The sequence below is a fragment of the Alosa sapidissima genome, chromosome 5 (genome assembly GCF_018492685.1).
Source record: "Alosa sapidissima isolate fAloSap1 chromosome 5, fAloSap1.pri, whole genome shotgun sequence".
NCBI lineage: Eukaryota > Metazoa > Chordata > Actinopteri > Clupeiformes > Clupeidae > Alosa > Alosa sapidissima.
This window is the reverse complement of record NC_055961.1, coordinates 12,096,641-12,238,271: the sequence shown is the minus strand read 5'-3', so window position 1 is coordinate 12,238,271 and position 141,631 is coordinate 12,096,641. Positions and strand designations below refer to the sequence as shown.

General features: G+C 43.0%; 5 protein-coding genes and 1 pseudogene across 12 annotated transcripts in view; 3 read left to right on the top strand and 3 right to left on the bottom strand.

The window, feature by feature from the left end:
• The window catches only part of LOC121709094 (dachshund homolog 2-like), a 59,364-nt gene extending 55,048 nt beyond the window's left edge, over positions 1 to 4,316 (bottom strand). Inside the window, exon 1 of the mRNA XM_042092166.1 lies at positions 3,648 to 4,316. Coding sequence (XP_041948100.1) covers positions 3,648 to 4,126 — 479 coding nt within the window. The 5' untranslated portion in view covers positions 4,127 to 4,316. The remainder of the gene's footprint in view (positions 1 to 3,647) is intronic.
• A 17,034-nt stretch (positions 4,317 to 21,350) lies between these two features.
• LOC121709093 lies at positions 21,351 to 57,995 on the top strand (annotated as a pseudogene).
• Positions 47,966 to 80,125, bottom strand: stk26 (serine/threonine protein kinase 26). Of its 5 annotated transcripts, none has more exons than XR_006031664.1 (11): positions 79,654 to 80,124; positions 76,515 to 76,745; positions 74,212 to 74,268; positions 73,193 to 73,301; positions 71,671 to 71,828; positions 69,143 to 69,328; positions 68,687 to 68,832; positions 68,100 to 68,217; positions 67,679 to 67,800; positions 67,387 to 67,453; positions 47,966 to 47,983 (listed from the first exon to the last, which is right to left on the bottom strand). XR_006031664.1 is itself a non-coding variant. In XM_042091186.1 (11 exons), exons 1-10 carry the CDS (start codon positions 79,693 to 79,695, stop codon positions 67,438 to 67,440), a joined length of 1,185 nt encoding a protein of 394 aa, XP_041947120.1. In that variant the 5' UTR covers positions 79,696 to 80,124; the 3' UTR covers positions 55,071 to 55,101; positions 67,405 to 67,437. The 5 variants fall into 5 exon arrangements, 2 of the variants coding, with proteins under 2 accessions (XP_041947120.1, XP_041947119.1); XM_042091186.1 differs by lacking the exon at positions 47,966 to 47,983 and adding an exon at positions 55,071 to 55,101 and having other exon boundaries at positions 67,405 to 67,453; XR_006031663.1 differs by lacking the exon at positions 47,966 to 47,983 and adding an exon at positions 55,176 to 55,203.
• A 474-nt stretch (positions 80,126 to 80,599) lies between these two features.
• On the bottom strand, positions 80,600 to 102,674 carry map4k6 (mitogen-activated protein kinase kinase kinase kinase 6). Its single transcript, XM_042091184.1, has 32 exons — positions 101,938 to 102,674; positions 99,679 to 99,736; positions 99,234 to 99,324; positions 99,063 to 99,127; positions 98,443 to 98,498; positions 98,220 to 98,267; positions 97,820 to 97,862; positions 97,538 to 97,610; positions 96,716 to 96,847; positions 95,811 to 95,873; positions 95,304 to 95,385; positions 93,952 to 94,062; positions 93,425 to 93,503; positions 92,066 to 92,124; positions 91,911 to 91,957; positions 91,598 to 91,633; positions 91,281 to 91,326; positions 90,665 to 90,986; positions 89,967 to 90,079; positions 89,693 to 89,734; positions 89,215 to 89,299; positions 88,610 to 88,689; positions 87,440 to 87,500; positions 87,088 to 87,211; positions 85,487 to 85,545; positions 84,972 to 85,075; positions 84,667 to 84,844; positions 84,245 to 84,313; positions 82,933 to 83,019; positions 82,437 to 82,507; positions 82,143 to 82,198; positions 80,600 to 82,029 (listed from the first exon to the last, which is right to left on the bottom strand). The coding sequence occupies exons 1-32, from the start codon at positions 102,073 to 102,075 to the stop codon at positions 81,942 to 81,944; spliced, it is 2,766 nt and encodes a 921-aa protein (XP_041947118.1). The 5' UTR covers positions 102,076 to 102,674; the 3' UTR covers positions 80,600 to 81,941.
• A 7,227-nt stretch (positions 102,675 to 109,901) lies between these two features.
• LOC121709273 (RING finger protein 145-like) lies at positions 109,902 to 132,608 on the top strand. Of its 4 annotated transcripts, none has more exons than XM_042092513.1 (11): positions 109,902 to 110,078; positions 112,360 to 112,586; positions 119,598 to 119,706; positions 119,884 to 119,975; positions 120,914 to 121,149; positions 122,337 to 122,512; positions 125,161 to 125,301; positions 125,971 to 126,153; positions 126,832 to 126,979; positions 127,369 to 127,725; positions 130,286 to 132,608. In XM_042092513.1, exons 2-11 carry the CDS (start codon positions 112,403 to 112,405, stop codon positions 130,742 to 130,744), a joined length of 2,085 nt encoding a protein of 694 aa, XP_041948447.1. In that variant the 5' UTR covers positions 109,902 to 110,078; positions 112,360 to 112,402; the 3' UTR covers positions 130,745 to 132,608. The 4 variants fall into 4 exon arrangements, with proteins under 4 accessions (XP_041948447.1, XP_041948449.1, XP_041948448.1 ...); XM_042092515.1 differs by lacking the exon at positions 109,902 to 110,078 and adding an exon at positions 110,689 to 110,705; XM_042092514.1 differs by lacking the exon at positions 109,902 to 110,078 and adding an exon at positions 110,937 to 111,143.
• A 5,083-nt stretch (positions 132,609 to 137,691) lies between these two features.
• LOC121709441 (transcription factor COE1-A-like) overlaps positions 137,692 to 141,631 on the top strand; it is a 140,233-nt gene continuing 136,293 nt past the window's right edge. The window contains 3 exon segments of the mRNA XM_042092845.1: positions 137,692 to 138,401; positions 139,001 to 139,157; positions 140,148 to 140,211. Of these exon segments, the coding sequence (XP_041948779.1) occupies positions 138,268 to 138,401; positions 139,001 to 139,157; positions 140,148 to 140,211 (355 nt within the window). The 5' untranslated portion in view covers positions 137,692 to 138,267.

The window sequence follows — 141,631 nt, the reverse complement described above, 5'->3', positions numbered from 1 at the left end:
AAGAAATACAGGTGGGTTAAATGACTTCTGTTAATCTTTCAGAAGAATCAAATATTTACATGAAATGATCATTGATCATTGCCTGTTCTGGGTCCTGTGTGGATTTGGATGTGACTGCCTGAACTGAAGCAGCGGGCCCTGACCGAGATACAGCAGTTATTCTAGATCTGACACCTGCTGTCCTTTTAGTCTCAAAATTGGTCTCTCTCCATCTTGGTAGGAAAATACTTAAATTACTAATTCAATACACCTTTGAGAGAAAAAACACTCCCCCATAAACACAAGATTGGAAAAATAGCACAGATGTTCGTCTCTAATGCAATTCCCATTCAATTTCCTAAGTGCAGTCCCCAAGTGTAAACTAGTTTAGCGTTATGTTTAGCTTGCAAATTCTTTTTAATAAATAATGAATGCAATAAAACGCCGGAGATCAATTGCACGCTGAGAAATCATAAAAGCGTCCCTAAGTGCCGCCAATGTTTGCTGATTTGGACATTTTCCCCAGTATTCAAATTGGTCGTGTCAGTTTAAAGATCCCGTCGAAATGTTTTGATTACTTTTCAAGTGTCTCCCGGTGACGCCGTATCCCGCTCACGCCGACCCTCCGCTCAGAGGTCTCGGTAATGAGTGCACGCTCTCACTCTGCCGTATCTCTCCATCTCTTTGCCCAGTGGAGGGGAGTCGAGCCGAGAGAGGGGGTGGGGAGGGGGACGGCTGATGTTCGCAAACACATTAGTTACAACCATCTGGTGGTGGGACAGTGGATGATGTTTAAATCTGACTATAAAACCAGGGTGGTGGTGATGCGCTGCTAGGTTAAAAAAAAAACGATGGCGATGAGCAAATTCAATTCGGGAGCGGCCCATTGCTACGGCAATTTCATTAGCTGCCAGTAGCTCCAATCTGTCTGAGGTGAACTGTTCACTATAGTGTTACCGTTTAAACATACATGCACATACCCTCGAAGTATATTATTAACAACAGCTGACATCAGTTTTATGCATATTTTTGGAATATGTAAACAATAATTTGAAACTTGTCACTCTCTCTGTTCCTCTGTGCACACCCGCACGCATATCTGCAGATTGGATGTGCACAACAGATTGATTCAGCACAATACAAACCCCAATAACGCAACTAGGGGATTCTGAAGGTTGTGAGGGCGTTGCTAAAAGGTTAATTACCGAACCCTGCCCAAACTGGCCATCTGGACATGTACACGAGTGCGCTCTCTGCCCTCCATCTCAAAGCGCAAAAGAGTGAAAAATTGGTAGAGTGACACGTCTCACCCTCTGTTCTGTCGATATACAAAAGCGCATGTTAAGACGAAAGACAGGACCCTTGCATTTTCTGCAAACACACACACACACGCACACCATGACCTGTGCACACTGGTAAAATTCGGATATCAAATTAATGCATTGGTGTTGGCCACGCACCATTGCTCCAAATAAAACTTAAAATTCTACATACGTTTAAAGTGTTTAAATTTAGACATTAAAATAAAAGTAAAATAAAAGTATTTTTATTTTGTCATCGTGAATACATTTACCTTTTTTGCACTGCACGTAAGTAGTTAATAACACAATCCAGGATATGGCTACCATAGCCTTAAAACTCATTTTTAATTTCAGACCACATTTCATTTGATATGAATGTTAATCAAATGTCACATAATGTTTTAGTCATTGTTTGATTTGACACAAATTTGACAATCCAAAATAGGTGTAGCCAATTTCGAAATGTAATGCTGGCTGCAGCTCCTGCTCTCTCTCTCTCTCTCTCTCTCTGTCTGTAAGCCATTTATGTTTTTGTGTATTGACATCCTGGTCTTTTGTGGCACATTATCAGCGTGGCTTATTGTCAAAAGTGGCCTGAGGTGATGTGCTGAAAAAAGTTGCAATTATGTACGAACAGACAATAAAAGCAAAGCCCCGAGGTCCAGGGATGATAAAGGTCTCGAGGAAAGGGGTCATTGGTCCCTTTAGAGTTGCTTCCCCCATAACACACACACACTCGCACAAGCACACGCGCACACACACACACACACACACACACACATATCCTACACCCTCTCACTCGCTGACATTGCTGGGAGAGCATGGGAACACTAATGCATCTGTCATGATAACAAGCTAAGAATAACACCAAGACACCAAACTGAGCCTAGAAGCCATTGGCGACGATTCATTCAAACCTGCACCATTGATTTATTTATCACGGTCAAGGGGTGTAGCCAAGCCAGGGGCTTCATTTGGGGTTCTTCCCATAAGTAACATCTTTGTAAAGTGCGATAGTAAGTCAACGCCAACGGCTCTCCTTTCCCAGCGAGTTTAAATGAGACTTTGAACCATAATAAAGCGCTAACGCTATTCTCCATTACTGTGGATTAACCTATTGATTTCATAGGGTGGGAAAAGAGGAATAAATAAAACAATAATTACGCATTGCAATTATCCTTTAAGCATACTTAATATGAATAAACATACTGGGAAATTTAAGACAAGTGTATCTACCCAAAGTTTCACTGATTAAATGAAGCTTGAATATTTTCTGTAGAAGCACTGTACTGCAGAATACTGTACTATAGAAAATTACCAGCAGAAATAACACTTAGACATGCTATATAATGAGGTCCATTCATTTGTCGCGTGCACTTCGGTGAAAGGTTTAAAACCATTTCGACGGGAAAAAGTTGACGACTTCCAACAGTTAACAGACCCCATAAATTCCTCAATCAGTGAAATAAAATACTACATATAACTAGTATTTAAATACGGTGGTAATACACTTTAAATAATCTTTATATTTGTTTTGTTGTATTCGTCTTTCATGTAGTTCCAATTTCATTTACCCGTCTTCGCCAACATTTTATTATCCTGCGTTGTGCTATATGTTGTCATTAGGGCGATGCGCTGCGCCACAATGAAGGTTAATGCTGGGTCAACACCACATTTGAAGGGGCAAAAGCGCGAACAGTGGTGGATGATCAACTGATCAATTTAGTGCGAGCCACTATTTGGCTTAGCAATCACAGTTCTGGTTCATCCACAACATACTTGGACTGTATTCGGAGGAACAAAGAATAGGAAAATAAAACCCTCATGAATTCATCTCAAGCTGTCAGTTACCCTTTCTGCCCTGAAATAGGATATTTTCACAGGAGAGCCAGAGAAGGAAACTGAAGACTCTCTTGATCCTGCACCTACATATGACCAGTGTTCATCAGTTACACTGCCTATTGTGATATTTACCAGTTCATTTAAAGGAGAGCATATGGATGCACATATACAATATAAATAACATTTTAGGGCAGGGGGAGGGGCCAGAGGTGCAGGTGCTGTTAGCCTACTTTGCAAGGTGACTTGCAGGTGTTGGATTTAAAGTTTGAAAGTTACAGACAAAAGTCGTGATTTAATTTATCTTTAAAACATAAAACAGCACACGAATGAATCAAAATGATATATACGAATGCGGGTATTATGTAGACTGCATCACCACGGAGCCAGAGGGAAGGGTTGAAAAGTAACTTTGGAAACTTTTCCGTTACGCGGTATTCCAAGCCTACTTGACTGATTAAGTTTATGCAGTTAGTGAACAGGGAAAAGTGAGCTGGTCTAAAAAAAAATTGTATTTACTTAGCCTACCTGGCATTTGTGCAGTCGTTGTACAAAGCCTCGAAGTCTTTGCGGGAGATGAGTTTGCAACGATTCACGCCCGGCTGAATAGCCCCGAGACCGCGAAGGATACGGACCTGTTCCACGGTGCAGACGACGGGACATATATCCAGGCGCTTCAGCTTGGTGTACACGGTGTGCAACCCTCCGACCAGATGTTTCAAGAAGAGGTCGAAAACCTGCGGCAGGCATATTAGCTCCTGACCGTCCACGGTGAAAGAGGCTACTTTGACCCCATGGACCTCCACCATTTTGCACTCGTTATTGCCGCTGGAGCTGTTCCCGTTTCCACCACCGCCGCCTCCGCTGTTGATGAAAGAGTTGATCATGCTGCTTGTCAGCCTGGGAGACTCGTCGGGACTAGAGTACAGGGGATCTGGGCGGAATAAGCCGCCGGACCCCGGAGTGGAGGTCGGCGAAAGCACCGGGGGAGTTGCTGACAGGGCCATAGTTACTAAAGTTTTTTTCCTTTCTGTACGCTTTCTCTCTCTCTCGCTCGTACGTACACCCTCTTGCGCTTTTCTCTCTCCTTGCGCTGGTTCTCTTCGTTCTTGATGGTTCACATGCAACCGTGGTCGGGTCTAGTTGTCGGCAGTAGCAAATAGGCTACCTACCTCGCAAGTGGGAAGTCGGTGTACAATGAGCACTCCTGCGTTCAGGGCTTCAATTAGCCAGCCCACTGCAAGGCGGAGTGACATCGCTGTCTCCCAACAAGGAAGGCAATAACATACGCCCGAGAATTCCATTGGTGTTCAGTCTGTAAAGGGCGGGTCACAAAGAGTCATTAGTTGCTGCAACAGTATCGGCGCATAGACCTGAACTTATCGCGAACTATTAAATCAGTGATGGTCATGGAAATAAATTGTCATGCTTTCTATCAACACATACAGTTACAGTATCACCTGAGTCCTGACTATGCCGTATGAAAGCCTATAGAATAACCTACTGTGTGTCTCATCCGGTCAAAGGCTATATAAAACAGTAATTTAAGTTAACAACAGAGAGATACTGAGTTTTAATTTATAGGTACACTTCATTGCTAGTTATGTGTCAGCATCCTTGGAATGATTTCGATATTGAAGCTCCGATTTGTATCATTATGAATCTAAAAATATGATTTTCGCAATTGCATGCTTTGCTGTTTAGATCCGGCGTCCCTAAACACTATATAGGCTACATTTATTATTTGAGTTCGTTAAAAATAAGTCACAAACTACAACTGCCCCTCAGACTCTACGTAAGCATAGGCCTACATTTAAGTCAGGCTGATTTTGTAAACGTAGGCTACCACCATTGCGTTCATTCTGTAACTACGTCCTCTACATTTGACCTGAGGTCTGCTTTAAAAAGACAACACTCCTGTGCGCAACCAGAAGTAAAAATACCATGTTTACTCTACGCAGTGGAAACCAGTGGAAAACAACACTGCGGATAAATGCGTTCACTTTCCCTTGTCCCGCAAAAGTTGCTAGCCTACTACTGTTACTTTCATACATGTTGCCTGTTTCATAAATGAGCATAAAATACTGTCTAGGGCATGAAACAGCACGTAAGACCACCAATGGCTTTTACCGTATAAGATAAGATGACCAGTGAATCATGCTCTGATATTGTCCATTTCATTCAGTCCAACATGAACGCTGTCTGTTAGCCATTGTAAACTGAAGTAGTTGTTTAAGCCCATGATTCACGCCTTTTGTCTTAAAAGAATGTAGTCTGTTATTTAACTGTCTGTTGAAATTTCACAGATCTTTTTGTCTTTGCTGTGCAGAACGGTTGCCTCTTACAGGCAATGGGTGACACATAACTCTTCCATTGTGTGGGTAGGGTTTGTAAGGCTCTCAGACTGTTTTGGTAAATATTTCTCAGAGTGCTCATGAGAGGCTCATGAGAACTGAATCAAAAAGCTTACCCCCATATAATGCATTTAATGTTGCATTAAGCTATAATGTAGGCATGTTTTATGTATCATACATCATGTAGACCTAGCCTACAGTAGGTGAAACCTATAGCCTTTTTTGGGGGGGGGGGCATCAACTGTGGGAAGCAAATCTTTCTTAAGTCAAAAAAGTTTGAAAAAAATTAATATAAGAATAATGTTTAACCTTTGGTCTTTTGTAGGTTCCATGGGAAGATTAATACTGTAATGGGGATTTAAATGCCATGCAAATTTCTGTAAGTACCTAGTTAAATTAAAAAGCTGGATGGCAATCGGGAAATTAGATACATATTTTACCTGGGTTTCAATTGCACCTTGCCCCTTAGTCTTACATTTAATCTTAATGAAGGCCTGATTATCATACCAGGCTGATCAAATGTAGGTGCCACCCAACACCCACCTACTCAAGACCGCCCACTTTCTGCCCTCTCCATATCCAACTCGACAAGTCATTCTTCACCCCTTAAGCACATGTAATGGTGCCCACCTATTCTCGCTGTACTCAAATGGGGGGCCAATCACGCAGTATAGGTCAATGAGAAAGTGCCTGGTGCTACACTTAACCATCTGAGCTTGATCAAATCATATCTTGTTAACCAGGGCCCAATGGCCTGTGAAATCACTTGAATTGTTAGAGGCATGTGAGGGGTGAGAATAGCATCACATGAATAGAAATGTCTTCATGTTGCAGTGAAGTGCAGAATATGTTTAAACCATGTTTCATGGAGTGTGTAGCAACTGGGAGATTACATAGTATCATTAGCGCCGAAGGATGGCGCTTCAAGGGTTAAGGCGTTTAACTGTAAAACTGAAAGTCTACGCAATTTTTTATGATATGGTTGTTTTTTGTTGCTTAATGATATTCCTATTCCTACAAGGAAGTCATCTCTCAAAGAATTGAGGTTTATATTTGTAAAGAAGAGTTCACATAAGTGGCTGAGTGCAAATAGATTAAACATAACAGCAAGTACTATCTGTGAAAGGGAGTGAAAAAAACATAGCCTCTTTTGAAAGCCTCTGAACATTCTCCAAAGAATATCTGGTACGGATAAAATTGCATTATGATTGTGCATTTTTTGATGTGAATAGTTCAATGACTAATTGTTGTCGTGGAATGAAGCCAAGTGCATACAGAGTTAACAGGGTACAGTAAGGGCAGCCGAGTGTGTGCTTGTTTGGTTCCCCAAACTGTCTGTCTGTGTGTGTCCATCTGTGTGTTCTGTGTTTGTGTACGTGTCTGTATATTTGTGGATTACAAAGAGGGGATTTATTATTGTAACAAAATATGACAACATGACCTCAAATCTGGGCTCTGTAGCTATTATCAAATCTGTAATAAGATTATGGAAAATGAATGACAAATAAAGAATGGAGGGGAAATGTTAAACCGTGATAAGTTAGAAACTACACAGAAAGGAAGACTACACATTGAGGAATACTTTTCTCAGTTGAAACAGGGCTTCTATACTCTTTGGTTGAAATCCGTTTGCAGATGGGAAAAAGGGAAAAGCCATCCCACAAAAAACTCCAAATTGATATGGGTATTGTTAAGACCTCTATTATCCAAATTAGAAATGCATACCAGAAATACACACACTTTAGAAATACATACATTTAACTCTTGAGTGAGTTCTGACGAAAGCAGAAAAGATGGGCTGTTTTGAGAGAATGAATTCAATTACTGTGGGCCAATGCAATGTTGACAGGGGTATGAGAAACTGGCCCAGAAAGATTTTGGAAACATTTGAAGCACCCAATGTGAATGTAACCTACAAAGCCGGATCGGGTAATTTGAGAAGTGGTGACCTGGATGTAACCTCTGCACAAGTTGTAGGGTCAAAGGTGATAGCCACAGATGTGTCATGACCAGGAACATGCAGAGATGTCCCAAGTGGATAATTATGCATGGTAGGCCATTCCAAATCTAGCCCAAGTTGTTTTAATAGTTTAATCTTGGTTATGGAAAGGAGGATTGATGATTTTTACAAGGTGGGATTCTGCCCTATACTCTCCTGAGGTAGTGGATCAACTGCCAGGAACATGCACACTACACCTGAATAACATTATAATAACTATAATAACTTTAATATTATATAATTATAATGAATAGTATCAGGCACTTTTATAAATCCTTTGATTGATCAGCACATGGGCCAAAAACTAAATACAAATCATGATGAAACATCAGATTGCAGATTTTTAAAAACAAGATGAGTCTTAATTCCATGATGCCATGTATTGTACAAAATTGCAGTAAGACACTGTTATAGGTCAACTATCGTCTCAGAAGTGGTCATCAGAGGTTGCATGGGGCAGCATGGGCTGTAGCACCTGTTCTTATATAAGGCCAAGGAAGAAGATTCCAGCAGATAGTTTCAGCAGGTGGGATGCAGGGCATGAGTCAGCTTTGGAAAAAAGGCTTTTGTTTTGACAAGTCTAATATGCAAATAATGCAACGAGGTTTTTTTCATTGTTTACATGACATAGTGGCTATCATTTATACATTTTAGCAAGGTGCATTTGTTTATCCACACCAAAGCATATTTAAAAGAGTTCAAAGTATGATAAGAAGCTAAAGTTGTTGACTGGCTCACCAAGTGCATAAGTTCTTAGCTTTGCAAAAAAGCCTAAATTATGCACCATCCTGTGGTGTGTTTGCAAACAGTGTTTTAGTGGCATAAAGTCTTCCTTATTTCACAATGGCCGTTGCTGATACCATGGTGATAAGCAGAACCTGGACCAGGAGACGTGCTTTATATTTACATTACATTACATTACATTTATGGCTTTGCTGAATAATCATAACTCACAGTTCTGGAAGGGGTAGAGAGGTGTGTGTGTGTGTGTGGCTAACCCTACCCCTAACCCAAACCCCTATCCCTCCAAAACAGGAGCATTGGTCACCCAGGGGCCTACATGTTTGTTGCCAGAGGCACATGGGCTGCATTAGATGATATGGTCAGCTAATGAACTCCATGTAGTGGCACGTGGGTAAGAGATGGCTCAGACAAGACTAGTGTAGTTTCACTGTTTGCCCATATCATGAGATGTATACATACAGATGATGAAAACAGTCAAATAGATTTTTAAGAGAAAAATTTTCTAAAATAACATAGGTAAATTACAATTACCTTTATTTGTTAATCTGTCTGTATATCTATCTGCCATGCAGTGCCCATCTCTGATTACAGGCCTTTATTGAAATATAAACATGAAAACAAACTGGAATTATCAAGTGCCCAGACCCGAGGGATACTAATGAGAGGGAGAGAAGTGGACGACTGGAAGTGGACTGAGGAATGCAGGGAACGTTGTAATTTAGTGTTATTGGTCCGTGCCTTTTCCCTGTTTGATGTAAAATATTGCAGGGGGGGGCGGGGGGCAGATGTGGAACACAGTCCTCTCTTGATGTAATGAAACATTTTTTTATTAATGCGAGCATAACACAAATCAATAGCAACAATAAATTACTGGTGATTGTAATTGAATGTTTTTCTAATTTTACTGTCACTTGCGATAAATATGCATGCCCATTACAGCGTTTTAAATTCATTACACTTTCACGTCTTTTGCCTGATGAAATGTATATACATCAGCAGTTGAGCAATTCATTTCGGCTGTGACGTGCGCCAAAAAGCTGGTGGACACTCAATTTAGGTAAAATATCACCCTTTAATACTGCTTAAGAGTGGACAAGCTTGTTAGTTGAGTATGCTCACCGTACTTAATTCTTTGGAGAAAGCGCATGCTGGTGATTTAATGACACTTTCTCCACAGCAGCTGCCAAGTAAAAGGGTGACAGGTCCAGCCAGTGAGAACGGCTCGCTCTCCTCTCACTTTCTGGGGCTGCACGGCAGGCGAGCGAAGCCACCGTCTGGAGCCAGGAGAGTCTCTGCTGAGCTTGTTATGATGAAAAGGCTCCTATATGACATGATCACCCAGGCCCAGTCCTTCTTATGTTCAAAAAGTGAAAAAAAATAATGTATGGAGGTTGGCACTTTTGCTCTCTACAACATCTGATGTGACCTGGCTACATAAAGGCAGCAGCTATGTATAGGATGAAAGACACAACAAAATGAAAGGAAATAAAATTTAAATAGTGTAAGTAAAATGTTTTCAAACAAAGACAACTGTGCTAAGGAGATTAAGGGCACAGTCAACACAGAAAGAAAATAGCATACATATAATGTATGTAATGGACCATATACTAATAGGCCATATCCCATGTATGATGACATGCCTCTTGTGTGCATCGTGTGTTGGTGGCTTTATGAGCCAATTCTTGAGCAGATGTTACTAAGGCAGTGCAGGCACTGGAACTGAGTGGCTGGAGATCTGGGCAGAGGGGAGTCTGCCAGCTTTGGCTGTGTCCCTGTCTCCTTGGCGGCTGGATGCCTGGTGTTGTTGAACTTCATGCTTTCTTCCCTGGCACTGGAGGACAAGTTACTTTCAGTCACCTCCAAACTAACAGGTTGTGTGATGTCAGTATTTCCAACAGGGAGTTCACATTTGTTTTTACCCAAGCACTGTGTTTACCTGTATTGGGCTCTGGAAGTCTGAGATATGCACAGAGCAATTACCATTATTACATTAGGAGTCCAATAATATTTCTGCATTTCTTATATTCAGATTAAATCAATATCAACATAATTTATAGAAGCTATGTGTAGGCTATTGTTTAGACTAGCCAAACTCACATTCTTTTTCAAATTAAAATGAGTCGATAACAAAAACACATCTTCATTTTACTTTTACAGAACTACATTTCAAAGTGATTGAAAGGTTAAGAGCCAAGAAGTTTGGATATTTGGTTTTAAAAATAGTTGGTAAGGGTTTGTGTGATAATAACAGCATTAATGCTTTGTCAGAATGACCTTGCTAGTATGGTTTACTCTCCAATGTGCATAATCTCAGTTCTATTTGCCCTTACCTTTTCCATCCCAACTTTAATACATAAATAATGAACACACACGCACACACACACACACACAAAACACTTCAAGTCTTGCAACGCATTCTCTTTGAATTCTATTTCAAAGTAGCAGAAGCAGAAATTTCAACCAAGACATTTTCACAACCGATGATTGAATTCGGGCCAGTGCTTTGAGCGGGACGCAAAACATTGGCTGCAATTATTTCTGTTTAATCTTAGCCTTGAGTAGCACTTGTCTCTCCAGCACTCAAAGGCCCACTATTTCTGATTCAATACCCTTTAAACTGAGGCGCAAGGCCTGGGATGCAGCTACTCATAATGGTAGCAGTAGCGCTCACTTGATAGAATGATAGGCAGTGGTCTACGGGGACGTCGCCATAGCTGTATAGCAGCCCCCGGCAAAAAGCTGCAGGGTTGGGTATTAAAAAAGTAGAAGCCACGAGTTGAGGTCTCCATCTCCAACAATCCTCAGAAGCCCGGATCAAAGAAAGCGCTACGCACAGAAGTGCGCAGCGAAAGGTGTGGGCACTTCGAAGATAAAGAGTGCTTGATTTTGTACAGAGCAACGTTGTGCTCGCAGCATTGATTATCCTTTATGGCGCAGCCAGAAAAAACGCCTCTGAACGTATCCGTCGGTGGCACACGATGAAACGTACCACTGATTTTTCGATCCACACAGGTTTTCCTTTTCATTTCGCTCCGATTAAAAAAAGGGAGCTGCATCCTCTTGAGAACGCGCGCCTGACACCAAGACACCCCTTCACACAAAACCCGCGACAAACTCTTGTTTAAAGCATTTCTGTTGTGTTGTAGATATATTTGAGGGAAAGAAGAGAGGAGGAGGAAGAAAAAGAGCTCTTGTTTGCCATCTGCCTTGGCCAGAGTGGTTTTAGCGTAAACAAGACGGTTGTTAAAAGCAGATTGGAGACGATGCGGTGACACCAGTCGGTTTCTTGAACCTGTGAACACCTGTCCGCATTTCCCACCGGTCGTTTCATCAGCTATCGTATAAAAAAGGAACAGATTTTGTCAGTAGAAGTGTGTGCGCTGAATGAGCGGGACACAGAGAAAGAATAAATCCTGTCTGCTTAATTGCTATATGCAATCAACATCATAAATAGGCCTGTGGAGAGAGTAGCCTAAAGCTCGTCATCTGATATGATCAGACAATTTGATAGCTTAGCCTATAGTAGGTTGCCGCCTGTAGGCAAAGGATCATAGGCTATGTAAATTTAGACGTTTGGCTTGTTTTCCTCAGCAACAGATTTATTGAGGCTCATTTGCAAAGATGGCTCAATATAAATGAAAACAGATATAGTTATAGGTCTATGTGAAGGCTTGTAAACTAAGATCTGCCATTAATTGTTGTCTAGATTGCCTAATCTTTTTAAAAAAAGATCTATCTATCTATCTATCTATCTATCTATCTATCTATCTATCTATATCTGATCATTTTAGATTAGTGTCATTTGAAATAGGCTATTTATTCTGCACAAGTGATAGGCTACTAGATCAGTGGCAATAACTGATCACATGACAGAATTCTAAATCAAGATGACTTCCGACATCCTCATCCGAATTTGATGATTGTCATACTTGGTACAGGTAATGTGAAATAATATTCGTCTATGAAAGAAAATGTTTACACCATTAGTTCTGAAGTTTGCTTTTGTTGAAATAATAGGTGGGCATGTGTTTTTACAAAGTATTCGGGCAGGTTATTCATAGAATATGGTGTCAGGTGATGGGAGTTGTAGGCAGCAGCACAGTGTTGCATAAGCTACACCTGTAGTGAAACACAGCAGTGTAGGCTACAACTTTGGCAGATACTTTCTCTACTTTGTATTTTACAGTAGCCTATGGCATTTGTATTTTGTTAAGATGACTAGATACTTGCTTTTTAGTCATAGAATAGAACACAGCTGATCACTGTTGTTACATGTCACGTTTTGTATGTTACATTGTTATCAAGGAAGGTATAGGTTAACCTGACTCTCGCCAGATGAATTTCGTTCCGCTGAGCTCCGCCTAGCTTCACTCACATCCATCTGGGACCTCTTCCGTTGAGAGTGATTTCTGCACCAGATTTTATGGTAGAGCCAATCAGGATGCAGGGCGGGAGTTTCATAGATGTGACATAGCGTAGAAGTGACTGTGAGACTGTTATCAGCGTCACGGGTTGGCAGGGCTGTAGTACTCGAGTCCGGTCTTGGACTCGAGTCCGGACTCGAGACCGTTTTTCTATGGTCTCGGACTTGTCTCGGACTCGCTAGTATTTGGACTTGGTCTTGTCTCGGTCTCGGCCACTGGTCTTGCCAAATATGGCTTTTGGTCTCGACCGAGTCCAGGTGTCTTTAGGGCCATCAAAATTAACGTGTTAATCGCCGCGATTCATTTTGAAATACATAATGCGTTACAAAATATTAACTCAATAGTGTTTACCTTTGTGGGGGGCTGATGTCACGTAACGGAAGCCGCAAAACCTAAAACCGCAAGCCTGAGAGTTTATTTTACTGTCTGTGGAGTTAGCTGAAGATAAAGAGGAACCAACATTTAGCCAAATAGTAGCTTTACTGCAAACTGCTTTTCACTCTTGTTAGATAACGTTTACAATGTCAAAATGCACCAACTGCAACAGTTACATAAAGATGATACTTTTCGGCTCCTCTCCATTAAGATCCAACTTGAACGTATGCTACTCCATTTAATTAAGAGCGCGTCTGAACGCACACGAGAAGGAGAGAAAACGATTGGCAGGCTCCAGCTGGCTTGTCGTTGTTGATGATAATTGATATCTCCTTTTTAATATAAGAAACTTATAAAAGGAAGGCAACAAAGACGAGGTTAGAGGAGATTGCGGATTTATCCGATTTCCACTACTGACCAGTTATAAACATGTATGTAGGCTGCACTCACTGTGATTTGAAAAATGGACAAAAATATGAAGAGTTGTCTTTGCCTTTGTGTAATGGAACTGGTGAGTCTTGAAGTCTTCAATAATTTGTTTACATGAAGCACATATTATGCCGATTGAAACACATTCCATTCAGATAGCTAGGTGACTGGCTCAGGCTCATCATTCACTTTTAATTGCAAACAGAAAATGTCTAGCTAGCATCATGTCATTACATGCTTCTATTTCCAAAGGAATGAAAACTGTTTATACCAACTTAATATCATGCTTATCATTGTTAATATTGTACAATACATGTGGTACAAACAATATTAGAGCTTGTGGACTAGCTATAGGCTATATTTCAATGGAGCTGGTAAAAAAAAGATCATTATGAGAACGTGGCCACAATGGGCTTAAAGTAACAGTGCACCATTTACAAATGAGTTAAACAGCATCATATGTGTAGTATTTCTTAAGAAATTAATACTTTAAAACACAATTACTGTGTCAGTATTATCATTTAAATAATATAAAAGTGTTTTACTTTTACCTTTGTGGTTACTCATTAATTTTGTGATTTATGTTGAAGCTTTAGTCTTTAGGAACTTTTTAATTGCGGTTAATCGAGATGAATTCATTTCAAAATATATATTTTGAATCGTTTGACAGCCCTATAATAATATTGGAGAAGGGGAATGGCTACACTTACAAATCCTGGGTGTGTTCACACTGTTTTTGCTTTTAGATAATAATAATAATAACCCAAAATGATTGTCTTGATACTGTCATGCACAAGACTTTTTTTCCTATCCTGGACTCGGTCTTGACTCGGACTCGAACCTTTTTGGACTCGGTCTTGTCTTGGACTCGAACCTCTTTGGACTCGGTCTTGACTTGGTCTCGACTAGTCCTGGTCTTGGACTTGTCTTGGACTCGACAAAGGTGGTCTTGACTACAGCCCTGCGGGTTGGCTTCAATGTGAGTGGTTGAAGTAGCACGTCAATGTAGATGACGGACAAGTGGCTTATCCAATCATATGCAAGCATTTTTTGATTAGGCCCAGCCTTCTGAAGCAACACTTCAATGGATTGATCCCAGATGGATGAGTGGAGCTAGGTGGAACGAAATTCATCTGGCGAGAGTCAGGTTAGGTATAGATTGCAGTGACAGTAAAACATTCAAAAGACTAGACTAGGCTACTGTCCAGATTTGTCGAATACATAGGCTATAGGCTGATTATCTGCAGATGACCAAAGCAGAAACCTCAGTATGAATTCTGGGTTATCTGACCATCTAGGCTACCGTAGTGGTTAACAAGAAGTTCTTTTGGCACAAGTTTGACATTAGAGCTGCATAAATCGACTTCTTCATGGTTTTATCATTTATGTATTTAGCTTATAAATATGTAATGATTGTTTGATTACTCTATGAACTCTAACCTCCTCAAATATAGTTTGTGAAGGTTGATAGTAGGTGTCTTGTGTTCCCTTTGTTTTGGTTTTGCTCTAATCAAAAAACATCTCTGTTCAGCTCATCAAGTCAGAAAAGTTGTGGGTACAATTGCCGGCTGCCACCACTGTACCCTTGAGCAAGTCAAGGCACTAAGTTAATCTGGGAAGACAGAATAACTTAGTGTGATTTAAGTCTGTAAGTCACTTTGATTAAAAGCGTCAGCCAAATTAATAAAGAAATAAAATAAAGAAATAATAAGTTATCATTGCCTTGTTCTTTAGTTGTTAACTTTAACTGAAAAAGTGATGGTTCTTAACATGAACTCTCACATTTGCTCACATTTAATGGCTTCGAGTTGTCCACTCTGATGGTCTAATAAACATTGACACCTGTACCTGTGGACAAATATGCGGCACCTAATTTGGGGATGGTGTCTGTAGTTGCCATTCCTCATTCATGTTTCTCTGGCTAGGTTCCCAGCACATGCTTAGAAATAGTTACAGGTTCCCAGACCTTAAAGAAGCCAGGTAGCACTCCTCCCTGGTGGAAGGACCTGTTCTCCAGCCCAATAGCACAATATGAGAAGAGGAGGGGATGGAAAAAAATGTCTTTGCTGTTGCTAAGAGGGACATTTTCTCATGGTGATTGATGGCACACAAATGAATATCTCTGGCCCACTTCTGGTTCTGCTCATGCAAAACCACCCGAGCCAGCTGGTCCCCAGGCTGCCGGTGACACACGCAGCCCGGTAACCCAGTCTATTTCTGCTCAGACGGTGTTCCGTGTCAAGGTTGCTCAGACAAGCGTGTTTGTTTCCAGGTCCCCACACCACCTCCACTGCCGCCACCACCACCACCACCACCCCACCCAGCTTCCTGTGTGTGTTTGAGGAATGTGCACGGGTGCAAACAAGGACCGGGGACAGGGAACAGTTGTGTATGAATATGGTGACCATTTAATGACACCGTTTGTCCATCTGCCAGAGCGCAGTGCGAGTCGGAACGGGCGTGTTACCGTTGGTTGCACCCCATCAGTCTGCAGACTTGGCTGACACTTGCCGGGGGGGGGGGGGGGGGGGGGGGGGTTAAGGTTAAGGCCCACGGAGGCCCGGTGACAGAGTGACCAGGGGCAACGCTCTGATTACACGCTTATGGACACCTGGGTGGGTTGACGGTCCCTGCCGGAAGACGAGTCGAAGGAAGAACCAGCATAGTCGCACACACTCACTCTCATGCTCACTTTCTCCGTATGCTTTGCATCTGCATTTTGCCCCTGTTGTCCTGTGATCACCTGGCCTTTGTATCTCTGCTTACACATCTTAAGTTCACTTCTGACTGAAGGTGGCTCTTAGCGGCTCGCCGTGCCTCAGAGTGGTGTGCTCGGGAGTCAAGGTTTCCATGACGATCAATGGAGATGGATCCTCCCCCTGGGTCTGCCTCTGAGCTCTGCTGTCAGGGACAAACGGATGTGAGGGCTGTGATTGAGTGACGCGGGACGCGACAAATCAGGCAGGTCATATGCAGAGTGGCCCTCGCTCTGCATCAGAAGGGAGATGGAGTTGAGTGGGGGGTCACCCTGTGGCCATGCGGAGCTGGTGACTGAGGGTGCCACGCTTGGGGATGAGTGACTATGGGAACTGCAGACATGGTGCTCTAGGCCTCCTCTGGTGTGGAACTTTGCTGATATTGTGTTAAGGAGGTAGAGGGGCCATGTTACTAGTATACCTTATAAGGCACCTGTGACGAAGATGGTTAAATAGACGGATACATTTTTTTTTACATAGAATTTGATAAAGCTGGTCTCAAATGGCATGGTTTGTGTACCCATGCATTTGTCCATAGTTTTGTTTTAATCCTGTAATGCTGTCATATATGTATAATCCACTGAAAAAGTGTGTTGAGTGTTTATAACATTTTTGGGACAGTTTTGGAAACCGTTGACCAGCACCTAAATTCTCTCAGGCCATGTCCAGTGACACCTCGGAAGTAATAGCAACTTAGCTCCTGTCTGTTGAAGGATTTAAAGAGTGTGTTAGTCACCACACATCCCAAGTCGCCACTGTTTGCTTGTTGAGTGATAGTTTACATTTAGCAGGCAGTGACTGAGATGTGCAATTAGTCCTTCTCATGGAGGACTCGTACTTACACAGGCTTTTAACGGCGAGGCAATAAAGAAAACCACCCAGGCATCATGCTTTGGCCTGGGCATCTTGCTGTTGGGTTAATGTAACTATTCATCTTGGGGGAGGGGGTTACTTTCAGTGCCACCGGCACTGCATTGAATTGTCCCCATTAGCGATAGTGTGATTATGGGATGGCGTTGCCACTATTTCCAACCACTCTGCCACGTGTGACTGATTTCCTTTAGGCTGTCACTTCACTGGGCTGGAACAAACAGCTGTGGGACAGCACTAATACTTTTGGTATTTAATTATTTACTGCAGCATAATCGTGTGTCCCCACAAAAGCCAAAGTTGATAAGTGAAGTTTATCACTTATCTGCAGTCAGTGAAATGTACTGTGTAGGTAGTTTCATACCGTTCGGGTGGATGCACCAAAGCCTGTAGGCCACATGTTTGTGGTTTGAGTAGGCTAATTATTAGACTGATGTAGGCTAATACAGTATGATGTAAAAGTTGTTAATGGAGATTGCCCAAATTGGCTTTTTTCATTTGTCCGTTTTACATTCAAAAGCAACTGAACTCTGACTCTGACCCAGAGGCTTAGATAAAGGAAAAGGCTGTGGAGGTGGGGGGGGGGGGGGGGTGCAGTGGAGAAAGGGAGTGACAGAAAAGGGAGGAGGATGAGTGAAGTGCCCTCCCATGCTGTTCCCTATAGAGAGTATTCTCTCTCTTTCTCTCGGTCTCTCTCTCTCTCTCCCTCCTCTCTCCCTCTCTCTGCTGGCGTTCTCAGCTCCTGACTATAAATAACGTGCAAAATGACTTTCAAGGTGGAGAGATAGAATCCATTTTGGAATGCTCCCTGAAATGAAGAGTGATTTATGATTTCATACAATTCCTGCTGAAAGCATTTCGGGCTTTGCTCGGTCATCAAAGTCCTGCCGGCCCCAATCTATTATTTATCGCCAAGCATGTCTGTGTGGCACCACCGCTTTATGGCAGGTAATGTTTGTCTTTAGCAAACATGATGTGGAAAAATCAATACCGGATACGACAAATGGTATTAAAAGATGGCGGTGGGTGGTTATTTACACTTTTTAGAAACATCTTCAGCATTGTGTGGACAGATATATAGAACCATCCCCTGCGTTTGTTCCCACTGGGTAGTTTATTGAGACAAAGCTTATTTGCTGTGGAGGTCTGTTTTTTTTTTTTTTTTTTAATACTTTTGTTGGTTTGTTTTGATGGATACCCCAAAAGAATATTGAAGTTTGTTTTTCACTAACCGACTCCAACACCATTGCTTCTACTATTAAAATAAATTGAATTGAAATGTAACGAAATTTGACTATAAACAGAATTTTTATGTCATAAATCACCAATTTGACGTGTAAATTACCTTCATGCTAACCGGTACTGGTGTGTAGCATGATAGTGGCATGACATTACTGCATGAGAGGCTCTGCTCTGGTGCAGTGGACGACGTCCACCTGCCCGTCCGTCGTTCCGCTTGCCTCCCTGCCTGCTTGCCTGCCTGAACCCAAGGAGAGGCATAGAGGGTGGCGTGGCGACAGGCCACTCGCGGGAATAAATCACTTTCCCATTGTGAGCTGGAGATGGGGCTGTGGCAAGGCCAGATGAGCTCATAGAAGAATGGGGAAGAGGGGACGCACTGGCGGCTTAATGGAGTTGTTTTCCGCCCCGGCTCCGCGGCCTCACCACTCAATCTCACCTTGCCCGCTCCCTCGTTCACTCACTCCTTCCATTCCTTCGCTCCCTCCCTTGCTCTCTTCTTCTTTCGCCCCACTATCAGACGAGCAGCCCTGAAGTATGCCGCCATTTTAACCTGGGCCCTTTTGTTTTAAGCACCGTAGGCCTGAGGGGTTGGCATAAATTTAGTAGCTTAAGCAGACAGCATCTGAAGATTGTTAAGGTGGTGGGACATAAACCTCTGAGCAGAAGTTAGGATGCTCGCCTATATTGTGCTTTCCTAGGGTTTAACGATGCAGGCAATGCATGATTTGGTTCGATACACAAGTCAAGGTTTACGGTTCGATAAACATTATATATTTAACAAAGTCGATGAAAAGACGATGTTCCTGAGAAGAATGCAGCCTTGATGAGAGATTTAAAGGACAAATCCGGCGCAAAATTAACCTATAGGTTAATAACACATGTGTACCGAGTTCGACCGTTCGCTGGGATTTGTTTTCATGCTAGTCGAAAGTGACCAGTTTTATTGCAAACCGCTAATTAGCGTTTAACGCATGCTTTCGGGGCACACGTACAGTAAAAAGAAATCCCTATTTCTATACCACTAACAAGGCTCAAAATAGCACCACACTTACACAGTAGCTAGGGCTGGGACAACGCGTCGACGTAATCGATGACGACGCAAAAAATACGTCGACGCAAAATATGCGCGTCGATTCGTCAAGCATAAAGTGTGCTGCTAAATATTTTTAATTTTACACCTTCAGTGTTTCCCATACGTTGACTAATCTGTGGCTGGGCGCCACGAAATCGAAACCACCCACCACACATTGATGTTCTATGTTGTACTATTTAAATAGATAAGATAAGATCAAATAATTTCATTGAGCTGCACTTTTTTACTCACGCAGCCTTTCCTCGCCCCGCCCGCTCTCTCTCGTAACGAGCCCGCTGCTCCTCCTCTGTATGTGCATTTAACAAAATATTCACGATTGTTGAAGGATTGTTGTTGCCACATAGAAGCACGGCATAGAACACAGCGGGCTAAATTGCTATTAAATCCGCTTAGCATCGTGACCATGCCGCACAAATTTGTTCAAAACTGCTGCATTAAAGTTAAAGTAAACTCTGCTAATGTCTTATCACAACATAGTACATTGAGGAGACTAAACTAAGTTAAGTTATGCAATCAAGCAGTATCTCAAAGCTAACGTTAGAATACTGTTTGGATATCAAGTTTAGCATGCTTACTTACAGCTGCTTGTATTTCGTTACACATGCAGGGCTCATTTTATTGACTCTGAATGTTTGCAAAATCCCGATGTGAATGGAAAAGTGTTTTCCAAGACTCAAAAGTGCTTGTCCCAAGGAGAAGTACGAACCGTTATTTGAACTAACTATGTTATGAATTGCATCCACACATCTGCAGCCTTTTAACTGTGTTAATGTTAATTGACCTCTCCAGAATAAGTCTCGCCTCCGTAACTTCCGTATCCATCCAGCTTCCGACGTCGATTGTCTATGGGAAATAACATTGCGTTTCGAAATATCATACCGGTAAAACATCTGTAGGTAGCGAAGTAGAAAAAAATGGTGGGCAGATTGGCCTACACACTTCTGCCATCTAGTTTCCACTGTATTTTTTGATTGTCGGTGCCGTTTTGCACCGACAATCAAAAAATACAGTGGAAACTAGATGGCAGAAGTGTGTAGGCCAATCTGCCCACCAGCTTTTTCTACTTTGTCAAACAGAGTTTGACAGGTATGATCTTTCAAAACGCCATGTTATTTCCCATAGACATTTGACGACCGAAGGTTGGATGGATATGGAAGTTAGGAGGCGGGACTTATTCTGGAGAGGTCTATTGCAAGGATTCCCTCACAAACTCTTAAAGTGACGTAAAGCACTCAATTAGACCTATACACTACTGAACTTTATTGAATGCTACCTCTGACTAAGAATGCATTACTTTGCACTTGTATAGTCCTTTATTTTGGAATCTTAAGAGCAATAAACATATGTTGTAATGTTAAAGAATTCATGTTTTTTCATTCAGATATGTAACTCAACATGTATAAGTTGCTATTGGTCAATTAATGGGGAGATAATCGATAATCGAATCGAAATCGAATCGGACTGAAAAAATGAATTGTTAGATTAATCGATGCATCGAAAAAATAATCGCTAGATTAATCGTTTAAAAAATAATCATTTATCCCAGCCCTAACAGTAGCATAATGAGGGTCTCTACATGTAAATCGAAGCATTGACAACTTTGTAAGTGTACAGGCAGTTTATTAAAAAGAACCGTTCACGTCTGGTTCACATGCAGGCGATGTGAACTAAAATCAAACGTAATTTGCTCAATATAGGCCTATCAGAAATAATAGCTCCGATGTAACATTAACTTGTCTAGTGTACTTACTTAGTGGATGTCCATCTGGTCCCTCTAGTAGGCTATGGATCGCAGCCTCCAATTTCTTTTCGGGACATGGAAAAAAGTACAGCCCTTTACCCAGGGGAAATCTTCAGACTGTCACTGCATCTCTTGGGTGTCGCGACGCAACAGGTCCCACTCCATGCAACACAGGCACTCCTCTTCGGTGGCCATAGCTTGACAATGTCCGCAGGTACACCAGTTTCCAGAAGTGCGAGGATGTGTTGCGGCATTGACTACAGGTAGCTCTCTCTCTCGTAGCCCTTTTATGGAGCTCCCGCAGCTCTTCGTCGGTATATTCCAGCTCGAAAAGATAAGGACGTCCATCAAACCGAAAGGGTTCATCCTCGATGTCTTCAAATTCGTTCAAATAACCTGCCATCTCTTATGTCTCCTGTTGCGTTCAGTGCTTCTCCTATGCTCGGTGCTTTCTTTCGGCAACAACGTTTCACGCGAGATTCACATCCCTGAGTGTTTTCTCAAGGCGCCTGCCTGTATGTGAACCAGACGTGAACGATAATGTGTTTCTTTTTAATAAACTGCCTGTACACTTACAAAGTTCTCAATGCTTCGGTTTACATGTAGAGACCCTCATTATGCTACTGTGTAAGTGTGGTGCTATTTTGAGCCTTGTTAGTGGTATAGAAATAGCGATTACTTTTTACTGTACGTCTCCCCCGAAGGCTAGCGTTAAACGCTAATTAGCGGTTTGCAATAAAACTGGTCATATTCGACTAGCATGAAAACAAATCCCAGCGAACGGTCAAACTCGGTACACATGTGTTATTAACCCCTAGCTAGGTTCATTTTGCGCTGGAATTGTCCTTTAAGTAAGTGGGAGCTGACCCAGCAAGCTAGCCTGACGTTGTCATACTCAAATTCTAGTCAGAATATGAGTCTGATACTGCTCCATTGGGACGTAATTATGGGGTGTGTTTCAACCGATACAGGGGGGAATGCCTCTGCACTCAAATGGATAGACCTAACCAATCAGAGCAACAAAATAGCTTACCGTGAGGTGTAGGAAGAAAACACATGAACCATCCTATCCCCTCCGTTTTTAAAAATAATTCTGTTGAACAGTGATATGCTACAAACATGTTAAACAGCTGGGAAAGGCTGTCGCAAATCCCTCGGTGGTCAGGTGGTCAATCAGAGATTTCAAACGAACAAGGAAACATGTCGCAATGCAACAGCGCTGTTTTCCCTTGATGAAAGTGAAACCACCAGTTTTCCCACATCTCAACTTTGGCCAAAGTTTTAAATTGTTTTCAGTGATACAAACTCATTAAATAATATGAATTTTCCATATGGGGTCTTAAAAGCCATGTATCCTTCTAGCCACAGCGTTTTTGTTTCAAATATAAGCCTAATCTAAGCGTGCTCAGATGATGTGATAGACCAGGCGCTGTTGCTCACCTGTCCATCATCGTAAAGCCTGATTTGATTGGTCCGCCCGATTTAGGGCGAGCATACTTGCCCCACAATGGAGCAATGCCAGACCGAACTTCCCGTGGGGCGGGACTAAGTTCGGAATGGCACCCAGGCTACCAGCAAGCATGAGTGACTTGAATTTAATGCAACCTTAAAGGTCCAGTCTGTAGGAAATAATGGAAAATAAACTGTAACCATTCCAAAAATGATCACCATATGTTGTCAGAGAGTAAGAAAACACGATGAATTGAAGTAATGGCTTATTTGACAACATTACTCTAACCCGTAAAACCCATGAAAAAAAATGAGTTACGGGGCGGAATCTCTTGGAATTTTCGTTTATGTTTTGAATGATTAATTCTAGCCGTGATTTTTGTGTACCGTTACACCTTTAGGTAACGAATTAGCTAGTTTTATTAGAATTAGCCTAAATGAGAACAAGCCTGTCAATGAAAATGAGTTAAGCATCTAAATTAATGAACAAATGTGGATTGGGCCTATATATAGTCTTGATAATACTATTTTGAATATCAGAAACATTCAGCCTAATTGTCACCCCTCTGGTGAGGTCATTGGTACACCCCAAGATGGGTGTAATATACAGTATATTTCCAAAGATTTGAAATTAGTTTTATTATAGGACATAAAAATACTACTACTTCTACTACTACTAATAATAAGGATGATAATATATTAGAAATAATAATTAATATATAGCATAATATATTAGAAATAATAATTAATATATAGCAATAATTAACACTAATATATATATATTAGATTAGATTCAACTTTATTGTCATTGTGCAGAATACAAGTACAGAGACAACGTGTGTGTGTGTGTGTGTGTGTGTTGTATATTAATGCATAATAATAGTGTATAATAATAACAACAACAATTATTATTATTATTATTATACAGGTTAAAGGAGTTGGTAAACAAACAGTCTTTTTACACAGGAGCAGGGCCACTTAGAGTAGACCCATTCTCTGCTCTGATATTTAAAGCTTTCTGTCTTCACCTTTGTGTCTGTCACCACTCTGTCCCTAAGTGCTTTTAGCTGAACAGAAAAAACACACACACACACAAGCAGCTACAGCAAATATAGAATCACTTGAATCAAACAAATGGCAATGGCCATCCAATTGTGCAAATGGAATGATAATGCCGTACAAGGTTCAAGAGGAGAGCTCGACAATGGAGCAGGATAGGGTTGAAACGGGCGGCAGTTTTGCAAATTGAATAATGCGTCTCCGCCGGGTAAAAGGTCGGGGAGTGGGATGGTTGATGGTTGTGCTCTATGGCAAGCAGTGATGGTCACAATGCAACCCTGTCTGCCATGATTTTTTAGGCCTCACCGAGTCGGTCATTGCGTCTGCCCATTCCAGGGTGGGACAGGGGGTTCTTCATCTGGACTGGTAAGTTATAAATGTCACGAGTCGTTTCACTGTCTACTTCAGAGCTTCTAGAGCTTCATTCTAGTTCTCTTTACTCTTCCCTGGTGTTGCTCTTAAAGCATTAGGCTACTAAGGGTTAACTTTACCTTATTCTGGTTTAGTAAATTGTGTTACAAAAGCTGTTTCGTCTCTGGTTTAGCTTGATTCGTCTTCAACTCCTGCGTGGGCAACGATGACTGTAGCTAAGCAGTAACTGCAAGCGCAAAGCCTCTACCATTCTTTATCGACCATCTGTGAAATCAAAAAAGCTTTATTGTGTGTTTGATGCCATGTGTTCAACGGATTTGTTAATGGTCGAATTAATCACAGTTGTGATGTTTTCAGGAGGAAGTACTATGTTGGTAACTGGGCCAGTTTCAACTTCAACGGCCTGCTGTCCTGGATTGAGGAATATAAAGTGAGTGTGCAGGGTCTCTATTTAAAAACCCAGAGATTTATAAGGGCCTGGCATGTTTGTCAGAAATAAATTAGGAGCTATATGTACCAACTTTTTGGGTGCTGTTAGCTGTATCCTTGAAAACAACCAAAAGGAAAATCATGTTGTGGTGTGGAGAATGGTGTGGAGATTAATGGTGTGTTTCTGAGCACATCACCACTGTACCTCTCCCCCAAACTAATTGTCAGGGGAATGCCTGTTTTCATGTTTGTGTGTGTGTATATTTGTGTGTGTGTGTGTGTGTATGTGTGTGCGTGTGTAGGGATGGAGGGAGAGTCAGAGAGAAGAGAAAAGAGGCGGAGTGCTATACCAGGTGGAGGCGGAGTGCTATAACCAGGCCACACAGGTAGTTAAAATCAATTCCAAGAATGTTTTGATATAATATGTTAACATGTGGTGTACAGAACTGCATGGATTAATTACATTTGAGCTAAAGGCTGATTTCCTTCTTAGCACGTCAAGAAACAGAGTGAAAGTATAGGTACGGATACGACACCCCAGAGACAGAGCAGATTAAACAGACACAGTACAGAGGAACTGAAGAATGTGAAAAGGCCACTGACTGTCCAGCTGAATGTTTGGAGTATGTGATGAATGGGACCTACTACTTACAACATGGTGTCATACTTGACAAGATTATCAAAAAGTGCACCAGGTGGTCTATAACGATGGCAGGTATTTGAGTAAATGTACATCTGACTTCCTTGTCAAGCTGTTTATAACATGTTACTTTTAGATAGCTGCATGTCTATTTTGTATTCTATTGTAAACCTCCTGAATGTCTTGACCATCAAGGTTACAAGTTGGCATCATGCCGTGTTCATGCTCCATGACTGTTGTGTTGTGCTAAAGCTAACCTACAGAGACTGAGGAGGAGATGACAGAGGAGCAGGAGGGAGCAGGAGGAGGCAGCAGCACCACCGTCACCCACACATCCCCTCACCCCAGAGCACCTGACGCAGACACGGGGGGAGGGGGACACTAGTCTGGAGATCACCGAGGAAGCCATGACCACCACTCCCCCCCCGCCCCCTTTTAAGTGGCAGGGCCAGCAGGGGTATACAGAGGGAGGAGCATCCCAGGAGGGTTAGCAGGCAGGAGTCTCTCAGAGGACACACAAGCTCAGCCTATGTGTATACTGACGGCTCATCTAATCCTGTGGAGGTGAAGAAGATGACCTGCACTGACCTGATGAAGGAGAGACAGAGGTCCAATATTGACCTGCTGTATGAGGTTGGTGCAGGTGTTCAGGCTGTCTGTTTTAAGTGATTTTTAGTACAAACTCTGTCAGGGACAAACCTTTTAGCAAGCAGATGTGCAACCCATGATCAGTAATGACGAGTTGTCAAGGAGGAAGAAAATTATATATGTGAAGGTGCAGTAGCCAGCATTGCCTTCTTAGGAAGAAATGGACAAGCTTCAATTGTAAGTAGTGGTTATCACCAGAAATGAATCAGCTGGTCTCAACCATCTCTTTAGATTGAAGCGACATCTGTGAAGTCCACAAATTCTTTTCTGGATATTTCTGGGCGTACACTTTTCCCTGTTTTTCTCTCCCTGTCTATCTTACTGCCAACAAATGCTGCCCACACTACATGGTGATTATGTATTTAAAAATAGATTCTGGTGATTATGTATTTTAAAAAGTTAATTCATTTATTTCAATTATTGCATTGATGTCCACTGACTTTCATTCTCAAGTCTTTTGAATGCTAAGCTGCAAGGGCCGTGCACTAGCATTGCTAGAATCCTCCAGCCCAGGGAGCACAAACAAATACATATATTCTTTCCCTGTGCTATTAGTTAACATTCATTTTAATAAATGTAGAAATATTCATTTGATTCATCTTTACAAATTCTGACCAACATCAGTTTTTTTTTTTTTCGACCATGGAGAAAAGCTTACGTCTTTTGTTGAACTTGGATTGATCCAGTCCAGTGTGCTGACAGAGACCAGAGACTGCATAGTGACCCTAATGACCCCTGTGTCATGTGCTTCCCACCACAGCTGATGATCCAGGGGCAGCCTGATCAAACTCCTGTTGTAATGCCATTAACTGGGTAAGACCTGAATCCCTGTGTTGGGATTTGGAGGTGCTGGACTGGAATAAAATGATTACGGTATTGCCATGGCAGTGTCTCACCCTCATGGTGCGTTAAGAGTTCTTCAGACTTCCTGTTGCATCTGATTATTACAGAATCTTTTTCTTTCCTTAATTAAATAACACAAAGAGTAGTGTAATGAAAATCAAAATGAACGTCTAAATGAAAATCTATTTGTTTTCAAATATAAATTCATTTATAATTTCAGTTAATCCCTTCACTGAAAGCTGGCGGGTGAGTGTGTGACTCATGTAATGGATAGCATTTTCCTCTGCGTCAGATACATGTGCAAACACACTCACTTACTTCCACTCTCCCTACACCCTCCTCTCCTTTTTGCAGATCATCTGCTCTGCAATCTGCTTCGGTCTCGTAACTCTCTCTATCCATCTCACTTAATCTCTCTTTCCATTCACATTCTCATTTTCCATTCCCTCTCTCTCTCTTTCTCCTTCTTTGTCCATTTTCCCACTATTTATTTTTTCCTCTCCCCCCCCCCCACACACACACTCTTTCCTCCCTCCAGGTGGCGTGTTCTCGGGCCGACGTGTGTGTTTGGCAGTAAGCTGCTGCCGGTGATGGAGAAGCGTGCGCTGGTGAAGTCCCTCACCCTTTGCCTGGACTTTGAGCAGCACCCAGAGGAGTTCCAGGGTATGACCCGGCCGTGAGCTCCAGCACCACACTGGCCCCTCCCTGCAGCCACAGCAGCCACAGCAGCAGCAGCAGCAGCTCAGCTCCCAGGGCTCAGCTTCTCTGCCTGGAAGCCACACACACCCCTGGGCTTCTCTCTCACCTCTCCCCTTACACACTGGTTAACTCATACTATTGTACATGTAGTTGGTGATAGTAGAAGATTTGTGTGGCCCGCCCAACAAATTTTGATTTTGAAGGATTGTTCTCTTCATCACGTTCCAGAAAGGAAGTTGTGTACTGATTTTAAGGACTTGTAGTGCTGGACTTGCAGATCATAAAATATTATGCATTGTCTTTTTTTTTTAGCAATCTGATAAGCCATCTCACCGTAATGTGCCAAATAGAAATGTCACAGTTGAGAGGCACTCCATGCTATTCTGTTGGGACCCCTTCTCATGTCCAGTACCGGTCACATCCGTCTGTCTTCCCTCAGACTTCTCCCAGAAGCCCTAAGGGGAATTTCTCCGGGCCAAGAAAGCTCACCGAGAACCTCCAGCACATCCTGCTTCACAATATCGCCATGGTGACACTGAAGACCTCACCGAGGACTGCCTCTGGGCCACGCAGCACTTCCCGGGTCGCTGCGCTGCCTGGGTAGCTATGGCAACATGCCCTTCCTGTTCCCTTGCATGCCCAGGGGGAGATCCCACAGTGCTTCTGCAGGTGAGACAGCTTGACATTTGCTCTGGGAGATATCTCCCGCCGTTGTAAATTGCCTGTAAGAAGTCTCCTGAGCCTGTAAGTGGCTCGACGCTTAACTGCTTTATCATTTCCAAATGCCTGGCAAAACGACTACGAGAGGAGGTGTTATTCGCAGAGAGAAAAATTGAGGCGTTCCCCAGGGGGAGGTTGATTGTAGACATTTCAATTGATTGTAGGTATTTCACTGTCAATGCTGCTGTATGTGCCTCTTAGCAAAGCTCTATTTGGACTTGCCTCTCTTTCACATGTTTTCTTTTTTCATGTTTGTATGGTTTTATGAATGTACACAAACAAGAACATTTTGCTGATGTTCAGTTCATTACTAGTTCAGCTTAGCCGCAGTGAATTTTTTGACAGCTTGGTAATGTGGATTGTAAACCACTCAAGGGAGTTTTCTCTCGGCAAAGACTATATGAAATTGTACCAATGGTGACGTGTGCGAGACACGCACCATTTGAAGTGGACAACCAATTTACGATGGCGGCAACACTAAAAATGACATTTGGTTGTGCTTGTATGTATGTGTGTGATACATACTGGACAAGCAGCCTGTGGAGCTTGTAGAGCTTTTTTCAGGCTGGTGGTGGGAGCAGGCGACAGGGGAGACGGGGGAGGTGGGGCTAGTGGGGGCCTCGGGATGATTGCAGCGCTCAGTTGGGTTCTGAATGGCTGCTTTTAGCACTTGCAGGCCCTGTGGGATGAGGGACTGTGAAACTGAAGCACTTAGAGGCAAGCGGGGTGGCGGGACAGCGCAGCAGAGGCCCAGCACCCCCCCACCCCCCCCCCCACCCTCTCTCACAGAATGCCTGCCTGCCTGCCTGCCTGTCGAGCTGCCGGGATGCCTGAGGCTGTGGATGGGGCTTTAGAGAGAGAGGCCAGGGATGGCTCGGAGCCAGTGAAACAGAGAACATCTCCCCCAAGGGTTGAGGACCACGGCTGCACAGATGACTGAACACCCCCCGCCCCCCCCATCCCCAGCTTGTGTCCCAGCTTCCCCCACTGCTGCTGCTGCTGGTGGTGCTGACGCTGACCGCTGCCCGTCCCCAGAGCAGGCCGCTGGTGCTCCAAGTGAGAGGAGCAGTGCTGCGCGTCCTCCAGGCTCTCCAGAAGCACAGGAGCGCACAGGGTTGCACAGATGGCCAAACAGATCCCGCACATTTCGGAGGAACCTTGTGTGGCATAGGTTTGGCATCGCCTGGCCTGCCTTGTTGTGGGGATTTGTAGACGCAGGCTTTTAAGGAATCATTCACACCACTGAATTGCTCATCGGTCGACTGTCATCCTGCTGTTTTGTGTGAGTGTGTATGTGTGTTATGATGGCATAAATGTGTTTATAAAGGGCTACTGTTGATGGTCTAAAAGATGACTTGATAGTGGCCTTTCATTTTACAATGACTAAGGTTAAGAACATCTCAATCCATCTCAATCTCAACATCTCAATCCTAGATGATCCCTGATGGAACGGCTTAGGTTTGTTATGTTTATGTTCAGACTCAGCCCTATAAGAGAGCTCTTATTAGATTGAATTGGTTTCTGGTTCTCGAATGCTAATAGAGCCCCTCCTTGTGGAGATGTGTTCATTAGCATTTTTGATTTGCACCCGTTTTCCTCTAATCACCCTCGCTGACAGGCAGATAAGCAAGGTAAGCCACCGATGCCTGGTCCCATCTGCAAGCTGTCCGTCAACTGCAGGGTTAACGCAAAAGAAAAAACAAAACAAAACAAAAACAAACCAGGCTCTGAGCCTCTAATTGATATTCTTTTATTTTCTGAGACTGGGAGAACAGCATATTCTTTGGGGCAAAGAACACAGAAGCTTTGTGCCTATGTAATGCTTCCACACTAGTAGGTCCACAGAGTCCGGTTTAAACAGTAGGCTGTTTTGATTGATTGAGGCAAATGTTAAGTTAGTTAATGCTAATGGAGGAATGGAAAAAAATTGTGGTAGACTAACCCAACATAGAAACGAATGGAGAGACACAAAGGGAGATGGAGAAAGAGTATAAATGAGCCGATGAAATAAACAAGGGGGAAGGTGCAAAATGCACGCAAGGGAAGTGTGAAGATTGCGGAGAGCTCCGAATGAAACACCTGGGAGGTGCAGATGACAACACGCTGGGACGACGTTGGATGAAGAGGACAAAAGTCCAGAGCGAGAGGGAGGGTGCGCGGGCGTGCAAGCGGGAGTGTCGAGGGTTGGAAGGTGGCGCAGAGGCGGGCCCATCATCACGCTGATACCTGCTCGCAGCTGATGGATGGATAGATGGCGGCGCAAACTCAATAATGCCGCCACCGCCACTCTCTCCCGGGTTATTCACAGATCACCGAGCAGCGCTGCTAATAAAGTGATGAAATGCTTTGCTGTCCTCGCCCCGCGTTATTCCTCAAGTTTTTTTGATGGGAAGGCTCGTTTTAATTTCTAAATAACCTTTGGGCGCTCCTGGCTCTGTGGCTTTCGTCTTCTCTGACACCCCCAGCCACCCAACAGCTCTTTGGTATGCTTCTGTAAGGCTTGAGATGGATGATGAGGTTTGGTTTGAGTTGATTACTGCCCCCCCCCCCCCCCCCCCCCCCAAACCCCCAAACCCCCCATGCGCTCCTGGAGTAAAAATAGTGTAGCATCTCCGGCCATTACAAGCCTTTGATTTGCATGCTGTATCGCAGCGCTCAATCAGGCGGCAGTCAAACTGAAGCAGATTGAGAGGACGAGGAAATGCATTAATTAGTGAGGATGATTGTCTTTTTTTGCAGCACTCGTTCAGATCATATTTCCTCTATATCGTCTCTCTCTCCCTCTCTATTTCTCTCTCTCTCTCTCTCTCTCTCTCTCTCTCTCTCTCTCTCCCCTCCAACACTTCATGGGAGCAATAAACATCTAATTTATTCGGATCCAACAGGATTTAATTTTCTGCAGTGGAGCTCGCCAGGCGGCGTGGACGCTTTGTTTTCTTTTAATTATTGGCCAACCATTAGCCCCCCACTCTGCCACCCAGCTTCTGGAGATTACAGGCAAATTTGCCGGCAATGAACTTGACAGGTAAGTGGTCGGCCGAACGCGGCGTGGTAATTTTGTTTGTTTAGCACCTCCCGGACGGTCGATGAATTTATCCCGGACGCCCTGCCGACAGTGGGCGGCCATTTTCTTTGAAGCTTGCCCTGGATGTGCCTGTAGGCCCCTCTACTGCACCACCACAGTTACATTAACATCAAACACAGAAGTCTTCAGGTTACTGTGTCGCGCCACACCTGGGTTTGTTTTAGCCATGTTGATGCTGTTTTTATAAGAGGAGTTAATCAGAAGTTTGCTAAATGTCATTAGAAATTACTGTCTATGGTTTGATCGGGTTATTTAATGGAATGGAATTAATGGAGTTATACATCTCATGTAATGTGATACTGTTTCAGAACTCAAACATCTCAAGTGACCATAAATTGGTAATTGTTTAGAACCATCTGGAGTATCTGTATTTGATGGTGGTATTAGTGAACCATTGTATCCTTGTAATCTTTGATCACAGGAGCTTCTCCTGAACAGGTAAATGGACTCACCCTTCGTCTAGGGCCAGTGATGTGGTGTAATGATTTGAAACCATGGAGGCAATACCACAAATGGAATTCCACAAGACATTGTGGCAGATCAGAGCTCTATCTGTTCCAGGCTGCGATGCTATCTGTGGTCCTGAATTAAGTGTGTCTTCAGTATGAAAGGAACGCCTTTGAGGACATCAAGCCCTGTGATCCAGTCAAGGCATTTTGCCCCCTCCGCTCAGTTATTAGATTGTTGATGAGATGATGAAAGGAGTAGGCCGTGAAAAAAAAACATTACATCTACTGCCATCCTTATAAGGATTTTTCTATTTATTTTAGCCCGGTCAGAGATTGAGCTGGCAGTGCCTGCAGCTTATTTTTGCTTCTTTCTTACAGTAGCTTTTAATTACAGAGGTAACTAGTTGGAGGCAGTTGTTTTGTGGAGCAGAGAGAGTGGGGAGGGGGGCATATAGAATGGTGTTTAGGGGGGGGGGGGGGGGTGGGTATGGGGGTGGAGTTGTGTCGGAGATTTATTTTGGATGTGACCTTCTCCACACTAGCTGCCGCTGTAATCAGTGGAATTAATAGCATAATCAAATTATACACAAACTCATAAATCATTGCTGAGCGCCTGCTGTCACGGAGTTGGGCTATTAATGGCCCCCATTGTTTTGCCACCGTATTAAAAAATCACGTCCCCTGATTCTTGCCTTGATAGGAGCTGAAATGCCATTTAGGGCCCATAAGGAACACTGGGGCCCGGCGCGCGGGGGTAGCGCATTTTCACAACTGTTAATTTAGCCGGAACGCCAAGTGATGTCGCCGGGGCAAGGGAAGGTGGGGTAGGGTGGGCTGGGCGACAGCAGTGGCGAGGGTGTGGGCAGCTGGGGGTTAGAGCGAGGGGACGTCGGCGTGCCAACGGGGGCCCCCTGCTTCGACAGGGTGCGTTTTGCCGGCCACCGAAGGCATCATTGCCACAGACAGCCGTGAGTTAATTAGAGTAATATCAGCTTAAACGTCTGTCAGTTGGGGTTAATGACATCAAAGGACTCTCTCTCTCTTTCTCTGCCCCTCTCTCTCTCTCTCTCTCTCTCTGAGCACATCTCAATAGGGTTTTGTGGGGGCAGGATGGTGAGATGGGTCTGGATGACTGCCTCTAGACCCCCCCCCCCCCCCATCTTCTTCAGGGCTGTTTTTTGTTCCCTCTTGAGCTTTATTAAGATGCCATGTCTCAAAATTAATCTGTAAGGGGCATGTGCAGGTAGACCTCCTGTAAGAGAAAGAGAGCAGCAGCAGGAGGAGGAGGAGGAGGAGGAGGGAGTATAAAAGGAGCAGAGGAGGGAGCGCTCACCGGCTCTCTGTTCTTTCACTGGCTCTTATCTCACCATCGGCTCTCGCAAGGCCCGATCTCGCTGTAGCTCTCATGTATTCATCTCGGCTTGACAGCGACCCAACACTTCTTTATAAAGACCACATAAGAGATAATCTCTATACGCGTTGGGTGAACAAAGGCAAAAAAAAAAAATCTATGCACACACATACACACACACACTGTTTCATGGGCCGCCGAGAGACGATACGAGGCCCTCTCAGGAGTTGACTCTGGAGACCTTCAGCAGTGTCCCATGCAGCTGAAGGTGATAGCGGAGTGCCCTGTGCCAAAATGTCTCTCTCCCTGCAAAGTCCCCCCTGCAGCCTCAGTCAGCCGCTCACCTTACCCTCCAGAAGTCCCTCAGCCTACAGTCACCCCTTCACCCTCCCATAGACTGTGAAGTGAATCCTTTTCTGTATGGAGACGCGAAAGGAAGCAGGGGTTAAAAAACAACAACTGTGCTGTTCACAGCTGTGGTATTTTCACAGTGTCAGATGAGTCAACGTTTGTGTGTCCTTTTTTTGAGGGGAGATGGTGACAAGGTGTGATTGCACGCACCCCCCCCCCCCCCCCCCCCCCTACCCCTACCCTTAATGTCAAGCTATCAGATTTAATTAATACTGTTAGGGGTAGGGAGTTCAGTGCACAAACCAAATGTGAGAGTTTAGGGATTGAGTGTGTTAGTGTGTTTCTATGCAGGATGTGCGCCGGGTATGGAGGGACCTACTGCCTTCGCCACTCTGTTCAGTGTTTGGTCATGGACAAAGAAACTAGCAGGTGAATGACCGTAGGATCTATCTTAATTGTATCGTTCGCTAAAACTCATTACTTTCCAACAAGCAACAGAACAAAACATGGTCAGGACAGCAGAGCTCAAAACAAAGAACTCGCTTGTGTAGGAGTGGAGAGAAGTGGTCCTCTTCTCCCGTTAAGTACCCTTTAAGTCCATCTGTCCAATGAGAACACACACACAGGTGAGAGCGCTCTGTTGGAAAGTCATTTGTGTACGCCGGCCCCTCCGAAACAAGACAGCGTTAAAGAGAAGAAAAGACGAAAGAAGGGGGTGAAAAAAAAAGACGAGGGGGGGGGGGGGGGGGGTTGGTTCGGGCGCACAGATTTCTGTTGAGAAAATTAATTTTCTGGGAGACGGGCGCGAGTCTCAGCCCCCCTGAAGCAGCGGAGCTCGGAAGACAAATCACGGGCCCTTGCCACTCGGGCCGCCGATGAGTGATGCGGCTTTTTCCTCGTGGCCTTACCTCCACTAATTGATTTTCATCTGAAGACAAAAAAGCCCTCTGTTACAGCTCCTTAAAAAATGAGAGTTCATCTCCAGTCTCTGCTGATTAATCTGAGCTGATAATGCGCGTCAGGGCCCGAGCAGAAAGCCCTTTAATGAGTTTCAAAGGTGGATTGTTGTCATAAACTAGGTTAGATTAGATTTTTTTTTCTTCGCTCTTCCCATTTTTCCCCTCCTTCTCTTCCCTCCCTTCTTTTCTTTTTTCCGGGCGATACAGTGAGATTCTTTCATCTAGGTGGTGGGTGACCCTTGGGGTTGGTATCGCTTCAGTAGCAAGGTGGAACAGAGGCATGGAGGTAGCTGCTATTAGCGTGCTAGAGTGCCGACCAGACGCCCGCAGATTGTGGTTCCTAGCCCCTATGCGCAGGGTAACCCTCTGATGAGGGAGCTCTGCCTGGGGGAGATGCTGGTGCCTACTGGGACGCCTCTCCCGTCCTGGTAAGCCACGGTTCCCTTTGATAGCGCATCCCTCTAGAGGAAATTGGTTCCTTTCTTTCGCAAAAAAAAGGGAAGGCCAAAGACTCGTTAAGCGAGACTTTTTTCTTCTTTTTTTCCAGAATTGGGCAAGGTCACTGCTTTGTCTTTTGGTTTGTCTTCAGGGTGTCTGTAGAGAGATTAATTTTCCTTATTTTTCTGCTTTAGGTTTGTAAAGTAAAAAAATGTTTGGTTCAAATTCAAGAATGAACAGCCACAGCAAATCATCACCAGCTGACGAGCAGGGAAGGTGTGGAACAGCGGAACTGAGGCACTTCTGTCCAACTTTTTCAAAGCGGAAAAAAATAAAACTCCCTCAGAGTCCCAGGCCCTGGATGCGGCCCAAACTGTGGCTGGCTGGTACTGTGAGCCGAGCTGTGCAGCGCGTGGCATCGCAAGGGTCAGGTGGAGGCTGGCGAAGGGCCAGATGGCGATGTCAGTCGGCTTTGGCCCGCAGTCCATAAAGCACCTCGGGAGAGGAGCGCCGCAGTCCGTGCGCACGCCGTGCCGCCGTTCGAGGCTACCGTCATACATCATCCGCAGGAAAAAAAAGTTTTGCGAAGGTGAAAAGAAAAAAAAAATGAAAAAAGAAAAGGGGAAAAAATGGCTGGCAAGGTGTCTGGCAGGCTGAACAATGATTTTAATTTCCCCCGTGTCATAAATTACCTTCCTATGTCTCTTCTTATTACATACATAAAGCTGAAAAGGGTAGAGAGAGATGAATAATGCAGTGGTGGATTATGGGCCTGTGGAGCCCACCTGCCACTCTGTGTGGAGGGCTGTGTGGAGGTGGGTCTCTGCCACCCGACTCGTTGCCACGACGCCCGCCCCCAACGAGCGTCGGCAATCATTTGTCCCACCATTCAATCTGTCACCGTGTCAACAGGCTACGGCGATCCGTTTTGTCCGTGCCGATTTGTTTTTGCGCGATGCAATCTCCAATCTCTCCGACCCTTTTGTGCCTTGAACAAAACTGAGCTAATGCGAAAGTGAAAATGTGTTGATTCAAATGTTCCTGGGCACATGAATTTTCGTTTACACACAAGGTGCTATATCTGTCGAGGGCCCGAGGTTTATTTTTCCAGTCAGAGCCTTCAGGAGCGAATAAATCACCTGACTAAACTAAGGTCTCGAGTGGCGCTCGGGTGGCCCTGCGAAGCGGCTGTTTGCGCTGGCTTGGCGTCACGGTCGGCTTGCGCGGGGGAAACTTTGGACGCCGGCTCGGCAGAGCGTAAAAGTCAAGAGTGTTTGAAACGGCGCGTCGTTGGGGTGCAAGGTTGCGATGCTGATTGGCCCAGAGTCCGGCTGCCGGCCCAGTTTATGAACACTGTTTATGAACTGTTGTTATGGTCTGTGCAGTTCGCCTCTGGCCTTGAGTGTCAGGGAATGGCGTCCATTAGCACTATATCAGTGTTTGGGGAGCTTATGGATGTTGACAGGCAGAACTTTGCTTTCTGAAGAGGAAGTATAGGGAAATGGTGTCAATTTTGTTTTGCCAAGGAAAATATGCAGCAAATAACTTTTATTCTGTTAAAGTTCAGAAAAATACATTGTAATCAAGTTTATATAATATGAAATTGTTGGGGGATGTATTTGAAAGGTAACCATTACACCACAAAGTTCTTGACATAATTGGATTGTTAAATTAACATTAAAAAGCATGCAGAGAGAAGTAGTCTTTGAAAGAAGACAAAAAATAAACGTGTTATGCTGAAGAGCTCACTTTCAACAAAAAACGTATGTAGATGTATGCAAATGTAGCTACATGAATCTCATTTTGGATTCTGCAAATTAATTATAAAACAGTATTTGACAGAAATGGATGTATGTGTAATATTTAAGTAATTCAAATCTTGCCACCCAGCACATTTGAAACTGTCTAATTAAAATAAAGACATTCAATGAAAATCTTTTACAGTAGGTGCTCTCTTTACAGAATTACCATCTAGTAAGAGTTTATAATCTTTTATGTGTGAGTTTGTCTGGTTTTCACTTGACTCCAGCTGTGTGTGTGTGTGTGTGTGTGTGTGTGTGTGCGTGCATGTGTGTGTCCGTGTGTGTGTCTGCGTGTGTGTCTGTGTGTGTGTGTGTGTCACTCCATTGGCACGGGATTGATTGCGGACGTCAGCTCCCCTTGCCTGGCCCCCCTTGCAGTAAATAAATCTTCATTTACATAAACAGTCCGTTCCGCTGTCGATTGTGCTGAGGTTGAGGAGGACTCTGGAAGGCCCTCATGCCTGATCAGAGGGGCAAGGCAGAGTGTCGGCAGCCGCACCATTCGTGGTGGAGCCCCCACCACCCCCCTCTGCCCCATCACCACCCCACCCCTCCTCTCCTTTATTGTGTTGTGAAAGTCCATTTCAAGGATGTCACCCCAACTCCATTAGTTTGGATAATGAGCCCTATAAAGCACATTTATAACTCTTGACATAACAAGCAGACAGATTTTCTCCACCATTCGCTCTCTTTCATTTTTTTTCTTCCTCCTCCTCCTCTTCTTCTTCTCTTTTCTCCTCCTCTTCTTCATGGTACCTGAGGAGGTAGTCTGTGCGAAGGTCACCCTGGCGTGTCCAGGCGGGGAAGAGAGTGGCAGATGAACCCTTTTGCCAAACTCCCAGACTGTCACCTGCTCTCTCCCAGCTGACACAGCTGGACAGGGTTTGTGTTTGTGTATTTGTGTGCGTGTGTATGTGTGTGTGTTTGTGTGTGTGTGTGGCCATTGGGGGGTTGAGGATGAGGCTGAAGGAAATATGTGCTTGCCTCTTTTGTTGATTTAAGGGCCGCGTTTGGTGCTCTGTTGTCTTTGACCCACCCTGAGCGTGAGACAGCTGAGGACCGTTCACAAGGTCACCTCATGTGAGACCGCTCTGCCTCCCACTCCCTCTGCCTCACTCTCCTCCACTCTGTGCAGGTGCAAGGCTGTGATTGACACCGAAGGCCAGCGAATCAGCTTCAATCATTCTGTGTTGTAGGATGGATACATGAGGGAGAAGTGGAGGAGCCCAGATGACAGGTAAATGATTCAACTACTGCACGGCTGCAGGAATAAGCAATTGCTACAGAAATTGTCCATTTTAATTAATGTCTGTCCCAGGTAACTTACTTTATAAAAAAGCTACTTTTGTTTTAGTCAGCCATTGTAAACATTTTCAGGGTATGTTATAACATGAATTTGTTTTCAATAAGGCATACTAATGTCTTTAGATTTGGAGTTGTGGGAAGGCTACGATTACACTTGGTTCAGTTTTAGTGGAAAGGTAGCACTGAGGTGATTGTTCTGAATTTTGAATGTTTATTAGCTGGCGATGGTTAGTGTTTTGAAAACTAGATAACTGCCCATGATAAAGTAAGCAGTGAAGTTTCATTAAATTAAGATACCAAAAAACGAATACACCAAAGTCTTGTCAAATCACCCTACTCAGCTTAAAAGGTCTTTGGGAGAGTGGAGAGCTGATATTTAGCCATTGAGCTGCTGGTCCAGTGTCTGGACTCGGTGTCATCCGAGGGTGTGACAGAGGGCGTTGGTATGCCACACTGTGGTGACAAGCTGACGACTGGCACTGATGCATCAGCTGTGATGGCCTCTGTGGCTGTCGAGTGCTTTCGTTCTCTCCATCTCTCTCTCTCTCCCTCTCTGTTTCTCTCTCTCTGTTTCTCTCTCTCTCTCCTGCTCTTTCGTTCTTCCTCTCCGGTTCAGCCACCCTCGGCCCTGTCGATGCAGACCTTGACATTTGCGACGCTGACCCCAGTTAGAGCGTGACGGATGGGTTTACGACCAGACTGGGCAGAGAGTGACTGCCAGGCCGGACGGGTCAGAATACAGAAGAGGACCAGAGAAGGAGCGGAGGTGTTGAGGTCACTGTCAGGGTGGACACGCAACAGTTCCATAAACTCACAAGAATTTCAGCTGTTGATCCTCAGATGATTAGATTGCTGTTTGACAAAAGTAATAGCACTCATTAGAAAAATAACAATCAGTATAAATAGATGCATAGAGAGATTTTTTTTAAAAAGAAAGAAAGAAAGGAGGGAAAGAAGAAAAGAGAAACAACATTTCACTGGTTTGTGGCGATAGGAATTTTGAAAATACATTGTGTGTGGAGTTAACAGTAGCCATTTATTACTAGGACAGCAGTTTCTGGTGTGTAACACAAGCCTGTCAAGGGCATGGCTTATTTATTGGATTCTTGGCACAACCTTCAAATAAAGTTTGAATGAGTAGAGAACATCAATAACCCCTGATTATTAAACGTCTCGACTACCTCCCTGCTCAGCCCGAGGAACGTGGCCGCCTTAGCATCTGACTGGGCCTCCCATCATCCCTCTCTCTGTTGTCCCTCAGTGTCCCACCTTCCTGAATGTCCCCCGGTCTGTCTCATTTAGGTGCTGTCCACATTAGGCCGCGTCAGTCTAAATAATTATTCTCCATTTAGCCCTTCCGTCCACATTAAAATGACACACACTGACACTGAAAATGATACTTTTTGAAAACTCGATCTCTGAGGTGGGTACATTTGAAAACTCCGGGTTTTCACATTGTAGTCTGTACAAGGGAAACGAAGAGCTTCAGATACGATGATGTGCAGTTGCAGACACCGGCAACAATAAACACTTCTATGGCGTTTCAGTGTTCTAGTGTCGAGGCAAAACTTTTGAAAAACGATCACGTGGACCGTGATCGTTAATGTGGACATGACCTTACTGTCTCTTCTCCTCCTTGCTGTTGCTGTCCCTGTCACCGATGATTATATCTCTCTTTCTCTCTCCCTCGGTGACTCCTTCTCCTCCCTCGGTGACTCTGTCACCTCTTTATTATCCCATTCACTTCTATGATCTTTTTCTGCAGGTCCCCCTTCCTTTTTATTCTGACATTGAGTAGCTTGTGGTCAAGGATTCATATGTTGTATTTATTTAAATAGATGTAAGTGTCTGCTAAACTTCCCCCTCTTTCTTTTGTAATATTTCCCTCTCTCACTCCTACCCTGTCTCTCCCTCTCTCTTTCTGACTTTCTCTATCCCTCTCTCCCTGCACAGGCACATCTCCATAGCGGTACTCATCACAGACGCTTCGATGTAGTCCTCTGACACAAAGCAGCAGATACACTCCTCTGCTCTCAACCCACTCCACTTTACTGTGCTGTGCTGCGGCCTACGCATCCAGCAATCTCAAAGCCAGAGAGAAAGATCTAGTCAGAGCCTGTGGGGTCTCTCTCTCTCTCTCTCTCGGTCGGCCAATAAAAAGGCTGCACGCCACTCCTGCCGACCATGCACTTTTGTTGCCCAACTTGTTTTGCATTACGTCTCTCTCGCTCTCTCTCTTTTTTTCATTTTTATTTATGCCCCTGCTCTGTGTCGCCTGTCACATTTGTATGGATTCTTGGGACGTGTCCAAGGGGTTCGGCCGCCCCCGTATAACAACAAACCATCAGGGCTGATTTGAGATGTCGTTACAGTAATTTCAACGCAAGGGGCTCGCCAGTTTGTATGCTATAAAGTCAATTATTTGTGTGTATGTATGTGTGTGTGTGTGTGTATGTGTGTAAGTGCAAAGCAGAGGACAACAAGCTAACGTTACCAGTCGAATGAAAAGAGTAGGATGTTACTGATGCTGCGATTTCATTTGAAACTTGGTGGGTTCATTTTGAAGCAGCCCTAACGCCCCTGGTAACTGACACGCTATCTTCTTGTCGGCTGATTTAAGTGCAAGTTTTTCTCACTTAGTCAAAGAGGGCTGTCAGTCTGAAGTACACTGGATTGGGCCGATTTATCTCGTGGACTAATGTGTCAGAGAGGCTCATGTGGAAAAGGCTCTGGTCTGGGGAAACAAATCAGTCAGAGGCCCCTCACAAATTCACACGTGAATATTTCACACCTAGAGGAAGGGAAGAGAAGGAGGGGTGGGGTTGGAGAGATGGGTGATGTGGGGGGTCGTCGGATCTAGAGTAATTTATGCTCATTAGGCGCCGAGAGCCCGAATTAATATCTGCGTCTTGACACGGTGTGGAAATGGAATATTACATGACCGCGTGACAAAACGTCATTAAATATTCAGACTATTTTTAATTAGTCGCCCCTTTGTAGGAATGACAGTGTGCTTGCATATGTGTGTGTGTGTGTGCGTGTGTGTGTGTGTGTGTGTGTGTGTGTGTGTGTGTGTGTGGCCATGCACAGATGGAGGCGCAGGAGTTTTAATACCCCACCCCTCTTCATCTCCTCCTCCTCCTCTCTTTGGCAGAGAGCGTGCAGGACCCTGGTCCGTCTCGCTACTTTCTTCTTTCTGTGTTTTTCCACTGACTTTGGCCTGCTTAAGTCAATCCATCCGATTAGAGAGAGGAGTGGTTTCCCTTTTTTGCCTTTGCTTTTGAGGAGAAAGCTACGGCGCAGCTTAAAGGACATTATGAAAACACCCTCAGGCTTCATGTAACAGGATTAGAGTCATCCCATCGCCTACATCCAGACTTGGGCTAATAGGCTTTGGGATTGTGCAACATACTTCATTAGGAAAGTATGTGTGTGTTTGTGTGTGTGTGTGTGTGTGTGTGTGTGTGTGTGTGTGTGTACACTGAATGCATGCCTGGTCATGCTTTTTTCTACCTGTATCTGCATTAAATGTCACCCTTTTATGTCTCCATTTTTGACGTTGCAGGCAGAATACTGTATGTGTTATGTTTGTATGCGTACATGGGTGTGTGTGTGTGTGTGTGTGTGTGTGTGTGTGTGTGTGTGTGTGTGTGTGTGTGTGTGTGGTGCATCCCAAAAACTTTGAATGTCCTTTCTGTAACTCTCTCTGTTGACCATCTCTCCACAGGACTCGAGTGGCCGTGGCCGTGTGCAGGTGGTGCAGTTGGCCTCCTCGTCCATGACCTGCGTGCCTGGCACCTGTAAGTCCCCTCCTTCCGCCTCCCAACTGCCTGACTGTGGTTTGGGGAACCGGTCTGCTCAGCTATCCCCATGTTCTCTATGTTCTCACTCTAACACAAAATCAAGTGCGTCACTGATGGATCAGATCCATCGGATTGGATGTAGAGGATTGATTCTAATATAATCAATATACTTTCAAAAGACCCATTTTAGACCAATGCACAAATTAGTTTAGTCTTAAAACTATAACAGCAGTTACTGTTTGTGTCTCCTTGAGTCAGTTTGGTTTTCTATTTGAAACTAAAGAGCCAAACCTAGTTTGCTTTCTATTTGGTGTCTATTCCCCTTTTATTTCCAAAGAGCCAAACTTAGTTTGGTTTCTATTTGGTTTCTATTTCCCTATATTTCCTGGTGGTTCAAAAAATGCCTAAAATGACGTAGTGAGTCGATTAATTTGCACAAGGGTGTGTCTGCTGGTGGGGGTGTCTGCTGGTGCATAACTCGGCTGACTTTTGGCCGCATGACTCGGTAGACTTCTGGAGGACAGCTTCATCACAACGTTATACATTAATAATGTCCTGACATGGAGCTTGAGAAGGAGTTTGCACGCACAAATTATCACTGGTCCATTCAGCTTTCACAGGGCTTTTTCCCCTGACGTAGACCAAGTGTCATCTGTAAAGTATGGGTCCATTCACACTTTCACTATTAGCTTGTAGTTCACATATTCTCATTTCTTGCAAAATCACAGTAGCTTTTCCATCCCACCAGATATGCATTGTTCCCTTTATTACTGATGGTAAATCTTACTAGGAATGGACAAAATTGTAAGTCATATTTTCCTGAAATATTAAATTATATTTTTAAAAAATAGATGAATTTATATAAACAATTAACATATGCATGTTGATAAAATAACAGTAAATAATCAAAAATATAATCACTGTATGTTTTCAGCTTGGAAACACTTAATGCACATCTCAACTAAACAGGCTGGTCTTCCATATGAGACAATTTTGTCCCAAGACACGCTAGTCTGACTGCATGGTCATAGAAGGCCAGTAGGTCAGACAGGAGTGTCCCCAGACTTTGCCTTAGCTGTCCTTCAAAAAGACCCCCAAATCAATGCCCCACCCCCCAAATCAATGCCCCACCCCCCAATCAATGCCCCACCCCCAAATCAATGCCCCACCCCCCAATCGCTCCTGTCATGGCTTCACTTCGCTTTGCTCCTGCGACATAATGATTCCATCATTAACCTCCAGTGTTATTTATGACCGTCATTGTTTTTGGTAACAGTGGTATTATTTCCTGTCTTCAATCATCATGTGTTTCTATATAGACGATGAAAGCTAGTGAGAGGATGGATTACCGGCTGCTTTAGATGAGGGTCCCAGCCAGCCATTGGGATCTGAGGGGGTTGGTGGTGGTGTGGTGTGCAGGGTAGGGCGACGGGGGAGGGCGGGGGGCAGTGTGTGGTATGTGAAGGGTAATCAGCGGAACTCCTCTGCCTGGGAGTGGGGATTGAGTGGGGGATGATGGGGGCGCGGGGGCAGAGCAGGCAGCCCAGCCCAGCCCAGCCCAGCGCGCTTCCCAGAGGGAGATGGATAGTTGCCGCTCAGCCCCGGAGTAATGCAGTCTCTCCTCAGTGCATTACTCCATGCTGATGCACCTGACACACACACACACACACACACACACACACAGAGTGAGAGAGAGAGAGCTGAAATATACATACAAACACAGTCGATGACACATATCATTACACTATAAAGAACTCTCAAAAGGTGGACCCATACACACACACACAAACACACACACACACACACACACACACACACACACATACACATGCTACACACACTTGCACAAGGTCACTGCGTGAAGGAGGTGCAGAGACATATTGATAGTCTTATGCATATACATTCGTGGAGGCTCTTTCATTGAGGAAAGGGAGGAACACCCTCCCTAAAATTTTTGAGAAAAATCAAAAATATATAAAGTGAATTACTAATCTGATAAATTACTGTTAATGTTATTATTTGAAGACTTTGAATGAACAAAAATCGTTCCCCTAGGTCAAAATGCCAACAGCACCCCCTATCACAATTGCTGTATGGAGGAGCTTCCACCTCAAGCCCCTCATTGGAGTCAATTATAAACGCCTCAGACCCTGTGAGATAAAGAGTAAAATGAAATCAGAGGACATTGTCCATCTTCTATAGACCCTTTCAACAAGGTAAACAAAAACAATGCTTGAACGTTCTATTTGGGCCCCAATCTACTTCCTCTGCATTAAGATAACATATGGAATGTTAAAAAGGAAGCCTTGTGGGGCCAACTATGATGCTGATAATGGAACTCTCTTGAAAGGGTCCATACATTCAACTACAGTGCAAAGGTTAGGATCAAAGCAGCAGGAAGACCCGTTCCAAAAATTCATATTCCAAAAAAAGATGGTAAGGCAAGTGTAGGCTACTGAATGCTACATACTACATACATACTACATACTAACTGGTAGCACAGAAAACAATCGGCCTACTGCTGGCCTATCACAAACTTGGACAGTTAAGGGATTTGCTGATACAAAAAAAATGGATATTTATGCGTTGTTATAATCATCCAAGTTATGCCTTAACTAAACAAATGTTAATAATGTTCTTGTTGTTAATATGTTTTTGTTTTCACCATTCTTACTGTATGTTTGGATGGTGACATTGTTAATAAATGTTTCAGACGATGATGCATTCCTTTAATGACGTCTTCAATGACATTTGCCTTTCGAGTATAAATTCCCACTTAGCTATTAGGTCTACAACCTGTCTTTAAATTATAGCGATTTGGCTTTAAAACAATAGCATGTTACAAATAACCACATTTAAGGTGTATTTTTTAAATGGTAAACAGTTACATGGTTTTATAAAACAAGTGTCTATTTTAGTATAATACTTTTACTAATACTTTTTAGTATAATAATACTAAAAACTTTTTTTGCAAATGTATTACATTGAGCAAAACCTCCTTTCCATAATTTTGCACATCTGGAAAACAGAGTATTAGACCTACATATCTTTCCTGACTTCCCAGACCTAAATTTACATTTATTTACATTTACATGTATTAATTTAATAGACACTATTATCCAAAGTGACTTATATATTTCAATTATATACAAGTCCATTGTCCCTGGAGCAATTTGGGGTTAAGTGCCTTGCTCAAATGCACAATGGTGGAAGCCAAGAATTGAACCCACAACTTTTCTGGCTACTGCATGGTAGCCTAGCTCCTTAGCTCAGACCACCCCTAAGAATGTCAGAGCAGCTTTTATAGCACAACATTACCAGTTAAAATACTACATACATACTGCTGCTTTAAATGTGTCTGGGTAGGCGGCCTACATACTCTATTGTTCACATATGCCACCAACAACATCACAACCTCACATTTGCCACCAACACCAATCAAGCGCACCTTCCTTCCTCCGTTATTTTTATAACCACCAGCCGCCACTGGTGTGTATACACATTTAGACATAAAACAACATTAACAATCACATGCTGATCTGCATCTTTTAGATTTTCAGGCATTTTTTTAACCCATTCACCACACCTTCACTCCCTCCGGTTATCCCTGTTTGAAGTCGAATCCTTTTCACTCATGTGATTGTTGGATACTTCATGGAGATGTTTGAGTTATCTATTTGAATTCTGCACAGAAGCCTACAAGACTAAAGCATTTACATATTCTTGGCAACAAAAACAGCTGCAACCGGCACAAATGCCATTGATAATTGGTGTGCACCAAGCTAACTGATTTGGAATGGCTGAGCGTGTTCAACCTTACCTCCGTATTCCCATTGTGTGTCTCCCCACAGGCACCGAGTGGTATGCCACACACACACACACACACACACACACACACACACACACACACACACACACACACACACACACCACAAACACATGCACACACACGCACACACACATTTGCTCTCTCTCAAATACTTTCTTTCTCTTTTGCGCTCTCTAACACACACACACACACACACACACACACACACACACACACACACACACACACACACGTGGTTGATAATCTGTCTCTCTGGTGGTGGCAAATGGTGGCTGTGGTTGTTTGGGCCCTAAGCAGAGAAAGCAGAGCATCTCCTCCCTCTGCCCCTTCTCACCACATCCACATGGTTAGGAGAAAGACAATGATTTCCTGATTATTATTACTATTACTATTATTATTATTATTATTATTATTATTGTTATTATTGTTATTACTATTATTACTATTATTATTGCTATATTATTATTATTATTGTTGTTGTTGTTGTTCTGTGTTGTGATGGCAATGTCCCCTGTGTCCATGGTGCCTTGGGCTGCGACTCACCTCTCGTCCCGTTGGGGAAGACCCTCTTTTGTCTTCCTTTTCTTTCGTTCCTTGCACCTCTCCTCTCGTCTGTTTCTCCCCCCGTGTCTCGCTATGTGGCTCCCAAGGCTGCCATGGGTCTCTTTGAACCGGAGAAAGAGCAGAAAAACAACAGAGAGAGTGAGAGAGAGAGAGAGAGAGAGAGAGATGAGGGGCCTTAAAGAGGTGGCCAACCTCCAGAGGATTGCTTTGGGACGGCTCCACGGATCCCACCCCTGCGACTATTAAACAGGGCAGCCTAAATCCTTTCCTTAAGGCTTGTGACTCGCTGCTTTGATGGTAGTCTTCAGTGCTCACCAAACAAAATAAAAGACACATACTTTGTGTCTCATATGCATACACACATGTACACACACACACACACACACACACAGATATCTCAGCCCTTATCACAACGGAGAGCTTTTTGTCTTTGTCTCTAATCCTGGCTCCGTGTAACAGAGCACTCAACATCTAGACCCTGAGGAAGCTGACCTACAGCTCTCCAAATCTATAGCAGATTTCATCTCACTGCTCAAATCTGTGGGGTGGACCACAGGAGATTAGCACGGAAAGACCGACTAAAGTGGAGACAGACATCTTGCATGTATCGACCCAGTTTCAGCACGAATCACTGGGATAGAGTTAGTGCTGATTATGAATAGTGTCCTATCCAGCTGCTTTGTGTTTAGCTGATGGAGGTGATGAGATGAGAAATCAGGCTTTTTTCTCTTGCAGAGCCAAAATGTTAAATGGAGGGCATCATTGTCAATGTGTACTATCTGTGGCTCCATGTGACACCAGCTGACATATTTGACAAAAAAAAAGTCATGAAAACTTTATATTTTTTCTGAGTTCTGATTTCTGAGCAAAGGCATGCACTTTACCAGTATCCTCAACTAACAGTGCTCCCTGCCATTGAACCCATCATTGTGGTCTTGGTTTGACTTATTGCACCAGTGAGATGAGTGAAACGTCTATCATTGGTGTCCTGTTTTGTAATCTCCCGTCGTCTTAGATCTGGTGCACCTCCAGATCTTCTGGCCACAGTTTGAGACACCTCACACCCGTACTTTCCAGATTATACTATATCACCCCCAGCCCCAGAGAGGAACCATTCAAAGGTGAGAATGCCCCCCCCCCCCCCCCAAAAAAAAAAACACCCCAACATCATCCCACCGGCCCATTTCCTCTGAGCGTCACCTTCAAACCTTAGCGTTCCGTACCCAGGTCTCGCCTCACCCCTTCTCTTCCGTAAATCAATTCTCCCTTCCCATTGGGAGAAATCAAGAGCGTTGCCCATGGTTACCTCGCAGATGCTGAGACGTCATATATTTTCCCCGTCCCCGGAGGACTTAACCAAGCCTGTCGTCTCTGTCACCGTGCCATCGTTTACCTTTTTCCTCCCCTCCCTCCGTCTCTCCCTCCCTCCATCTCTCCATCTCTCCATCTCTCCCTCGCCTCTAAAGAAGAAAGATATAGTCGGCCCCAGAGTTGGTTGCAGTGGCGGTGACATTCATCGGGCAGGCCGCGCGGAGACATTATCGGCAATAACACTGGTTGATATTGATGGTGGCACGGCGGGCCTGGTGTTAGGCACTTGTGCCATTGATCCCCATTACGCGCTGTCAGGCGACGCTTGGCTAGCTGATAGTAATTTAGAGGCTGACCTCCAAGGTGACCCCACGCTCCGCACACGTATAAAAATAGCATCTCCAATTACCAGTGTGTGATAGGTGTTAGCGCTTCTTTGCATTGAGTTGTACTTGTAGAGATTGTAGATGGATGTGCTGTTTATGTGTGTAAAGCCTAGTAAACATGGCAAGCCCCTTGGCTTTATATTAAATTTAGTAAGCGTATATTAAAGTAAGCTTGAATTGGTATATTGAGATGAGTGGATCAGAGATCTACGCTAGTTTTCCCCTGATGTCCACACAGTGCAGGTGAGCATTTCTCCAGCATTCAAGAGAAACTGACTTGGCAGAGAGAGAGAGTGTGTGTGTGTGTGTGTGTGTGTGTGTGTGTGTGTGTGTGTGTGTGTGTGTGTTTGTGTTGGGGGGGGGGGGGGGGGGGTGCATGAAATATCTTCTCCCCACTGTCTGTCAAAGAGACAAAGTCATCAGACCTCAGATGACTCTGAGATGGAAGCCGATCTCTCTCTTTCTGTCAAACACACACACACACACAGTATTCCCTGGGTTACTGTTATTATTCTCCCATCATCCTCTTCATCTCTCATTCTCTCTGTTTCTTCTGGACTCTTTGTTCTCTCTCTCTGTCTGTCCCTTTCTCTCTCTCTCTCTCTCTCTCTCCCTCTCTCTGTACATCTGTGACTGTTTGAGCCTAGTGAGTCTAGCTCAGGTGGGCTGCGCTGGCTCGCCAGTGGACCATCCTTTCTATCACAGGAATGAGGTAGTACTATTTTAATTAAAATGTCAGGACAAGTACTGCGGGAGTTATCCAGGATGAATCGCCAGATAAGGGGAGCAGTCGGCCAGAACAGGTCAAAGAGACAAAGTCACCTGAACAACAGATCCACGGCCCCCCCCCCCCCCCCCCACACACACACACACACACACACACATACACACACACACACCTTGCTCCTGTCCCATCCATCCTCTGAGGTTGAGGACCGAGGGTGGGGGGACATTCAGAGTTGAGGAGGGGGGTTGAGTGGTGTGTGTGTGGGGGGCATGACAGGGGTGATTGGGTTTGGGTAGAGGTGTCACGGATGGGGTGGGGCGCCGGCGCGGCACGGTGATGGTTTGGGAAAGATGGACGACACGCTGAGGGAACTTATTATTCTTTTTCCAATTTTGAAAAGGGGGAAAAAGAAAGAAATGTGCCCAACGGGACCCAAAGAGGTGATGTGGGAAGAGGCCCTGTCTGTGCTTTTGAAGCTGTGCATGTGTGTCTGTGTTTATGTGATTGTCTGTTTATGTGTGTATGTGTGTGTGCATGAACTGGCGATGTGCCAGTTTGTGTTAGATGTGCTTGTTACTGGAGAGGTGTGAAGCTGTGGCACGGTGTTACGGTGTATAATGGGCCCGCCTGTATGATAATCTGACATTTCTCACGTGTGTTTTCTCTGTGTGTATATGTGTGTGTTTTGGGGGGGGGGGGGTGTGTGAGTGTGTGTGCACACCTTATTTGTTTGGCCCGGGTGTTTGAACAACTAGTCTACAGACACGCTTGTAAGCACACACACACACACACACATTTGTATTTGTGTTTGTTCACTCGTGAGCATTTGTTTTGGTGGAGTAAATGCCATGGGAGGACCCTTTGTACTGTCTCCACTCCAGATGCTCTATGATCGTTATTACCAAAGCATTTTATTTTTGTGTGAACTGTAAGTGCAGGAATCAGTATACCAAAAATCCTTCTGGACAGCATAAACATTTTGAAGCTGTGACCATGTGCTTATGTGAGCATTCGCCCTTAAATGCTGACCCCCTTCTACCACGAGTGAATTAATGTGTGTGTGTTTGAGTGTGTGTCCTGTGTGTGTGTGTGTGTGTGTTCGTTGGGGCGGCGAGGTGGCCAGTTGATCTTCTTTTTTTTGGCGTAAGTACCGTTAAACATTGATACCGCCACACCTCTGCTCCTCTCCAAATTAACCAAATCACTGTGCCACCCAAGCCTAGGGGAGGAACACGCGTTATAATTGTGTGACATTTTGGTAATGACCGCACTGACATTTCAGACTGACACCTTTTTTTCCTCCCCTCTCTTTCTTTGCCTTTCTTTTTTGGGGGCCCTTGTACTTAAAGGGTAACGATACAGAGTGACAGATTTACACTTTGTGGAGAAAAAAGAGGGAGAGAAAGAGCAAGGGAGGAGCGAAGGAGGGGGGGCGGGAGCAAAAGATGCGTCGGCGCCAAATTAAGCGTGCCTTTTGTTTGATGGCACTTCCGATGGAGGTTGCTAACACATCAAGGGGGTGTCAGACAGCGAGGGGAACAGGGCAAACAGTGCTTGAAAAGACAATGCTGCTCAATGTGTGTATGCGTGCGTGTGTGTGTGTGTGTGTGTGTGTGTGTGTGTGTACTGGTGTGCGTGCGTGTATACCACAAAAACTAAATGTCAGTCTATGAATACACACAAAGATATCTGTTGCATTGGTTCAAAATGTGTGCAATGATACGTAACGTAAACATACAGTATAGGGAAAAATAATATAAAAAAATAGTGCTTTGATCATTGTTTTGAGTCTATCAAGCAGTTTTGAAGATAGTGGACAATTAAGTTCCAATGAAATCAGTGAAACACAAAAGATAAACTTTGTATTTTAACATGTGCTGTGTAGACGCTGGGGTGGTAAGAGTGTACCAAGGAGATTGACAACAAGCATAATGGGTTATTCTGTGACCTCTAGCTTTTATGATCCACCTCTAACTCAGCTGACCCCTAGAACCTTTCTTCCTGCCCGGACTCTCCCCTTTTAGATTACAATCTTGACAATCCTCAAATTAAAAAAAGGAAAGAAATGATATGTCTGATTGAGACACTTGCGACACCTCTGATTGCTTCTGTGCCGGCAATGAAAAGAACCAGTGGGCGATGTGTACCATCATGCTGGACACCTCAAGGAAGGACGGCAGCTGCTTCGTACGTCTGCACTGGGCCCAACACAAGCCTAGGCTGGGATTCCTCTATGAAGCTGATGAGCAGCAGCCTTTTTCGCTCCTAAATTCAGAAGGAATTGGTGTGTGTGTGTGTGTGTGTGTCTGTCTTTTATATTTCATGGAATGTCATGTTAGTTCTTCAGTGCTTTTCCACTACTGTAACAGAGATTGTTGTTCTTTTCATGTTGAATCAACAGAATACCTAAAGGTGGCATAACGGTTACATTACATTTACATTGCGACCCTTACATTTGTGTGCGTGTGTCTGTGTGCATGTGTGTTTCTACAGGCCGAAACACATTTTCTCCGTCAGATCCTCCCTGATGTGAGTTCTGCCCACCCGCCCCCGGCCCTGATGACATCCTCTAAAAGGGAGAGGGGCCCTCGGGGGTGGCCGCTGGCTTCGAGGGGACCGCCCAGACCGAGTCGGGCTCGCCGAACAAGAGAGAAGACGAGGACTCCAAGAGCCAACCAGAGGCAACGGACAAGGTGGTGGCAGAGTTGGAGGAGGAGGGGGGGGGGGGGGGGGGGGGTGTTGCCACATTTAGGAAAGGGCCGAAGAGACAGAGCAGGAGGATAGCCCTCCATCTGAAGAGTGGACGTCAGACATGATCACCTCAAAGCTGCTCCTCCCAAGCCACCAGCAGCCACCTGCAGCATCATTCATACCCCTTCAGCGTGCAGAAATAATGCCGCCACTAGCTATGGTCAGAGACCAGCATTTGATTTGATTTGATTTGCATTACGCTTCGAAAAGAGAGAACATGAACACGTACCTGTGTCTCTTTCAGTACACATTATCACAGTAGTATTTGTGTGAAATGAAACCCGACACATTATCAGAAATGTTCCACTAATCCAGGGCCAGGACCTCATTTACTAAATGGTTGGTCTTTTACAATGATCTCCATTTTCATGGATGGTTTTGCTGCTGGTAGTTAAGTTGTTCCAGAGTTAAATCACATCTCTTCAGTCACGCCTGGCTAACAGAATAATTGTCATGATACTACATCTTTACTTGACATTGGTTTATTCCAGAAAATTCTTAACTATGAAGTTGCATATTTCATTGTTCATTTCTAAATATCTTCTAAACATTTCATAAAGGTATGAGTCCCTTTTCTTACATATTCTTTTTAAAATGTATAATTCATGTGTTTCCCATTTATGGTCTCATTTTTATTTAATATATTTTCTCAGTAGGCTACTTTCTTTAAACTATTATTATTATTATTTTATTTATTTTATTTTATTGAAAACAATGCACAGTTCCTCTGCCATGGTGCCTTGAGTTCACCAGAGTTCTGAAATTATTCTTCCTCACAAAGAAGAGATTATGATAGTTCACTCACACACAAATACTGTTATGAAATGTACAGTAACATTGTAATACTTGTGAAATGCCTTCAATAGACATCATGACAGTCTATTGCAACACTAAAAAAATCCATGTTGATTCAGTAAGGTGATTGCTATGGACTTGGACATTACAGACCTTATACTGTGATATTCCTTTTTCTCAGAAGATACTAGAGCAGCCTCACAACATGACATTGTGTTGAAACATCATTGTGACTAGTTATACTCTTGATGTTAGGCCAACCATTCCTCAAAAGCACAGACCAGTCAGTCCAAAATGTTCTGTTGGAGGATTTGATATAGGATAGGGAAGGAAGCTTAATGTCATCATGTGTAGACTACATACTGTGTGTTACCTTCAAAATATTTACTGAACACTGTGTACTTGGAACTCTCAAACAGAAGTATTATTTATTTACTTTATTTAATTTGAAATAATGTGCATCTTTGGTTTGTGTATTTCATATTGAGTATGAAAAGTTGTCTCAATTTTAACTGTTTATTGTGTCTAATTTGATTCCACTTTCCTTGCCTCGAATCGTCTTGTTAATCATGTAAAATACTGAATATGTGTCTCAGAAGTATTTTGAGAAAAGAATACACAATTAAAAAAAAAAAACTTCGGAAAAAAAACTTTAACTGAGAAAAAGGCAAGGTGACAAAGAGCTTGTAAGAAAAACTGTTGTGAAATGGCACGTTGCTCTTGCAGCCAGGTGCAAACGAATCTCCGCATAGAATCGAATATAAGTGTAACGGCGCGCTCTCTGTCGCAGCAGCTGTTCGCAGGTGTGCCGATGTGCCGTGAAAGTTTCCTGAGTTTCCAAACAAACACTTGCAGTTTAGCCCAAACGACAGCAAGGCTGCATGAGAGACTATCGGAGAGAAAGGGGGGAGAGGGGGGGGGGCGTGTGATGACATTTGGTTTACCGTGCCTTTGCAAGGACAGATGGCTAATTATGGTTGCGAACGCGTAAGTCCCATACTCCCGGCTGAGCTCTTTGTTTCTCTGGAATTTGATAGCAGTTCTGTTGAGGGTATTTACTGACTCTGGCGGGGATGAATCGCTTAGGCCCGCAGCAGACTCAGCCCAAGATAGGCAAAACATGGACTCAGCGAGTGCAAACAGTGCCCTTTCAGGTGCGAAGTAGCCCCGATCACATAACCGGCAGCTGTGAGAATAAGAATGACTCAAAGAATTTGAGAATGACTCCAAATAGCCTAGTTATAGCCTAAATTAGCCTATACTATGTCGTCCTCCAAGTTTCTACAGACCGAGGCCATAATCATACAATAGTCTATACAATACCTAGTTAGTTTTGACGCAGGAAAGGACTTACACACATAGGCCTACATAGTCTCATTTTAGATCCTGCTCTGCGCGCTGACAGGGTTTCAAATGACTGTTTCCATGGAGCTTTAAGACTGGTTATTACTGTAACTCGTTTGGCCATAGGGTAAATTACCTATGGGTTTCCTGAGATGGTGCTGACCACAGGCTACACAAGCGTAAACGTCACCCATGAGAGTCATTAATCATTAGAATATGTGAAGTTAGGTACTAGACCTAGCCTACTTCTGTATTTTCAATACTTCATAGATACAACATGCATTTGTGGATTAAGTGCGGGCTTAGGCCTACTCTTTCAACCAATTAGTATACAATTGTGACACATTTGCCATTTTCTTCATTTTTTTTTTTTTTGTTTTAAAAACCTGACTCATATGCCTACTGTTCATGTGTGGAAGAATCATCTCTCTAATAATTTGGTTATTGTAGGTATTTGGCTGTTTTGTTTGGGGGGTTTCTTCTCTCCTGAGTGACCGAGCCGCTCATTGGTATCATTGGGAATCAATTTTCTGCATGAAGAGTCTTGACATTAAAACGCAAAGGGTAAGAACAGCCACAGGCAAGACACCTAGCGGGGACCGCGCAGCCACAGCTCACAGCAGGGGGCACAACTGGGAGACTTGGGAGAATGCGTGCCAAGGAACGGAGAATTATGTGACAGAATTCCACACTCTTTTTCTAACAATCGGCCGTGACATGGCTTGTGTGCGTTTTCGCCATCTGATGAATCACGGAACCTCGGTTAATGGCGATTCATATGGTTTGTAATGGAATTGTATATTAATCCTATGCAAAGTTAAAGTCCAAGTCGCATCTTCAGAGGAAAAGTTGTTACTTTTTATAGGGCTGGATTATATATTATGGGTAGCCTAAGTTGTAAAGCAAATTTTGGCCAAAGTCGGACAAACATGAGAATGATGATGGTTCTTTTAAAATGACGTCCTTATTTTGGCCGAAAATATTGAGTTTCAATTAGGTTTTACTTTAAGAAAAGTCTTGATTTTATTATCATGTGCAAAATCTCTTACGAAAATGCGAGCACTGGCGAACGCTGATAATCAGTTTCACAATTGTATCTGTCCTTTCACACAGTAATGCCATTCTTTGGTGTGGACATTAGGCTGCTACATGATATGACCGCCATCTAGCGAATAATTAAATAACCTGCATCCCCAGATCCCAAATATGTTCGACGTATTTCTGTGTCTCAAACAGCCGTAACTATATTTGGAGTAGACTACTTGTCTCTTTTGACACTGTAAACGTATTTTTATGCAAATTAAATTATGTTATTATGTTGTTAGTTCGCTATGCCGTCAACCTACACACAGCCAATTGAAACTCCATAATCAACATTTCACTTGGCTACCTACCTGCTCCATTAAACTAAGCGGTGGACTGATACCCAACGACTGGCGATCACTGAAATCGACAGTAATTGGCCCATATATGTATTTCTTTGAATTCCCAAGACCACATCAGACGCTGTTGTTGCAGGCCTGTGGCATTTGCTTCGTTTAAAACAGTGGCTTAGTATTGCGTAAACCTGAACCCCTGGCTTGGTCTCTGCGCGTCAATGTCTCGATTGGTCTAACATAGCCACTAGAAATTATCAAAGTCTAAACGTTGGTAGTATGCAATAAGAGTAATATTATAATTTGACACGTAAAATGTATTATCACATACATGGTTTTTGCCTCAGATTTAATAGGTTAGCTGAAAATAGATTTCTGGTTGAGTTGCCAAAAGGCCTACTCGCGCGCGCACAGGACAGGGGAAGAAAGAGAGCGTGTGTGTGTGTGTGTGTGTGTGTGTGTGTTAGAGATAGAGTGGTGGAGAGAGACAGACAGAAAGAGTGTGTGTATGCGTATGTGTGTGTGTGTGTATATGGGTGTGTATGTGTGTGTGTGTGTGTGTGTGTGTGTGTGTACATGTCCACGAGCACGTATGCATCTGGTCATCACTTCTCTGGTAATGACAGAGCGGAAAGCTCGCGTGGTAGTGATGATGTCCTCCTTTCACCTGCAGAGTTCAGTAGAGTCGAGACATTCCAAATCACGTTTGATTTGGATTCTTCACACAGACGCTGAAGACTGTTGCGGAAGCTTTTGGGGAATATGACTGTTATCGACAGGGGAAAAGTAAGTAGGTTATTGCACAGTTTATATTTTTGTGTTGTAGTCTACACTTCTAGCAATTAGCCTATATGATTATGTGGTAGCATAGCTGATTTTGAAATGTGCTGGATGGATGACCTTTTATTATGGATAGAGTAAGTAGCCTACAATGCGGAATAATAATGGGTTAGTTTAATGACATTATTGCAACAATTTCCTAAATATAAAAATACATTTTCTGGCGCATATTTTTTGTCAGCACTGTCCTGTCCAACAATCTCCTCCATCTTACTTCAGGCGTTACAGTAAAGGCTATATGTGTGTCGCCCTTTCTTAAACTGATGTCCACAGGTGTTGTGTTTTCTGTGAAGTTAATTCAGGTTCCACGACAATTAGTTCAGAAGAATTCAGAAAATATTCAGTCAAGTTAATTTCCTCTTCAATACACCAACATCATTTATCATATGTGTAGCCGTCTTAAATGTTTGATTGATTTCTCACCGTAAATTCTAGGGTGTATTGTCGTGACGAACAGAAGAGGATGAGCATCAGGAGCAGGCTCGAGCCCTTCAAAATCACTGTCAGATCTGAAACCGCGCGCAAAGAGAGCCTTCTTCGCTTGCGTGTCATATTTCTCGATGACAGTGAGCATACTTTCGAAGTCGAGGTGAGACCAAAAGAGCAATTTAGAAAATTGAAACTGTGTCAGCCACTAATTACTGTTATAGTCATAAATAAACCAGTCAATTAATCTATACAGTCGAGATAAAGTTACTCATGATACAGTAGACCAACATTGCCAAAGCCTAGTCTGCTTGGGACAGATCTTAAATGGTGTGACAAGATGTACTTCTTGCCTCAGTTGCATGACAACAAAGGAGCTGCATTGTAAGGCCCCATTTTTTTATTGCAACTATTCTTCACCCCAAGCCATGGGGCTTTTTGTGCATCTTTGCATGAGTGGTGGGACAATAAGTGAATCAGATGGATAAAAGACTCAGCTCTCTCTTGAGTGGCTCAGAATTGAGTTGAAAGACTGACTGGAGGGTAAGAAGTCATTGGTCTGGATTTTAACTCAGTCTGACTGTCCTGGTTTCTGAATGGCCTTGGGGCGCTCAACATAAAGCTTAAACATTTCCCTGGCTACCTACATGTCCTCCTTTAAATCAGTCCATCTCTCAGACAGACGGCAAGGGATTGGTAAAAATTTTAATATAACAATTTCATTTGGAGACTAGTTATTTATAGGATATATTTCACAATGTAAAACACTGCATGCTTTTGTGTATGTAGCAAAAGGCCCTTGGAAATGATTTCTACAACAAAGTGTGTGGCCAGCTGAGACTTCTAGAGAAAGAATATTTTGGACTTGAGTTTCGTCACCAGTGCGGTACTTTTGTGAGTGACCATTCGCATTCAAATGACTTTATGACTTTATGAATATATTAATCATAAATGTTAGTATATCCAGTTTGTTTGATTACCATGACAATTAATGACTTTATTTGTGGCACTGCAGGTATGGCTGGAACTTCTAAAGCCTCTTGTAAAACAAGTTAAAAGTAAGTTTCAGGTAATCTCTACAATGTTTAAGTGTTATTTCTGAACGTATATGTCTGAAGGGCCTTGTCAGGTGGTCATCACAAATGTTATTGTCCACAATGTGCTTTGTCGCATACACTATGGCATCTGTGACAATCACCTTCAAGAATATCGTAATACAGTTAAAACGTATCCAATCATAATCAAAGATATTAAAGAAATCCTGAATGAAAATGTCCTATTGAGTATACTCATAATAATTCCACTGCTGATATGGCCTGTAAGTTGCCTGAACATGTGGAGACATTTCTTTTGTGCTGTTTGAACTTGTGAGAAGATGCCCATAGGCTCCATATGTAACTCTATATATATATATATGCCACATGTGCAGGGTCCGTCTACTGATAAAAATACTTTTTTTTTTCTTTTGTTGTAGACATCAGTGATCTCTCCTTTCGTTTCATTGTGAAGTTCTTTCCACCTGACCCTGGCCAACTTCAGAAGGAGCTCACCAGGTAAGCGGCCATCTTTTTTTTGCCCCATGCCATGTCATGAGCCAGAACGTGGCGTAGCTTCATGACATGCTGTGGGTTCCGTCAGCGTGCGCTCGTAGACAGGAATCTAAACCTGTTGCATAATGCAGATGCTCACCGTTACAAAATGACCAATCCTCTCTTAAAACAGGACTATAGTGCATAGTCTTGATGGCTAGTGGAAAAATAGGTGTATTTATCTGCTCTGTGTATCTGTTCTTATCTGTTCACTTGGCCATGTACCGTCAGAATGACTTAGATGATTATGCCAGTTTGCCAACTTGTTAGGTATAAAACATACCCCAAAAAGTGGCAACTTGTGGTATAGTGATACTTAAGGGAGTTTCCAGTTGAATGACAAAACCATAATCCATATGCGCTGTAGCTCACATTTCATACCAATGTGGTTCTTTTTTTGTAGGTACCTGTTTGCACTGCAGATCAAGCAGGATCTGTCCAATGGGAGTCTGACATGCAACGATAACAGCGCTGCTCTGCTTGTCTCCCATCTGCTACAAGGCGAGTAGAGGTATAGCATGCAGTGAGTAATAGTAATTCTGCAGCAAAATAACCAAAGCATAATAATAAAGTTGTGTTATATATTAGCAATTTTCCATAGTAATTTGTACCTTACATAAAGGTACATTTGGGCAGCCGTGGCCCACTGGTTAGCACTCTGGACTTATAACCGGAGGGTTGCCGGTTCGAGCCCCGACCAGTGGGCCGTGGCTGAAGTACCCTTGAGCAAGGCACCTAACCCCTCACTGCACCCCGAGTGCCGAGCTCACTGTGCCGGGATTAGTGTGTGCTCACCTCACTGTGTGCTGTTTGTGTTTCACCAATTCACTGATTGGGTTAAATGCAGAGACCAAATTTCCCTCACGGGATCAGAAAAGTATATATACTTAAAGCAGGAAAATTATATGCTTATGTTAATATGATACATAAAAACTTTTCTCCAAACATGTTCTAAACTAGCCCCTTTCTTTGGTCATTTGTGAACGTGCAGCTGAGATTGGAGATTTCGTGGAGGAGCTGGACATGCAGCACCTGGAGGCTAAGAAGTATGTCCCCAACCAGGAGTGCCTCCAGAAAAAGATCCTGCGCTTCCACAAGAGACACAGGTGCCCAGTGCCCCAGTTTGATCTGCTTTGACTGGGCACAATGCCCTAGAGAGAAACAGAGAAAAATATGTGAATAAGCGAAGCTAAATATATTAAGAAAAACATTTTGTAGGCACTTTTATTTAAAAAAAAAAAAAGAAACTACAGAGCTAAATCAAATATGTTTTTCACTACTTGAGTCCCATAAGGGAATAGGGTTGTCTCTTAGAATTGCTTATAGACCCTTTCAACAATAAAAACAAAAACAATGCTTGAACGTTCTATTTGGGCCCCAATCTACTTCCTCTGTATTAAGATAACATATGGAATGTTAAAAAGGAAGGGTCTATATCCTACTCCTGCACCTGCAGGAATTTGTTATTTAAAATAAAGAGCTGTTTATGAGCTCAAACCAATTGCTCTGCACTTATAAGGATGGCTGCTAGCTTTTACAATCAAAGTTACAATCTCTATCAAGCAATTCTCAACCTCTGCTTCAATGCAGTAGAGTTAAAGTCAGCCTGGTTTTATTTCCATAGTAGTGTCAGCACTAGGCCCCATTAAAAATGCTTTGGACAAGGACCTGGGCATGAGGAGTGAAGACAGTGCCCCCCGTCATAACTCAGGCTGATGTGCTCTGCCATCCTCACAGGGGTCAGACGCCAGCGGAGGCCGATGCCCAGCTGCTGGAGGTGGCACGCAAACTGGACATGTACGGCATTCGGCCCCACGCCGCCAGCGATGGAGAGGGCACCAAGATCAATCTGGCTGTCACGCACTCCGGAGTTCTAGTTTTCCAGGTGTCCGCCTCAGGTCACACCTACAGTAGGCCTATTTAAAGCAGCGTCAAGCAGAGGAAGAGAATGCAGCCTCTGTGCCTATGCACGCACTGTGGCAGGTTCATATGGGCAATCAGTAATTCATAAGGGCCAAATTAATTACTGATTGCACATATCTTTAAGGGGCGCACACCATAAAGGCCAACACCACCTGGTCTTTATATGGCAGCAAATGAACATGTCAACTTCTTAAATGACATGTCAGGTATTCATAGATTTCATTAGCAGGACCCCTGGGTGGGTGAGTGGGTAGGGGGGCTGTGTTATTCTCTACCATAAGTTTAGGCAGTGTACAAGTGCCTAGATAACTTTATGATGACTTTGGAAATTTGAACAATCACATTATTTGTAAAGAGGATCAGGCAGGGGATCTGTCAGGAAATCTTTCTGTGTTGCTTCTTCTTCTTCTTCTCCTTCGAGTGTGTCTAACCTCACTGTGAGTCTGAACGTAGAAATGGCTACAAATCCCATTACTGAATCCAGTTAGTGTTTGGCACGGACTCCATTCAAGCTGTATTTCTGGCACAGAGGTGTGAGTGTGACCTTTTTTTAACTGTCTCCAGGGAAACCGGAAAATAAACACCTTCAGCTGGGCCAAAATCCGCAAACTGAGCTTCAAAAGGAAGCACTTTCTGATCAAACTTCATGCTAAAATAGTGGTGAGTACATTAAAGCAAGTATATTTTTTGTGATGTTTGTACAGCCTCAATTGATAAAATGTTTCAACATGTTACAGTATTTAGATATTTTATAGGATTATTTAAACAGTAATGTGGATAGCATTTATCTGCTCCAGTTGAAACAATAACGGGAACAGCCTTGATCTGAATTAGTTTTTTTTATGTGCGTGTATGTGTGAGTGTGTGTGTATGTGTGTGCATGTGTGTGTATATGTGTGTGTGTGTGTGCGTGCATGCAATGCCCATGTGACCTGCAGCCTTCCCATAAGGACACCCTAGAGTTTGCGATGGCCAGTCGTGACGTGTGTAAGGCCTTCTGGAAGATGTGTGTGGAGTGCCATGCTTTCTTCCGTCTGTCTGAGGAGCCCAAGACAAGGCACAAGTCTCTCATCTACAGCAAGGGCTCCTGTTTCAGATACAGGTCAGGACTGCAGGCCATGTCTAATATAATAATAAAACTGTGTCATATTCAGATACGCATGTGCATGACCTGTCTAGAGTTTTTTTCCGTTGGTGTAAATGTCACTCCTTGACTTTTTCTCATCTATACATCTTCAGCGCTACTTTGAAGTAAACAATATGTTTTAAACATACCGGTACCTCTTAAAGTTTATGGTTTATGGGAAACAGTTTATGGTTCTCTTAAAAAAAACATGATAACTGTCTGCAATATTGAGGTATTTCAATGTCAGGTATGTCAGTTTAAGGGCAGTCTGTTAGCAAATGCATTGGAAGTGCACGACTAATGTAATGAAACAATATTTTAGAGTAAGCACTAAGCAGTTGTGCAGCCTGCAGTGCCCTCCGGTTATCAGTCAACTGTGATGCCAGTTGTGTCCAATCTGAAGTCCTGTTGTTGCTCCTCAGTGGTCGGACCCAGAGACAGCTGCTGGACTGTGTAAAGAGAGGGGAGAGGAAAAACCTTCCTTTTGAGAGGTGTGTGTGTGTGTGTGTGTGTGTGTGTGTGTGGGATGGGGAATCAAACAGTGATTTTTAAACCTTTTTTTAAACTGATGTGCTGATTTAACTGATGTGCATTGCTGTGCATTGTGCTTTGTGCTTCCTGAGCTGTGTTTTCACCATACAGGAAGTACTGTAAGGTGCACTATGACACCCGGCAATGCAGATCCTCCCCTGATCTCCTCACAGACGTCTCCAAACAGGTATCCTCTCCAACTTCAGTTTGGTATATCAGTGTGATGACACACAGTACTTCTTGGTATAGAAATCAACAGACCCCAGGCTGAGAAATGGACAAAATATGGTAAAAGGGGCTTTACCAGTAATTTCGCAGCCATATGATTTTTAATGAAATTTCGTCCATCTGCAGAATGTCAGGTAAACAAAAGCGAGGGGCTTTTTGCGAAGGCTGGTCATATTTTCAAACAGCTGGTGCCATCCTTCCCCGGATTTTTCCAGGAACTAATCCACAATATGACTACACAGCCACACCTTTGGCCAGGGGCCAGAAACTCGATTTGATGCTCCCTCCACCAATGCGACATGGCAAATTCAATCTGTGAAACAGCCTCTCTCTCTCTCTCTCTCTCTCTCTTTCTTTATCTCTCTCTCCCCTTCAGTCCGCTGTTCCTCCTCTATGTGCCTCTTTCGCTTGCCCAGCACAGCCCCGCCTGGTCCATCACTCTCTGCATCACCTCCATTCTCCTAATTGGCCTTCGCGCGTCGCACTCCACTGCCAACGGGGTTATTTATTGTCACAAGCTTTCGACACCAACACAAACATTTACCATGTACACGCCCCCCCCCTCTCCACACACACACACACACACATGCAGAAACACATAAACAAACACACACACACAAACACACACACACACACACACACACACACACACAGCCACTCCTCGACTGCACTGTGTCCACTCTGCTAACAGAGTCTACTCTTGTTAAAGACTTTAGTGAGGCGTTACGAGGCGCCGCTATCGCTCAGCCTGCGTTCGGCGGGCAGATTAGACCGAGGTTGTGCTTTTAATGATCACTCCCTCCCATAAACCCCTCTGCGGCCTGTCAAGCAGCAAGCCTTTTAAAACAGGAACCAGTTCTCCAGCGGTTTTAAATGGAATATGACTAAACGGCAAAGTCACTTAACATTGACACACGCTGTCATATGTGCTTGTGGTCTCCACAAGGCTGCATCACCAGGTCCATTTGCCCATGGATGCTCGTGAAATGGTGGCTTAAAAGCAGCGTTGGGTAACGCTTCCCAGAGTCCACTTCCTCTTTGAAGTCTTTGTAATGCATTAGGCAAGAGTGACGTGGGTAGACTGTGAATGTCATCATACAGTAGGTTACCAAGATACATGTGTTTTGAGTCACTGCAGTACACGTTATAGCATATGTAGTGGTTTACATTATGAGCCGCATAAATAATATTTCATATTTTTTGCTTTATACAGACAGATCATGGTTATTAAAATATAAAAAATGTAATTGAAAATACCTGGACAGAGCATATTTTCTCAGCACGATGAGGGGATTTGAAATATTTAAAAAAAAAAACTTTGGATGTCATAATGCATGATTCCAGATGTGTTCAACTAAAAAAACATTCTAACTAGAACATTACTCAGTGTGATGCCCTAGCTGTGCAGTCTCTGTTTTCCTGGCAGAATTGCATTGTGGGTGAATGAGTGTACCTCTCTCTGTCCTGCAGGTGTATGAGCAGTCCTGTGGCTTCCCCCACGCGGGCTGCGCCCAGAGCGCCATGCGGAGCCAGTCCGCCACGGAGGTCCTGCTCTCCGCAGACCTGGACCGTCCCCCGACCCGGACTGCTGACCCCTCCCTCTTCGCCCAGTCCCGCTCGTCCTCCTTCTCCGGCGTCGAGAGCACGTCTGCGTCCACGGCCGCGTCGGCATCTGCCGCCCTGCTCCCTGGCATGGGCATGCTCCCTGGCATGGCCACGTTCCCACTGCGCTGGCAGGGGCAGGAGTGCCTGGGCCGCCACCACCACCGAGGCTGGGGCCCTGATGGCGGGGTCCCTCAAAGGGGCCGTCTACTGGGCAACACGCAGCAGCTGGTGCTGCTCTACCCCAACCCCCACAGCCACCCCCACGCCTGCCTGGGGCTGCCCCCGATGCTGCCCGTCCTACCCCTGCCCCTGGCCGCCCAGGCGGCCTTCTGTCTGGAGCACGTGCCCTGCGTGCTGCCTCTGCCCCCTAGCTCCTGCCACCACGTCCACCATCACCACCATCACCACCACCATCATCTCCACCCGCCGGCACCTGCGCACTCCCTGATAGCCGCCACCGACGACGTCATCCGCTCCTCCAGTTTCTCCAACGCCGGCACGCTCTCCCCCGCCAGGCGACAGCTCGCCCCAGCTTTCGGCTTGCCATCGGGGCTGTTTGCGGTGACCGGCTGCGGCGGCAGTCCCGGCGGGGGACGTGAACGCGGACGTGGACGCGCCGGCAGCGGCAGCAGAAGCGGCGGAGGTGGCGGACGTCTTGAGTTCCCCCGCGAGGAGCTGGGCCACTTCAGCGATGACTCCAGCTACCAGTCGGGCCTGCCGCGGCGGTCCTGGAGCCAGTCTGACATGAAGCTCCTGCGCCAGCCCGCGCCGGCCGCCGAGTTCCGGCCCCTGGGCCACTACCCGCACCTGTCCCGCCGGCAGGGCCCCGTGCGGCCCACCCACCTGCCCCTGCGCTCGTCCTCAGGCCCTGAGCGTCCCGCTTCCGTGTGCTTGCTGGGAGCTGGAGGTAGAGGTGGCGGTGGCAGCCACGCTGAGCTTAGCCTCAGCGACTCGGACTCGGAGGTGATGTGCCCGTTCTACTGCCCGGCACTGGCGGCTCTGGCCCCGGCGGGACCGTTGGCACGCATGCGCATCTCCTCAGGCAGCCTGCAGCTGGACGAGGAGGAGGAGCATTCGGCCAGGGTGAGGGAAGCAGAGGGGGCAGGGGCAGGGGCCAAACAGAAAGCTTGACGGGCAGGTCTGAGATGTCTCCTGTTGGAGCAAGGCTCAAGAGTACTCGAGCACAGCCAGATCAGCGTGAAAATGAGTTTTTGTGATGAAAACCCTAAGACACTGGTTTTGTTCGACTGGATACTGGTCACCTCAGACAACTCTCGGGCCAGGTCATGGCCGGTGTTCCTGGGCTGTGATCTGTTAGATGCTCCTTTCTGAGAACACGGAGATGTTAAGTTCAGATGCTATTTGCATTGCACTGGGTTATCTTGATTTTGCTACTCAGAAACCTCAGTAAATATTGTATTTGTTCATTAATTGTACATGTCTGAATTGGTAAGTGTGTAGTTTGTCTGTAGGAATATGAACTCGTTGGGAATAACATTTGTCTGATTGAAGTCAAGGCTTCTGCAGGTTATCCAGCAGGGATAACAAGTGCTTGTGCAAATAGATATAAAAGATTAGTTTCAAAAAGACTAATTTAGAGAGCTGATTTTTGGTGCAGTGTACAAAAACTCGGACTAAATTATACAGTAGGAGAAAAATGTCTCACGTGTATATTACAATGTGCTCTTTATCTTGGGAGATGAATAATTTAAAAAGGTTATTCAGAACAGAACATTTCCACTAGATATCATTGTTTTATAACGGTTATGATTAAATTATCTTTATATAATGAAATAAAAATGTGTAAATTGTTCTTTGGAGAGAACAGTTTTTCCCCCAATAAAGGTCTTTTCCAGGGGCCAGTGCACCAAGAAGAAAACATAATGTAACTGTAGAAACCAGATTCAGAGTATCTCTCTGATCATTTATGCACAAAGTCATATGTGAACTATAATTTTTGCATTAAGCATATTGTGGCCAAATCCCAAATCAATGATTTCAGTGGACTGGTCATAGGAATGCTTTTCAAGTGTGTAATGATGTGAAAAACATGGAACATGGGAGACCTGCAGAGTACAAGAGAGGTAAGTGTGACAACTTCATAATTTACATTTTTATTTTCAAACCAAACTAAAAAGCTCTTTGTAACAGTTGAAGCAAAAACAACCAAACAAAAAAAGCCTATTGATACAGCTTTGCCAGATCCTTGTGCAGCAATTTCATTTAATATTTACTATATAAAAGCTCTGATAAAGAAAATGTACAAAACTTCAGCATCAATGAGTTGTACTAAAGAAATATAAAAATATTATACCAAACATCGGATTGCTCAAACCCTCCAGCCACTCTGGCAACGTTACGGATGCCTGTTAAAGCATTTTGAAGATACAATGACCATTACAAATATATCGAGTGGAACGATAAATATTTAGGCACTATGGGGTGTTAATGTCGGCATTTTTTTTCTCCTTGCCAACAAGTTCCTCATCACCATCACCACCCAACCACAGATGGCACCCTTTAGTTTTTGAGCTTGGCGGAACAGTCCCTTCTCGAAAGACTTCTGATGTTAAAAAAAAAATACATAAAATAAAAATAAAAACATTGCCCCAACACATCCAAACTATAACTACACAACTACAACCTGTGTACCAAACTTACTATATACCCCAAACTAGAGCTATATATGCACTTCTGCTTAAGCGTGTCCAATCTCCTTTTGGTTCCTTTACTGCAGTGTCTTGTACAACGTCGCACAACTGGCCAGACAAAGGACACTCCCCCCGAGATCTACTCGAAGAGCGGGGGAATGTCTGGAATCTGATTTTTTTTTAAGTATAAAATAACCCCACCCGCAAAAAGTGTACGCAGTGCATATTTCCTTCAGAAGTACAGTATATCCCCCATGACTCCCAGAGAGAAGAGACACTAAAGAGAGAGAGGGGGGGGAAGAGAAACAACTAAAGAGGGGGGGGGGACAATGGCGTGAGAGGAGGAGGCAACATAGTCATCATAGTTCCATCAATGCACTTCTGCACAATTACAAAGAACAGAAAACAAAAAAAGAATTTTAAGAATTAAAACAAACATTTACACTAGTCTCCCACTGTCCACATCCAGCTGATGTGTTTAAGTCTGCAAAGATCTGTCTTTCTGGTTGGTTTACTGTGGATACATGTGAGACTACCTTAGCTATTAAATACTTATCATAAATATTGTTGAATAAGTTATCACCTGCAACTTTGCACTCAATGTACTGTAATTAGTTTTGGATTGACCAGTAACCAAACCTATGATTATGTTCTACATTTCTATTTACCAAGGCATTAATTAAGCGTGCTCTATTACATGATAGATTCAGGCATCAAGGCCTGTGAATGACTTAAGATTTATGCATTTTCTAATACTCAATTCAGACATTAACCTAAACACTTTTTGCACAGCAAAATATCACCCTTCTATTAAGACATCTATTATCAATGATCTTGAGACAATATAAAGGAAAAATAAAAATAAAAGAAACAAAATAAAAGAAATACATCTGATGAAAAATCACTGATTATTTTGCCCCCTCTCAGTGTTGGATTGCTTGCCTTTGTGTGTCTGTGTGTGTGGTGTTGTTTGTGTGTGTGTGTGTCTGTGAGGTATGTCATCCATATTGTCTGACGATATGCATGTCTCCCATACAGCAGTTGTGTAATGCTACAAGTAACAGTGTGTAAAGGGGGGGGGCTGCTACAGTCAAACAGACAATAACTAATCTCTCTCAATTTACATATACACCTGTGGCCCTAAATATATATTAGGGCCAAAGAAAAAGAAAGATAAGCTATTTGTGGAATAAAAACCTACTGGATGCTCCTTATGCTATGCAAACCTTTTCCTGTGATGTGTACTGTACTGGAAAAGCATCCCATGAGTTCAGTTAAACTATAAAACAGGATATGTCTTCCGTATGATTTACAGGGAAAAAAATATATTATTGTAACACTACAATATAAAAAGTTATAGTAATTAGAGCATTATACATGCTGACATCTTGGAAAATAATTCCCTATTCTTGTTAAACCCTATTTTATGTAATTAAAACGGTCTTAAGAGCTGACTCTTAACTCCCAGTATCTTTTGTCAACAAGTGACTTAAACAACAGAGGAAAAAGAGAAAAGATAAATACACGTCCAAAAAAAGCATATCTTTGGGAGAGAAAAACTGAATTCCTTTTGGTAGTATGGTGGTGAGCCGTGTCCTTTCCTATGAGAGCTCGGAGGGAAGACGGGGTTTTGATATGACGGGGCGCAGGATCAGGAGGGAGACACTGCAGCATCCTCTTCCGGCCTCCTCACCGTGGGTGCAGCACGTGCACAAGTGGAGAGTGAGTGTTTGTGAGTGAGTGTGTTCTCCATGTGGCCTGTGTGTGATCAAAGTGTATTTGTGTGTGTGTGTGTCTGTGTGTGATCATGAGATCTAAGTGTGTGTATTTATTTATGTGTGTGTGTGAGCGAGTGTATCTGTATAGTAAAACCATCTGCACATTGCATTAACTCACAGAGAACCTACAGGGTAAGACAGACAGAAAGACAGATCAGGATATTTGCTGTCTAGCGAGCTACCTGTAGAGACATCAAGAGTAATATTTGGGTCAGCATGCTATTTGGGCTGGGGAACAGCAAAAAGATCACCCCCCCCACCCACCCACCCACACACCCCCCTTCTGGAATGGCCCCTTCACTCATGATCCACATTTTATAGTAGAGGCCACTGAGCGTCCAGCCCCTCACCTCTTCACCCTCTCCAGGATGTGGTTGACCATCTTGTCTGTGAGCCCTGGGCACATGTCCTCCGCAGCCTGCAGGCTCCTCTCCAGCTCCTCCAGCACGCCTGGCCTGTGCTGGAGCTTCAGCTGTAGCACCCACATGCGCAGACACACACGCACACACACACACACACACACACACACACACACACACACACACGCGCGCACACACACGCACACACACATGCGCACACACACACACACACACAGACCCAAACATACATGCAGACACAAACACACACACGCACACGCACACGCACACAGACCCAAACATACATGCAGACACAAACATTGTTACAATTAAATACACAATAACCCAACCTTACCGAGTAATGATGAACGCTGGTTAGTTACATCAAGTACATGTGTATAAGTAGTTGTTTTACCTCAGCTAAAACTCGGCTCACTGTCCCATTGGTCACTTTCTTGTCCGGTTTCTTCTTGCGGACGGTGGTGAATGACCATTCTGGCTGGGAGGAGTCATTCTCCTTGTTGCTGGACTCCCTGGTAACATGGACAGAGACCATGAGGTGAGTTCAGTGTGAAGCTTGATGGTTGGTGGTAAACACAGTCCCATGGTGTACGTGCCCCATAAATCACTTGGTAGCAACGTCAGGGCCATCGTAGTAATGGTCCATTGTAGTAATGCTTGTTACTGTATGACTAAGCTTTCTAAACCCACCCTAGATTTTAGAAAGTTCATAAATAAAAAAAAAAAAATAATAAATAAATAATATATATATATATTCTGTATGTATGTATGTATGTATGTATGCATGTATATACATACAGAAACTTCATAGAAGAAAAATGTGCAGTATGGGATATGATACAAAGACTACGGATTAAAATATTTATGTGCATCTGGATCTATAAAATGGCTTTTGCACAGGCAGTTGCTGGGATTAACCACCAGGTCAAACCCTGAGCTCCCATCTCACGTGTGTTAGGGCCCTGTGATGGAAGCACTCACGAGTCGGAATCCGAGCTGGAGTCTCCGTCGCTGTGTCCTTCTGCCTTCCAGCGCTTCAGCCGGTCAATCAGCTCCGTGAGGTAGGACGTCTTCTTGGCGTTCTTCACTACGAACTTGTGCTTCAGGAGCTCTTTGGCAGTGGGTCTCTGCAGACGAGAGAGAGAGAGAGAGAGAGAGAGAGAGAGAGAGACACAGACACTCAACCTACAAATCTGGTACACCACAGCATACTTAGCCCTACAGTATCCCACACATACAGTGACACACATATGGACACACCACTCTAGAGTCTTTTTACATCAATAGAAAAAAGCTCAGAAAAGACTGTGAGCTAAGCCAAGGGGTCTTGTGATTTGCATCAATCACAAGGCATCAACGCATACCAAAAAACATTACTGTAGGATTTGTGGCTAATCATCTACACCAGTAATGAAATCTTCATAGCTGCATACTTACAAATGCAGGGTCTTTGTTCAAACACAGGTCCACAAACTCCTTGAAGGTCTTGGAGAACTCGCCGTTGAGGGTGGGTGGGGTGTTCTTGGGAATGTGGAAGAGGACGCGCATGGGGTGCATGTCCGAGTTGGGGGGCTCGCCCTTGGCCAGCTCGATGGCTGTGATGCCCAGAGACCAGATGTCAGCCTGGGAGGAGGCGGCGGGGGGGGGGGGGGGTGACAAAGGGGTTACACTCAGAACAGTGCATTCACCTAACACAACACAACATAACATACAGTACCCTCCAGAAATATTGCCACCTTTGCTAAAGTTGACTTCAAACCAGTATAACACAATCTGTTGGTGATCTATTGTAATCTCACAATGTAAAAAAGTAGGAAAAATACAACTTTGAAGGGAAGCAAATTTATTTTGAGAAAAAGGAAAATCTCATAAAGAAATAAATATTTCACTTTGCTCACAATTATTGGCACACCTGCATGTAATACCTTCTTAAGCCTCCATTTGCCAATAAAACAGCTTGTAATATTCTCCTATGACACCCTATAAAGTTGGAGAATACAAAGCAAGGGATTTTACAAAATCTCCCCAGATCGTCCAGATTCCTAGGTCTACACTTGTGCATTCTCTTTGACTCACTCCACTGTTTTTCTATGGAGTTTAGATCAGGGGACTGAAATGGCAATGTCTGAAGCTTGGTTTTGTATTCAGCAAACCATGTGTTTTGATCTGGACATTTGTTTTGGTTCATTGAACTGATGAATGATCCAATCATAACCAACTTTTAGTGTCTTGGCAGAGATTGATAGATTCTTTGAAAATGTTCAGGTTTTTCTTGGTGTTCATGAAACCATGCACCTTAATTAGGTTCTCAAGGCCTTTAGGAATAAAAACAGCCCCACAATAGCACAGCCCCTCCACCATAATTCTCATTAGGTATGAGATTCTTTTCCGTATAGTCATTCTTCTATGTATGCCAAACACACCTAAAGTGTTTCTAGCCAAAGAGCGCAATTTTCATTTCATCTGACAATAGACCACACTTCCAGACAAAGTCACTGTACCATTCAGTAACTCCTGCCGTTTACATTGGTAATTAAATGACTGGACAGGCTTTTACCTGGCATGCTCTCTAAATAATCTATTAGCAGTGAGGTCACTTTTGAAGATTTTTTGGGGGACTTGGTGACCCCAAAATGATACCTTTGTCTGTAACTCTCCAACCGTGGTTCTTATGGACTTCTTTGCCCATCTTACCATCATCCATACTGTACGTGGGGGCAAGATAACCATGGATCCTTGTCCAAGCATAGTTGTCACATTTCCAGATGATTAGAACCTTTTAATAATTGTTTCAACTGTAAATATAGGCATTTTCAACAAAGTACCTAGTTGTCATAGACATTCTCTGACTTACCAATGTCAACACACTTTCTTTTAAAGTTTTTAAATTTAGTGTATTCTCTTGTCTTTCTGATGAAAAATGGCTAAAGGATTTAGTTTCTGTGTGACTTTATATTCATACCATAGTGGAAAAGAAATTCATGAACTACTTCTGAAAGTCCACAGACACACTCTGATTAACTTAAATAAATTGAAATTAGATAGGAAAATGCTTCTGTTAGGTTTTGTTTATAAGATTTTTCAGGGGTGCCAATAATTGTGAGCAACGTGTTTTAGTTAAAAATATTTATTTCTTTATGAGATTTTCCTTTTTCTCACAATAAATTCTCTTCCCTTCAAGGTTGTATTTTTCCTAATTTTTTTCATTGTGAGATTACAATAAATCACCAACAGATTATTTTTTATACCGGTTTTAGTCAACTTTAGCAGAGGCCAATAATTCTGGAGGGTACTGTTTAACATAACATAAAACATCACAACAAATAACAGGAGTCTGTTATTCATAATGCAGTCAATGACAATGCGTATAGGTGAAAGATCCTATCTAGAGTGTGAGCAGAATATATAAACTTGATGGAATACAGGACAATACACTATTGTAAGGTAGTATGTCAAAGAAGGCATCTAGACAATAAGGAAGGGCCACTGACTGCCACCCTGCATAACCAGGTGTGGTAGACAGGAGCTTAGCATCACCTGTAACAGGCGAGATACATGGCATCACACTAACTGCTTATTTAGTCACATTACACAAAGTCTGCTGCGTCATGTTTGCATTAAACAGGCTTTCACAGGAATCTGCTTTGCATAGCTTGAGGATACCACGGTATTTTAGGAGCAAAGCTTGGCCGTCTCCCTTAACCACACTTGGAATTTGCTACAGTCTGTCACAGTTTCCGTCAGCAGGCTTCACCTTAAGATCAGGGAGAACCCAAAAAGGGTTTGGTTCTTAACGTATTAAGCATCTGGTTTGCCAGTTTTTGCAAAGACCAAACCAAAACAAACAACAATAATCTAATCCCCGTCAATGTCTCAGTAGCAGACAGTCATATGAACACCTGACCTTAGGTGAACCAGTCACTCCTTGTTCACTGCCCCAGTAAGATTAAAAATGACATGCTTACCTTTGAATCATAGGCAGACTGCTGGATGACCTCAGGAGCCATCCAAAACGGGGTGCCCACAAACGTCTCGCGCTTGATCTGAGTGTCTGTCAGCTGCCCTGCCACCCCGAAATCAGCCAGTTTCACCTCGCCAGACTCGGACAGCAGGACATTGGCCGCTGGAACAAAATCACACACACACAAATCTTCATTTATGCTGCAGCCATGGTAAACATGAAAACCTACCCAAACATGGGCCTCTCTGGTGGCAGTGGTAACAGCCAAAACATCCTGGATACTGCAAATTACCGTTACTGATTACAATTACTGATGCTGTGAGTGTGACTTTCTGTGTGCAGGGCAGTTTTATTCCCATGATGTGAATGTATCCTGATTAATTTTATCCAGACAATCAGCCCGTAACAACCATGGCCATCCAGAAAAAAAAATTCAATGTAGGCAACCAAGTTAATTCTATTGCACAAAAAACAAGTCAGGCGAATAACAATGCTGAAAGAATGTCACGGCAATGTTATTGTACTAATTAAGGAGCTAGGTGAAAGAAGCTTTTTAAACAACCAAACAGCTTAGTGTAACAACATAGCCTATGCTATTAGACAGCTTAGAGTCAACTGCTGTATTTGGCCAAAAATACCCCAAGTATGAGCATTACTTTGTGCGCAAGTAATGAGGCACAATGTAAGGCTGTTTGCACAGCCAGTAGCCTAGTCTAACAAAAGACAGGGAGCATGCATTCAGTCATACAGAAACAGGAAGCTACAGGGTGCGACATACCAAGTAGGCTGTCAAACTGACCCCAGTAAATTGTTAAGTCTTAATTTCAACTAAATAGTTTAAATGACAAAATTATTGAAATTATTAAATAAATGCTAAATCATTTTAATTTGTTTGGGTTTTTTTTTTAACAAATATATGAATGCAGGCTATTCACTGTGATCGATTACACATGGTGACAAAAGGAAAGGGATAAATCCTTATAATGGATGAAATGAACAAAATGACTGCTCAATATGACAACAAGTCATTTCACACGTTGGAACAGACCAACTGCCTGGACTGCTCCTGCCTCACTACTCACTGAGTCATATGGACTCCATTGTGTTTTTATCTAGTAGGGTGGTGCCATGGGTGAGGACAATTATTAGACGAAACTACTGTAATGATGACAGACAAAAACATGCGCTGGCCCTACACCATCCGGTTTATTTACAGTGCCAGTGAGGGATAAGTCTCATACACTGCGAGGCACCATAAATACAACAGCACTCAAATTTGGGTGGCCCTGCAGTTTGTAGCTAAAGACGTGAAGATGAAATGTATATGACGGGAATCGTAAAAACAAGCACAGCTTAGTGAAGCACAAACGTCTGCCACACCAACCGCCACATGACAGCTCAAAAACACAAGGCTGCTCCAAAATTGCATCAAATACAAAACTCAGACTTACAAACGCAGACTATTACAGCATGAAGCGTACACACACGTACACACACCTGTCGTACACACACACGTACACACACACCTTTGATGTCTCTATGGATCTTCTTCTCTGAGTGTAGGTAGTCCAAGCCTTTGAGAACTTCCTTTAACATGGTGGCTATTTGGATCTCATCAAAAGGACCTGCTCGCAGCTGCAAACACAAACACAAACAAACACACACACACACACACACACACACACATACATACAGCATTTACCATGGGAAGAGGTTCCTGTAGAGGAGAGACTTATATCTGTATGTGCTTGCCTCCCCCAAAAAAGAGCATTTGCAGCAACACATCAACTATAGTGAAAGCACTATGGTGCAACAGGAAACCACAACAGTATCATGTATGATCTTCATGCCTTCCATATAACCTCTGGATGTAGCACACTGTAAACAGTAGTGGTTTTAGTTTTAGTTTGCCTTTCCTGATAGCTAACCCACTTAACCTGTTAACATATCATTGAGCAAACAACCTCAGACTCAAACACTGCAGAATTACACATTTTCTGTCCACATGAAGTGAAAATATATTAGTTGTGGTTTTACTGTATCTAAAGTATATTTCAGTGTGTGGTCGCATATTCCATTCTGTCAGATGCCAACACTTCACTAAGCACCTGACACATCAGATGTTAAACAGCTGTGCTTATGTCTGAGGAAGTCTTCCTTTATCTAACCTTTAGGATAAGGACGGATGTCCACCTAGGAACAACATGGCTTTGAAATTGGTGTAGTGTGGATCTTACATTTGACCTCAATTGCTACATTTAAAGAATGGCTGAGAATTGTGTTGAAAACTGGGTTCCTACAACCATTCCTCAAACAACTAATGGTTTAATTTTTCACCCAACAGTTTCTCCAATTGAGCTGACCACCAGAGACCTGGGCTGGTGTAATGTATGAGGCGATATCTAAGCGGTTCTATTAGCCTAATTATCTCTTTAGGCCTAAATGTTAAGACTGCCACAGATAGACTGATAAATGAAACATTAATGAGCTGAGCACACACTCTCTCTTACACACACACACAGATGGTTTTCACACCGGCTCTTACCAGGTCTAGCGCTGATCCACCACCCAGATACTCCATGATAATCCATAGTTTGCTACCCTGTGAAGGCAGATGGACAGAAGGTTACTCTTCAGAAAGCTGAAAATGATTCATTTAAAGGAACCGTATGTAAGAAATGTATTTCAATTAATCATAAAATGGCCCTGATATGTCACTAGACATTAAGAAATCATGTTCATTTAAAATACTTCACTATATATATCACTGTCACTGTCAAAATACTTCATAAATATATCACTGTCAACAGTAGTCCGGCCAGGATATTGTCATTTAAAAAGTGAAGTTGCAGCCCTCAACTGATGTTGAAGTTGTCACATTGTGTTTTGGCCTGATGCGCCACCCTCCACATATCTACTAATCACAAAGTCAATAGTGTTTCGGCATGCCAGCTCTGCCAGTCAGGGGGGAGGGGCAGGGGATACACCGCTCTACAGTAATTTGAAAGTGATTGTAGTATCAGTTTTGACCACAATCTTACATACGGTTCCTTTAAAAGAAACAAGTCTGCCTACTGATTTGCATCTAAGTGCAAAGAGACATTTCTATATAGACATTTGCTTTTAAAAAGGAACTTATTGTGGGGTCAGGAGGGGTGTGGGAATCGCACAGTGGACAAGGACGCTCGGTCTTTAAAATCAAACACTCCTATGAGATCCTCACACTAAAGGCTGGGAGGAATTAGCAGCAGCAGCAGCAACAGCCGCAGCAGGGGCTAGCAAAGGCCTTCACGGGCAGCACAGAAGTGGCTGAACCGGACTGCCAGTGCAAACAGCACACTTGTCAGGGCCCTGGCAGAATTCACCAGGGTTAGTCACATCCCTGCGCCCTTCTGGAAATACTGGTATAGTGACATAGCAGAAGGACGCGGCAAAAGAGCCACCTCTACTAATAATGTCTGGATTATGCTGGAGGAGATGCAACGGGACATCTTTTGAACTACCCTTTAGCAGCACTATGGAGTTTTGGTCTAAAGCTAGCTACCGAAAAGACATTCAAAACCTTGCAACCACCACCCAGAGGCTTACTGGCACTGCTAGAAGCTTGCTAACATTCTAATAGGCGGCTTTCGGCGATATAGTCAGAAGTGTCGGGCTGCATTTTTTGCAGTGTGTTCCTACCCAAAACACAGAACTGCATAATGCACATCTTGAATGGCTGGTGAGAATGACACATGCGTTTATTTGTCGTTTTTTTTTTTTTTTTTTTAAAGGGTCACTTTAAGTCTCTCTTTAAGCATAACATAACATTTGCATAATGCCTCCCAATCTCTCAAGACAAGCCTGTTCTAAAGGGCTTCAAATACACTCAAAGGCCACATTAGGTAAACCGAGTTGGACCCCCTGTTGCCTTCAGAACGACATTAATTCTTCATGGCATATTCAACAACATGCTGAGAACATTCCTCAGATTTTGATATATATTCACATTACAGCATCATGCATCAGACTCGTCAGCTGCACATACATGATAACAAAAAATCTGTTTCACCACATCCCAAAGGATTGGGAATCTCTATTGGATGAGACCTGAGGTGCGTTCAAATTTGGCGAACAGTGGCGAACGTTTGTAGCTAGGTTTTCTCTGGACAGTTACATTTGAATGATTTGGTGTAAACATTCCATTGTAACTAACATTTCTCCCCACGTCCAGCTCCACTGTATGTTCGCGGAGAACTACCTCCGAGTGTTCGCAAACGCTCGTCAAAAACTCAACGCAAACAGAAACCTGTTTGCAAGCGTTCACCTATGTTTTTGCGAATATGAGGCCATTTGAGTACAGTGAACTCATTGTCATGTCCAAGAGACCAGTTTCAGATGATTCAAGCTTTGTGATATGGCGCGTTATCCTGCTGGAAGCAGCCATCAGAAAATGGGTACACTGTGGTCATAAAGGGATGCACGTGGTCAGCAACAATACTCAATTAGTATGAAGAGGCCCAAAGTGTGCCAAAAGATCGCCCACATCATCAACATCCTGAACCGTTGATACAAGGCAGGATGTACAAATTCTGACCCCACCATCCTAAGGTTAGTTGTAGCAGATATCGGTGAGCCGCACAAATTGTAGTCTCAATTGCAGCCTGCCATTTTATTGGCTGATTAGATTTCTGCATTTATGAGCTGTAGAACAGTTGTATCTAATAAAGTGGTCGATAGCAAAACTCCCTGATCAGAGTTCAGGTAGTTGGGGTGGTCCCTCTACTGACATGGGGATTACAACAACATTAAAAAGCCACAGGAAGTTGAAGTTGAAGTGGGTCTTCCAACTCCAATGCAGCACTGTACCTTCAGGTAGGAGCCGTAGTACTTGGTGACGTGCGGGCTGTCGCACTGACTGAGTACAGTGATCTCCTGCTGGATGTCCTCGATCTCGTCCTCGGCCTCCTCCAGGTCAATGGTCTTGATGGCCACCACGTTCTGGGTGCGGTGGTCGATGCCCTTGAACACCTCACCGAAGGAGCCCTTCCCGATGCGCTCCAGCTTGGTGAACAGCTCCTCGGGGTCGACCCGGCTGTTCTGTGAAAGGGAAGAGGGGGATTATGGGAAGGCTCAGAGCGGGAGACACTGGTATAGATCAACTATTTATATCTAACAGGTGCAGGATATACAGTATGGCAGATAATTGGCTTTTGGCATACTAAGATAATAAAAAACATAATAATAATAATAATAATAATAATAATAATAATAATAGATTGTATTACATGTGGGCAATGTGCAGCTCTTTTGTTGTGTTGGCAACAGAGAAAGAAGGCCATTGTGTTTGAACAAGAGTGTGTGTGTGTGTGTGTGTGTGTGTGTGTGTTCAATGCTTATCTCTTTGCAGGCAGGTTACAGCAGGTGTGAAGGACATGTAACCGACCATAACTGAGGACCGCTGCAGAGAATTTCCTAAACACTCTGCTAATTATTAAAAGACCTCCTTGCACAAAGCCGTCATTGTTGCTAAATGTTCATCATAACACAGCTAATCAAATGCCTGGCTTCTTACTAGAAGGCATGCACAGGGAAAAAATGGTTTTCCAAAATCTAAGTATAACACAGACAACACAGCAAACAGTGTGGCTTCAAATAAGCCTTCAGTGTCAACATTCAGTGCCTAAAGAACTAGAAAGCAAAGACATTCTGTCCTTTTATTTGGAAGGAATTCTAGCCCAGGCCATGATGAAGTTCGACTACCAATCCCAACCCCCACTCCTCCTCTCATTCCAACACCTGGCTACCCTCACAGGCCCACTGTTACCAGGCAGCCACCTGGTGCCCTGTTATCATATCACCACAACAACAAGGAACCAGCTCACTGGCCTGCCACTCCCTCCAGCTGCTGTGGTTACCATCTTGTCAACGCAGACCTGGGATCAGAGCTCGACTGCTGTTCACTAGCCATACTGAAGCCTTAGCGCTGACCACACAAATAATTAGCCAGTCTTCAGATCAACTGTAAGTAATGACACTTTAAGAGGCTACATTGAAGGCCTTTTTCTGTTGCCAACGAGCAATGCACAGCAGGGCATACGGATGTTGTGGTGAAATGCCAGCCAATGCTGGTAAGTGGCAATGGCTAAAAGTCTGTTAAAACTTCCCCCGAGCGAGCCAAGGCTTGAATAATTTTTTCTGTGGCAATGACTGGCTGCATCCTGCTTCACTGATCATGCAGAAGCTTGTTCTTCTGATAAACAAAAAAAGGGGGAAGGGGGAGCAATGAAGCTTGTAAATTTGTCTTGCCGGCCAGTCAATCAACACATTTGTTAATAAACGTGACGCAACAAGTGTAATTTCAGTGGACACAAGCCCTCTAGCCTGTTTTGTTTTCTTTCTTGTTGTGTTGCTTCAGCATGTCAACAGAGAAGCAATGGTCTGCTCATATGGGTATAGCGCACTGCAGTAGGCAACACGTTGACACAGAACTGGTGATCGATCAAACACTTAGTCACTTACACACACAGAGACGTCAGAGAGGGGTTTCCAGTTTCACTGTGGCAGCTGACACTAGGTGCGAGCTAGACTCAGGTGTTAGCCAAGTTATCAAAGGAAGTGAGTATAAAGAATACTTCCTCCATGACCACACCCTGACTGTGTGGGGCGAGATAGAGAGAGAGAGAGAGGTGTCTGTAGGCTGTGCCTCAGTCTGTCAGTCGCTAGCCTACCATACCATTACACCTGCCAGTACTGCACTTGTCACACAAACTCAGACTTTGGACCAGATGAAGCGAACAGGCTAACCATTACTCTCAGACCTCAAGGGTTGTAGAAAATTAGCCAAGATGTGCCAGCCTCTGGTTGATATAACCTCTGGGAAAACTATACAAACAAGATTTTTTTTTTAAAGAGAAAGAGAGAAAAGCAACATGCTCAACAAGAACTGGCTTGGCATAATACGGCCCACATCTCGTCGTTCTTGAGTTCTCAGACTTGAACTCCATATGGCTTTGCCCACTTCAAAGTACAGTGCTGATAAAATAAGGCTTGGTTATTTTCGTGTCATGCTTTTCCTCAAACGAGATTCAAGGGTAGGAGCAGGAACTCCCATGCCATATGATAACTGTTTTAAACTGTATTAGCGCATTATGTGTGCAGTAGCAGAACTCAGAATAACATATTTTCAATAATTACATCCATATCTTCGTCCGACACGGCAGAAACATGGCTTTGAGTCCCTCGTTTAAGGACTTAGCCTAAACAGCCTGACGGCACCTTAGCCCGTGACGTCAGGAAAAGGACTGGATCGGTCCTGCAACAGCACATTAGGAACTTCCCATGCCGACTACAGTGGACTGTTTGCTAAATCGACCCTGTGATACCACAGGGCGTTTCACAAGCTGACCACATTACTGACAACATAGCGTTGAGTGTTTATAGTTAGTTACACTGACCACAACTAGCAAAAATGCTTGGTCTCTGCCTGTTCCCACGTAAACATGCAGATGTCTATCAGAAACTTTGGGTGTTATGTTTGGACCAGGAATAGCTCGACTGTCTATTTCTGAGCCAGTAAAATGATAAGGAGCAGCCCATGAATCCTGAAATGGAACCATAGGACGTGTAAAAATAGATCCAAGAGTTAACCATGCTATCTTGGGGCTTTGGACCACAGAGACTTGCCAGATCTCTATAACAGCTGTACAACAGACAGTGGGACCATGTACACAAAGTTAACATACTTGACTTGACTTTTACGAGCGCATAGTAACTTCAGCTAACGTTATCCTCGCTAAACCCATCGTAACTGACGTTAAAGTGAACTAACCCAACAACAATCACCCCAGTAAGTACATTACACGGAAAAAGTCAGCATGTACACAACGCTTCTTCTCCTGTTTCAGGTCATTGTGATAATTACAAATACCACAGGCACTGTATGTTATGCTTAATATGTGTCGAGCTGGTGTTGATAACAGCAAGTCGGAGGCCTTCACTACCTTACCTGCATTCCAGGGACTTGCACGGCTACCGGTGACTGGGCCATGTTTTGCGTCCAAACAACTGAACCAAACAGCTAACGGCAACTATCAGAATCAAACTATGACGACGTCAACTAATAAAATTAAGTCTTAACTAAAAATATATACGTATATTGGACTAAATAGGCGTAAAATGTACGTATGTGATACAGGTTAGCACCTTGACTACCTAGCCAGCTGCATAGGTAGCCGGCCAGCTAGCTAGCTATTTAACCAAAGCACGCTTTCAAACTTGCTTGCCGGAGTATTTTTCCATGTCTTCGGTATCGACGAAGCCCACTATTGAATACTGGGTACACGTAGAACAGTTAAAAGTTCTGTTACATACTTCTTCGGATCGACAGAGCAAGTTTACGAAACTTTCATGAGTGAGACACAGACGCCATGCTCAACCTGCGCTGACTGCAAAGTTGTTTTCAGCCTACTTGGGTGGAGCCGAATACAGCGAACAGGCCGACAACGCTTGCGTCACTGGTGCCTGCTGCAGAAAGATATGGTAAGCCTCCTAACTAATGATTCTTGAGTTTACCAAATCGCATTGTTGCGCTTTTGTATTATTTTAATTGAAAAAATCAAAGAATACAGAATAAATATATTCACTGCTCATGTATAATTGTTTTAACAGATGATGTCAATTTAAAGACAACTATTCATGCTCAATTTATGAACTGTTTCCTGTTCATTATACTTTAGGTGAAGGTGCACAAGTTAATTTAGTTCCATACGATCTATCTTCAGTCTTTAGTCTAAACGTAGATGCCTCTTCTGTGTTTGTTTATAATGCCCCCTACTGTTCAGTAAACCTACAGGAACGCCAGTGATGAATACAAACTAAAAGAACAAGTGAAGAAGGAAAACATAATACTCATGTGAACTCATAAATATCACAAAATAAGTCACAAAACATTCTTGGAACATAGATGTTTATTTTCGTTCTTCATCTTTGGCAACCAATACATTCTCAGGCAATTTGCTTTGTGTTTTCTATCGCTCAGTTTTACAGCCTTTTGAAAGACTGTATTTGTCTGAGCCCATGAATCACACAGTTGTTAATGGAGAGGTTCTTCCTTCACACTACCACAAAATAATCCCAAACTCTCGCTGGCTCGCGTGACACTCTAAAAAAAGACAAGTCTCTTGAGGTTCAGCCCATTTCAACAAAGGGAATGTTGTATCAAATCTTTGGAACAGTCCCCTTTCCAAACTGAGGAGTGATGTCATAGGTGGCTAGCTGGCTGGTCTACCCCATGACAAATGAGCTCATAGCGCAAACAGAGGAAAGTTTCTCCCCCTCCACCCTCCATACACCTAAGATCTCAACAACTTAATGATCTACATTCTCGTCTGTTTTCCATGGCGTTAACATGTCCATGGGATAAGCAGTATTTACTTATTTGAGTCGCTAGTCTGTTCGTAATGACCTGTGCTCCAGTTCTCACACATTTCCAGAAAGGCCTGAAGTAATACAACTCATAAATATACGTCACTCACGTGACCACAACATTGCTTTTTGGTTAGCATTTTGCTGTTCCCAGGCAATGGCAAATTATGTTCTATTACCCTTTGAGGGCAGAGTATGCTGATAGCTCTGCGGAAGTTGGCATGTGCTAACGAAAGGTCAGGTGACCGATTCCATGGCATACGTGTACATAACCATCAATGGTTCACTCAAGTTTTCTGCTTGACTGGGCTGGCTGCGATATGAGCCAGAACGTCTTTCCTCTGGCGACCAGTGAACATAATGAGTGGAAAAATCCCAAGAGCTCTGGGCGTCGGTGACCAGCCAGCAGTGCTCCTCCGGACTGTTTGCTTGCTTGTCTTGTGGCTTTTCTCAGGGTGTTGTCCAGCACCACACTTTCTTCTTCTTCTTCTTGAAGGAATCATTCAAGTCTCCCGACACCACAAGCTGCCTTTCTCCATCTTTGCCCACAGAGGGCTATCTCACCAAAATAAATTGTTTTAAATAAATAACAAAAACTGACAAGTAAGTCAAGTCAAAAAACTCAACTCACTACACAACACCAGTCTCCTTGCAACCTTCTGCCAGCCCTCTCAACTGACCCTAGGTCAGCTAATGGGAGCTTTGCTCTGGGGGGGGGGGGGGATCTCTCTGCTGTAGCTCACAGCGTTGCTCCGTCACTATCCCCTCTGCTTTCTGAAGGACGACCATCTAAGGGCTGGTCTTCATATCCTCCGTGGGTGTGTGGAGACTATGTCCCGGTCCCGAGTCCAAATCCCCTGCGTGTTCCTCTCAGTAGCTGCTCTCATGGCCTGTGAGGATGTACAGGTTGCTGGCAGCGGATGGATCCTCTGTGGGTGTGCTCTGGAGAATGATGTCCCTGCATGGTAGAAAGCGGTGTGAGGTTTACATGTTGGCCATCATGCGGAGGCTGAGTAGGTGTGTATACTACAATAGATATTAGTGTGGATACCAGAAGTGATGATAACATACCTATTTGTCCCTAAGACTTTGAATATGCGACTTTTGTCTGTTATCTCCTGCGTTACCTGTAGTAAAAACAAACCAAACAAAAAAAAATATTAACATCAAGTGGCCAGACTCTGGTACAGCATGGGGAAAATACTGTTGAGATGTGGCTTGCAGTTTAATAAGTAATATGCACTGAAAAATCTTTCAAATAGGCCGGTATAGTGAGAGGCGACAGAGGTGTATCCAAGACCCCTTATGTCAGTGTGCTTTCATTAACTTGGGTTTCACTGGAACTGAAGTTTCAAATGACATCACCTCATTCTTACAGAGGCTCCTCCCACCGAGTCCATGTTTCCAGAAGGCAAGGGCACTGTCCTGCAAACACACTAGAGAGCAAGAAAAGCCTTTTTACTATAAGACATGACAAAACATAGCAGAGCATTCCACTGTTTGAACATTTACAGATGTGGTATGTTAAAACCAAACTACGCGCCATCATCACTTCATATTGGGATCTGGGAGTACCAGGGACACGGTTGATGCATAGTGCTGCAAAACTGAATCTCTCCACACCAAACACGACACATTGTACAGTCTGTATTCATTATTCATATGGGGACAACGACAGTTGAAACAACATTATTCCACATCCTCTGGTCTGTGTAGCAGGACATGACATCTAAAAACACAATTCCCACGAGACATTACAAATTTGGCTCATAAAAAATATAAACAAACAACAAGAAGTAAGCATGCATGCGCGAGCACACACCACACACACACACACACACACACACACACACACACTCACCCAAAGTCTCAATGGAAAAATCAAAGGTGAGCGCTGAGGCCATGTTTTTGATGGGACATCCCTGTAGATCCACAATTTTCACAGTTTCTGTAGGGAAGGGGCACAATACGAGGTCAAAACTGTAATATGGTTATGCAAAGTCATTGTATAAATAACAATGCAATAATATATCTATAAATAGATAAATTATTTTATAATTCAAGCAGAGTTGAGGTTTTAACATTCTATTCTACTCTACTCTATTTTGTTCTGCATTGTTGCTCTCAGCAGCACAGAGAGTTCTCCAAATGCAGACACCCATGTCTATTCCTGTTCTAAGCCATTAGACAGAGCAGTGTTTACATACACAGACAGGCAAGACCGTGGTGCTAATCTCCCGAACTCGGTTTACGATGTGCCAATCCATCCACACAACCCCACAACTATGTCAACAATTGACACCTGTTGCACCTGATGTAAACATGGTTTATGCAGGCTGTTCTCTGAACAGCACTATGTTCTTAGTGACGGTTGTTCCCGTAATCCAAGCCATGGTCACAAACTCAGTAAAGTCCCTAACTGCTATAGGATTTATTTTAGGACCATTACCACCACTGGACACAAGAGGGCACTAACATGACTAAACACAGATATTCCACCAAAGGCACTACATACTGTATTTAAAACAAATACATTTCACATCTGTGACTACCTGAAAATCTTTGTGCAAGGTGAACTACTGCAACATTTAGACAGAACAGAGTTCATAAAGAAATTATTATAATCTCTCTTAGGGTCATATATTTAAACAATTGCTCTTATCAGCAGACCCAAGTAGAAGCCTGATAAAGTCATATGTTTCAAGGATCAGCATAGTTCACATCAGAAATGTTAGGCTACTCTCCATATACAAAATGGTTCAGGTCAGCAAACCATTTGAACCACTTTACTTCACAGAATCAATCCATCTCAGTTTGCATTATGCATTATAAGTGCTGAATTTTCATAAAAAATGAAAGAAATTCACTCAGATGACTGGGATCTAATGTTAAAGTTTAAAGCACTTTGGGTCAACCCTGTTGCATTAAATGTGCTATGTAAATAAATTAACTTGACTTGATTAAAAGTGCTGTGTCTCATAATTCTGCCTCAGTATTCACAGCTTACAGGAGATTCGCTAGAAAAGAGTGTCTGTATGATCAGTAACACCCTAAAACCCAACACATGCGTTTGTGCTACGCCACCATGGAGGAAGTCACAGGCAGTAATAGAGAAGGGTTGGCCTCTTCCTGCTGTGCCCCAACAGGAAATGAGGACATAAAGATGAACTCACTTTCCAGTGCAATCAGAACGGTGTCTCTGTCCAGCTGAGTTACCTGCTGCACACTGAGAGATTCGCCATCTGTCAACACACACACACACACACACACACACACACACACACACACACACACACACACACACACACACACACAATGTTGCAATTTTATTCAAATTAGAAGGATGGATCTCTTTAAAGCACAGTGCTGACAACACAATGATGAATGAACTGAAGAAGAACACTATGATCATTGGGGAAAAAATAATTTGCATAGTCTACCAAACCAAAGCACCAACCTCCTCCACATTCCCCTACCAGGCTTTTTGTCATCACTGATTTGTTATTCATTCTGAACTGACATCAGGAGTGACATGTTTGTGCAGCACAATAGTAGGGCCTAGTGGGACCATACACAGGTTCCGTGCATTCAGTACCTGGCTTGTCCTGAGGGGTATCGTCCAGGCGGATGAGGTCAAACTTCAGCTGCCCGTTAGTGTGTGCTGTGTGTGGCGAGTGACCTTTGACCCCTATACACAACAGCGGCAGCTCCTCGCTCTCCACCACCAGGAGCTCAACGATGGGCAGCGACTCGGGCAAACTCATCGCTATGTGCTGGGCGGGGGGGGAGAGATTAATATTTAGTCAACTATCTACACAGAGCTCATCTCTGTGCTTCATTATTGCTCTCGTGCCTGTTTGTACTGTTCCACAATACAGGTGTCTGTGGGTGGTTGCTTACCTTAAGTTGCATAAACTTCTGCAGCGGATCATACCACAAAAGAAGAACTAAACCAGAAGGCACCAAGGCACAAAGGAAGGTGCTATCTGTGTAGGGGTTACGCACTGAGAGAAAGAGAAAGAGAAAGAGAGAGAGAGAGAGATTGGTTCATTATGGCATTGAGGGCATTGAGAGAGAGGACAGAAAGAGAGAGAGAGAGAGAGAGAGAGAGATATTGGTTCATTATGGCATTGAGGGCATTGAGAGAGAGAGAGAGAGAGAGAGATATTGGTTCATTATGGCATTGAGGGCATTGAGAGAGAGAGAGAGAGAGAGAGAGAGAGAGAGAGAGAGAGAGAGAGAGAGAGAGAGAGAGAGAGAGAGAGAGAGAGAGAGAGATTGTTTCATTATGGCATTGAGGGAATTGAGAGAGAGAACTGAGAGAGAACAGAGAGAGAGAGAGATACAGGTGGTTGATGATGGCTGGTGTTTAACAACAAAGGCTCATTCTTTGATCCACAGACGTGCTTCCTCACCTACACGACACCCACGGCAGCCTTTAGTGTCTGGTATCTTCACAGACATGGAGTACTTCCTGCAGGGGCAGAGCATGCCACATGTCAGTGTGCACCTAACAGTGGTGGAATGTAACGAAGTACAAATACTCCACGTATTTGTACTTTACTTAAGTAGAATCTATAGTGCATACTTTTGACTTTTACTTCGTTACATTTTGCAGCATTTATCTGTACTTTTACTCCGCTACATTTCTACAACACCATCGTTCCTTTTTACATTACATTTTATGATCAGTTTTTTTTTTCTCTTTGACAAACACGTTTGTTTCACCAGGGGGCTGGGTTGCTAAAGATCGTGCTACGTGCCCCGCTTCTAAATCTTTGAAACTAGTCTAGACCAGGCAAAGCGTGAGCTTGTAGCCATCTGCATTTGGTAGGCTATATTCACCAGACCCATGGCTATACTGGACATGCAACTGTGTTCTGTGCCCTGAGCATATGCTTGCCATTCTCTGTCTATTATCTGGAGCAGGGCCAGTCCGTGGAGCAGCGAAGTTACAGGCTATGCCCATTCGTCTGTCACACGTCTGATCATTTGCGGCACAAATGAATGGTAGACTATAGAACCGATGTCCAAAAAAAACTAAACATGTTCCGGATTAAAATATTTCTTAATTGTGTGATCAAATAAAGAGGCATAGCCTACATTTGGGGGGCAGTAAAGTGAGCGCTCATTCAATGTCTATGTGCGTCTGCGCAAGTGAAACTGAACCGTCTCATAAAGACACCTTTCTCAACAACTTTTCTGTTCAATCTGGACCAGCAGAATTGGCATTATGATCCACCAGACGTTTCCCTTGTCTACCCTGATAAACTTCAGGCTCTCGTGTTTTGCTGAATGATACTTAACTCAGCAGATCACGATAACCAGAATTAGTCTCCAGAATTGTTAAGTCAGAATGTAAACTGGGCCACGGATGGTAAGCACAATTACATCAGCTTAAAACTATCTAGCCTAGTATAACCTAAAACAGCTTTATTAAAATGCCACAGCTCATAGGCTACTGATTTTTTTATAGGCCTAGATTTTAAGATAATAAATCATTATGCAAGTACTTTTACTTTTAATACTTAAAGTACATTTAAAACCAGGTACTTTTTACTTTTACTTAAGTAGGGTTGGCATTGTGGTACTTTTACTTTTACTAAAGTAAATATTTCTCTGCTTATATTACTTTTACTTAAGTACTGAGTTTCAGTACTTCCTCCACCACTGGCACCTAACTACATTTCAGTGTGCACCTAACTACATTTCAGTGAATGGATTGAAGATGCATTTTCTTGAAGATGTTAGGATGGCCCGATACAAAACTGGCTGACTATCTGGCTGAATGATTTTTTTAGGAAAAGAAACAATTATTTAAAATTAATTACTTGATGGTCCCTTTTCTTATGTCTTAACCTAACATATGATGCATCACATTTAATTAGCTTAATAACTCAATTTGTCAAAAATGTTTACCTGTACAATCTGTAAATGAACAGTGGCTACTACTACTGGTATTCTCTGACTAATCTCTGTGTATGGTGTGTGACTGTGTCCACGTGCGTCCACTCACTTGGAGTTGATCCTGGTGCTGAGGCGGTGTGCGTTGATGGACAGGTGGCCCTGCCTCCTCTGCATGTTTCGCCGCTCATCGAAGAGTGCCGGGAGGCTGTGGGAGGAGAGCTGCGAGGACTTGCCTGTGAACCAATCAGAGGCAAGGTCACCTGGGGTGAGGTCAAGAGGTGATACAGTCAGTGGCCTCTACTTACACAAAGTCTGAGTTTCGAATAACATACACAAGCTCAAACTTCAGCACAGAGCCAAGAATGACTACAGACTGAAAGCATTGCATCCCATGGGGCATTTTCCCTATATATTTTCATAGTGACACAAAAATATGTTGTCTAAGCAACGAGAGGAATTACCTGCAACAGACATCAGCACATTGTTCATGACATACAGCCAGGTGCATCTCTGGGGAAGGAGCTGTATCACAGGGCATACATGTGCACTGGTCACACATAATAACTACCCTATTACAGTCTTTGTCTTTTGTAAATGGACCCTTTCAACAAGGTAAACAAAAACAATGCTTGAACATTCTATTTGGGCCCCAATCTACTTCCTCTACATTAAGATAACATATGGAATGTTAAAAAGGAAGTCTTGTGGGGCCAACTATGATGCTGATAATGGAACTCTCTTGAAAGGGTCCATATGCTCATACAATCAAATTGGAACACTTCATACAGGCACATTAACTGTCTATTAGAACATAATTTGTAATAATAAAATGCAATGAAATGTCACAATAAAATGACAAATACAGTTAGGCTCATACGTTTTTGAACCCATGCTAAAGTTGACTAAAAAGAGGAATATAAAATGATCTTTTAGAAATTGATCTTAATGCCTTAAGTAAAAAAAATGAGGAAATATCCAACCTTTAAGGACACCAATTTTCTTTGTGAATGAATAATGTATCATAAATATGTATTCGCACCCCTATATTAAATTCCCATAGAGGCAGGCAGATTTTTATTTTTAAAGGCCAGTTATTTCATGGATCCAGGATACTATGCATCCTGATAAAGTTCCTTTGGCCTTTGGAATTAAAATAGCCCCACATCATCACATACCTTTCATGGTGTTATTTCAGCTAGCCTATTAGCTGGTTTGATGCTCATTGAGCTCAATGCAAATCAAACCAGCTAATAGGCTAACTGAATACTTGTGAATATTTATGACCCCTATATTTTAAGGGAGAACATTTATTTAATTATGATAGATTATTCCTTCACAAAGAAAATTGGTGTCCTTAAAGGTTGGAGTTTTCCTCATTTTTTTAAATTAAGGCATTAAGATCAATTTCCAAAAGATTATGCTTTAGCTTTAGCATGGGTTCAAAAACATATGAGCCGAACTGTATATACCCTGTGTGCTTACATACGTATGCCATATAACATTATTAAGTGAGGCTAAACTCCATACCAGTGACAGAGGGATTTAATATTTTTAATAAAAACATAGACACTAAGGTAGTTTGACCAGGGTGGCTTCAAATTGAAGAAAGTATGCATGAAAAAACGCTGTACCTTCTCCATGGTGTCCTCGTGGAGCTCGTGGAGGTTGAGGGTGTATATTCCCTCCTCTGCTCCCAGGATGAGGTACTGATCTGGGCACAGAGGAGGAACAACCACCACATCATAAACACAGTGGGAACTCATCTTTGTATCTCTATGTACTGTATGTTACTAAGTATAAGTATATATACTCTTTTGATCCCGTGAGGGAAATTTGGTCTCTGCATTTATCCCAATCCTTGAATTAGTGAAACACACTCAGCACACAGTAAACACACAGTGAGCTGCCTGCTACAGCGGCACTCGGGGAGCAGTAAGTGGTTAGGTGCCTTGCTCAAGGGCACTTCAGCCGTTCCTAACTAGTAGGCCACGGCTACTGGTTATACACATGACCCAGACGGCCACGGCTACATATGTTATAGCCGTGTTATGACCCAGACATGATCCCTGTGTAATTATTATTATTATTATTATTAATAGTTGTTTTTTTATAAGATACTACAGGAATGCATTTTGATTGATGGAAAGATTTTATGGGTCTTCTGTTATCTAATATGGGAGTTACTGTAAAGTAGATGAATATAATGTTTTATTATTTCCTTCTTGGTGGAGTTTACCTTTGGTCTTTGGTAAAACCCACGTCACAGCACAATGGGTTTTCAGGGGACAACCGTTGAACACCTTAGAGAAACAGGCTCCCATCTAGAACACAGACACATGAGCTTTAGGTACAGTTCACTTGCCCTTATCAATACCAAACACAAAACACAAATGGAGGATGTGTTATTCATGTTGAAAAACTAGCACAATGAGTGAATATGATTATAAATCATTGAAGCTGCTATCAGCAGTAAGCATCTATTGCATTTCACTGACAGTTTGAAATATTAATCAGTGACTAAAATATTCAACAATGTCTCGTTGTATAACCAGACAGGGATCTTTTATAGACATGAACAATTGTGCTTGACAGTAATAATGCATATGCTCTGATAATGGTAACTATCAAAAATGCAGGTCTCACAGATACTGATAGGAGATCAGATACTTTTGCAGTTTTGTTGCGAGTATTTATTTCCATAAAAGATGACTAACGTGCACGTGGGGTGTAGGGGGGAGCCCGTGGGAGTCAGACCTCTGTAGAGCAGAAAAAACATAACGTTACAACACTTAATCATAACAAACAAACAAACAAATAAACAAAAACAGACTTATTGCACAGCCTGTGTTTCTCAGCACCACAGAATTCATTCAATCCCTGTATTCTTAGGTCAGTGTAACATTTTGTATGTAATATTTAAGGTTTCTTTCATTTATTTATGTCTTCCTATTATTCCACTGGGAATACTTCCTGCGGAGTCCCACTCACCGACTCCTCGGTCTTCCTGCGAAGCGTGCTCCATTCTGGCGACAGAGGAGGCTGGCGAGTCGGAGGCGCGTCCCTCCCCGCTTTTCCCCCTGGCTCCTTGGGAACACCGCCCCCTGGAGGCACACATGTGTCACTGCAATCCCACGCCACAGTTTCAAGTCTCCCCCAAGCAAGCAGGGTTTAGACATTAGAGGGGGGGTGAAAGGAATGGAAACACTCTGAGGAATGAGCCAGCCTTCTCTGTTCTGACCACAGCGGCATGCTCGATAATCACCCCTCTGTACGCTCCACTTCACGTCACTGTGGGCCAGGGTTGGGGGGGGGGGGGAGTAGTTCAACTCCATGGCATTAGTGTGAGCAAGATTTTAGGATCAGACTTGACTGAATGTGAATAAAGCTATGGTGAAATGGAGTGTAAAGCAACAATGAAGTAATGAAGGACTGTTATGGAACTGCTCTATGATGCTGTGCAAAATAAAACAAACGATCACACAAGACCTAACCCTGCTTTAGACAAACATACAAAGTGGAGAACATCTTTGGAATAAACAGCTCAGTTCTAACCACCATTATTGTGCAATATAATCAAAGCCTATGCCTAGCATAGGGAAGGCATTCAGAGGAGGAGTGGGAGCACCGCAGTCACCGCGGTGGACGTGGTGACCATGGTGACCATGGTAACCATGGTGGTGGTTTACCTTCCGTGGGGGAGGAGAGCAGCGAGCTGAGACTCATCGAGGACTCGGAGAAGAGCGCCGAGTCGGAGAAGAGCGCCGAGTCGGAGAAGAGCGCCGAGCCGGCCAGCAGCGAGAGCGAGAGGTCACAGAGGCCCGAGCCACCCAGGAGGGGCGACTCGTCCAGGAGGGGAGCCGGAGCGCTGCCCGGGGTCTTAGCGTTGAGCGGGGTGGAGGAGATGGAGGTGGTGGAGGAGGAGACGGAGGAGGTGGAGGACAACTCTGACACCACGGTGCCTCTCTTCACAGTGCCATATTTGTCCTCATCATCAGAGCCTGGGGAATCCTGGGTTATCAAAAAACAGATGTGAGGAGTGTTGCTTAGCCTTTGAGCAGCTTGTATTTACTGTACTGGATTCACTCATGCAATCAGCCAGTCAAAGACGTTGTTCTAACTCCTATGTCTATGACAGAGTTTATTAATGTTTGAACCACAATTTCAGTAATTTGAGTTAAACTGCCAACGATAACTCTGCATAGCACCGTACTAAGCCTGCTAAAGTATCCAAATATCCTCCAAAGGTCAAATAAGTTTGACATTGTTTGTTTGTGTGATTCCTACCTACAGCCACAGACTTACATTTGCATTCCCTCCAGCAGGCAGAGCCCTCTTGATGGTTAGACTTCTGTAATTAAAATGCAATGCTCAATAGACATGAAACAACTACAGACATTAAATACAACATTTGAATCTTACAGTGTCAGTGACTCAAAGTAACTTCTACTGAAGTATTAGTTAAGACTCCTAGTAGTCAAGGGACGTCATAAGTTGTTAAACATAAAGGGCCTTGATATACAATTATATATAATACTACAAATAAATGAAATTATAGCGGAAACTTTAGCTTTAGCACACTGACTCGTAGGATAAAAACAATGGCTTTCTGGTTTTCTTACCTCTGCAATGCCTCCTCAACACTTTCCAACAAACTCCTACAAAAAATCCAAATAGTTTAGCTTCATCTATAAACCTTTATAGGAACCATAAGAGAATATGTGCATGTACACACACACACACACACACACACACACACACACACACCAGGGTTGTGCAAAATTCGAATTGCAATGCAGGTGAAATTGAAGAATTGAATTGGAATTTAAGAGCCAGCTTCAATTCAATTCTGGACTTTTGCACAACCCTCACACACACACACACACACACACACACACACACACACTGACAGACAGACAGAGAGAGAGCACTTACGGGGAGTCCTTGCTGACCCCAATGGTACTCCATTCATCATACAGGGCCTGTTGAGAAGTCACACAGTTAACCTGACTTTCCTCCTTACATTTTCTTTACTTAAATATTACTTTCAACAGAAAAAAATACCACAAATAATAAAACAAACATCCTACCAGGTCAGGGGTGGGATCAGTCTCTTTCCTTATGGGAGGTCCAAATTTCATGTGATCAACTAAAAAAGACCACAATGGAGAATTCTTCCATCTCATTTCATTGCTCTTACAATAAATACATTTTTAAAAATCCATTACCACAGTACTAGTAACAGACTGTATAATCAGGGACTTTGAACAGGCCCAGGACATCTAAAACGGGCTCAAATGTTTTCAAGGTTCAAAAGTAAATACACATGCACAAACAGCACCCTATAATTGCTCCCCTCAAGGACTTTCATTTTCAAAAAGATCTGTATGAGTATAAACCCTGTTACTTCTCCCTGGTAAACAGGAACTGAGCATGGTGCCTAAGTCTTTGTACTGCGTGTCAGAAAGCATGTAAGGCACGCACAACAATACAAGAGCTTTGCAAATGGAGAAAAGACTAGGAATGTGGCGCAGAGTGTGCTAATGAATGAAGTACCAACAGACAATAATTACTGTTAATTGAAAGCTTTAATGTATCTTTTGTTGACAAAGCTATTTTCATTTTTATCTTATGAGAGGTGTTGTTCATTCATTGTTCATTAAAAAAGGTCATTTCTGTTGTCAGGAAAACACCTGGCTAATGACTGCAATGTTTTAGTCACTATGCTTTGCTCACCATGCAGTCACTTCATACAGGGCGTAGCCTCTCCGGAAATGACACTTTCACACTAAAAATATCCTGTTAATGTGTTTTATGACTGCAGTTAATACAGTCCTGTACTACACCCCCCCCACACACACACACACACACACACGCACACACACACACACGCACACACGCGCGTGCGCATACGCACACATAGCTGTCAACACTGCCCTCTTTCATGTTTTCTGGAGTGGCCTCTCATTGCTGCAGTGGCTATGGGTGCCCTTCTGGAACTGGCGTGGTTCCATGCCATTCTGGAACCCAGAGCAGTATCCAAACAATAGGCTCTCAGTGGCCGGCCCTGTCTCCCTCATCACTGCTGGGGTGGTCAGATTTACCAGAGAGCTCAGGGGCGCCAATTCAGTCAAAACTGCAATGCCAATACACTGCAGCACGAGCCAAACCAATAAAAGTGTAATCAATATGAAAAACAACCACCTCTTTGCTATGGTATTAAATGCAAAAGAATGGTGTTGTTGTCATGACACCAAAATAAAAGTAAGACCACTAAAACCATGAATGAGCTAATGTAGTCAAAGTTCTTTTGACATGCTTCCAATCCCACCACATCTTGCATCAACTTCACGTCATGCTATATTCAGCATACAAAATAAACCGGCTGAGGTTTTTGATGTGATAAACAATAAACAAGCAGCAGACTAGAGATGAGCCCCAGTACTTACACTGCTCCTCCGACTGGGTCCTCTGGACAAGCAGGTGTTTCCCCAACGACTGGATCTTATCCGGGAAGGCACTGCAGGTCTGCATACACACAAGCAGTACATAGTGACCATATGCATGGTATTTACACCAATATGTGTTTATGTTTCCAGATATGTTGTAGATGAAATACTCATAAACACATGCAGATGAGTATGCTCATGTACTGTATGTATGCACTCATTCACACACACGCACATACATAACCACACACACACACACACACACACACACACACACACACACACACACACACACACGAGTGCTGTGTTTCATACTGCCAAATAGGGCAGATGCTTAAGATGACTTGCCAACAGTCCAAACAAAAAGTTGTCCCTGAGGGCTACGCTAGTTCTGACACTAGTTGGAAGCACTTTGTTTACAAATGCCTCTGTTGATAATCCAACATTAGCTCAAAGGCTTGGGAATGAGTTCTACTGCAGATTGTGAAAAAAAGGAGCAAAGTAACAGACTGCCGGCCTTTACTTACCTCAAGGTCACTTTCGTCCATGGTGAGTGTCGTCTGCAGGTCAGGGTTGTTGGCCATGTCCAGCAGCTCGATGGCCAGGGTCCGAGTCAACAGCTGAGTGACAAATGCATGCTGGGAAAAGAACACATTCACCAGGACAGGAATGTGTCCGAATCAACAGAGCGGGGCTTGAGTCTGCTGTATTTATTCAGTTACAAACCACACTTCCTTCCAAGTCAAAGTCACAGGCCCATAACTCAACAGTAAAAGACATCCCAGGGACATGGGGCTTGACTGCGCTTACATTTTGCTTTAGAGAAAAAAAAGATAATTTGAATAAATCGTTTCATGACAGTAAGGTAATGTTAGATATCAATCTACATTCAGATTATAAAGCTTTTATTTATTTGGTCTTTTTATGAAAAGATTTTCATCTATTTTGTGATCATGAATTATCAGTAATCAACAATCAGTAAACTTATTTAAATGTCCCTTGTGGGTTTCCCCAGTCAAGGAAAGCTCACTCGTCTCATTTATTCTGTAATTCTTGAGACATCTGATCATTCCAAGATAAATTAAATAAATGTGCAATTTTGTCACACCACTGGCATTTGTGATGAACATAAGGCTGCTATGGTCTGCAATGTACAGACCAAATGTTTGTTTCAACACAAATATGTTCACTGCATTGGAGACTGCATCTGTTCCTGCTTATAAAACAAACATGATGGCAGAGCTTTTTTTGAGAGACATTTGACAGACCATTATAAAACAAATGTTCTGTTCACCACAAATAGAGACACACACACACACACACACACACATTTACTGTCCACAGAGGGGCAATTTCACATGAATTCTGATTTATGCAGAAAAAAGAAGGTCGAAGCAATTTACTTCCATATTAAGAGTTTAATCTTCACGGAGGATGGCTGATGGGCCACTGTTTGTGTATTATATTTCATAAGCATTGTCACGCACCACGACACCAGAGATTTAGAGGAAAATGAGGAGCTCATGCACCATCATGCTATTATCTTAAGAGCAGGCCGTTAGGCAGGGATTATGGGGCCTACTATATGAAAACAAAGGGAATGGGGGTCACGCTGCATAATGCTGGCACGCTGCCCAAAGACTGCAACCAGAACTGTCCAGTTCATAACACTGGAAACATGTCTTTTAAAGTAGAGATCAGATTAAAAATGATTCCAAAACTTTCCATTCACACTGCCCTAAAAGTGATACAACCAAAATGCTCTGAGTGACTCCAACATGCATGATTAAAAGCCGAACGAGTTTAAACGTATATTTAGTACATGTGTTATATCTGCCATATATATATATATTGGCAGATATATGTAATGTCCTGTTACCTGTAAGAGTTTTTCGGCTGTTGGTCTGCGGCGTGGGCTCTTGGTCAGTGCCGCCTTCACAAAATTATGAAACTCAGCTGACCTGAGAAAGCCATTTGGTGAGGGATAATGATGCAAGTCATCAAAACAAGCTTTAGATGAAATCACTCTAACATGTCTGACATCAGTCAGTCTTTCAACTTGGTCATGGTATACCAAGAGTATTAAAACAACATTTTCATTGCTACAGTATGCTGTATTTGTTGCTATGAAGACAAAGGGATAATTAACATACATTTAAGCACGTTCTTCTTGCTTATATTACCAGTACTTCTCTATACTGTAGAGCATAAAAAACTAGTATCCACATCCACAATCCACATTTTCATAATTTTCAACATCAAGGAACAGCTGACAGTGTTTCACCCGTAGCAACACATTGGGTTCCCTAAAAGTTATGTGTCAGATGTGTGCAGAGGTCTTTAGTAGGGAGAGTCAGTGTGCTGGCATATGCAGTAGGGACATTACCATTTGGTCTTCTCCTTGAGTTTGGGTGGCTGGAAGCTGCTCTTGGACATGACCATTAAGGCTCTGGAGGGAGATGAAGGAGATATGTCCAAACGTATTAGGACATAACACCATTACATGGCAAGAAAACAATGGCTGACCTACACTTCCTCCATTTACTGATGCAAGAAGACACAGTTGTTGACACTATTATGTCAACCTCAAAGGAGATCACTTTGTATGTACTGTATAATCTTAGGTATCCCTGTGGTCTTACTTTTTTGCTTTCTCCCTTAAAAGCTCATGTTCCCATGTCATTCTTACAGGTCAGCCTGTTGGTTCAGTGCAGACAATTACAGAAGAATGTCTCACAGTAACTGGCAGACCGAGTGACGTGACAGCACACTTACACTGTTGACCCTGTCCCACTCATGACTCATACTGTACGTGATCCATATAATGACCTTCCAACTTCCTGTGCACAACATTAACTTCCTGCCCAAAGCACAGGACTCTTCTGGCAATAGGAGTAGTAGCAGTGGCAAGAGACATAACAGTAGTAATAACGTGCATATGCAGGCAACAGCAATAGCCTGCATAAACAGAGTAGATTTTAGACTATACACCTAAAAGTTAGTTGTTTATGGTGGCATTCCAAAACCTCTGCTGTCAGTAACACCATGTCATCTCTAAACTGAAAGGTCATTTTAACTCCAAATACATTAAATGATCTCTCCCTTTTCATAGTAAAGTAAGGACAAGCCTAACCCTTAGAAAGACCTTTGACTTCATTAGGTCTACTGAAATAACCTAATAGTCGATTACATGCAGTGTGCACGCATTGCTACCGGCCTGAAACGGCAGGCTCTGGAGTTGGGCTAGCTTTAGCAACAGCGCTAGCCACAGCACCACAGGCTCCAGCTCACCTCATGGGGTGCAGGTCGAACATGGGCGGCTGAAGCTCGGCCAGCTCGATGGCGGTGATGCCCACCGCCCAGATATCACACAGCTGGTTGTACCCTCCCTTCTTTTCCACTGCAGCCACCTCTGGGGCCATCCTGAGGAGAGACCAGCAGGAAGCTACTGAGCAAGTGAGGAGTCTTCCGCACATGTGCACAGGCTCATTGACTGGCTATGCAGAATTATATATACAGGACTACAGAAGATGTTTTTTGATAAAGCATAACTGGAAATAGGGTAATTGATAATGACAATGGCCTTGTCACCAATTGCTCATATTATTGGTTAATAAACTGTTTATGAACTGTTAAGTCTGTAAATAATAATAAAATGTAATTACAATGGTATGAGACTGTCGTTGCAATTGTTGTTAGCTTTGTCTGAGAGTTTAAATTTCTGTGCTCATAGAAAAACCGAAAGGTATAATCTTTACTACTAAAAACAAAAACCATATCTGTCTCATTTCCCATCTCTTACAAAATAGAAGAAGTGATGTTTTGACCTGTTCAGTTCCTCCTAGAGCACACAGATACATTTGTTTTCATTTGTTCAACACTTTAGGTGGATCTCAAGCATGTACTTTCATAACCACTATGGTCTCTCAATGCAATGTTTCTGTTGAAGAACCTGGAAAAATGGCTCTTTTTACTACTATACCACTAAAATGTTACTGTTGATGTTAGAAATGTAATTGTTAGCTCATTTATGTAGGTATGAATTTAGTGTGAGGCAGATATGAATTCCCATTAGATGATTTAGCGAATGCTAAATCTGCTAAGACTGCTTACCAGTAGGGTGTCCCAATGAAAGACTTCCTCTTTGAGACCGAAGCATTAATCTCAGCTGCTACCCCAAAATCCGCTATGTAAAGCAAGAAGATTCAAGAACAAAATCCGAAATGATCATTTTAAGAATGTGTGTGTGTGTGTGTGTGTGTGTGTGTGTGTGTGTGTGTGTGTGTGTGTGTGCTTGTGTGTGTGTGTGTGTGTGTGTGTGTGTGTGTGTGTGTGAGAGAGATTGAGAATGAGGGAGATTATATTTATTCTGAATGCAAGGTGAGTGTTACTGACCCAGTTTGACGTCTCCTCGCTCGGTCAGGAGAATGTTAGCTCCCTGCAATTGACACAAAGTGACACAATGAGCGCAGACACCACAGCCTCACATGAAGACAATTACATCTCTCTCTGCCTCACACACAGGCGTGAACACACACGCACACACACGCACGCACGCACACACATACACACACACATGCGCGCGCACACACACACACACACACACAGACACGTACACACACACGCACAACCATTCTATATAAATTAAACCATTGAGAAATTACAAACTATACTATAACACGATTTTAACATTGGCCCAACGACAAGGTCAAATACTGGACAACAGGGTCAAAAACTGGACAAGATAGTACTGTAGTATTGTAGTGTGGATATAATAGAATGCTTTGACCATTACTTTAATGTCTCTGTGCATCTTTCCCATTTGGTGCAGATAGTGCAGCCCCTGTTGAGGGAGAAAGCAGAGGTAGAAATCCCCAATGAGAGATGGCAGACAGGAGAAGAATGATATCAAACAGACAGACACACAGTCGTGTCATAGTACAGCTAAACCTTTGTGTGTAGAGACACAAAGGCGCCTGTGATGCACTGTATGTGGGTCGTGGGGTTTACACACCCACCTGTAGTGTTTCCCGACTCACGTACGCAATCTGTCTCTCCTTCAGGGGTCCAGTCACTAAGAGAACAAGAACAGGGAACAAGAACATGGAACATTAACAACATGGAACATGAACAAGAACAGGACTAATAACGAGATAATGAACAGACTCTAGAACAAGACTCGATTACTCTTTTTTAAATTTAGATTAGATTTAGATTCAACTTTATTGCCATTGTGCAGAGTACAAGTACAGAGACAACAAAATGCAGTTAGCGTCTAACCAGAAGTGCAAAAAAGCACAAGTGCAATGTGAAAAGTATAGACAGGTAGTGCAGAGTAAACAATATATGACATATAGTGTAGTGTGGACAGTATTATATACAGTAAAGCAAGTGGCATGGTTCACAGTAAGGTTATGTGCAGTGTATTAACAGTAACAGTAACTCTGACTTATGAGACAGACACTGGCAAGAGACAGATCAAGATCAGGCCCAGACGAGCCATCTGCCCCGTCAAGATATAAATCCTCATTACTATCCATTTACTAACAGATGGACAGATCCAGTGATACTTTCGATCCCGATTGGTGCCAAAAAAACAAAACATGTAGGCTAATGGGTCAAGTTAGGTCAAGCATACCGTGGTAAATGTCTTGCAAGGACCCTCCCCCACAGAATTCCATGCAAATCCAAAGCTTGTTGTTTCTGTCACAAGAGAAAGAGAGAAAGAGAGAGAGAGAGAGTTTTGGCTTTATTTGGAATGGGAGTCTAATGCAGATGAAGCTACAGTGCTTTCTCAGCAAAACCCAACCTGTGATAGCTGCCAAAGTAGGCCACAATGTTCTTGTGAGTACATTCCTTCATCATGGTGATCTCCTGCTGGATACTTGATAAATCTTCCCCTGAAGGAAAGTCAAAGATCCATTAGAAGCACAATAGTGTCATCTGGCCAAACTAACACATACGACAACAAATGCTGTTCCCCAAATCCATAACTTTGCCTACGAGCAACATTAAGCACTATCCATCAATACAGAAAGCAGATCAGTTGCTCACACCACATGATTGTTTGCAGTCTGTGCTACTAAATTTATCGGGCTGAGGCAGCCATTTGCACAGTTAGAAAACACCACTGTCTGTCAGATTCTATGCACATGCATCGTCATCTTAGGCCAAACTACCACAAAAATGTGGGTTTTGGGCATAGTGCAAAAGAACCTCTAAGGCACAAGTTTGAGTAAAGCATGAGAACTCACCAGGATCAAGCTTGATGACCTTGATGGCTGAAATGACAGATGTTTTGACATCGCGAGCCTTTGAAGGTTGAGAGAGAATAAAAGAGAACATTTACCAAATCATCTCTGACCACCAGAAGCCTTTAAGCAGGCTAAAAGGGATTCATCGTAATATGCAACATTCATGTTACTTCAATCTAACCAAGAGTATGAACATGTAAACAGAGCCACCTTAGGCATTGAACGCTTCATGCATTCTGAATTTAGTCAATTCTGATAATTCCTAGAGAAGTGTTTGTGAAAACCTGTGAAAACTAGTGCTTTTTTTTAAAACACATGGATACACTTTACTTTTCTCAGACGTTAAAAAAGTACTTTCTGTACACCAGTGTGGCCTACATCTTTCAATGGGGCTTTGTTTTCAGTACAGTTAGAGGCATGTGCTTTCATTTCCTGCAGGAGGCTGAATACCAGTGAAATTAAAAGGATTACAGGCCCACAGGCTTGCTCTGAAGTAGCTTGATTGGGGGGAAGCTGCGGATTCTGCCACCTTTGTCTGAACCAACTGCAGTTTCAGTTCATTTCCTGTAGATTTCACAAAGCCACTTGACATCGTTCCCGAGACACTCTTCACAACATTGAACTAAGTGGAAATGCAATTGACTTTTAGGCTGGAAAAGGTTAGCCATTCAAGGCTATCTATGTCTTATTGTTTATCTAGGTGGGGTTCATCTACAATACACAGGCTTTGCAAACATTGATTGTATGCTTGCATCCAACCATAGGCCTGTTGCAGAATCATTTCAGAGACTTGTGCCCACACCTATGCTAGGACCTGTTTATTTCTAACCAGTTGGCTGCTGAGAGATCACTTCACATGTCATTAGTCTGAGTTACTGCTCATCTTGGCCAGTGTTGCAATAACCTGGTTGACATTTGAACAGGGAAACTGGCTGGATGAGCAACAATTAATTATACAGTCAAAATCTTAGCAAGAAAAGGCCAAACAAATAAGATTAATATTTCAGCACAGCAGTCTTTGGGGTTCGCCATTCTGACTACCGTTTCCGTGGTGAACAACGCAGACACAGCCGACGCAGAACTTCGAAAGTTCACGCCGGCGTCGAGGCAACGCTGTAGTCATTGCGAAGTTGACGCAGAAACATAAATCAGCCTTAAGACATGACATGCACTCATATGCTCTCACGAGCAGATACATTGTCACTTCCTCTATTTCTACAGTACATGAACCTTACAATTATATGTTCTACAGTTTACCAGGAAATGTGACATGATAAGAGACAAACTACTCTAACTTGGCATCAGATTTGCTTAATTTTGGATTAGGCCAACTCTGTATGTTTTCAACAATGTTGTGTTGGTGGCCTTGGCAGTTGGTACATGCCCTTGGAATGAAATAGGCATTGTTTAGCAGGTTACTATGCTGTTGAGTAGAGGCCATGATATCAGAAGGTAAAGATGGCAGCAGACATCTTTCTATAAAATGCAGACATCTTCAAAGTCAAGGCTACATAAAGATGATAAGAGACTAGCATATAGGCTAAGTAAAACCAAGTTTGCGAAAAAATGTAACCCTCATTTCCTGTTTTCTTTCCTGTAGTACCCAAAAGACATCCTGTGATGATGAGACACTGTTTCACTGTGAAATCACAGCATACCTTGTAGACCTCATCTGTCAATGACAAGTTAACTGGCAAAACTGAGGGTGTTGAGAGACACCTTGCCAAATCATACAATGCACCAAAGATGAGAATGAATTGAGAATGATATAGCCTAATATCTGTTGACTTTCACAGATTGTGTGTAGTTATCTCCAGGTTGTTATATTTGGCCCTCCAGTAAACATGAAGTATCTTCCTGTGTGACTGTCTGACTTTGTGTATGTGTGTGTTTGTGTGTGTGGTACTACTTTTGTACAGTTACAGTACATTACAGGCTCATACGCAGGTCTCATAGCCTACTTTAAGGTCAGTGTGAGATTACAATTTCGATGTGCAATAACTCAACAAAACGTGCATTTGGACAAGGCGTTCTAATCACTCTTAGCGATGCTGATCTGCTCACAAAATGGCCTGATAATAGTGTATAGCCTGCCCTATACATTTACCAATGGTAGGTAACGTTAGTTGTACCATGCACAGCGCTGGCTAAATTGCCAGCCTGTTGTTGCAGAGAATACAGAAAAGCTGCCATCAACCGTCTGTTGACTGCATAAAGTTTCACAACAAGGACATTGAGTTTTAAAACCACATAAAATACCTTGAAAACATCACCGTATGTCCCACTCCCAATCCTGTGGATCAGTTCATAGTCGTCTAGTGGATTCGTATACAAGACCCCAATAGCATCATCCATGGTAGCTTCGGCGTGGTTGTTCGTAGTGCTCACCATAGACATGGTTCTCACGCCTCGGGGAAGCCTTGTGCGTCTCAAACGATTGGTATCCGAGTGTCAGCACTTCCTCAACCTCATCACGACCGAAACCGATAAAATGGCAGCTATCTGACCACCCTTCGTGCTGCAGCGTAATCCAAATATGCTCTGCGATGGCACTACGATTAATACTGCAGAATTTAATCTGACGTTGCCATCATTCTCAGGCTGAATGCCAAAAATGTCTGTAGCCTATGTGATGAACGCGGCTGTGTTGTTTTTGTCTAGACTGACTAACTGACCGACTGACACCTGCTGAAACAAAAACATTAAAAACCATGTTTCACATACATTAATGTAGCTATAAACACTGAAGTTGCACCACTACTAGCCACATTTCGACGATTCTGATCGTAGTCGAATATAATGTTACTAGGAGACTGGTTAAGAGCAGAGCACATTCTAAAATAAAGGCACTGAAATGTAATAGCTGTAAAAAATGTAAAAAGATGAATGGTACCGATATGAGAATTAATGGTACAAAGAACAATGCCTTTACCACACTATCCCACGGGAGATAACGCTGCGATGCAAGATAACCTGTCCTATTTTGAAGAGTTGTCTGTCACATCGCGCTGTCACTGGTTGGTCGGATGGAGCCAAAATGTTATGAGCCAATCAGAGTGAAGACGCAAAGTACACTCTAACATCCAATCAAAGCCAGCAATGTACTCTGTTAAAATTGCAAGTGTAGTAATCACTTAGGCTGCAAGTGCAGACTTTTGCTTTAACAGTGGCGGGAGACTGACTGGTTAATATCAATGGCACTCAACTGCAACTATGTACAACACGTCCTGATGAAGCCTAGAGATGTATAATGTGAGATTTAAAGTATTTCTGAATGCTATTTTGGGAAAGCTAAATCACAACGGTCATTGACATGGATAATCAATGTGTGGATCAAGCCCTATAAAAACGACATCATGATATCATATCAGCATGAAGACGAACAATTTAGTGATTTATCTCTGCCACCTAGTGGTTACATGTCATAAATGAATAACTTCGAACATAATATACCAGAGATATGCTGAGAAACGTCATAGAAATTTGGTGGATCTATATCCAAAGTAATTTACACCTGTATTTGTATTTACAATCATATATGGTTATGTAATTTAGCAGACACTTTTGTCAAAAGTGACTTACACTGTGTTCCAAATTATTATGCTAATTGGATTTAAGTGTCATAAACATGTATTTTTTTGTTTTTCAATTAAACTCATGGATGGCATTGTGTCTCAGGTCTCTTTGGATCATTGAAATCAATCTCACACCTGTGATAATTAGTTTGCCAGGTGAGCCTAATCAAAGGAAAACTACTTGGTTATGGTTATGGTTATGGATTTAGCAGATGCCTTTGTCCAAAGCGACACATAAATACAAAACAACATAATAATATTTAAAATTGAACAGGGAACAGATTCAAATGTAGGTCAAATATAGTAAGGAGAATAGTTGTAGTACACAATAATATCAATTCAAGCAATAGCCTAATAAAAAGCAATGTAAAAAAGGGGAAAGGCAATAATAAAACAATAATGTCAATTCAATCAATAATATAAAAACAATGACATGCTAAGACTACATTAAGGAGAATATCAATAATAAACAATAATGTCAAATTAATTAACAGCCCAATTAAAATAAAACAACATTATATAAACCATAACACATAAGCGCTTAAACAACTAAGTATATGTTGAATAGGAATGACTTTAGACCCCTCTTAAACGACCCAAAACTACCACAGGAACGGAGAGCACTGGGCAGTTCATTCCACCAACATGGAACCACTGAAGAAAAGAGTCTGGAATTAGACCCAGTTTTCATGACTGGTCGACACAACATACGCTCACCAGAAGACCGCAGTGGGCGGTTGGGGATGTAAGGCTTGATTATTGAATTAAAATAACTAGGAGCAGATCTAGTTAGTGTCCTATAGGCCAAAGTGAGAGATTTAAATTTAATTCTGGCTACTATAGGGAGCCAATGGAGAGTAACTAGGAGAGGAGTTACATGTGTCCTCTTTGGCTGATTGAAGACCAGGCGTGCTCCAGCATTTTGAATCAGCTGTAATGATCTTGTTACACAAGCGGGTAAGCCAGCTAATAGTGAATTACAATAGTCCAGCTTAGAGATGACCATGGTCTGAACAAGAAGTTGTGTGGAATCTTGTGTCAGAAGGTCTGATCTTCCTAATGTTGTAAAGCATAAACCGACATGATTTTGCAATAGAAGCTATATGCTCAGAGAAGTTAAGTCGGTCATCAATTACAACGCCCAAGTTTCGTGCCGATCTAGTTGGGGTCAGTGAAGTTGAGTCAAGCTGGATGTTAATCTGTTGGGGAATAGCTGTTTTAGCTGGAAACACCAAAAACTCTGTTTTTGAGAGATTAAGCTGAAGGTGCCGATCTTTCATCCAGGCTGAAATATCCTTAAGGCATGCAGAAATCCGGTGGGAAACACTAGAGTCATCAGGTGGGAAAGACAGGTAAAGTTGAGTGTCGTCTGCATAACAGTGATAGTCAAATCCATGGGAGCGAATGGTATCACCTAAGGAAGTGGTGTAAATAGAGAAAAGCAAGGGTCCTAATACTGATCCCTGAGGCACACCTGTGGTGAGGTCATGAGACTTAGATACCTGTCCCTGCCAAGACATGTTGAAAGAACGCCCTTTAAGGTAAGATTCAAACCAGTCAAGAGCTTTTTTATACTTAAGAAGGATATTCCACATTATTAAGCATGCCACAGGTTTCAAGCAATATGGGAAAGAAAAAGGATCTCTCTGCTGCTGAAAAGTGTGAAATTGTGCACTACCTTGGACAAGGTATGAAAACATTGGATATTTCCTGAAAACTTATGAGTGATCATTGTACTGTGAAAAAATGTGTCGCTGATTCTGAGCACAGGTGGGTTCGTGCAGTCAAAGGCATAATAAGGAAGGTTTCTGCCAGACTAAAGCAAACTTGAAGCTGCTGCGCTGGAGTCCCGCGAACCTCAAGGTGTAGGATCCTCAAGAAGTTTGCATGTGCATAATATTCGGCCACCCCTAAACAATGCTCACAAGCAGAAATGGTTGCAGTGGGCTCAGGAATACATGAAGACTAATTTTCAAACGGATTAGTTTACGGATGAGTGCCGTGCAACCCTGGTCCAGATGGATGGAGTAATGGATAGTTGGTGAATGGCCACCATGTCCCAACAAGGCTGAGACGTCGGCAAGGAGGTGGCAGAGTCATGTTTTGGGCTGGAATCATGGGGAGAGAGCTGGTAGGCCCCTTTGGGGTCCTTGACGGTGTGAAAATGACCTCGTGTATATAAAGTTTCTGACCGACCACTTTCTTCCGTGGTACAAAAAGAAGAACTGTGCCTTCCGTAGAAAATCATCTTTATGCATGACAATGCACCATCTCATGCTGCAAAGAATACCTCTGAGTCATTGGCTGCTATGGGGATAAAAAAGAGAAACTCATGGTGTGGCCCTGCCTCTTCCCCTGACCTCAACCCTATTGAGACCCTTTGGAGCATCATCAAGCAAAAAATCTATGAGGGTGGGAGGCAGTTCACATCCAAACAGCAGCTCTGGGAGGCTATTCTGACATTAAAGCAGAAACTCTCTAAGAACTCACAAGTTCAATGGATGCAAGAATTGTGAAGGTGCTATCAATGAAGGGGTCCTATGTTAACATGTAACTTGGCCTGTAAGATGTTTTTGATTGAAATAACTTTTTTTGATTTAATTTATATGATCTCCTAATGCTGCAAATTCAACAAATGACCATTTTTAGTTCTTTAAAACTATAAAATGTCTTTGAAAAAAATACTGTTATCAGTGGAAGGTTTGTTCAATAAAATTTGAATTATACTGTAATGGTTTATGACTGGAAAATTATGACTGTCATTTGCATCAACTATTTAGGAAAATCTGAAATATCATTTTCATAATTTGGAAAGCTGTGTAACACTGTGTAAATATGAACAGTAAACGGGTTTAAAAAGTTGGTAAGACTACATTAGGGAAAATGGTAATAACAATGCAATATCAACAATCAATAATGAAAATAGCTCATAAGAACCACTTAATTGATTAAGTGTAAACTGAACATATGTCTTTAGATTTCCTCTTTCAAGTCAAGTTTATTTATATAGCGCATTTCATACACAGAGGTCATTCAATGTGCTTTACATAAACAAAACCAAACAATAATAACAAATAAAAGCATAGAAAGGCAATATAGTCAAAGAATAGTTAAAAGGTAAAGATCATAATAAAAAGAAAACATAAAACACAAGGTAAAATAATTTAAAAATAAAGAATAATTAGTAAGCGAAAAACAAAGGCAGAAGTAGTAAAAAAGTAATAATAAAAGACAAAGAATAATTATCAAGGCAGATTCAGAATTTGTAACTCTGCACAGTTAGCAGAAAGCATCTGAGAACAGTTTGTCTTAAGTCTAGATTTAAAACTGGCTACAGTTGGGGCCTTTTTGATGTCATCCGAAAGTTGGTTCCACAGCTGAGCATCATAGCAGCTAAAAGCTGCTTCACCATGTTTAGTTCTAACAGTAGGTTTTACAAGCATGTTTTTCACCTGGGACCTGAGAGGACGAGAAGGTGTGTACTGCTGAAGCATGTCTGACAGGTATTTAGGTCCTGCTCCATTTACTGATTTATAAACAAGCAATAGTGCTATAAAGTCAATTCTGTGACCTACTGGAAGCCAGTGCAAGGACTTAAGAATTGGAGTAATGTGGTCAGTTCTTTTAGTTTTTGTTAGAATCCTAGCTGCTGCATTTTGTATCACCTGAAGCTGTTTAATAGTATTTTTAGGAAGGCCTGTGAACAGTCCATTGCAGTAATCAACCCTGCTGGAGATAAATGCATGAATGAGTTTTTCTAAGTCATATTTTGACATCAGCCCTCTGAGTTTGGCAATATTTTTGAGGTGGTTTGGTGACAGAGCTAAGTACATTTTTGTGTCATCTGCATAGCTATGATATGAAATCAAGTTATTTTGGATGATTTGTCCAAGTTGGAGCATATAGAGGTTGAATAATAGTGGCCCCAAGATCGACCCCTGGGGAACACCACAGGTCAAGGACGTTGGTGTTGAGGTACAGTTTCCGATGGCAACAAAGAAGCTCCTTTCTCGTAGATATGATTTTAGCCAGCTGATAACTATGTCTGTAAATCCAACCCAGTGTTCTAGTCTGTGTAGTAAAATATTGTGATCAACAGTGTCAAATGCTGCACTAAGGTCCAGTAGCACTAGGACTGATGTTTTACCTCAATCTGTGTTGAGGCGTATGTCATTGGAAACTTTAATGAGAGCTGTTTCAGTGCTGTGATTTGCCCGAAAACCAGACTGAAAGTAATCAAAATACCCATTTATTGTTAGGAAGGTGGTTAATTGATTAAAGACTACTTTTTCAATATTTTGCAAATAAAAGGTAGATTGGATTTGGGCCTGTGATTGTTTAGCATGGAGGCATCCTGGTTATTCTTCTTGAGAAGTGGCTTTACAACAGCTGTTTTCAGTGACTTAGGAAAAGTGCCAGACAGCAGTGATACATTTACAATTTGAAGGACATCCGCCGCTATGAGATGAAAAACAGTTTTGAAGAAATTGGTAGGCAGAGTGTCTAAGACACATGTGGAAGAGCTGAGATTCTGTACCGTTTTTTCAAGTGTTTTGTAGTCTATCAAGCTGAACTCTGACATCAAGTTTAGTTTCCCTCTGTTTGTTGCTGGAAGTTCAGGTTGTTGAATTTGTAATTGAGCAGATATGTTTAGTCTGATTTTGTCAATTTTACCTTTAAAAAATCATTTTCGGCTGGTTTTGAAATTTGAACTAATTTTAACATCACTTTTCCCCCTTTTTAAATATATATTTTTTATTTATTTATTTGTTTTGTTGTCTGTCTTGTATGTCTTGGTGTCACGGGTATGCTGGCGACTACGCCGCCCCGTCCGGCATTTTTTGTTATTTTTTTAAATGTATTTGTCATGTCTTGATGTCATGGGTACGCTGGCGACTACGCCGCTCCATCCGGCATCTTTTGTCTTGTTGTTATGTGTCTTGTGGAGCGCTTTGGGTTGCACTATGTGCATGTTAAAAATAAATCTGACTTGACTTGACTTTAACCCTTAAAGGAGTACTGGGAAATTAACATTCTAAAGAATATCTGGGTTCATTGAATTCAACATAGAATTTTAGAACCTTCAATTGTTGCAGAACTTAGAATGTTCAAAAACCTACACCTTTAAGGGTTAAAAAAGATGAAAACTCATTGCATTTATTAGTTGAGAGAAGTTCAGGCGCTAATTGTGAGGGGGGATTTGTTAATTTATCAACAGTTGAAAATAGAATACGAGTGTTATTTGAGGAGCAAGTGAGGAGGAGCAATTTGAACTTGCCAAAAATTAACTGTAAAAAGTAAAATGCATAATGGCAAAGTTTCTCAAAATGAAACAAGAGAAAAAGTGTTTAGATGCTGTCTTTATATTTTGTTCTTTAAGGCATCTCAGAAATGTATTTTATTTTATTATTATAGAGAGGATAGGATTACATGTGTAGTCTTCAAATAGATAACATTATATTTTAGCAGAATCCATGACTTCTTAAGGTAAATTGTTTAAAATAAGTATTGTATGGAAAGTATGTGATTTTTTCTTGTTGTAGGAAGATGACCACAAGATGGCAGTACATACCACATAGTATCAGATCCTGCATCGGCATAGCACGAAAAGGAAAGGTAACCTATTGATGAAAATTAACTTTGTTCTTTGGTCATTTCAGCCATTAAAACTGCACACTTGACACAACCTAGGCCTACATGGTAAATTCTAAACAAAGAAATGATGAAATGTTTTACCTGAGAACTTATTCCAATCCAAGTTCATTCTGTTAAATTATAGCTCAACAAGTAGGCTATATTTCATTTACCAGCTATTTACACGACAAACTCAATATTTTCTATTTCAGAAACAAAACATGGCTATCACTGTATGAAGTACATTCCTTCTCCACAATGAATGATAGCCTATACTGCCCTTTCTCATAGGCTGATCATGGCATCAGTCTTCTGCCTATACCTATACTGGCAGTGCTGACTTGGTGCAATAGCAGTTTGGGCTCTGGTCCTTTTTTTTAGATTGGCAAGTTTGCTTGCCCTTTGCAGTTACCCCTTCACCTAGCCCTTCTATCTAGACTAGACTAGACTGCTTTTCTATCTCAAATTGCTCTCTTCAAGGCTATTTGTGGTGGTGGCTTCTTCAGATAGATGGTCTTTTTTCCCATGTATGGAAGCGAAAATTGTCCATGAAATATGTTGTGACTGACTACATGGCCAGTATTTCAATATCAGTCTTAAAAATGTCATGAGATTGCCTTATTGTTGATTAGCCTACACTAATCTTGGGTGATAGAGAAACAAAGATGTTTTATGTTAAGATTTTTTTGTTGTTGTTTAACAGTCCTAACTCGATATGTATCTGAAGGTGATTGAGGATGAAAAAGAAGGCTGTTGTGCAGCCCTAGCATAAAATAGGCCTACCATTTTTTACTGTTATTAAGATCAAACCAGGAAGAAACATGGGAAGGCTAATCTGTCTGGCCCAGTCTAGATTAAGAGTTGTGGATACATTTGGCTCTGTAATGTTATTTCACCTGGGAATATATATGAATAACTAAAAACAATTCAACACAAAAATAGAGGCGCTACCAACTGACTGCTTGTCTTTCCCCTCGAAGCAACAACCGCTTCGATACTTTGCACATGCTCAGATTGACATCATTCTTGTAATGGCTCCTAGGCTAAATGGGTGAATGCCAACGTTCCGCTTCTCGGTGGATTTTCCATCACCGATGTCAAATGTAGCCGAAAACGAGTTACAATGGTTGATATTCGGCCGAGGTAGCAGCGCGAAACCAAACTTAACGGCACAAAGTGAATTAATATAACGTATGTATTTTCATTTTTCTGTTTTACGGCGTTTAAGGAATAACGTTACATACAGCTAGCTAACGTTAACCAACTTGAGTCTTTTAAGGCCAGCAGCACTAACGTTAGCGGTTAGCTGAAAGGATATTCTACAGTACTAATGTTACTAGCAATCACGTTTTAGTATGTTACTAATATTTCATTAGTGTTGCACCATTGCGATGTGTGTAAACTAATTGTAGGTTAACATTAACTTTACTTTCATACGTCAACTCCATTAATCCATCTGGATGTAATGTTAGCGTTAGCTACAGCTAACGGTATTAGCTACCAGTCTCAGCATCAGCGAATTCAACAATGCAAAGAGTGATGTAGTCAGTCAGGTATTTTAAATTGCATCTTCAAAATATGTTTGTGTTTCTCTTTGTATGTGGACTAGCTGGTTAGTCTGCGAGTAGTTTCACACTTTTATCACGGCTAACACTAAAAGAAGTGTGTATTGGCTAACAGCGCAATGTGAACTTATCTTACAGTCGAATAGACGATGGGGTTACTAAAGTTCAAAGCTAGTGAGGCTGCTGGCTAGCTGGCTGCTGTTAGCGTTTTTGAACTGGGTTTTGGTCTGGGTGTGATGCTGCTGTAACGTTAGTGAGTAAGAGGATCAGTTTGCTAGATTATCAATTATTGGGGTTGTTAAATTTATCAAATTCTACTGTTTGTTGAATATCATCATAGTACATTCTGATAGAGTTACCGCGTTTAGCAAAGGGGATGCGGTCAATTTTGGAAGCGCCAAGACGGTGCAGAGGATCCGACGTTATGTAATGGTAACGTTAGCTGCGAAAACAATCACGGGGCCATGTTAGCAAAATGCATGGCTCTATTATGATTTCATCTAACTTTATTCATTAGTTTCAAGATGTTGTATTCCAGTTTGTTGTCTTTGTCATTTTGGCTGTAAGCCTGTCAACACGTTGGAATGTTTTAGCTCCCCGGGATGCCAAACAAAAGAAACGGCGCGTGGTTCCCCCGTGTTTGTTGATGGTGGTGAGGGTAATCGAACGGCTTGGTCTGGAGTTTCAACAGGTGACGTTAGAATAGAATGTATTAACGTGAGCATTGCATTTCTTTACGAGATTATTCATATGCTGGATGACAATACTTTAGTGGTCAGCATGTATTTTTTCCCCCTACACTGCCATTCTGTTTATTTTGCTAACGTCAGGCTACATACGTTCTAGACATGTTGGTTTGCCTCAAAGTAAACACGATGAGAGAGATTGACACTGAATGAGTCACTGGTGAAAATGACTGGAATTGGGTCTGTTGCATAAATGTACTATATCGGAGTGAATGTTGCGATAATATGGACAGTCTTATGGGATACGTCGAAACTAATCACATCTGACTTCTAAGCTGTGTGATGTATGGCAGTAAGTTTGGCATTCGAATTGACCCTTTCAAGAGAGTTCCATTATCAGCATCATAGTTGGCCCCACAAGACTTCCTTTTTAACATTCCATATGTTATCGTAATGCAGAGGAAGTAGATTGGGGCTCAAATAGAACGTTCAAGCATTGTTTTTGTTTTCATTGTTGAAAGGGTCTATATCAACCTCTACATGATCAAAACGCTGTGCTCTTAACTGAACTTTTCTGCTCTTTATGGGATGGTTTTTGTTAAGTCCACGTCTGCTTGGACAATGGACATCCAAGCTTATAACTTACCGATATATCTGATTTATGGTTGTACAGAAAAGCTGTGGAGTACGTTTTAGGATATAGATAGCTCATTTAGAAAAGTTGTACTTGGGTTTAACCCATTTCATACGAATAGTAATCTATTTACTTTTACAGCAGAAAGGCGCTCTTAGCAGAATTAAGTTGTTTCGGTTTTCATCTGTCTTGTGTGCCTTTTCCTAAAGTCTTCAAAAGCGCTGCTATGATATAATGGTAATATGAACATGCCTGGACTTGGGTGGTGGCCTTCCAAGAATTAGCTTAAGAATGCCCACCTTCTTTTTTTCTCTTTCTGTTGCTACAGCTCACCAATCCCTGTAGTTGGAGAGCAGGTCACCTGTGATCTCACTGTCTTCAGCGTTTACACTGTCCCTCCCCTAGTAAAAACCCTCAATGTGCTCTGTACCTGGACCCATTCAAGTTTACAGGTGTCTATTTCTCACAGTTCTGCTAAACTGGAGCAAGGGAATTGATCTCCTTTTTCGTCTCTTTCCCTCTCTTCCTTTAACCCCCCCCCCCTCCTCCTCCGCTCCATCTGTGCTTCCTTTCCTTTCTCTCTCCAGTGTTGCTCCGCCCGGCGTTTGGTGGGAGAACCTTGGCAGGGCGATGGCGTGGAAGGAGCGCCTGGAAGCGATGCTGAACGTGGGGCTGCGGGTGCCCAGCATCATGCTGCTGGAGGTGCTGTACCGGTGGGACGTCAGCTCCTTCTTCCAGAAGATCCAGCGCAGCAGCCTCAACAACAACCCCCTCTTCCAGTACAAGTACCTGGCCCTCTACCTGCACTACGTGGGTCAGTGTCTCCCGTGCTCACTCCTGCTGTATTCTCTTCTGTTTTAGTCTGTTCTGTGTTCTGTAAACTGGGTATTATTCCACTCTTCTGCACTTTTTTTTAACCTCCCAGTTGTTCTTTTTAATATGGTGTCCACTTGCGGTCTAACTTTTTCCTCTTGTTCTCTCTGACTCATAGCTTCTACTTGTGTAAAACTTTTATTGGGTAATTTTCCATATTGCCGATGACGATAGATGAGTTCAGAGTACAAAGGCTTGTATGGTAGGGGACACAATTGTGCTTCTGTTGGAATAGAAGCAGCTGTAGATCTTTCAAGAAACGTGGAGGAGAAAACAGGGAGCAAACGTAAGACTTGTAGCTGTGTCTTCGCAAACAGGAAGAGGGAGTGAAACGTTCAGCGTTCACTCATGCGATGTTGAGTGTAAGGCCTGATTAATAGTCTACATAAGCTATGTGAACGCACCCAGCCAAGAAAGGTGGGTTTGGTGTGTACTTGCATTGGCCAAATGTGTTGTCCAAATTTATGTAGCACGAGTGCCATGTCATGCACATCGTCTGCATTGCTTGCATGGACTATGATGAGTAGGCACTTCAAAATGTGTCAACTGTTGCGTTGTCAACTGAGGCTGCATCTACACTATGTCGGATATAAATGTATCGCCATCCCTTCCACATTAGACCATCGTATCAGCGTATCCGAAGTGGAGCAATTTGGATCCGCTAGAGACCCCGAACTCATTTTGCTCCACAGTCTTATTGGACGAATGTGGACTGTGTGAGTCCGCATTGCTGCGTAGACTATTAACTAGCCCTAAGGATCACTTGAGGAGTGTTGCCATGGGTGGAGAAGTGCTCTCGGCTCAGGGAACAAGTGTTTGGACCACAGAGCACATTATACCCTCTTGCCCTGTGTCTCTTGCCCCCACCACCCCCTCTTTTGTTTCTCTCATTCTTTCCCATTCACACAGTATCCCAGGGCAACTGCCAGGGATAACTCGTTTTTTTTTTTTATAAAGAATGTGGCATTTGATGGAGAAAAAAAAAAATACAATTTGTCAATCCCATGATAGTTCTGATCCAAGAACAGATTGGGACTTCCCTGTGAAAATGAAAAAAAACCTCATGATATAATTAAAACATCTGTTGTGCAGATTCCAGTGTGACTTTGAAGCCAGTTATATCAGTTATAACATTAGGTCATAACTGAATTGTTTGCCGAGATCTAGACACAGCCATTTGTCCTTTTAAAGTAAGATGTCTTACTAAGCCTGAATGTAGTAGCATTATCTTGCCGTCTATCATTTTTATTGAATGGGAGACATTAGGGCCTTGGGAGGCAGTTGCGCTCTTAAAGGTAGTAAAGATGAAATCTTTCCCACAGAGTGCCCCTTCAGAGAATAGTGCTGCCCTCAGTGTTATGTCCTATTTATAGTCACACGTTGGTGTAGATCCCATTTTATCTCACTTTGATGTCTCATAAAAAAAATCCCTTTTTCCAGTGTTGTGTGACTAATGCGTCAACACAGAATGTGTGTCTGACTCTGTGTTGCTATAGCGATGGCATCATGTGCTGTGAACTTAACTAAACAATATTTGGCCTAATATTTAGTATTCAGTCATATGCAGGGCTGATTTGAGATACAACTATCTCTAAATGGTTAACTATACCCTAAGTGAAGTAGTCAAATTAGATAATAAGCCTAATAAGTAGGTTATATGCTTGTGGTCTGGATGCCAGTTGCTTTTGAACTGGTACTGCTGGTTTGGAAACTGGAAATCAACAGTGACATTGACTGGGTGGCGTACCGAAGGCCATGCTATGTCTTACTTTTAAGTGATTGAGTCGTCAGCCTTCATGGACATTGTGGTATCACATACAAGTTTACTTGGGTAAAAATAACACCGGTGTTATGCTGTTTTTACTTTGTCTTTTTTGTAGTTATGTGTTAACATAAAGCAGGAACCTTAAAGTTTATCCTTCCATTTGTGTGGTGTAGACCTGCCTCTGTAAGTGACATTTCAGTGTTATTCAAATACACAAAAGGAACTTCAAGCATCATAAAAAAAAATAGGGCAAAGTTGTAAGTTAGCCTACTTTTAAATAATGACCATTCTGTCAACAGTTTATTAAGATGCAGCTTCTGACGCAGACTTCTCAAGGGGAAAGTGGCGGCCATTGTCCTGCTGTATTTCTTCCTCTGGGCGTCTTTCTCAGCAGCTGAGCGTCGCTTAACAGTGTGCTAGTGTGTCTGGCTGTGCTGGGCCTAATGGAGTCTCTTCTCATGTGGGCTACTCCGGGTTACTGACCCATGTAATAGAGTGCAGGGAATGCTGAGTCAGGACATGCCGGATGGTGGTCGAAAAGAAGGGGAACAGTGAAGCATGTGGTTATTAAAAATAACGATTAAATGTGTATTGTGCTGTAATTTAACTATCGCACGGGCTGAGGCATCTGTTGGAAAAGCTGTGTCCTCTGCCTGCTGCTGCCTCCTCTGCCTCTCCCTGTCGGCCAGCCGGAGTCGGCAGGCTCTAAACGAAACGGTTTTAATCCCAATTTAATTACCAAAATGTGGAAAGCTCTCGTGTCTTTCGCTTTTTAACCTTTGTTTTTTTGGCCAACTGGGATCTGAATTTTCACTAACAGATGTAGAATCTAGATAATAGCCAGTGCTCTGGTATCTGGTATGATGGCCATGTTTGTATGAACCACACTCGTTTAACTTAACTGTTACCATGTTGTTAGTCGCTTTGGTTAAAAATGCGTCAGCCAAATGTAATGTAATGTAAAATGTAACTCGTGTCATAGACCTGTCAAAAACCCTTACAGCGCAAGTGTCTGCATTTGACTGACTGTGTTGTACCGTGTGAAAGCTGAGCATTTTCTCATCCCCTGGAATGAATGGCAGCAGTCAGCCCTTACTGCAGTTGTTTATCCTACATTGTTCCTCTAATCAGACACACCATTACTATTCAGTAGCCTGTATCCTAATGAGGAGCATGTCCAGATCTCTGCCACCCAGCTAGCCGCCATCCAGATCGTGCTACAGGCCAAAACCCACAAACGTGCATGCATATACACACAAGCTCATTTACACGCACGTACGCCCATTCAGATGAGACAAGTGTGTGTTTGTCGGGGCTTAGGAGCAGGGCTTATGGCTGCAGTGGCTAATGCAACCCTGCTATGTGATGAGGCGTAATGCGTATATTGAATACGAGTGAATTAGTAGTTAAAGAATAGTAGAGTATCAATTGGGATATGTTACACACCACTGAAGGCTCGTTTTGTTCCCCTGGACCTCACAAGAGCTCCATCTAGACCTGTATGTATTTATAGACCCTTTCAACAATAAAAACAAAAACAATGCTTGAACATTCCCAATCGACAATGATTTGGTTCCCAATCGACTTCCTCTGCATTAAGATAACATATGGAATGTTAAAACGGAAGCCTTGTGGGGCCAACTATGATGCTGATAATGGAACTCTCTTAAAAGGGTCTATAGAGTCCCGAAGCCATGACGTAGCGTTGCCAAGGCAGCAATTTCACTGGATCTAAACAAATCAATCTAACCATTGAAATCGCCATAGCGGTGGCTTTCTTAATCTATTTCAATAATTTTACAACGTTTTTAAGACGTTAGTATATTTTTTTACACTGTAGGAATCACATACTACAACATATATTCATACCAACACGATCAAATTCGTGACTACAGAGTTTTATTTTAGCATGGGTTTCCTCTGTAAAAGAGACCTGCATGTAACTTCACAGCATGCGGTTAAAATCCTTAAATTCACGGACGTGTTTTGGCTTTATTTTTTTGGCAAAAAACGTCGCTCTTAACAGCCGCCGGTCTTTGAGAAGACGTGAAATATCCACTGGAATTTTGTTTCTTTCTATTACACCTGCCAGGGAATCCGTGTTATGTGGCTAAGCTGCTGCCTAGCAGGTAAAACACGTTTAAATGGATATATTTATTTTTATTAGCTAGAAATGATGCCACATGTCTAAATTCAATGCTATTTATGCCACTTCGAAAGTTTGTTTAGATCCAGTGATTCTGCTGTCATGGAAACGCTACGTCACACTTCGGGACTCTATTCCTTTCTCTCTCATCCTGTCTGTGTCTGCTCTGAGTGCCCAGATCCAAGGGTGGAACGTGAGGGCATGGCTGACTCAGTGGCGTTGGCCACCTGCGGTCACTACACATACTGGCTGATAGTCTCACTCTCTGGGTTTTAAGCACTCGCAAGTGTTGTACGCCTGGCTGCGAGACCATAGCAAACACTGGACCCAACACTGTGGGGGAAGTCAACGGACGTTATCTCCTCGCAGCCATATCAGACGTCTGTTTGGGAATGACACGGTAGGCCAGATAAGGCACACGTCCTGATAACCGTGGAGAGGCTGAATTTATAGCGGAACGCGGAGTTGACCACGGTCCATTTCCCTCGCCTCCTCCAGCTTGCGGTAACCTCAATTCGTGAGCCGTTGGTTTCTTAGCCCTTACTTGTGAGTTGCTGCCTGTCTGTGTGAACTTTTTCTGTCCTTGAGGAACAATGTGCGTTTGACCTCGGGCTCCGATGAGATCACATGGCTGGCGTCATGCGGATCAGTTTTCGCCTGATCTCCGTCATGGCTGCAAGTTTCCACTATTTCACTACACTTTTCTCAGGACTCGGGCAAGTCCTTATTTCCATCACAGTGAGATCGAAGCTGACTCTCTTTTATTAGAAGGAGGGTTTGGGATAATGAGGTTTTCTTGTTCTGACAGGCCCTCTCTGGACCGTGCTAATTGCATATAGTGTGTGAGTGTGTGTGAGAGAGAGAGAGCGCATAGAGAGTGTGTGTGTGTTTTTTTTTCTCCCCCTGTACTTGGCCAGTATTGGATTAAAGCTCACTAATGAGTTTGCTGTGGAGCTAAGATGCAGAATATAGCTCTGCAGGTTATATAAGAGCCATGGCTGGTATCTTTTACATTGCTATGGAGGAAGTTGGATTGTTTGTGAGAGAGAGAGAGAGAGAGAGAGAGAGAGAAAGAAAGAGAGAAAGAAAAGGGCAATGATGGGGAAATATGGGGGTTGGGTGGGAATCTATCCCCTGTAAAGATTAAAACCCCCTCTTGTCACAGTCAGCCATTCAGAGGATATTCTAGATGTAAACACACACACACTTTCCTCTTGGACACACAAACAAAAACACATTGAAACGAGTGGTGTTATTGTCGGTCACAGCCGGACTACACAAGCAGGCTGCCTGGCTGTGTGAAAGGGAGCCGTGTGTGTTAACTGGAGGAGCCAGGCAGGTAGGGGAGTGTGTTTCAGGCCTGTTTTGTTCTCCCGTCGGAGTCACAACACCCAGTCCCTTATTTTACATGTCCTGGGGAGACTGTTGCTTGTCTACTCCTCCTTTTCTATGTTTACCTCCTTCTCCTGTTTATGCTTCTCTTGTAGCTCGGCAACAAGTTCTGTGACCATGTTTAGATGTTTTCATAGTCATTTCAACAATCCAAAGCCTGGACTGGCGCCAGTTCAGGTTTGCCCGACTCTCGGTTGTGTGATTTCAACAGCAAGGATGTGCCAATTAGGAGACAATGCATCCGTTTGCCACAGAGAGTGTGCAGTAATATCATGGCGTTGGTTCAGCCCTGTGTTATTGTTAGCCGCGGCCACGTGGCAGCGGCGATGTGGTAAATACGCTGTGGCCTGTGTGAGCCGTGCCCTTCGTCCTGTTTCACCTTTATATGGGTGATGATGACTCCTGTCCCTCTGGCGAGTTCACAGAGTGTGTTTCGCGGCTGTCGTGACACCCTCCGTCCTCGTCATGTGGCTGGGTTACCCTGGTCTGTGGCCACATGGCTTACCGCGGAGATGCGGGGGGTGGGGATTATGGGATGGACGTAGTTAAGTAGACAGGGTGTGGTGTGAACTCGCTCAGTAGCGCTGCGTATGCCTTGATGCTCCACTCTCCTCTAAAGCACCCTGAAGCAGACGCCCTAAGCGCAGACTGCAGTGTTTCAGTGCACCGCTGTTCAGGAGCCGGAGCATTGTCCTGCATTGAGAACATCCGAGGTATCTCTGCCCTCTAAAGTCCGCCCTGTGTCCAGACATCTCGTGTTCTGCATGTCAGGATTACCGAGAAACGAGGGGGGGGGGGGGGGGTGGTTGGCTAAAGACTTGTCAGCCAGCAGCAAGACCCCAAGATGTGTGCCCAAGCTGCTTTAGTTACCCCTGTGTCAGTGGTTTGATTTGGCCTGTGGGGTTTTCTCTGCTGCTCACTCTGAAAATTACTAACCTGTCACAGTGGAACATTCTGCTAGCCAGACAATCTAGACTAAGTTATTGCTGTCATTTTCACAAACCTGTCGCCATTTTCCTAGGGTAGATGGACACTTTGCATATTAACAACGTAGGCTCGATGTCTATAAGATAATCTCCCCTGGGCTTGGTCGTCTGTCTCACTGCTCAATTAATGTATTGTTAGTCTACTACTTTGACTTGACTTGTGTAGTTCCTACACAGGTTATTTGACTTAAGTCATAAACTCTTATTCAAACAGAAACCACCGTACAATTCAGCTGTGCTGTTCTTTTGTGTTGGGCTTGATGCTTTTTTCACAGGAAGTGTGATGACTGTGGTTTTGATGTTCTGTTTTGAAAGCGTTTGTATTTCCTGTGGTCATAAATTCACACTGAGAAGCAAACTTGTATAGCAAGTAAAAACCTTCATGCTACTTCTGCAAGTATGCTACTTCTGTTTTGTAATAATATTATGTAATTTCTAAATGTACCGTGTGTGTGTGTGTGTGTGTGTCTCTCTCTCTCTCTCTCTCTCCTCTCTCTCTCTCTCTCTCTTTCTTTCTTTCTTTCTTTCTTTCTTTCTTTCTTTCTTTCTTTCTTTCTTTCTTTTTCTCTCTCTCTCTTTCTTTCTTTCTTTCTTTCTTTCTTTTTCTCTCTCTCTCTCTCTCTTTTTCTTTCTTTCTTTTTCTCTCTCTCTCTCTCTCCCCAGGCTACATCCTCAGCCTGGTGTTGCTGACTCTCCCACGGCAGCACCTGGTACAACTCTACTTGTACGTTCTCACCGCCCTGCTGCTCTTTGCTGGTCACCAGGTCTCCAGGTGTGTGTGCTCACACCCTTTCACACACGCACGCACATGACCCATGAAGATGCCACTTCTACTGCCATCGTATAATCCCATCAGTTGTAAAGGACTTTTTTCGGAATAGCTTGAGGTGAGGTGTTGTTTCAGTCCTCCAAACTGCAGGAGGTGTTCTAATTCGCTGTGCCTTTGCAGGGATTATGTTCGCGGCGAGCTGGACTCGGGCTACGAGGGACCTCTCTATCTGGAGCCGCTATCCATGAACCGCTTCACCACAGCCCTCATAGGTGAGCGCGAGAGCACTGTCTGCCCCTGACCGCCACATCCATAGCGGAGACAGATGCCTTTTGTCGGAAACCAACCGGTAGATCTTAGATGATGTGGAGACTAGTGGAGGATAGTGAGACTACCCAAAGGGTTTGTTGCTACTTTTAAAATGCTTCATATTCACTCTGGATCACCCTTGTGGGCCAATGCATTCTTCCACATACAGCCACTGACAAAAGTCTTGTCACCCTTTTAGAAATGTTGTTTTTTAAGCAAAATACACACACTTTTGGAGTTTTTTTTTTTTTTTTTTTTTTTTTTTAAACTAACAAACCAGGACCATTTCTAATGGACAATAGACTCAAGTTTACTCACTTTACATTTCTATTGGTTTCTATGATGTTTTCTCCAAGAATGTCCAAATATTTGAATGACTACACCTACCCCTTTATATGCAGCTGATTATCAGTGCCAGAGGATGCAAAATAGGCCTAGAGCATCACCTGCCCATGGCCATGGTTCACTTGGTGCACAACATGGTGCACCTTTTAGGGTATTCATCATACTTCCTCATCCAAGCATACTACTGTTCAATAAGAATGAACAAAACAGAATACTGAACCAAAGCCATAAATGAGTGACAATAGGTTTAGTGGTTAATTCTATGTGGTTAATTCTAAACTGTTTGGTGGTTAATTCTAAACTGTTTTTGTTACAATTTTTGTTAAAATGTAACAATTGTTGTTTCAGGTGTGTCGAACTATTGAAATGGTCCTGGTTTGTTTGTTTTCCTCAAAAAAAACTTCAAAAAAAGTGTGTTTGCTTAAAAAACTAAATTTCTAAAGGGGGTGACAAGACTTTTGTGTGTGTGTGTGTGCGCATGTGTGCGCATCATTTACACTGCTCACGTGCGTGTGTATTGATGCTGGTGTGCCGTGCTCCACTCTGCCCCCTGCAGGCCAGCTGGTGGTGTGCACGCTGTGCTCGTGCGTCATGCAGACCAAGCAGATCTGGCTCTTCTCGGCGCACCTGCTGCCCCTGGTGGCGCGGCTCTGCCTGGTGCCGCTGGACACCATCGTCTTCATCAACCGCTTCGCCATGATCTTCACGGGCCTGGAGGTGCTCTACTTCCTGGCCTCCAACCTGCTGGTGCCCTACAAGCTGGCCAAGACGGCCTACCGCGAGCTGGTCCAGGTGACTGACCCCAACACTGTGCATGTCTCAGGGTGGCTGGGAGGGTGTGTGGTCCTTGTTAAATAGACAATATGCACCGGTTTCTCTTCTCTTCCCTCTTGGTAGAGCAACATGCTAACAACACAAACCCAGACAGCATACACACACACACACACATGTCGATATACTTCTACGCTATATATAATGCATGCAAGACATTTTAGCCAGACATTTCAATATATTGTTAACATGTCTGGCATGTATTACATTAGCATCAGGTTTTCATCTCCTCTCTCCCTCCTCTCTTCACCTTTCAGGAGCGTACTGTCTTATCTTCTCTCTCTCTCTCCCTCTCTCTCTCTCTCTCTCCCTCTCTCTCTCTCCCTCTCTCCCTCTCCCTCTCTCTCTCTCTTCCCTCTCCCTCTCTCTCTCTCTCCCTCTCTCCCTCTCCCTCTCTCCCTCTCTCCCTCTCCCTCCCTCTCTCTCTCTCTCTCTCTCTCTCTCTCTCTCCCTCTCTCCCTCTCTCCCTCTCTCCCTCTCCCTCCCTCTCTCTCCCTCTCTCTCTCTCTCTCTCTCTCTCTCTCTCTCTCTCTCTCTCTCTCTCTCTCTCTCTCTCTCTCTCTCTCTCTCTCTCTCTCTCTCTCTCTCCCTGTCCCTGTCCTTTGTGTTCCAGTCCAGCAAACACACACACTCATACATTTTTATATCCATGTTGCCATCTCCTCTATATGAATAGACATAAAATCTGTATGCAATCCTCCTCTAACTGAATTCATACAGATAAATCTGTATGCAATCCTCCTCTAACTGAATTCATACAGATAAATCTGTATGCAATCCTCCTCTAACTGAATTCATACAGATAAATCTGTATGCAATCCTCCTCTAACTGAATTCATACAGATAAATCTGTATGCAATCCTCCTCTAACTGAATTCATGCAAATGTGAATTCTCCCTCCACTCCAGTGGTGGAGGCGTGTGCTCTTTAACAGAGCGTGACGCACTACAGAATAGGGCACGTGCATTTCCGTTTTCTGTGTTAGTGGTTTGACCGTAAATGGCAAACGCCTAGCGTGCGTCAGCAAACGGTGGAGTTGTGTGCTCTTCAGCACGGTGTGAAACTACCGATTTCTGCATTTGCATTTCTGTTTTCCGTGTGTTGGATTGAGGGCGAATGGCTAACGGTCAGCGTGCGTCTGTCCGTAGGTGGTGGAAGTGTACGGCTTGTTGGCTCTGGGTATGTCCCTGTGGAACCAGTTGGTCCTGCCCGTGCTCTTCATGTGCTTCTGGCTGGTGCTGTTCGCCCTGCAGATCTACACCTACTTCAGCACGCGCGACCAGCCCACCTCCCGCGAGCGACTGCTCTTCCTTTTCCTCACCAGGTAGACACACACACACACACACACACACACACACAGACGCGCGCGCCAGGGTTTCCGTTGTCCGGTAATTACCGGACATTGGCCGGGAAAAAAAATGAAATGTCCGACAAAATTAAATCTCTCCGGGCAAATTGTCCGATTGAAATTGGCTAATATCCCGTCCCCCTAACGCAATCTGAATTTGAGAATAAGCCTTAAAATGTAAGCCTAAGCAATCCGTCCTCTGGCTATGTTTTTAAATGTACAGGCTCTACCGTTTGAAAACTATTAAACAACACGCATAGCCTATGCTGCATTTCAAATAGGAAACATTTCAAATAGGAAGCGCACGCTTAAAACGTCCATGTTAAACAACGAACAAATGAGTGAGGCGGTTCAAACATGGCCAGGCCCAGGCAGACTAGCCTTAAAAGTTTTTTCAGAGGCCAGACGCGATGGATGATAAATTGGTAACGCCTGAAGCCTCAGATGTCCAGTCAACTCCACCGTCAAGTCAAGTCAGTTTATTTATATAGCACATTTCATATGGCATACATAGACACAATGACACCACCAGATAAAAAGCAGAAGTGTTGGGCGTATCTGTCGGAATCATGACGTTGGAAGTGGAGTTGCGGGGTTGCGGCCTCTCCAAGACACTGTCATTCTCCGTGTACACTGGACATGCAACATGTGTTCTGTACCCAAAGCATACAGTAGGCCTATGCTTTCTATGTCTATGATCTGCAGGGTTAGGGCCTCCTCGACGAGGAGTTTGCTGGTCCGCTCACAATTAAACGGTATCATTGAACCGCGGACCGAAAGAAAAAGAAACTAAACATTTCCCAGAATAGGAAACATTTCTTAATTTATTGTTATCAAATATATTATAGCCTTAGTGGTGTGAGCGCTCATTCTTGTGTTTGCGCATCTGTGCTAGTTAAACAGTGGAACCACTGGAGATAACGTGGGTAGCAGCAACAAACAACGTAGCCTTTTTAAAACAATGAACGAAGCAGACTCTTGCTGTTAATGAAAACATAGATACTGGCTAGATCTTGTTAGGCATGTTTACGTAAGAGGCTAATGAACATGTTGCATTCTATTCAGCCTGATTATGTCATTCTTTAAGCTACATGGCCTGTCTCCAGTTTTCCTCAACTTGACTAATTAAGAAGCGATAATAGGATATTTGACCGGTGTATCATCAAAATGTCCAGAAAACTAAACCTCTGTCGGTCACTTTGACCGGCACCATTTTTTTTCTAGCGGAAACTCAGGCGCGCACACACACACACACACACGCCCATGTGCCCATGTGCCCACACACACACACGCGCGTGCATGTGCGCACACACACACACACACGCTCGCACACACACACGCATGCACACGGCATTCTTTAACTCAGAGAATAGAACAGGAAGGGCTCTGACTCCAACACTATTGTGTGTTCTACATAGTATTCTTAAGAAATATTACATAACACAAACACTACCACTGTACTTGGCACCCTTGCCATGTAAGGCATGACAAATATGTGGGGTGGGGTAATTTAGTTTTATATGAGCTATTTTTATATGAGGTATTTTAGAGGTTTTATATGAGCAGCTGTGTCAGCAAAAGTGACCCTATAGGCTAGTGTCCATCTCGTACTGTGCAGCTCATTAAAGATGATCTTATAAATAGCGCTGATGCATGAACCATATATACCGAGCCTCATATATACAGAGCCTCTTAAAACATCAGAGATGCAATTGGATGTTGTGGAGGTTTCTAGCCTGGGTGCCGTTCCGAACTTAGTCCCGCCCCACGGGAAGTTCGGTCTGGCATTGCTCCATTGTGGGGCAAGTATGCTCGCCCTAAATCGGGCGGACCAATCAAATCAGGCTTTACGATGATGGACAGGTGAGCAACAGCGCTTGGTCTATCACGTCATCTGAGCACGCTTAGATTAGGCTTATGTTTGAAACAAAAACGCTGTGGCTAGAAGGATACATGGCTTTTAAGACCCCATATGGAAAATTCATATTATTTAATGAGTTTGTATCACTGAAAACTATTATTTCTGAAAACTTTGGCCAAAGTTGAGATGTGGGAAAACTGGTGGTTTCACTTTCATCAAGGGAAAACAGCGCTGTTGCATTGCGACATGTTCCCTCGTTCGTTTGAAATCTCTGATTGACCACCTGTTCGAGGGATTTGCGACAGCCTTTCCCAGCTGTTTAACATGTTTGTAGCATATCACTGTTCAACAGAATTATTTTAAAAACGGAGGGGATATAGGAGCAGAAGGATGGTTCGTGTGTTTTCTTCCTACACCTCACGGTAAGATGTATTTTGTTGCTCTGATTGGTTAGGTCTATCCAATTGAGTGCAGAGGCTTTCCCCCCCTGTATCGGTTGAAGCACGCCCCATAATTACGTCCCAATGGAGCAGTATCAGACTCATATTCTGACTAGAATTTGAGTATGACAACGTCAGGCTAGGAGGTTTCATAAAAAATCCTTAAAAACAAAAATCCTTAATTATATAGAGACATGTTTACGACAACAAAGGTTCTGTTTTGAAGTTGGATAATTAAAATGATAACTTGATCTGTGAACTGGTATTCGTGTCTTGAATGCACTCAAGAATTTCTGTGTGTGTGTGTGTGTGTGTGTGTGCAGTATTGCAGAGTGCTGTAGCACACCCTACTCTCTGCTGGGGCTGGTCTTCACTGTGTCGTTTGTGGCGCTGGGTGTCCTCACACTCTGCAAGTTCTACCTGCAAGGCTACCGAGCCTTCATGCACGACAACACCATGCACCGGTGAGAACCACGGGGGTCGGGGGGCATTTTCTGGCTGCACTGCAAATGTTTACCCAGAGTTCAGGAGCCTGAATGTAGTCTAGCTCAGTGGTTTTCAAAGTGGGGGCCGCGAGGGGGTGCCAGGGGGGCCTCAGCAAGTTGGAAGGAAAGCAAAAAATAAATACATTTGGAAACTATGAGGGTTGTTCTACAATGCCATTATAATAATGTGAGGCATATCTGAACATTATATTTCCCATGATAATGACTGGGAATAATAATAGAGTGATAGCTCTCATATAGCAGAAAGCCCCAAGTACAATTTTTACACACTGTATGCTCCATCGTGAAGTGCTTGTGGCTAAAATAATTATTAGGATTAGCTTAATGTATTTTTACATTTGCCGTAGTATTGTCGATGGGTTTAATAGGGGGGGGGTCACATCAAGGGGGTCCTTGGCTAGAACCTAGTGGTATTTGGGGGGCCTTGTCATGGAGAAGTTTGGGAACCCCTGGTCTAGCTGCTCTGTGTTGTTTGATATAAGCGCTCTAAAACTCATCTCAGTCTCATCTCTTTCTCTCATCTCTCTCTCTCTCTTTCTTTTGTCCTTTCTCTTTCTTTCTTTCTTTCTTTCTTTCTTTCTTTCTTTCTTTCTTTCTTTCTTTTTCTCTCTCTCTCTCTCTCTCCAGTGGCATGACGGAGGGCATCACGCTGCTGATCCTGGCCGTGCAGACGGGCCTGATCGAGCTGCAGGTCATCCACCGGGCCTTCCTGCTCAGCATCATCCTCTTCATCGTGGTGGCCTCCATCCTGCAGTCCATGCTGGAGATCGCCGACCCCATAGTGCTGGCACTGGGGGCGTCCAGAGACAAGTAAGGGTGTGGAGTACACGCGTACTCTTACGTTAACTACCGTTAATTGAGTTGTGATGACGGAAGATGCACATGCAGTTGCCGATGTAGACTTTTGAAACTTCACAACTTCACTGAACTTGCAGGCTTTATCACTGCATACAAGCATATCAGCTCAGACACACATACATACATACACACACACACACACACTCCTCTTGAACACATGATCCTAGTCCCGCTTTAATAGGGTCACCTGAGTGAAACAGGAGATTTTGCTTTCACACTTATTGGACCTTATTTATCACGTTTACTCTACTGTAGAATTCGACTCCTGTAACCTGATAATACATGTAAACTATACGAGGTGGCAGGGTTATCTTTGCTTTCTCCTTCTCATCTACTAGATAACACGTCTCCGATAACACACCTGTAAACAGAGTGCTGCGAGAAGGATTTGATAAATGAGGGCTGGTATGCGCAAACACTGGGCCAGCCAGCTTCTCTTCTGCACTTAACTGTTTTTTTTCTCTATTTCTCTCTTGTGCTCTTTCCCTCCCTCCCTCATTCTTTCATTATCCGTTCCAATCTGTTTGTCTTTCTCTCTTTCTCGCTTCTTCACTTCCCTTCTTCACCCTTCTCTCTCTTTATCTCTCTCTTTCCTCCGTTCTCCCTTGACCTCCCTCCGTATGTGTGCAGGAGTTTGTGGAAGCACTTCCGTGCGGTGAGCCTGTGTCTGTTCCTGCTGGTGTTCCCGGCCTACATGGCCTACATGATCTGCCAGTTTTTCACCATGGACTTCTGGCTGCTCATCATCATCTCCTCCAGTATCCTCACCTCGCTGCAGGTACACGCGCACACACAGACGCGCACACACAGACACACACACACACACACACACTCTAGGGTAGCACTAAAAGGCATAAGGCAACTGCGTTCCTGTACAGCCTATTCCATCATTGCATTTTTAGTGTACCCAGGCCTCCACCCACTCACTCAAGCTTTGACCTTCAGAGAATCCTGCCTTCTGTCACACCGTTTCAAACATGCACACGCAGGCCTGTGCTCAAAATAACCTCCAGGTCACCTCACCTCCATCCTTCATCGTCATCCTCTCTGATCTCTCTCTCCTTCTCCTCCTCCTTCTGCCTGTCCTCTCCTGTCTTTATTTCCTCCCTTCATCATATCCCCCTCTCTCCTCTCCTCTTCTCTCCTCTTCTCTCCTCTCCTCCCCAGGTTCTCGGCACGCTCCTCATCTACATCCTCTTCATGGTGGAGGAGGTGCGGAAGGCGCCGGTGGAGAACATGGACGACGTCATCTACTGGGTGAACGGCACCTACCGGCTGCTGGAGTTCCTGCTGGCGCTGTGCGTGGTGGCCTACGGCGCGTCGGAGACGCTCTTCGGCGAGTGGACGGTGATGGGCTCCACCATCATCTTCGTGCACTCGTACTACAACGTGTGGCTGCGCGCGCAGCTGGGCTGGCAGAGCTTCCTGCTGCGCCGCGACGCCGTCAACAAGATCAAGAGCCTGCCAACCGCCTCCGCCCAGCAGCTGCTGCAGCACAATGACATCTGCGCCATCTGCTACCAGGTACGGGCACAAAGGGGGTGTGCGTCTGTCTGAATGTGTGTGTTTACGTGTGTGTGTGTGTGTGCGACAACATGGGTGTCTGTTAGGGGTGTGCGTGTGCGTGTGTGCATATACCTTTGTGTATCTGTGTAGATATACGTTTGTTTGAATGTGTGGCTGTGTGTATGACAACATGGGTGTCTGTTAGGGTGTGTGTGTGTGTGTATGTATACCTCTGTGTGAATGTGTGTGTAATCATGGGTGTCTGTTAGGGTATGTGTATGTTGAGATTGTGTGTGTGTGTGTGGGTGTGGGAGGAAGAGATGGTGAGAGATTACATTATGTCATCGTGTGGTTTAACAACACGCTCCTCTCTGGTGCAGAACTTTGGCCGGGCCCGTCACTGGCTGATTTCTCCGCTGATGGGTTTTCTGACCTTGTTTGATTTCACAGTAGCTGAAGTAGATAAACAGCGTTGGTGGAGAATGTCCGAGGTGATGGGTGTCCACTTTGGGCTTGGTAACGCAGACAGCATAGTTTTACGATATTGCCAATTTTGCTCTGGACAAAAGTGAAGACAGAGGAGGGGAGGAACGCTTATTGCCGAGGTCTGAGAGGTGGCCGTGGGCAGTTTTGTGGTGCTTGAAGAAAGTGTTTAATAGTGAGGAGGGAAGAGGGCTTCGGAATTGCTCTCCTCAATTATTGATGACGAGGGCTGTAGCTGGAGCCTCTTTGTGCTGAGAGGGGCATTTCTCTGGTGGTTGAGGCACTTGGTGCAGACAGGGAATTAGATAGTTGAGCTTCCTCTGCTGCAGGTGCTGCTGGCACTTGAGAGAGCACAGGGGTTTTTTGTTTTGGCCTGTGTGTACATCCAGTTTAGACTTATGAGTTTCCACTAGTTTGTATAACTCTGTTGAATGAGAGGTACCTGTGGATATTGCAGTGGCACAAGTGTTCAATAGGATTTTCATAGGAGTTTCGGCTGGGCGTCATAAATGCACAGGTGTTAGACCAAGAGCTTTCTGGTAACATACATCAGTTTCACATGGTGCTTACCACCTGTCCTAAAACTTTATGAAGTTATGGCTGTTGATGACGTCTGTTGTATGTCATGTCATGTGACATGTGGCTAAGCCTAAACAGGATGGCTCTTATTGCACCATATTTCTTACAAATACCCATGCACAGTGTCTTGTGAAGCACAATCCTGGGCCATTGTGTACAGGCCTGTCTGCTCCAGCTGGGCGAGGCTCCCTGTAGGTATTGACCAAGTCAGCAGATTAATTATTCAATCAGCCACAGAATCGTGATTGCTGCTGATGAGAAACGGGTGCTGTAAACCATTCCTGTGGAACGTGTTAAGTAGACGAGGTGGAGCTGTCGATAAGCCCCCTAATCACACGGTTGTCTTCCAACCGCACGCTGTGTTAAATGGTCCAGCGATGCTGGCACAGGGACTTCTGTAGATTCAGTGGTTTCAGTTGGAAGAGTTCTGGTTCATGCTACTGCTCTAACACATATCATGGAAGAAGCTGTTATGGCTGATCAGAATCAGCATTATCACACACACACACACACATTATTCGTAACATATTAAAGAGTTAGAGTAGTGAACTTGGAGTGTAGTCTAGTTTAAAACAAAGGACAGAATGGGATGCCATACATTTTGCCACAAGTCTTTGCCATCATTGTTTTCCAAGGAGAAATCAAATGACATTAGTCTTTTTGAAGGAGAAACTGCCCTATATTTAACTGTGACTCATTGCTCACTCTCAGGAACTGCTGTGGGTTGGCACATGTCGAATAGCCAGGACTTTGGAATTAATTTGGGTGAAAGAAAGTGCCTTTGATCCCTGTAGGCAGACCATGTATGTAGTTTGTTCAAACAAATCAGCTGTGGTTTAAGGCATGAATGAAGTATAATAAGAGAGATTTGATGCTTTGCTAATAAGTAGCTTGAGGTGTGGAGCTAAACCGACACCATGACTGACTGGAGTGCTGTGGGCTTGTTAGCGGAATACATGTCAAATTAATTGTATTCTATTGTCTTACTGTTAAGAATGACAGTCTGCTCAGAGTATCATAAAATGGCGATTTTACTCACAAAGTACTATGGAACACATTTCTAATAAGGTGCCACCACAGACCTAAGTTCTGGATTTTTTTTTTTTTTTTTTTTAATCAAATGTAGCTTTGAAGACTCAGTTTTATCTGTCATTCTTTGTTTGATTTAATCTTAAATTTAGATTGTTTTATTATACCTTTTCTTCCATGATCTTCTACTAAAGTTGCTGTATTTACAAAACAAATAACCATATCCAGTATTGATTGCATTTTTGCTTCATTAAAACATCACTGTACATGTATCATCATCAGTCAAGAGTTCTCATGTTGGTGATTCTTGTGAAGCCCTTGAGCCCTCTTGTGGTTGGACAAAGACATTACCATTCAGTGATATCAATTCTGAATGTAATGAACTTACCTGACACAAGTTGTCACTTGTCAGTTATGTATAGGGAGATGTTGAAGAGGATATTGACTTAATATCTGCTTTCTTTATGTGTAATTGTTGTCCAAACAGGATATGACATCAGCAGTCATCACCCCCTGTAGCCACTTTTTCCACGCTGGCTGCTTGAAGAAGTGGCTCTACGTGCAGGAGACCTGCCCCCTCTGTCACAGCCAACTCAAGAGCCAATCACAGCCTGCCAACCCCACTCACAACGACGCACCAGCCAATCACAATCTCGCAGAGGTGGGCCAAGGTGAACCCTCCCCTGCTAGCCCTGTGGCTCCGGAGGGCACCGGACCTGCCATCGAGGCAGCCAGTCCAAAGCCAGAATCGCCAGTCGGACAAGCCTCCACCTCCACCACCACCACCACCACCTTCAGCCCCACTCTCCCCAGAGTGGGAGAATGTCAGGAAAGCAGCTCTCGCTCTGAGCCCGGTGGAGATGACGCCCCATCGCCCGTTGAGGACCAGAAGTGCCAGGGTACCATTCAGCCCCTTGCCATGTCTGCATCAGGCATCTCTGCCTGAGCAGAAGGCAGTGGTGGCCGCCCCACACCACCACCACCACCACCACCACACATTCACTCTTGTGAACTTTCTCCTGATTATCCTACGCAACTGTGTTGTGGCCAACGACTGATGACTTCTCTTAACTGTAGATGCTGGTTCCAAACCGTTTTACCATTTCAACCCCTGCAATGCATACACACACTGACACTTGCCCAGGTGCGCACAGATGCGTCCACACACACACACACACACACACACACACACACACACACACACACACACACACACACACACACACACTCCCCCACCTGTGCATGCAGACAGACAACACACTCACACTGACACTCAAAGGTGTGTGCAATCTCCTTAACACACAAGTATAGACATCAATCAGTTCATTCATGTTTTTTTCTGTCTTATGGTTTTAAATCTGACTTCACTCCATGTTCACAAATTTTCACTTTTTTTTTATCATGAGAACAATTGTGGACATGTTTGATAAAGACACTGGCATTGGGGAAAAGTGCCAAAAGAAAAAAAAGACATGCCATAATCTTTCTAATAATTTGATGCTGATCATACCTCTGTTCCATGCAAATTTTTCTTGTTGGAAAATCATGCACCACTAAGCTGTGACGTTTTTTGCAGCACTGATTCAATTTGGAATCGCGTTGAATTGTTTCAAGGCTCTTCTGCTGTTCTGCTGCCTGTCTTCGTCCCCTGAATGTCACATTTGCTTAACAGAAAATGTTCTCCGGCTATTTTGTTTAATTTCCTGTTGGTTCATTTAATCGGGTTCTTCCTAACTGACATCACACCACAGTTCCACTTAACTCACTATTAAGCTCAGTATGGTTCGATACTAATGACTGTTACAAATAGGAAGAAAAGAAGAGTCGGGTCGCAGGAACAAAGGAGATTGTCCAGATTAGGGGGGGGGGGGGGGGGGGCGGGCAAGAATACAGGCAAATTTGCCTAGCATTTGCTGTAGAGGCTGTAAGGTGTCTTAGGCTAGCAGGCACCCCGTCGTCTTGTCGCTACAGATATGGATTCTCCTCTCACCAGTAGCCTTCTGTGTCCCAGTTTTTTCTTTCTCCTTTGTTCACTGGAGATGCTCGAAAAAAGTCGCCTCGTCAGGTACCAAATAATTGTGTTTGAGGAAGACACCCTTATATAAGTGTGTGTGTATATATGTGCATATATATATTATATATTATATAAATATCTGTATCTCTGAAATCTGAAAAGTTTTTGATATGCCGTACAGTGTTCAAGGCTGCATCTGCATATATGATGTGACCGATAAGCTTGTGTGAACGACTTCAATGCCCTTTCAAAGGTAGAAGTTAGATTGAGCGGAAGGTCACGGATTGCACGATGCCAGCGTAGCTAACAAGTTCCGAATTTCAACCTTAGTTAACAGTATTACTTTGTATGTTTAAGTATTATGGCAATTCTCGACTGTGCTAAGCATGAACACACAGTGGGACTGTGTGGGACCCCACAGATAGAGAGCCATGTCTTACTTTTATTTGTAGTGGCTTGATTGCATTTGCACATTCTTCTTGAAGGAAAAGGAGAAATGGTAGACAGCAATGGCTTGCAACACCCTAACTAGTCTTAATCCAACCTTTTTTGTTTGATTATTTTTTTTAAGGGAAAATAAGTATGTCCTTGAGGATGTGCTACATTGGTTTTGATTTCTATATATTTGTATTTAATTTTTTTTGCATCTCTTTTTTTTTAATGCCACAGTATACTTTGGTCTACTACAGAAAGATGGTTGCATCGAGAGATGGAAAAAAACTCCATCTGGAGATGATCCTTTTGTTATTTTACAGAACTGAATGTCAAATAAAAATTGGACTGGTTTTAACAAGAATGTCTCTCTTGGGTGTTTGCTAGCAGGAGCTACTGCATATACAGTACATTTATATAATTCCTATAAATTCCTTCCGCTGTTGGATTTAGTTGAACCTGGTAATAACTGAGTTGAGCACATGGTGGCACTATTGTACTTTTTTAATAAACAGTATTACAAGGCCTCAATCCAGTTCACTATCGATGTACATAAATTATTACACTCAGCCCTGGATTTTCTATGCAAGTTAAGTATATGTTCAACCCAGCAAACCATATGCTGTATTTCACATAGATAATGTAACTAAAAAGAAAAATCCCCTCACGTTTTTTATTCGTCTCAAGCTTGCTGTCATTGTGGAAGTGTGCTTACATTCTCACAAGGGGGAGCCCGTGGTCTGCCAAAGAGCGAATAACTGGGCTATCTTTACCGGGCGGTAATTAGCCGAGGGAACGTCATTTTTTAAGATATAGCCTACACGCAAATGTGTGGGCCTGTCTTTGCAGGATTTATAAGCGACATCAGATGAACAGGGACTGCTTGCAACTTTTTAAATTCCACCCAACCCTGCTAAACTTTTATGTACTATTTTTTTTTTTACTGAATAGGCATTTGCATTTTACATACATTCAGACTTAAATGTCCTATGTGATTCAGGAAAAAATGGAAGGGAACTCACTTTCAGTAATGTACCTCCAAGTAATCCAATATACTGAGAAATTATATAGAGACATAGAAACATTTCTATTTAGCAAGAGTGACTATAACCTGAACAAGTTGAATAATCTGTTATTTTATCCTTACATTTGAACATTCAGTGTGAACAGAGCAAGCCTACAATAATTTGATTAGCTTGATCTGTTGGTTGACTACATCTGCGCATTTGCCACAAATTGTAGTTTAGAAGGCCACGCTATGTTATACCAAAGCAGTGATTCTGACAGGGCACCAGTCACATTTGAGCAGCCTATCAAGTAGCCTAGAGTACGAATGTTATTCTGTGACATTTCCCTTTGCAACGGGAGTATTGACTTGCTCTATAGATTTATTGACATTTCCGGTTGTCTTCACCACATCTGACTGGTCAGACACCGGCGCTTCTGTCGCACGAACATGTTTAAATTTTGTTTTGGTGCCAGGGCTAATTTCTAACTGCCTTTACGTACTCCCATGTGAGGAATGAACTTACTATGATAATGTTTAGAATATTTGTTATTTTGGTAACGAATAAGCTTTCGCAAAAAATATTGGTGCGCATCTCGTTTTAAATTTAGCATGCTATGGATTGGGCCTAGTGTTGTCAGTTTTGTGTTTCTTTATTTCTCTGATAAATGGCCTCTGGGAATCTCTTAAACTGGCGGTTATTGCTGCAAGCGTGTTTGCCATTGAATGTGGTTCTTTTATAGTGCCCAATTTCCAATGAGCAAAACCAGTAGGGTTTTAAACATAGGCTACAGTGTTAAATGTGGGTAATTCTCTCAAGACATGCTTTGCTTCGGACGTCGCAAAATAATATAAAAGGCTGCATCAAATGGTTGAAGGATGGTGTGCCGTGCTTGCGCAAGCTTGCGAGACTGGAGGAAAGAAATACCCGCGCGCGCACATAAAGCACGCTCTCTCTATATTTCCCTAGGTTGCGCATTATGTCAATGAGTGGTCTAGGCTAATAACAGTACATTCCAGACAGTATTTATAAGTTCCTGACCTAGATAAAGCGTCGTTGGTTGCTCTTTGTAAGTGACAAGAAAAGAAGTAATTCGGCAACATGTTATTTTAGGCCAGCATCAATGTATCCTAATTCGTTGTTTGCAATACTGATCTGTATGTAGCCCACTGCCCACATCATTTAAGAGTGATTTAGTAAGATGGCAGCTGAAATTAAATTTCCATGTCATCCAAGTAGTCAATTTCAAAGCAAGACATTTCAGTAAACTATAAAATAGCCTGGGCCCAGAGAGAAGTTTATTTGGTCTTGATAGGAGCGACGTCCTCATACATTTCTCAAATGCATGGACGAAATACAGTTGTTTGGGACCGATAAGAAGCTGACGCATCTGACAGCCCTAATACCGTAATAGAAAAACATGTATCTTGCTGACACACAACAATCAGGTATAAATAAATGCAAGCCTATATAATAATTTAGGCTACACTGACTACCCATGCATTTTTTTTACAAATTAGCCCTTAACGCAGCCAATTATTCTTCTCTGCCTATATGGCTGTTTTACATGTACCATTTGATCAGTAGGCTATCTTCTGAACTTCATTCTTGTCGTTCAACCTCTCTTCATGCGTCTTTTCTTTTCGCGCCCATTTGGAACCAGGCTTAGCGCACGTGTTGTCTGGTGCAGCCCTCTGCGCGTTTCTGTTACTTTAGCTAGACCTACTTCTCTCCTTCACCTCTACGCGGCTCTCTACCTTGCTATAATTGAGTGCATATAGGGATGGGGAAGTGGAGGAGAGGAGCAACAAGAACTGTGCAAACGAGCAATCACTGGAGAGTTCGCTAGTTAAACATCAGCAAATTCCACGTCGGTTTTTTTTTTTAATGAACTGAGTTGTATGGCCAGTAAGTGCTACGAGTTTTCCCTCTGCTTCCACTTTTAATGAAAGCCTCGTTTACATGTTTTTATGTATGAAAGTGTCCATCAACTCGTCTACATTAGAAGCTTGACTATATTACAGGCACATCACTCCAAAAGGTTTAGAAATAAATGACAGATTAATATTGGGGCTGTTGTAGGGTTTTGTATTGTAGTAGGCTAGCCTAGGTTACACACTATACAACGGAAACACAAATAGCCTAGCCTAACAAAAACAGGTGAGAATTATATATATGCAGGTGACCCAAATATAGGGGCCTGGGTCTGGTTACAAGACCCTTACTTCATAGGCTACTTAACTTCTTGCAAGTATGAAAGGTATTCCATTATATCTGCCTTCTTCTGTGACTCAGATGTCAGGGATGCAGCGGAAACACAGCAGACACACAAGCAAGGGAGCTTGTCTTGAGATGGGAAAATAATTATAGATAGGCCGTGCCATTGTTATTTTGAACTAATTATTGTTTATGCCATTGTTGTTTGTCTCTCTTCACTGTCATTGGTGGCTGGATAGCCTAGTCTGTGAAGACTGTTAGATTGCAGTCACAGACATGGGCATGTTTTAGTTCTGAGGGCACTGTAAATCAGACTAAACAATAGTCAAAATAAATCAAAGAGACAAAGACACAGAGTAGTCTACTCTTTGAGGAACACTTTCAAATGCTCCACTGTGCAGCCTTTCACTAAAAACTAAAAAGAAACTAGCCTACTCTCTTTGAAGTCATATGTTTGAATGTTATAATACATTTCGAAAGACACATTAGAGCAAAATATAGGCCTACATACTTCTAACAGAAGCACAATCCCATAAACCTATATCCCACATGTTAATTTCATGTCTTAAATGATAAGTGCCACCAAGCACATATTGACAGTGAAGGGAACCCCTGTATGTTTCAGGGATGGTCAGAGGTGGCAAATATGATGTGTTGCCACAGCAACTTTTGTTGTCTTTCCCTGGGGATGAGCAGCAACTTCAGTGGCATTAGTGCAAGCTGCAAGATCATTCAATCCTTTGCATTTTCACAACAATGACATTATCAGTGCACCTACCTTACCAAAATAAGGCTACAGAAAATTGACATATGGATTATGAATGTTGGCATGAATGATAATTTGATAAAATTAAACAAGAGCAAAGTTTGTATTTGTTTTGCAGTGGTGCCTTATCTTATAGGCCTTATCTATAGTGAGATGTGTATTAAATCTGAGACAAACTTCACTGACAGCTACATGTTGGCTGGGGTTACACTGAGAGATGAAGAAGGGACATAGCTGCCTTTCATATTTTGGTATGGCAAACTCTTGTTTTCATGGTTTTGGAGTTAGCAAAGAGAGTGAGACACCCCTACTTTTGCAAATCGTATAAATGTCACTAACCCAAGTGATAGTTTCACTTCTCAGTTCTGATGAAAAACAGGTAGACCTATTTGTTTAAGGAAAATCTTCAGTGTGGGTTTTGAAGGATTCAAGGTCAAGCTGAACATGAAAACGCCCCCTCTGATAACAGTTGTTCAGATTAAGTATGATTACTGTCAAAGCATGTGTTCAAACGCACAGCTCCAGTCTTGTATCCGTTCCGCCAGATAGTGTAACCCTTCGTCGCTTCCGTAGTGGAGCTACGCCGAAAGCATGGTCTAGGCCGGGGCTACAAGATGGGCAAGCGCACCTTACCATCGTGGACCGAGTGTTTAAGGCAGAAGAAATGTTGTCTACATGAATCAGCGAAACCAGCCATATGGTGCATAGACCTGTCGCCAAAGGGCATGTTACAACTGTTTTTATAAAAATGTACATTTATAGGCTATCCAAAGGTCAGTAGTCAGTCAGACTGTCATTTTTCTTTAGTAAATGACACAGGCCTACTGGAGATATTTAGACTGCTATAGTGCACAGAGATTATAGTTTGTGTATTAAGTCGATGTTGACATATCCTAAACAGTTTGTTACACGCATGTCTTCCCATCTTTTTTGGACCAGCAAGTGCGCGTGATCTAGCGCTACTCGCAGCTTCTATCATATGTCCTTCAAGAATAACTTTGAACATGTCATTTCTGAAAGACTTCCCATTAGGCATACATAGGCTACATTTGTCTGGTTGCTTTGTTTAAGCTTGAGATTGGTGGATGCCAAGTAGCTACATGCTATAGTGCATGCAGACTAGTTATCCTGAAAAAAGGGAATCACGTAACCACTGTGTCAACATAGGCTACAAGAGATAAGTTGCTGTCAGTAAAAAGGTTCTCTAAACCCACTTATCTGGACTATCATCACACATCCTGTGATTTGATGTTACTCTGCCGCGGACTGCGTTGTGGGTTAACGAGGAAGGGACTATCTTAAATATGTAATGAGCCTACGGCTATCGTGGTTGGGCGGATCTGACACTGGGCTTGCCTTTGTTCGGGGGCGGCCCGCCTCTCTCAGTCACTCCCTCTCTCCTTTTGGGGGCTATAGTGTGCTTGTGTTTAGTTCGCGCAGATAGTCAAATAGGATTCCTTTGGGAAAGGACACAAATCACTCCCATTTGAACAAGGGGAGCAACACGGGATCAGCACCCACAAGGGTCCTCTTCTTCTTGATTTCCAATTTCTATCTTGTTTCTCTCTGAGAGGGAAACAGGGGGAAGTATACGAAGGAAAAAGGGCATACACAAAAGAGAAAGAAAGAAGAGAAAGAAAACTTGTCAGGGGATGATGACATTTGATCTAACGCTGTCTGAAAGCTCTATTTGATCCTCCTCTTTCTTAAACTGACACTGGAGCTCTCTTTGTAAATCTTCTGAATCCAGAGGGGACATCGGCATAAACCCTCAAGTGAGCTTTTCCTCGTGTGTGCGCTTCGTTTGAATTTTCGTCGGTCTATCGGTCTTATTGACACCTGGATATCCTCTGTTTGCTTGTCTGACATTTTTATAATAACGACAATACGGTATCTCGTGTCAACGAGAACGTCGCTTTATCTATTGTGGTTTGCGCTCTGTATTCTCTCCTTTTTATCGCTGGACAGCAAACACGGGGTTTGAACACTTCTGTTAACCCGCACCGACAGGGAGTGCGAAAGATCCAGTTTTCATGTTTGGAATTCAAGAGAGCATTCAAAGGAGTGGGAATAGCTTGAAAGAAGAGCCTCTCGGATCCGGGATGAACGCTGTTCGGACATGGATGCAAGGTGCCGGGGTGTTGGATGCGAACACGGCCGCTCAGAGGTAAGCCCCAGGCAAGGTCCACCTCTCAGCGCGGCGGCTCCGTAGCGGTGTGTGGACTGCTCAACGCACAATTCCGGCGATGGGGAAAGTCCTTACGGATTTTATGGCACTGCTACTTTAATGATTTTAGCATTTCACTCCCCACACTTCGAAGATGTCCAGTTTCCTGTCAAACTTTTGATATAGCATGTATTGTTTCTTAACAGTTTGCTTCGTGGATGTGCGAAGCGGCTAAACCATAGACTATCTCAGTCAAAAATACGACTCAATTATCAAATTCTGAATAATAAACGACAAAAGACAATTGTTGGATTGTCTAGGCTAATTTTAAATCAAAACGTTTGACGCACGGAACAGGGTGATGGTTAGGCTACTCACCGTGCAGAAATGAGGCTGTGCAAGTTATTCCAACTCTTTTAACCAAATTGGCTAATTTATTTAAAAGCTACTAATCCGCTACTGGAAAGGCAATCTCAGAATCACCGTGTTTGTGCATGGTTAAAGTGTTCTTTTTTTTTAAAGCACAGACATAATCAGTGTTAGATTAACCATGCTTGAGGATGTGTTAACACGAACACTCTTTGCGCATTTGTCCACAGTGGAGTGGGTCTTGCCCGAGCACACTTTGAGAAACAACCGCCCTCAAACCTTCGGAAATCCAACTTCTTCCACTTCGTTTTGGCTCTGTACGACAGGCAAGGACAGCCTGTGGAAATCGAAAGGACATCTTTTGTTGGATTTGTTGAAAAAGACAAGGTAAGGTTTGCGCTGTGTTTCTTCCAAAGGGACCAGTCTAAAACACATACGAATAAAGTTAAGCATATAATGATGAAGGGGAAATATAGTTTTGCCAACACTCCGAATTTACCAACATACTTTCCTTCTGGTTCTCGTAGAATAACTGACTTCGCCAAAATCTAATTAACATTATTTGCAATAGGCTAACAATGCCGGTAAACAAAAAAAAAAAAAAAACATCAGCCACGTCAATACACTATTTTTAATCACCGTTGTAAATCTGTGTGTAATTATAATTATAGCAATAATATAATTTACTATCTTAGCCAACAATAACAATAGTGCAAAAATATAGACCATATTATAACAGTAATAATAGTAGCCAAAGCACATTTAATTTTCTTAATTCACTCAGTATACAGTGTAGTTTTTATGATAAGTGTTGACAAATGCATTTTATTTTATAGGGTTTTATTTTCATAGCCTATTTATCAGTGCCCGAAATTATTTGAAAGCAGGAGAGGTTCTCAGTAGCCTACCAATGTATTGCTCTCCAAAACGTTTCAGAACAAGGCATGTGTTGACACTTAAATTGCAAGGAAAGCTTTAGCTCTGCCCGTGTTTGTTTTTCGATGTGTTACAGGGAAAATTTAATAATGTTTATTGCTAAACATTCCCACCGCTCCACTTAGCCATAGCACGACCTTTCATACTACATTAGTTCTATTTATGTCCCAACCACATTTTCCTTAAAAGCAATAAATCAACATACATTTTGTATCGCCGATTACAGTAAGATTATTAAGTAAAAACATTCAAATTTTCTCTTTTTGATTTAAGTTGGATAAAAGATAATAATGAAATGTCCACAACTGAAAGAGCGCCATATAGCCTGATCATTAAATTATTTGTCAGCAACTGTAAATTAGGTTTGTTCTATCAACAAACTTTTCACTCTTACATCCTGGTACAATGTTCTAACCGTTACACTGTCGTTGTCCCGACTAGGAATGCTCCGGAGAAAAGACAAACAACGGGATTCATTACAGACTCCAACTTCTTTACAGCAATGGTGAGTTGCATTATCTCTCTACTTGGCTGCTCCATTTACGCACGCCGTGGCTGCAGGAAACGGGCGCTAACCAACATAATTTGCATTCGATTCTCTGAAAATACATACGCCGCACCTGGTGGCCTACACCAAATATACTTGTCAAACCTTATTCTAGAATATGAGCAAAATGATACCTTTGGAAAAAACAATTGCCTGCAATCAGATATTTAAATGTGATGAGCTATTTTGTGAAAATAAACTTAGCATAAAAGGTGTAATCTATTTAAAATCATTATACAGTAGCCTAAATACACTCAGCATTATTTTATTATTTTCGAGATAAATAATTCCTCTAGGTATTTGACCGATTGCACATAGTCTATCCACTAAAGCGTTGGAAACAATAATTTCCCACGTGTCTATATCAATTAGGCCGACGCAGATTATTTGCTGTAACTGAATAGGCCTAGCCTACCAGACATGAACAGGTTTTTTGCACATTTTTTTCCTATCAGAATATTCACCCTAATGTGTGTAAATGTAAGCAACATAACTACAGTCCTTGACTGGAACTGACGGCCTGTCCATCACTGGTTCAATCAGCGGGTCAATTATCCTGTTACGTGCTATTTGTCTCCGTGCGTGTTAGTTTAAGGATCGTTTCATAACGGGTCGCCTGTTGGCTAAATGGGAAAGCAGGCAGGCCTCGAACAGGCTGTGCATAGCCAGTCCACATCAGCTGAGCCTTTAAAATCTCTTATCCGGTTGGTTTCTTGATAAGTCAAGACTAGTTATAGCGCAGGCTCCTCGGTATCTTCGAGAAATTATTATAAATTGTTGTGGGTATGTGATGTAACGTTGAGCGGCAGCTCAAGCAATAGACACGTTAGACAATAGTTTGTCTAAAACGACACACGTTTTAGACAAACGTGACAATTTTTTGCAATTGCATTTTTTATTCCAGAATAATTGTTTTTATTATTGCAGTTATGGAAATTTTAATTATCTCCTGTCTTTCAAACAGACTAGCCAACAACGGGTTGGTAAATATTATTTCAACTGTTTAGACAAAAATGAAAAGTGTCTTTCTGAGATTCATTAGGTACATGATTTTGAAAATTCGGCAGCTGCATGTTGGGTTGTCTGTGCACATGCTCAGATTGCAATACAGTGGCAACAGTATGAAATGGATTGCTTTGGTAAAACAGTCTCAGCTATTTTTAGCTGATGGCTGGCTAAAAAAATGAGTTGAAATGCCATGGGATGAGGAGACTATTGAAGCAAGCTGCATGAAGCATAATGGTTTGTCACTGATATTCTTCTTGGAGGAGGGATTTGTTGAGAGTTTTTGAACAGAAGAAGAGGTGTGTATGTGTGTGTGTGTGTGTGTGTGTGTGTGTGTGTGTGTGTGTGTGTGTGTGTGTGTGTGTGTATGTGT

Excerpts from the sequence above, each read along its gene's own strand:
- stk26 (XM_042091185.1), bottom strand. The coding sequence starts at position 79,695 with ATGGCCCAGTCACCGGTAGCCGTGCAAGTCCCTGGAATGCAG. Across the intron at positions 73,302-74,211 it reads GTGGATCAGCGCTAGACCTG|CTGCGAGCAGGTCCTTTTGA; the intron begins GTAAGAGCCGGT and ends TTGTGTTTGCAG. Across the intron at positions 71,829-73,192 it reads GATCCATAGAGACATCAAAG|CGGCCAATGTCCTGCTGTCC; the intron begins GTGTGTGTGTAC and ends ATTTTGTTCCAG.
- map4k6 (XM_042091184.1), bottom strand. The coding sequence starts at position 102,075 with ATGTCTATGGTGAGCACTACGAACAACCACGCCGAAGCTACCATGGAT. Across the intron at positions 95,386-95,810 it reads CTCAAGGAGAAGACCAAATG|GTCAGCTGAGTTTCATAATT; the intron begins GTAATGTCCCTA and ends TGGCTTTCTCAG. Across the intron at positions 91,327-91,597 it reads GTTGAGGAGGCATTGCAGAG|AAGTCTAACCATCAAGAGGG; the intron begins GTAAGAAAACCA and ends TTTTAATTACAG.
- LOC121709273 (XM_042092513.1), top strand. The coding sequence starts at position 112,403 with ATGGCGTGGAAGGAGCGCCTGGAAGCGATGCTGAACGTGGGGCTGCGG. Across the intron at positions 126,154-126,831 it reads CTGGGGGCGTCCAGAGACAA|GAGTTTGTGGAAGCACTTCC; the intron begins GTAAGGGTGTGG and ends GTATGTGTGCAG. Across the intron at positions 126,980-127,368 it reads GTATCCTCACCTCGCTGCAG|GTTCTCGGCACGCTCCTCAT; the intron begins GTACACGCGCAC and ends TCTCCTCCCCAG.